Below are 144,179 nucleotides of genomic sequence, written 5' to 3'. Positions count from 1 at the left end.
CCGGGCCTCTAGTATGATATAATTACTTTCATATAAACTTGAAATAAAACAAGTAATACTAATGGTCAGAGAAGAAACATAGATATTGAATACTTTTTTTAAGAAAATATTTATTTATTTTTTTAAATAGATTTTTATTGATTTCAGAAAGGAAGAGAGAGGGAGAGAGATAGAAACACCAATGATGAGAATCATTGATTGGTTGTCTCCTACATGCCCCCAACTGAAGATCAAGCCTGCAACCCGGACATGTGCCCTTGACTGGTATCAAACCCGGGACCCTTCTGTCCGCAGGCTGAAGCTCTATCCACTCTGAAGCAAACCAGGTAGGGCTGAATATTTTTTTTTTTTGAACTTTGTGTAGAACATCAGGCAAGCAAAAAAAAAAATAATAATAATAGAAACAATAAAATTCAAAAAAGGAAACAAGAAATAGATTAATACTTTTTAATTACATCAAAGTATTCTTGGAAAAAATACAAAAGAATAAATTCTGCAAGTTTCAGAGAATGATTTATATACAAATCAAAGTAATTCTAGTTATGTGTTTTCAGCTTTATATCAGTTTGCTATTATACCCCCCAATCAATCCACTGTTTCAATGCAATATTGTGCCCAAAGTAAGATCAAACTAAACCCTAACGATCTTCCTCTAGAAACAAGCACACATAGCTGAGTCTCTGTCTGTCCGGAGCCAACTGTATAATTTCCATGTTAAAGAAGCTGTTTAAGAAAGAATGGGTAAACTTTAAACAATAAAATGAAATTTTACAAAAGAATGAGTAATAAACACATGTTAATTTGATGCCTACACATGTATGATTCTGTTAAAACTCTACAGTGACCATAACAATTGCTTAGAACATTTTCCAGACCAGCAATTTTTTCAGGGAGGAGTATTTCATCCAAACAATGTTTAGAATTGCCAATGTATGGTGATAATAATTTCAGGTGAGTGCAGTTTTTAAATTCTCTACCAGCCATGAGCCTCTTGATGACATATACCTTGGTTTTCAGATTGCTCTAAGTGCTTTGCATTCATGAATGCATTTAATTCTCCCGACTCTTCGTATCCCCATTGGACAGATGAGACTCAGAAAGGGTAGATAACTAGCCCAAGGCCACAGTGAGTGGACAGCCAGCCTGGATTCAAATTAGAACCCAGGCAGTCTCTTCTCTTAGACTGCACTTATGACCAGGTTGACCACACTGTTTCCAAAAAACGCACGTTATGGCTGTGTGGAAATAATTCACATTTTCACCGTTATCTGTGTAACACCACCCCTTCTTTTTTTAAGTTCAGAATGCATTTGAAAAGCACAGCTGACCTGAATTCCTGATCTCCAGGGAATTGCGATAGGAGCTGAGGCTTGCAGCTTTTTCAATTCGCATTTGCAAGGACACATTTCAACAAAGAACTTGCATGTGTACACCGGATTGATACAAGGACTATGAAAGAGACATTTTAAATTCTTCTCCTGAAAAGACTATGAAAAAGCACAGAAAGTAGGAAAAAAGTTTCAGGAAGACTTTGCAGGACAACTTAGCAAAATATCACATAAAGGACTACTTTTGACTCTCCCTGGAAATGTCTTCCACGGAAGGGGAGCCATTGAGTTGTTCATATGTTTTTGTTTTGACTCCTATAACCTAGTCATTAAAATGTCCCAGGGAGTCTTTGCTCAGTGGCACATGGAGCTGGGAGAAGAAAAGCTGTTTGTCGTCCACACACCTCAACGTCTAGGAGCCATGAATCAGGCTGTTCAAAACATTGCTCTTTCCCTCACATAATCCCAGGCATATCTGTCATGCAAATGAAATTAATTTTCTGTAATTTAACAGTTTTTGCTCACACACCTCAAGACAAGCTTCTTCTAGAAAATGATTCCAAAATATAAATAAAAATTAAAAAAAAAAGTTGGGGGCAAACTCAGTTTTGTCTACGTCTCTTTAGAGCCTCGGAGTCTTTGTGTGTTGACCAGGTGTTCAAGCATTTTTTCTAGTTTAAATTTTAGGGCACTACAGGAGATAATGTCAGCTGGTCGGTTCTGTTGCATATATAATGCACCAAATACACACAGGACAGATCGAGTACGTATAAGCACCGAGAAATCAATGGAACATCACTGATGTTTGGGTGGATTGTGACTTCATTCATGCTGCACTACTCTGATATAAAACACATTTTTTTTGTTCCGTGATAAATATTAGGCTTCCCATTTGTATAAAATACTTGACTAACTTAATTTGACTTTTCAGCTGTTTCTGGGGTTCTGTAGGAAGCCACAAAGTCGTGAATTTCTCAGCAAAGGTGACACATGGACCCCACTCACTTAGCAAATAGCACTATCACAGGGCAGAAGAATAACCCTGCAAGTCTGCAACCTCACAGAGCGGCTCCACCTCCCAAACAAAGACAAGACACAAATGCTGCATCAAAGGCATTCGTTTTTGTGAAATGTAACTTTTTACATGTTAATTTTTTGCAGAAAATGCCAAGTTCTGGCTTGAATTGAAAAATAGTCTATAGGGAGTAGGAGCACAAGGGAGATTAGAAAAAAGATAAAATGCACTGAGAAGAACTAGAGTTTATTTTAAATTAATCACACAATCAATTTTTTGAAGCCCCAAGTAGGTGAATTAATGAGTGTGTGTGTGTGTGTGTGTGTGTGTGTGTGTGTGGTTTAAGTCTGTCTGGATCTCCACAGAGGCACAGAATATCAGGTTTTCTTTATTTGAACTAAAGACAAAACAATAACCAACAAATCATTTCTCAAAGGATTAGGCTCAACACCAAGGGGTCATCCTGACAGTGGATATGGTGCAGATACTAAGGATGGTTACCTAGGAGAGTTGGGGAATTTCTCTTCTTGGGGTTGGGTTTAGGATAGGGGTGTAAAGAGAGAGGGACTCACCTCTAGATGATTTCGGTGCAGTCTTGCCTTGAGTGGATGACAAAGTATTCAATCTTTCAAGATCCATTTCATCTTAGCGTTCCAAGATAATAAAGGCTGAGCAAATCTCTAGTACCAAGATAGGCCACATTTTGGCCAAACAGCCTCCACAAGACAGTGTTTGCATTACCAGGAGATCTCTAGTTAGTATTGTAATCAGGGCAGAGACTGAAGCAACACAAAGTTCTATTGGAATGATGCAGAATTTAGTTTTCACCCAGTGTCATTCTTCAGAGAAGCACACTTTGCCCGTCCAAAGGAGTGCATTCATCTGGGTAACATTCTTGGCCAGCAGGTATTATTATGATAATACCTTGAGCTTATTTAGCACCCCCACCTCCTTTTCAGGCGAGGTCAAAGCCAGTTGGACAGTCAGTCAACAACATTTATTAAAGTCTCTTATTGTGTAGAGCCATGTATTAAATCACTGTCAGACACCAGCCAGCCCGGTCTTCACCACACACCAGACGTACCTCTGTGGCTGGCCAGCAGTGCGCCCACACATTCGCCTGCTCAGGGCTGCACCCCGGCCTGTCTGATTCTCACTCATCTGTTTTTATTTGCTTCCATTTACTTAGGGATGTAGCAAACCTCTCTACATATAAACTTGGAGATTTCTCCCTCCAAATTCTGTCTGGGCCAGACAAGCCACAAATATCCTTTCCAGGGCTCAGGACTCTGAAGCTGCCCATGTAGTTAAAAGCAGGAAGCACAAAATTGCCCGGAAATGAAAAGGAGCAAAGTGACAAAATTAACTGAATATTTTAACCTGTGAAAAGGAGGAGGTGGCTTTCTGAGAGCTGAATCGCTCTGCTCCAACCTGTTTGCCGGGGGGGATTTTTGCAGCTGTAATATTTCTCCATATTCACAGCCATGGCCTCTGGATGCAGGGACCAGCCCTCTCTGTGTCTCCACTCTTCTCACCAGTCTGTGTGTAGCTTCTTTTTTCAGTCCTTGGATAAAATACTCCTGTTCACGTGTCCTGTTGTTTATTTCGGTCGATTGCTCTAAATTTTAGCTGTGACTCCAGTTTGGTGTATGTTACTTTCACCTACTCCATAGCCATCTTGGAACTCCCCAACATGCAAATAGTTTTTGATGTTTATTAGCATTAATTTAGCTTTCCCAGTGTGGGCTATTGAATATTTAATATGGAGTATTAATACCTTGGAATTTTATTCATCATATGCAAACTTATAAAGAAATATAAACACTAGAATTTCCTTAGACTAGCTTCTGTTGTTAGAAATAAATAATAGCATCCTTTTGTTGTGCTTTTTACTCATATATTCAGCCTTCTCTTTGGCATATTGGAAATCTAGGCTTGCTTCGTTTATTTATTTATATCCTCTTTCATTGAACAAGTATTTATTGAGCGCTTCCAATGGGTTATAGGTTGGCTTCTTTAGGAAACATATCTGAGACTGAGATTATTACACAATATTTCTTAAGGAGCACTCTTGGGAGTGCTCACTGGAAGAAAGGAGGGGAATAATCAGCACTAGACAGAGGGAATGGTTGAGCTACAAGGCGCGCTCAGCCAACTGTATAGGGACTGCTGAAGCTGGAATAACCATTCAATGGATGTGGGTTAAAATGGGTAGGCCTTTGAACCCCTGTGGCCATCAGTTATTGGGTCTCCCTTGGAATGGCCATGACTTTGGACTGCAGAGTTCTATAAGTGTATTTGTTATAGAAATACAACTTATTGTTGTCTTAACCATAAGAGCTGAGCAGAAGTGCATTTCTCTCTCATATAACAGTCTGTATGGGATTTGTCTACATGGGAGGAGCCCAGATTCTTTCCATCTTCTTCCTGTACCATTCCCAAGCTCATTGTCAACAGATCCATGATCATAACTCCACTGCAGTTATGTTCAGATTTCAGACACTGGAAAAGGAAAGAAGGGTACACCCCCAGACTCAGAGCAGAGAACTCCTCAACTAATATTTTCATATTTCACACTGAGCACTGCATCACATGGTCACACATAGCTGCAAGGGAGGCTGGGAAATGTATTTAGCTGAGCATCCACAGTGCCCAGTCCATTCCTGTGAAGAAGGGCAAATGGATTATGATTGATAATAGCATTAATAGCATTCTTTGCAACAATGGGCTGCAATTCCACTTTCTGACAGCCTCAGTAGGTATTTTGGACATATACTATGAGGATTTCTATTTCACAGACAGTAGCTCCTGGCATGTCACCAGTTTCACTTGAATGTTGATAGAGCATTGCCTGGAGCCTGGTAATCCACATAGCTGCATTTTGGTACAAACTGGTGTGAGCTTTAAACAGGCTCTTGTTTGGCCTACCCCCAAAGTTTCTGATTTCTTGGTGTGAACTCTGACCACTACGGTTTTTGAAGCTCCCAAATAATTTTCTGGCACTGCCAAGCTCAGTAACAGCGGGTTTAGCAGGAAAAATAAAATTCTGAATCAATTAGACCACTGTGTGTGTGCCTGTGTGTGTGTATGTGTGTGTGTGCAACTTTCTCCTCATATTTTGGTTCAAGCAAATGAGAATAGTTAATAACCATGAAGGTAGATCTGGCTCTAGATAAGATTTTATTCAAAAATTAAAATGAAGTCACCAGAACAGCTTGTCTCTCTCTCTTCTGTCTCCCCCTCTCCTCTCCCCTTCCTCCCTCCTTTTCTAACTTCCTTCCTTGTCCCTCATTCTTTTGTCTCTCTTAGCTATCTTCTTCATGTCTTATCACCTCCTAGTCCAGCTATGATGGTAAGACGCTATGCAGCCAATCTCCTCTTTGGATTAAATTCGGCAGCAAAATAAAAGGGTTTCATTTTTCCTCTTTGGTTTATTTGTTTTTAATCAAAGGTGTCATATACACAAAAGAATGTATATAATATAAATATATGACTACACATGTAATAATATAAACCAGTTAAGTCTTATCTATCCACCATGCAGGTTAAGGAACAGAACATCATCAATATTTTAGAGACTTCACTCTTGACCACCCATGGCACCTCTTCCCCCAAAAGCACCACAGGAAATATACCTCTGTTGTGTACTTTTGTGCTGCTTTTCACTTTATCTAAGTGCAATCATACCCTATATATTCTTCTAGAAGTGACTCTTTAACACAAGGTGGTGCTTCTTCAGTCATCCACATTGATGCATCTATCTTTGTTTATTTCCATCGCTGTATAGTATTAAATTGTCTGAATTTACCTTGATTTATTATTCATTCTCCATTTCATCGGCATTTGGGTTTCCATATTTTTGCTATTATTACTAATGCCACAGCAAACATTCTTATATGAGTTTCTCCAGGGTATTTAATTAAGAGTGGACTTACCGGGATATAGGACATACACTTCTTCAAATGGCTTTAGTGTATGAGAACCAGCCAAACCAACTTCTGAGTGTTGCACCAATTTACATTCCTAATAACAGAGTAGGAGAGAGTCACTGCTCCTCCTCATTGCCAGGACTTAGAAATCTCAGAACTTTAAACATGTATTAATCTGTTGGGTATAAATCCTATTTTATTGTGGTTTTCACTTTTACTTCCCTTATTACTAATAGTTTAAGCATCTGTTCTTTAATATGCTCATTAACTTTTTCTATTTTTTAATATATTTTTCTTGTATTTGACCTCTTTTTCTATTGGGATGTATTTGATCTTATTAATTTATATATTCTGGATACTCTTCTCTGTCAGTTGTATATGTTGCAAATATCTTCTTTCAGTTGGCAGGTTTCTTTTAGTACAAAGAAATACTAAACTTTAATGTATTTGATTTAATCAAACTTTCCTTTAGTGATTTCTACTTTTTGCCTCCTGATCCAGAAATCCCCTATTTTGTGGCTATATCTTCTTCTATAGCTTCTTTAAGTTTTATCCTTCCCATCTAGGCATTTAATCTACCTAAAATTTATTTTTGTGGGTGGTATGAGGTAGAAAATGAAATTTTTTTGACTAAATGGATATACAGTTTTCTGAGTTCATTTATTAAATGGTCCAATGGTGAGTGACTGATTTCACTGTCTATAAGATTAGATTAATAGCAGGACCTATCTGTATTACCCCCAACCCTTGTAACTTAAAACAGCACTTATTCTCTCAAAGATTCTGTGGGTTTGGCAGGCTCTGACTCAGTTTTTTTCACACAGATGGGAGCAAGGTATTGATGGGCACTGTAGTCCCATCTGAGGGGCTTGTAGGGGGAGGATTTCTTCCCAAGCTCACTCATGTGGTTGATGGCAGGATATAGTTTCTCATGGTCAGTTGGACTAAGGGCCTCTGCTACTTTAGAGCTGTTGGCAAGAAGTGCCCCTCAGTTCTTTGCCATCCAGGCTTCATGGTCCTTCTATAACCTTATCTTAGAAGTGACATCCCATTAGTTCTGTTGTATTCTATTTCTTAAGGCCATCATATTCTCCTCCTCAGGAAGTCCAGCTCCCATTAAGGGATAGAGGACTCCACAAGGAAGTGAGCTTGGATCATTGGGAGACTTAGAGGATGTCTCCCACACAGATTCATAGGCATTGAAAAAATATTTTTATTTATTTCAGAGAAGAAGGGAAAGGGAAGGAGAGATAGAAACATTAATGATGAGAGAGAATCATTGATCAGCTGCCTCCTGCACACCCCACACTGGGGATTGAGCCTACAACTTGGGCAATCAAACCATGACCTCCTGGTTTATAGGTCAACACTCAACCCCTCAGCCACGCCGGCTGGACGAGAATCATGACTTTTTGTGAAGATTCAGGAGTTAATATGTGAAGAGCATTAGATCAGCATATAGTAAGTGCTTCAGTTAGTGTTTGCTATGTTTTGAGTATCATATAGCTGGAACTTGTTTCGCATGTGAAGTTTCCAAATACGAGTGGGTTAATATCTAGGTCCTATTAGGTCTATTTGCCTTATTTCCTAGTCCTGTGGAAATATTAAAAATTTCAATTATTTTAATCGTAAGTCTCAATAGCTAGAATCTCCTTTCTAGGACGTTCTTAGCTGATCATGGCCCTTGGGTCCTCCATCTATATAGTAGGGTCTGATTGCCTCCAGCCTATGCTGGGGCCACATTTCTCTGCCTTAGAGAGAGGGAAAGCTGAGAGTGAGGAAGATACAACTGTTTTCCTAGAAACCTGGAGTGGTTGGGGTGGGGGAGGGGCAGTGGGAGGAGCTTGGGAAGATGCGGATCTATTGACAGAAGGCACAATAAAAGGTGATAGGTTCTCCATTCCTGTCCCCACCTCCAATAGACTTCTGGGGGGCTACAGTAGGTAGGGGTGGATTCAGATATCTCAGCCTTGTTTCCCTGTAATCCTGTGAGCATGTGTGAGGCCAATGTCGGGGGGTGAGGGGGGGGGGTGGGGGGGGGAGTGCACTCTGGTCTACTTGTTTCCTGTCCCACTGCCCAGTGCTGATGGAGGTGCTAATGACCAGGAGATGGGGAAGGCTGGAAGAACAACCCCTGGATAGTGGGTGACTCTGAAGAACTGACTGTAAAATTTTAAAATTCTTTTAAATCCCCAAATATGGAGTTGTTCTTGAGATCACCTAAATAAACAGAAAGGAAAATTTCTTTTAAAATTCTTTTTTTTTTATTGCTTAAAGTATTACAAAGGGTATTACATATGTGTCCTTTATTTCCCCCTGCCCTTGACAGTCCCCTAGCCTCCCCTATCCCCCAGTGTCTTATGTCCATTGGTTATGCTTATATGCATGCATACAAGCCCTTCGGTTGATCTCTTACCCCCCTCAAATTCTTTTATTACATCTTGAGAAGTGACCTCAGAAGATTTCAGTTTTACCCGACATATGAAGTTAAAAAGTAGTAGAGAACTAAGGATTGCTTAATCTTTTTCTAACGTTCCTGGTAAAACACAATAGGAAAGCAATTAACAACCTTAAGCCTTTTTTAGAAGGACATAAACCTTCAAAGAAATGTATAGGAATTTAGGGGAATCTTCCTTTTTCAACAAGTGTATGCAACATACATGAACATGAACAGTTCAAATGGAGATTTGTGTTGGAGGCAGACATCCCTCCTCACAGCCTACCATCAGAAAATTATATTCAAAGAAATTATGCTCTTTGTTTTGAACAGAATTCCCTCTGCTCTGTGAAGTTATTTCCATGGCACTAACCATGTATGAGAAGGCATAATAGGGAATTATCAAAATTACACTGGATAATATTTACTCAGCTATTTGAAGAACTCTAGAGCTGAATTTGTGCTAATTAGATTTACCACCTAAGGGCTATTCTTAATTCATGAACAATATTTTTTTTAGGGAATTTAATGCTCTGGATAAAGCACAAGTGTAGTGTGTTGCTTTCATATTTAAATGACTTCTTAAAAATCAAGAGGGATGGGTCTGGGAGATTTGTATCATCCAAAATCCATTTGGCCTGTCAAAATCAGAACCAGGCCTTCAACTTCTGTATTTCTCTCCTATCAAGTCGTAGGGACTCCAGTTGCAGAAAAATAATTTGGGGAAAAAAACCTCTATGTACTATTTAATAATTATATAGAGCTAACCAGTCTCCAAATCATTATCCTTTCATTGGGATTGCTGGTGAAAAAGGAAGAGGAGGAAGGAATAGAGAAGAGATGAATTTTTATATGTAACATTTTAATTTTTTTTAAGGCAAGATTGTTTTTAAACTTTCAGAAGAAGACCTCTTTTTGTTCTTATGGGAAAGAATAAAGAAACCAGGGAATTTTAGACAAAAGTAAAGAAGGCCGCCTGCACATAGACAGTGGCCTCTTGAGGTCAGCAATTGTGTCTTGTCTGTTACTGTCTCGGGGCTGGTCCAGTAGGGATGATGAGGAACTGATAAAATTGTTCTATCTCAGCCTTCTAAACACCATCAGTTTCCTACTTCTTATGCATTTATGAACTGTGTGACTCGAGTCATTTTTATGCTAACTCAATTGTTAATTGTGCTAAACAGGAAATATTTCCTTCTTCACAGATAATTTTGAGCTTCCTTCAAGATAAAAAGCTACCAATGATAGATATATATACATACACACATATATATCTACATGTCTATTTTATGTAACACAAATATGTGTGTGCATATTTATGTTTTATATCTATTGATTTCTAAGATTGGTGAGCATACTGTTGCTGGGCAGTAATTTAAGAGTCAATTAGGCTAAATATTTTGATGGGAAATTCAGGGTTTTTTCCTTTGGCCATAAAGAAATGATCTCTCATCCTCTGTTGTATAATTTAATGCATCACATTGAATTAAACTTGTTGTCTAGATGACTCAAGTAGTAAGGTAACCATTTGTTCCAATCTTGTTATCAGGTCAAAGAAAATCAGGAAACAGTATAATTTGATGATCTGATCTGCTGCTCCAACAAGCTGAGATGCTAAGACACAGCAGCTATAGAGTAAAAGTGAAGCTGGGATTTTCTGGTTTATTCATCCAGGAAATGTCCTTACATCCTGTGTGCACATTTATATGTAAATGTATACAGACATAGAATAAAAATATAATGAAATTAACATTTGAAGTTGGTTGTATGTGTGAATCTGGATTCTTCTCAAGGTGAAATCCTTGGGAAGGCAGCCGATTTGTTTCTGTCTCTTCTCCCCACAAATCCTCGTGCTAATTATTTGTTGTCCGTCAGCTCTGCATGCTGGAGCAGTGCTGGCCTGGCTCAATCCAATAAAGCACAGGCGCATTTGGCAAGGGCTGAGGTGTGAGTACACACTGCAGAAAGGCCAGATGGGTCCTGCCACCTGCCACTCCTGGTGCTGCTGTTTGCTTGGGTCACCCCCCAACTTTGGGGTGTGACTGGATGTGGCTGGAGAGAAAAGTTAAGCCTGGCAAAATGTTTTGACATCATGAAAGCCTGGGCATTTTAACCTAGTTATTAAATTTCTTTTGTGAATTTCTGCACACTTGAATATTTTTTTTTGTTTCTCAAACATTCATTTTCAACTCATCATAAACACCACAATTTTATGCATATTATTAATCTTACTGTCAAATATTCAACAGAAGGCTAGAGGTAGGTTTTGCCCAATACTACATAGGAACCAGCAATTCAGCAAATGGGAAGGCGAACACTACTGAGTGTATGATTCCTCAAAATTTGCCCTTTTTTCTGTAAAACGTGTGCAAATTTCAGTCATGGTAAAAGTCATGCTGCCCTGGCTGGTTTGGCTCAGTGGACAGGGTGTCAGCCTGTGGACTGAAGGGTCCCAGGTTTGATTCCGATCAAAGGCACATACACGGGTTTCAGGCTTGATCCCCAGTAGGGGGTATGCAGGAGGCAGCTGACCAATGATTCTCTCTCATCATTGATGTTTCTATCTCTCTCTCCCTCTCCCTACCTCTCTGAAATTAATAAAAATATTTTTTAAAAGTCATGCTATGAAACTCTTCATTGTCTCTAGCTTGACTCGAAGAGCCTTAGTCAGAAATAATTAAAACTGTCCGGCTGGTGTGGCTCAGTGGTTGAGTGTCCACCTATGAACCAGGAGGTTCGGTTCAATTCCCGGTTAGGGCACATGCCCAGGTTGTGGGCTCAATCTTCAGTGTGGGGCGTGCAGGAGGCAGCCGATCAATGATTCTCTCTCATCATTGATGTATCTGTCTCTCTCTCTCTCCCTCTTCCTTCCTCTCTGAAATCAATAAAAATATATTTAAGAAACAAAACAAAACAACAAAAAACTAATAGCTAGGGGTGAGGCTTAAATGCTGCAGCTGTGGGAGGTTAAGGCTTACCTGACACCATTCATGTTAGCAGCTGACTTGATGACTCAGATGTGAGAAAGCCAAAGGGAACTCCGAATAGGAGAACAGGCTGTGAGGGCCCTGCTCCACTGAAGATCCCTCACCTTTGGCTTGGAGAATACATGCAATTGGAAACCCACATATTCTTTTATAATAAGTATACTTTATCAACATAATAATAATACTCTCTTTCAACCTGAGTGTAGAAAAAAATATTAGAGAAAAAGATCACCAATATTCTTGGCACCTAAAGGTGAAAATGGGAAATTTAGATGTATTATCATTGTTCTTTCTCTTTAGTCATTGAGAAATTCTTGAACTAATTTTTTCCCTCTTTTTCCAAGAGTTTTATTTAATGTAAGAAAGGCCAAATAACGTGTTTGAACCATATGCACTGCAAATGTGTTAAATGATTTCAGCTTTGCTTAAAGTTACAGAAACTCAACTCAAAATTGTCCACAAAATGATAGTTGGTTTTTTTTCACATTCTTTGTTTTTATTTAAAATGATTATGTACTCTTGGAAAAGAAGCAAAAGTGGGAAAATATCCTGTTCTGAATATATGTTTGCAATAGCTGTCTGTACGTTGCTGCTGTCCAGCTCATTGATTTCTGTTTAAATGGATGAACGTGAAATCCTTAAGCTCTTTACGACCATGAATCCCAAAATATTATTTTTAGAAGACTCATTTCCGAGATTTTAAAATCTATTACTTAAAAAAGGGTTCCATGGTGCATAAGTTTGGGGATTTAGGTGTCAAGTAAGATGAAAAAGTTTTCCTTCCTGCAATATGGCCACACAGAACCGGAGATAGGCTACTGTGCCTTGAGACTGCCTCAAAAGGAGATCTTGGGAGATCACACATATGGGGCCAGATAATTTTTAATGCCCCCTCCCAACACAGTGTGGTACGCCTATTTCAGAGAATTTGCTTTGGGGAAAATAAGTTTGTATGCATTTCTGAACCACAATGCAATCTTACCTCAAAGGTCATAACTTCCATTTTATTTTTATTTTCCCATTTTTTTATCTGTCATGATCATTCTTCTGTTAAAAACTGAATTTCCACAGAAATATTGGTCGACTGTAGCTGTTGCATTCTACTTCAGTCTGGTGTATGACTGCATATGAATGCAGGTCTGTGGAGTCTCAAATGATGGATCCATGCATGGATCCAAAATCCTGAATGTAGAGAAACTCTCAACTTAATTGAAAATCTGCTCTCTCATTAAAGAAACTTCCTTCTGGAATCTTTATTAAATTACCTTCCTTCAATTCTGAATTTTTGTATATACTGTATTATTTATCAAGCATCATTCTTAAGCTTTTAAACAGAGAGGAGAAAAGCAGAGGCTATCCTACATAATAAAAGCCCAGCAACCATAATGGTGTAACAACCAGAACGACTGCTCTACCAGTTGCTATGAGGTGCATTGACCACCTCTTGGTCCCTCGCCACTGGCCTGCAGGCTCTGATTGCAGGATGGCAAACGGGGAACCATAGGGAACTGTGGTGGGTTGGTGGCAGGGCAGGACTGGGGACTGGCGAGTGGGCGGAAGATGGCCCTGATAGCAGGCTAGGCCTAGGGACCCTACCCACACACGATTTCATGTGCTGGGCCTCTAGTTTTAAATATAACAATGTGTGTGACTTTTAAAGTAATAGTTCCATCTCCAAAGAGATTTCAGGAGAAGTTGGCAATAACATGTTTTGGAGTTTCCTGGAGGACCAAATAAGATGCCCTGAAGATATAGCATGCTGTAGCAAGAACTAGTGAAGGTCCGTATACATTGCTATCAAAGGGCATGATGTAGTTAAGAGTCTTGCCCATAATAAGTGTGCCTTGCCTTGCAGTTGACATAGTTAGCAACTTCAAAAACATGCCTCAGTGAAGATTAATGTGGGGTAAGCTATAAGCAAAATGACTGTGTGGTTTAAAACACGTGAAAAGACAAAAAAAAATTAGCACACATCTGTTGACTGTTTGCTGCCAGCCACAGCACATTTAGTTAGGTCAACATGATGCACAGATGCCCAGGACATCTCCGGAACCAGACATTTGGCACTGCAAACCAAAGATTGCATAATTACTAAGGTGACCACTGCAGATTCTGATTTTACTTTTAAGGATTTGCTTTGTGTTTCTTAAGAGTTTTATTGGTATTTCACAAACATTTAATCTCGATTGGTAGCTATATATGCATAGAACATTTCCAGGCAATGCTGTTAAATACACTATCTCCCTCTTGCCAGCATTTTAAATTGGCTCCCAGAAGCAGCACTGGAGAGAGTCATTCAGATACCTGGGATTTCTTGGGGAAGGGTTCTCAGAAGAAGGGAGTTCATGAAGAAGCCAAGCAAAGGTGCGATCTTACGTAACATCTAAGACAAAGAGTAAAGCAAGCTAAAGTGATGGAGAACGTTGGGCTAGGGAGGGCGATTTTAGGTTAAGTTCTTCCTTATGAGGTGACATATACGCAGAGACCAGATAATGTGAATATTCTGGTGGAGAGCCCTTTAGCAGAGGTAAAAGCATATGCAAAGGCCCTGAGGTAAGAACCTCTTAGGCATATTTAAGGACCAGTAAGAAGAGTAAAAATAGAATGAACCACAGAACAGTGGAGGAAAATGAGACAGGACAAGTGCCCAGAATGCAGTTGGTACAGGGCCTGTTGAGCCATGGTGGAAACTGGGATTCCACCCTGAGTCACTGGAGGCCACACAATTGCTGTATAGCTTTCAACTTCTCCACATGCCAGTCTTGTCATTTGTAAAATAAGATAAATGACCAGATGTTCTCCCAAGACCTAAAATTTTGTGATTCTCAAATGCTTGACCTGCTATTTCACATCCTATTTCCTTACCTGTCTAAAGAGGGCAGGTTTCTATTAAGCCTGCAGAAGAATTAATAGTCCTTGTGAACTCTCCTAAAAGAAGAGCCCATACCATTTTTGTAGGAGGAGAGGGATGATTGTTAAGAGACCAATGACATTTAGGATCTCAGTATCCCAGGGACTGTGTTAGTAGTGCAAGACACAAGCATAGTTTTCTTCCTACGTTTGTTTGTTTGTTTATTTACTAGAGGCCTGGTTCATGAATTCATGCATGGGTGGGGTTTCTCGGCCTGGCCAGCAATCGGGGCCAGCCTGCTGTGGGAGCACACTGACCACCAGGGGAAAGCTCCTGCATTGATCGTCTGCCCCCTGGTGGTCAGTGCGCATCATAGCGATTGGTTGACTGGTCATTCGATCGACGGGTTGTAACGATCACTTAGGCATATGTGTGTGTATATATATATATATATATATATATATATATATATATATTCATTTATCTATCTATCTATCATCTATCTATTTATTTTAAACTAAGTTTATCAGGGTGACATTGGTTAACAAAACCATACAGGATTCAAGTGTACAACTCAACTTTATCTGCATACTGCATTGTGCACTCATCGCCAAAAGTAAAGGCTCTTTCCTTTCCCGTGTACCTCCTCTTTGCCCTCTTCCTACCTTTAAATGTGAGCTTCTAGTGGTTGCATAAGTGGAGGTTCATACTCAATTGTTTGATTTTAAGGTTATGTGGTAGCAGAAGGATATGAGGAGGCAGAGAATTTTAGTTTGCCTTATGTAGAATGTGTGGTCTAGTAAAAAGAGTAGAAACAATTTATTACTGATCTTCAAATAGTGCAAGAGGAAGGAACCTGCTGGAGTAATGAGTTATTAGATCCCATGAGGTGTGCATTGGGATAGAATTTAAGAGGAAAAAACATTACAATAGCTCATAAAGCCTTTGCCTTTTAATGCAGGAGTACAGCTGAAGGTCAAGATTAGATATATATCAAGACTACAAAGATTTTGTAGTATGATTTTTTTATTGGGATATAATTTACATATCATAAAGTTTATAATTTTAAAATATAAAAATTCAATGGTTTTTACTATATTGTGGGAGCATTTTCAAATTTCAAAACATTTTCTATACTCTGAGAAAAAATTCCTTAACCATTAGTAATCCTTCCCCATTCCTCCCACCACTGATTGCTGGTAATCTACTTTGTCTATTTTGAACATTTCATAGAAATATAATAATACAATATATGGCTATTTGTGTCTGACTTTTTTACTTATCATAAATATTCCAAGGTCCATCCATGTTCTAGCATGTATCAGTACTTTATTAGTTTTTATTAATGAATAATATTTCATTGTATAGATATATAACATTTTGTTTGTCCATTTAATAGCTGATGGACATTTGAGTTGTTCCTACCTTTGACTATTATGAATAATGTTGTTTTGAATAATCATGTACCAGTATTTATGTGGACATTGTTTTCAAAAATTTTATATGCTTATTGATGATTTATATGCCTTCTTTGGAAAACTGTCTATTTAAATCCTTTGCCCATTTTTTAAAAATAGGTTATTTGGCTTTTTCTCCCATCAGTAGCTGTCTTTTCACTTTCTTGACAATGTCCTTTATAGTATAAAAGTTTTTTTTTATACAAAATTCATCTATTCACCTATGTTTTATTGTTGATTGGGCTTCAAATGTATATTTAAGAAAGCACTACCTAATCCAAGGTCACAAAGATATATGCCTATGTTTTCTTCTAACAGTTTTATAGATTTAGCTCTTGCATTTAGACCTTTGATCCATTTTGAGCCAATTTTTGTATACGAGGTTAGGCAAGGATCCAACTTTATTCTTCTGCATGTCACTCTCTGGTTGTCACAGCACCACTTGTTGAAAAGACTTCTTTCTTTCCCCATTGAGTAGTCTTGTACTGTTGTTGAAAATGAATGAAATAATTATAATTATTTTCTGGATTCTCAATTCTATGTTGTTAATTTATGGCTATGTTTTTATACTGGGACCAGATGATATTGAATACTGTAGTTTTGTATTAAGTTTTGAAATTGAAAAGTAAAAGTCTTTCAACTTTGTTATTCTATTTCAAGATACTTTTATTTCCTCTGTTCATCTAATTTGCTGTTGATTCTTCCTAGTGTATTCTTCATTTCTGACTGGTTATTTATGGTTTCTGCTTATTTTTTAATGCTTGCTATTTCTTTTTTGAAATTCTCACTGGGGGACTCCCAGCCAGAGAGTCTGAATGCCATTGTCAAGAGCGCACTGGTTGTCAGAGGACTAGAGGAGGCTTCCCTGGCCAAAGGATCCAGGCTTGCCCAACACCAGCCCATCTTCCAGAAGAAAGATGAAGAGGCAAGACTCACGGAGGTTTATTTCCAACCTGAGCCCTCTGATCACCTCCAAACAAGGGGTCCGGAGGTGGGACAGAGGCTGTAGGCTCCCTCTGCTCTCCGATGGGATGGACATTCCTGTCCTGGGAAACCCACTCCTGCTGTTTCTCCATGTGCCATCTGCTAGGGAGTCTTCATCATTCGGTTTAACATTCAGGAACGTTGCTTCATTTTAATGTTTTGCTCAGACAGCAAATTCATTTCCCTGGAGCTGAACCGACTTTCCCTGTTAAGGTATTTTTGTGCTCCAGGTACTGGGTGAAAAGGGACCCCACTTCATGGGGTGTGAGTCATAACCTGTAAACAGATGTTGGACATCTGGATGACTCTCACAGTTTGCTTTCCAGCCTGAAGGCCTCATCTTCCCCTGCACTTTTTAAAAAGATTGAATGAGTTTTAGGAGTTTATAGTTTTCAATTAACTAAGATGGAACATTGAGAATTTAATTCCATGTTTTTAAGAGTATCCTTACCCAGGCTCATAAATTCTGGAACAAGGCAGCCACAGATTCCCTCGGAACTGATCTATGCGAGACTCCCTATGAAACCTTCTCCCTGGTGAGCTCTGGAAAATATTTGCTGCCCACAGCCTGGGGTGACAGCAAACATTCCTGCGCGGGCCCGGCGTCGGGTGCCATGGTGTGGCACAGCTGCTACCATGCTGGTTGGTCTTCGGCTTGTGGCCTGTCCCGGTGTTTGCCTGAGAATGAATCTGAGAGGCCACAGGGCCGGGCTTGTGTCTGGAGGGCAGGGGAGTGTGTGCACAGCTATTTTAAAGCCAGAGGCTGTACATCTTGTCCATGGCCTGTCGCTCACAAGGACAAACAGGGCTCACCTAAGGAAGGACATTCTCCAAACAAACCTCGTTACACTTCAAGAGTTACTTTCAGATGGAAAAGAAAGGGGGGACAAAAGGGTCTCACATGTGCCTTCAGTAAGGGGGGCGCACAATTACTGAGGGAGAATTGGCACCCGAACATTCCTGTCACTGAAGGGGCAGCCTCGAGAGAGAACCAGGTGGGGATGCACAGTGCACACCGCACACATGCACATTCACACACAGATGCACGCACATACCCGTGCACATGCGTTCACCCATGCACACATATTAATCCACGCATACACACACAACTATGCACACAAACTCCTACACTCTCACACACGGGCATGCAATCTAAACACACAGGCAGATATACAGACATGTTCATATATGTGGACATGCACAAGTGTATACATCTCTCACATACACTAATAGAGACAACTCAACACTGGGCACACACATGCTTATGCTCAGTTCACAGACTTATGCACACTCATATAAACTACCCTGCATATGCACATTCTCACCTACACTCACTCTCACGCATCTGTACACCCACATACACATTCATACATGCATTCCCTTACACACAATTAAACACTGTCATCCACACACACATTCACACGTGTACAAATCACTCAAATGAATGAGTGTAGTGTCTCTGGTTCTTCTGAACATTTTTAGAAAGTGTGGAGACATTTGTCATCTTCAGTTCTGTGGACACCTGCCCCCTAAGTGCAGCTGAGCAGGACTGCCCTAGTGCACCCAGTGACACTCATAGAAGTTTGGGTCGAGAGCTTTGCTACTTTCTCTGTCCTGTGTCCTGTGTGGAAGACACTGACTTCCCTGATATTTTGGAGGCCAACTGAGGGCCCGTGGGTGGATTCTCCTTGGTTGGTTGAATCTTCATGACCAGGTTCATTGACTCTCAGAAGTTAATGAGCAGTTTGCATTTTCCTGTTTGATTACCTGTATTTTGTCAGCTGAAGTTTACCTTATGCAAACTGGCCACCTCTCTGCATCCTTTCCTCCTTTCCGGGTGTTTTCATGCCATGCCTATTTCATATGAAATAACTTTTTGAATGAGTCACCTGCTCTTCTTTATCTGAAGTTGTCTTAAAAAATGCAAGTCTAGCAAATACGGTGTGAGTCTGAGCCCAGACAGCTCAGGTTCACCGAGCTTTGACATTGCTTTGGAGACAGAAGGTGAATCAGGGTCTTTGCTCTGTATTATCAAAAATGAATGTATTTTTGGACATTTTAATTATTGTTATTAAAATAAAAATGTATTCATACCTTTTTTCTACCAATCAAAAGGATTGTAATGTTCTCATAATTCCTCTCAGTCCTTATTCATAGGACCATGTAATAAAGGAACTAGAGTGTTACAGACAATTGCCATTAAAGTTCCTCTCTGGGCCGAAACCGGTTTGGCTCAGCGGATAGAGCGTCGGCCTGCGGACTGAAAGGTCCCAGGTTCGATTCCGGTCAAGGGCATGTACCTGGGTTGCGGGCACATCCCCAGTAGGAGATGTGCAGGAGGCAGCTGATCGATGTTTCTCTCTCATCGATGTTTCTAACTCTCTATCTCTCTCCCTTCCTCTCTGTAAAAAATCAATAAAATATATTTAAAAAAAAAAAAAAGTTCCTCTCTGGATCCCTGGGTCCCAACCCTCATTCTCTAGAAAAACCAGACACCCTTCTATGTAAGTGTTGATGTCACTGGAACAGGTAGTAAAACTGAAAAAAATTAGGAAAAAGGACTGCATCAGAATCAGTTTTATTTTGTGAGTGATGAAATACACATAAAATTTACCATCTTAATCGTTTTTAAGGGTCTTATAGTTCAATGGCATTAAGTGTATTTACATCATTGTGCAGCCATCACCACCATCCATTTCCAGAACCTTTTTCAGGTTGAAAAACTGAAACTTTGAAACTTAATAACTCCCCATTTGTCCCTTTACCCAGCTCTTGGCAACTATGACTCTACTTACTGTCTTTATAGATTTGACTATTCTAGACACCTCTATAAGTGGAATCATACAATATGTGTGTGTGTGTGTGTGTGTGTGTGTGACTGGCTTATTTCTTTTTTTTTTCCTTTTTTTTTTTATTGATTAAGATATTACATATGTGTACCCTCTACCCCCCCCCCCCCCCCGCTCATCCCCTCATCCCCCCGTTGTCCGTGTCCATTGGTTAGGCCTATATGCTTGCATATAAGTCCTTTGGTTGATCCTTCCCCCTTGCCCCCACCCTCCCCTACCTTCCCTCCAAGGCCCGACAGTCCAATCAATGCCTCTCCGTCTCTGGATCAGTCCTTGTTCATCAGTTTATGTTGTTCATTATATTCCACAAATAAGTGAGATCTTGTGGTATTTATCCGCTCTCCAGTTCCATCCATGCTGTGGCAAATGGTAAGAGTTCCTTTTTCTTCTTCCTCTTCTTAAAGAATACCTTTCAGCATTTCATATAATGCTGGTTTGGTGGTGATGAACTCCTTTAACTTTTTCTTATCCGTGAAGCTCTTTATCTGACCTTCCATTCTGAATGATAGCTTTGCTGGATAAAGTAATCTTGGTTGCAGGTTCTTGCTATTCATCTCTTTGAATATTTCTTGCCACTCTCTTCTGGCCTGCATGGTTTCTGTTGAGAAATCAGCTGACAGTCGGATGGGTACTCCCTTGTAGGTAACTGACTGTCTTTCTCTTGCTGCTTTTAAGATTCTCTCTTTATCTTTTGCTCTTGGCATTTTAATTATGATGTGTCTTGATGTGGTCCTCTTTGGATTCCTTTTGTTTGGGGTTCTCTGCGCTTCCTGGACTTGTAGGTCCATTTCTTTCACCAGGTGGGGGAAGTTTTCTGTCATTATTTCTTCAAAAAGGTTTTCAATATCTTGCCCTCTCTCTCCTTCTGGTACCCCTATAATTCTGATGTTGGTACGCTTGAAGTTGTCCCAGAGGTTCCTTACACTATCTTCATATTTTTTGAATCTCTTTTCTTTTTTCTTTTTCGGTTGGGTATTTTTTGTTTCTTTGTATTTCAAATCTTTGACTTGATTCTTGGGATCCTCTTGTCTGCTGTTGGATCTCTGTAAATTATTCTTTATTTCAGTCAGTGTATGCTTAATTTCTAGTTGGTCCTTTTTCATGTCCTCCATGGTCTCACTATACTTCTTGAGGGATTCATTAAATTTATCAGCGGTTTCCATAAAATTCTTGACAAACCTTATAAACGTGGCCTTGAACTCTATATCCAGTCGTCTGCCCTCCTCTGTTTCTGCCAATTGTGACCTGTTTCTTTGTCTCCGCATTTTGGCTGCTTCCCTGGGTTGATAGAGTGGCCCTGCGCGCCAGGTGTCCTGTAGGGCCCAGTGGCTCAGCCTCCCCAGTTACCTGGGGTGGACACTCTTGGTGCACTCTTGGTGCCTTGGTTGATGTAGGATCACTGGGAGGAATTGACCTCAGGCCAATTGGCTGTGGGAAGCAGCTGTGTCTGAAGTGGGAGAATGGTCCCCCTCTGACCACTGGGTACAGTGGCTCCTGGATCTAAGGAGGTGCTAATTCAGCCCCTGCCTGAGGCCTCACAGCCGGGACCAGGAAGAGGCTCAGCTGTGAAGCAATGCAAGCCGCTGCGGGGCCTTGGGCCTTCTCTTGGAAGTTCCGGGTCTGCTTGGCTGGGCTGTAGTTAGGTACATTCACATGCAAAAGCCTCTGCTGCAGCCTGGGTGGGGCGGGGTCTCAGGGAGTCAAAGGGCAAAGGGCGGAGAAAGAAGCTATGGCTGATTCTCCGCGCCCAGAGTCGCGCGTCTCAGTGTCCCGGTAACGGCTGCAAGCACCTCTGAGGGAAATCCGCCCGGTAACGGCTGCAAGCACCTCTGAGGGAAATCCGCCCTCAAGTTCACCCACTGCCGCCTGAGAGAGCAGCCTCTCCCCGTATGTGTCCTGGGTCCCCAGAGACTTCCCAGAACCGGAGATCAGAGCAGTCGGGAGCTTGTGATTCAAAAAGACAGCCGCGTCCTCAGGTGCCACCCCCTTTCCGCGCGTGCGTGCGAGCCGCCGCGTACCTCTGCACTCAGCCTCCGCAGCTCCTCTGGCTCTCAGCGTGCTTTTCTTTTCTTCTAGTTGTAGAAATTACACTCAGCCAGCCTTCCTGTTGTTCTGGACGATGTTTGCTCCGTCCTTTGGGATAATTTTCAATTGTTGTGGGAGGCGACTATTTCCCGGTGTTTATCTATGCCGCCATCTTAGTTTCTCTCGTGACTGGCTTATTTCACTTCACATAATGTTCTCAGGGTTCATCCATGCTGTAGAATGTGTAAAAATGTCTTTCACTTTTAAACCTGAATAATATTCCATTGTACATAGACACCATATTTTGCCCATCCATTCACCTGTAGATGGGCACGTGTTGCTTTTATCTACTGGCTGTTGTGAATATGCTGCTGCGGACATTGGTGTTCACATAGTTAGTAAATTGGAGGGGGATTTTGAACTCTATTCTGAGTTCTTTCTGAGGTTCAGAGAGAGCAGCTCACAGCAGGACCAGGTGTGAGCTGATTTCATGAGCACGTCTTAGTGCTCAGCACATGCTCAGCTGGGCATCCTTTGGCATTCAGTGGGTTTCCCAAGTAGGCTCTCAAAAAAAAAAAAGGCAGGCAGATCCCAGGGACCTGGTGTGAGTAGACCATCAGGCACCAATTGGTGTGAGCTGGGTAAAAGTGGAGTTTCTCTATGTGGACATTATCCAAAGAATTTTTCTAACTGGGATCCTGCACACATACACTTCTATAACTGAGAGATAAATTCTCCCATATGGAGTAAACAAGGATGCTAAAAATAGTAGAAAGCAGCAGAGTTAGACAATGTCTCAAATCTGGCAAAACTTAAGAGCTATTGATTGCATTGCCGTGGGTGCTATTGAATGAATGAAATGCCTGGTAAATCAATATCTGTCAAAACTGAGCCCTGGCTGGGTAGCTCAGTTGGTTGGAGCATCGTCTCATACACCAGGAGTTCAACCCCTGGTCAGGGCACATACCTAGGTTGTGGGGTTTGATTCCCAGTTAGGGCATGTATGGGAGGCAACTGATCTCTCTCTCTCTCTCTCTCTCTCTCTCTCTCTCTCTCTCTCTCCAATAAAAACATTCCTTGGGTGATGATTAAAAAATGATCTGTCATAACTAAGAATATTTATTTCCTTTTTTGTAGTGTTGTATGCAAAATGGTTGTATCTTTAAATACAAATGTTTTATTTAGAGGAAAAAATATTGCTTATTTCCCAAAGCATAAAATTAGGGAAGAAATGCATTTAGAAAAAGTAAAAAAATGCATGCAAAAATTAATACTTGCTTTATTCTCTTTCTCTGAAGGACTATATAAAGGGAATAAATTCATCTTTGGGGAAATGCAGAGGGCAATACTCTACAACCTTCTCTTTGTTCTTCTTGCCTGGCCACTACTCCTTTCCCAGAGGAGAGAGAAAGAGAATTTTTCACTCTCCGAGGAACTGAGTAGCAAATGTCAGGTTCCATAGCCAAAGCAATTGCAGATGCTTTGCCAGTCTTGGGTGCCCACCCCTCTTTAACACAGAATCAGCTGGGAGAGCGAACCATTGAAGTAGGTTCATAAACAGTAGATCTTCTGAAAAGGGTGCCTTTAAACTCTGTCCTAGTAAATCCTTCTACCAGAGGACCATGATTGCAATTATGAAGGACTGATCTCCTTCTTAGCAATTCTGATATAATTGATTTGGGGAAAGAAGGCTGGACACATGGGTTATTAAGAAGCTCCTTGTTTGATTGTGATATGCAGCCACTATTAAGTGCATTTACTGAATGAGGTGAAACTGAAACTTCCCACTAGGGAAGGGCCCCCCACAACTCTGAGGTGGGGTGAGGAGAGGTCTTTGCTCGCCTTTTGTAAGCCCAGCTCTCCTCCAACTCACAAAGGAATTGGGATTTATAGCCAAAGAGAGTCTTGGCCCCAGAAGACAAGAGCTCATGAAAGAAAACAAACCTATTTCCTGTGGAAGCAAAACCTAAATATGCTGGTGATCAAGTAACCTTAAATTCTCCCGATACTTTTTTTAAAAAGATGAGTAACGGTTAGTATCATGACACTCTCAGCTAGCATAAATGACACTCTCAGCCCCAACTCCCAGGATAAATCATATCACATCCTCCTTGGTTGTTTGAAGGCCTCATTTTAAGCATCAGCACCCTGAGTCTATCTGCTTTCCATAAGTGTGTGGTTGTTAACCAGTGATCTTGGACCAATTCAATGCCAACAGGAATCTCCAGCTTGGGGTGAGTGAAGAAAGAAACTTTATTCAGTGTAAAACAGCTCAATTGTGATAAGCACAGCTGTGAAAACAGGACAGCTGTGAGGCAGTCCTGGGTCCAGGCGGCCCCTCTCCAGCTAGACAGTTCTGCTCTGCTCCTTGCTGGTCTGCTTTGTGCTGCGCTGGTCTGCTCTGTTTCAGCTCATAGATATACAGCCTACAGTCTTTGATGAAAAGGAAAAGTGGGGTCTCTGAGCCAGAGCTGGCTTATATGGACAGGAGTCCCCATCCCTGGTCCACGATTGGTACATCCTCATGCAGATATGGACTCTAAATCCTCGAAGTTCAAATGGTCCAAAAGACACTGTCCTGATTGGTCAGAATAGAGCCATTCTGATTGGCTGGGACAACATAACTCTGATTGAATGGGAAAAGGCTCAGCCCTATTGGTTGAAATAGGATTCCAGAAACTTCTTTGGAAGGGCTGGCTCAAATGGCAGGAACACAGTTCAGGCAGGCAGTTCAGCACTAACTTCTTGAAGTGCAGTTTGTGTGAGAGGCCCCATGTGCAGAAATGGCTCTAAGCTCTGCTTTGTTTTGTTTTAAGCCCAGTTATCCACCAAGAGCCCTGGTTAGTAGATTTTTTTTTCTCAGTTCACAGGGGAATTTTGTGATTCTGCTCTCTCCTGACAGATGTTTCCTGGCTCAGTCCTTTGCACACAAGTAGTGTGACCTGCCCACAGATTGGGTGGCAGGTCTTGAGTTGATACCCATCTCCTAGGATGAGAAATTAAAGGACTATACCTCATTTAAAGGGTCACATTTTATACCTGGACCAGGACAGATGAAAACAATTACAAAATGAGTCAAAACCAACTCAGACAAGGGAAGATAGTGCTTGAGGGTAGTTAGAGTCATTTTTGGTTTAATTTCCCCAGTACTTACTGACTTGGAACCATGCATGACAATGGTAGCAAAGACTAGAAGGGATTGATCATTGCAATCAGAGGATGTACTGGAAAAGAGAAATGGTAATATCTTTCAGAACTTTCTAACTAGCTTTTGGGAAAGCCACTCAAGGACTAATTAGAACAAGTATAACAAGAGTGGTAATAGATGATTATGTTTTTCCAATGCCTAAGATTGCCAAGTGTGATGCTTTATTCTCAATATCTGATTTAAGATTTCAATATAGCAAGACAAGCAATATTGTCTCCACTTTACAGAGAAAGTTGAGGCTAACTCACTTGCCCAAGGTAACATAGCCAGTGAATGCCCGCTGTGGACTCCCACCCAAGTCTATTTGCAGTCTATATGACTGTAAACAACACTGCCAGTGATTATTTCTTCATTAAAATATTTCCTACGAGGAGTTCTCACTGCCACTCTCTCACCTACTCTTACCAGCTATACAGGTATCACAGTGTATTTTGCACAGTGAGTTAGAGGCATTGCCTCAGAAGACACATTTAGCAGTACAATCTGCTTTTCAATGCTCTTCTCTGTATCTCTGGGGTAAGCGCCCAGGTTTATCACCCACTGCGCTCCACAGGAACTCTCCAATAGAAACTGGCCTAACCAGGTACACATTCCTTTCTCCCTCCTGAAAACACCTCCCTCCTTGTTACTTATCGAGCTCCTGCCTGTCTTTTAGGGGGATTATGTGGGGTAAGGACAATCATGGACTCTGGAGTCAGCCAGACCCGGGTCATTTATTAGCTCTACAATGGGAGAACCGTAACCCCTGCAAAATGAGGCTATGGGGTCATGAATGCAAGATAGAGAACAAAAGGACCCATGAGATAATTGATGTTCAATAAATCGGCTCAAGCCCTCTCTCTCATGCTTGTCTCAGTTCGTGTCCTTCCTGCGTCTCCCCTCCCCCACCTGTGCTCTGAAATTCCCAGTACCTTCTAATTGGGACCTCAGAGTATAGGATTCCTTTCTTTTCCAAATGCTCAACTTTGCAGTAAATGAACTGTTCTTGAAAACGGTTTACTAATAGGCTTTATACTTTTTTGGACATTGTGATAGATACACAATGGGTTGTGTAAAAACAGTCTGGCCACTGACTCATCTAAACAGTATCTTATATGCTTTGTTGGAATCAGGAGAAAAGACAGCTTTGTTGTCTAAGCGCTTAAGGAAAGGCTCAGATGCTTGGTGCTAATGCAACCAACCTGGACCTGCAGAGCCCTCCATATCAGCCAGTGAAGGCCTACTAGGCGCACGTATTATATATACACAGGATAGGGTACATGAAAGTAGTCGTTTCCCAGCCTGCGGGGCAGAGGATCCCTGTAGAGAATGATAATGATTTCCAAGAGCCAGGAAATCGCACTGCACGTGCGGCCAGTGGGCTGAGTCAACATACTTTCTACCCAAGATGCATTCCATTGAATTTAAGATACCACAGATTGTAAAGCCACCAGTATTTATGCACTATTAGAAAATAAGGACATTGTCACTTGTCAAAAACATGCCAATGTTACAGACAGTAAAGTATACATTAAAAAAGTGCATTTTACAATCAATGAGATATTGAATGCACTATTTCCAAATTAAAGTAGACATGTCATTACAGCAGATTAGTAAAATTCAGATTTATTTAACAATTGTTATGGAACTTAGGATAACATGTTCCCCTTGTCAACGGTTGATAAACATATAAACTGAAAAGAGGCCTTCATTCTCCATAATGTTGAAACCACTCATGGGGGTTTCTCTCTTCCTGCCTCCTCTCTGGAGGTTCCTGTGAAAAAAATTTTAGCTCTCAGGGAACAGATCCCGATTCTGAAGAGGGTCCCAGAGGAGCTGCTAATCAGAGACAATCAGCGAATGATGGGGCCCCTGGGGAAGTGTGGCTACATCAGCTCTGATCTTGTTAATGCTCCAAAATGAATATAATGTCCACAAAATTCACAGAACGCAACAAAATATACTGAGAAATGTTACACTTGGGGAAGTGAAGAGTGTACAACCTAAATTGTCAGATATCAAGATATTTCCTTAAAACCTGGGGCTCTATCAGATTTCTTTAAAGCATGTTCTCACATCCATTACTACATTTTTATCAACAATTACTTTGTTTTAAATTTAATTGTTCAAAGTATTACAAATGTCCCCCCTGGCCCCTCATTGACCCCCTCCACCCTACTGAGCAGATAATCCATATGGGAAACTTCTGTTTGTGACTCTTCATGTGGGATGGACATTCTGAAAGTGTTTTGTGAAAAGAGCGTGGAAGTGAAAACCATCCAGAAGTCTTTGGGGCCACATGGGGGCCTGCAAAAAGCCACCCAGAATTATTACAGACCATGACTGGTATTTTTACAACATAGCTTTTGAGGTCTGAATGACTGAGTCTCAAATATTGAAATATCTGATAAGCAATGAAAGATCAAAGCAGTTAGCAGTTGCAAGGTCACAGGCCAGCAGTAACATAAGCATTTGAAAATATCTGTGTCAGATCATTTGATGGGGTTTGTAGAAGACTCGGCACCATAGATGTCATGATGTTTAGGATGGTGGCTTGTAGGTTTGCATTTTGCTTCTTTCAATGGGGGCCTCTCCCTACTTCAGGTCTGCGCTCAGGCCACTGTTCTGCAGAGGCACCCCTTCTTCCTTATCTGGACAGCCTCTCTGGTGTGAACCCAGAAGAAGGCCTTTTCCACTAGATTGGGGGCTTGCAACCCAAAGGATCAGCTCTGTGGTTCATGTTATCAGATTTGTCCCCTTGTGTCTGCTATGGACTACGAAGGACAAAGAGCAAGGCATTGGGGGAAGCAACACTAGTCAGCCTTATCCTTTTGCTAACAATCTGTGAGCACATTTGGACAGGTCCCCTGAACCTGATCTGAAAGGGAGCTGGAAAGGGAGCAGAAACAGAGAGGAGCAGATAATTCTATCTCTGCTTTTTCTTCAGTTCTAACCAGCTCTCTCTCGCTCTCTCTCTCTCTCTCTCTCTCTCTCTCTCTATATATATATATATATATATATATATATATTTGTTGATTTCAGAGAGAGGAAGGGAGAGGGAGAGAGAGCTAGAAATATCAATGATGAGAGAGAATCATTAATCGGCTGCCTCCTGCATGCCCCACACTGGAGATCGAGCCTGCAACTCGGGCATGTGCCCTGACTGGGAATCGAACTGTGACTTCCTGGTTCATGAGTCATCGCTCAACCACTGAGGCACACAGGCTCGGCTAACTATCCACCTCCATGGCCAAGTTCTTTGGAGGCTTTAAGGGGCTCCATAGACTACATACACTCCCTTTCATCTTAACAGCTCAGAATAATTAGAGATAAGACTCAGGTGTCATGACATCTAGTGACAGCAAATTTCTCCTACTTTTGTGAGAAAGATGATTTTGCCTAATTTTTAAAAAACTTGACAGAAAAACATGCGGCAAAATGACTTATGGTTTCCTTGCACTGAAATTATTGAAGGCAACGTGCTGTTAAAGCTAGACTCAAATATGCTCTAGGTTTCCTTTGCCTAGAAGACCAGCGACGCTCAGTCTGCATAGGGAAGCCCCCGAGAACTGTTCTTCAGCCTTCAGGTGGAGTGGACCTGCCTGAAATCAAGAGAAGGCAGAATGCAAATGTTGACTGCCTGCTGCAAACACAGCCTGTGCTACGAACCTGGTCCTGACAACTAGTCCTAACTTCGCTTACAGAAGTCAGCGTCAACCCAGTAGAGTAGCTGTTAGAACATCGCTGTGAAGGGCCCCACAACTGCCCAGGTGAGGAGCCGGAGAGATGAATCCCAGGAGCTATCGCCCAAGAATCAATGAAAGGTTGCTCACAGCCCTAGCCAGTTTGGCTCAGTGGATAGATCGTTGGCCTGTGGACTGAAGGGTCCCAGGTTCGATTCGGGCCAAGGGCACATGCCCGGGTTGCAGGCTCGTTCCCCTATAGGGGGCATGCAGGAGGCAGCCAGTCAATGATTCTCTCTCATCATTGATGTTTCTATCTCTCTCTCCCTCTCCCTTCCTCACTGAAATCAATAAAGAAATATATTTTTTTAAAAAAATTTAAGAAAGGTTGCTCACAGAGTATAGTAGGGTTTGTATGTTTTCTTATTACTTTAGAAGTTGCAGTTTATCTCTGAATAGAATATTATCATGAATTTCTTGATTTAGTAAATGGTTGCTGGGCTCCTGGTATGGATAAGCCAGTGTTACAAGCAAAATTAATGCTGTCCCTGCTTTCCAGAGTGCAGCTGTGGGAGTCTTTGAGATGCTGGCCCAGTACACATCCTGATAAAGATGCTGCACACCTGAGCTGCAGGGTCCAACGGCACCCAGGACTGTGATCTGAAGTCCCGTGAGCCACCTAGGGCCATGGTGTACGCTCTCCCACTGGCCAGTTAGTTCAGAGGGAGGGCCAGGGGAGTGCTGTGCCCTCAGCTTTGCGTGCCCAACCCCTGCCTGCCTCCTCTCTGCAGGATGGCCTGTCCCTCTCTGCGCAACAGCCACGGTTACTGTGAGAAGTGCCCTCACATTGTGTCAGGCTTTAGACATGTCCTCGCTTTAAAGCATAGAGAACAGCACACCTTCAGTGTTTGTGAGCTCGTTTTGTTTTGCGTAACTGGGGCAAGTGTCCTAGTTTCTTCTCTCTTGTTGTAATCATTTCTAGATTGGTTTTGAAAAGGCCAAGGTCTTCTCCCTGTCACCTCTGATTACTGTGGAATTGAGCCCTGCCCTGTGCACGGGACCTGCTGGGATAGACACACCAGGATGTCCAAGTCACACGCATCTCTTGTGCTCCCACACTCAGCACTGGGTCTCCCTGGGAAAGAAACACATTGTCTACTGGGGAAATAGATGCTGGCATAGGAACTTCCTCTGGGCTGGGCGCTCAGGGCAGATCTCTAATTTGTGCTGTTTAAGAGGAACAGGCAGGACACATCAGTGAATGCCCTGGCTAGCGGCAATTGCTTCCATGTGGCCAGACCACACCAGGCCATTGTCAGGCCATTGTCAAGCTGAGCTCTGCTGAAGAATCCAGAGGTACCAGGGGTCCCCACATTATCACTTCATCAGCTCCCCGGGGCCTGGGACAAACACAGCTTTCCCGGTCAAGGAAATAATGAGCCCCTTGTGATGCAAAGCCCCCTTGGAGGACCTCGAGGTGCTTCCTGGCCTCACTTGGAGCACAGCTGCCTGCAGTTCCCCAGTCCCTTCTCCGAAGCAGTGGGGGAGGGACCTGGCTGGGCTCAGGTGGGCAAACAGTCCTGTGGGAGGGAGAGACGCATGGCGGATGTGGATTCACCCCCTCGGGAAGTGCCCAGGTTCCTTGCTGCTCCTCGTGGCTTACAGATGCACATTTCCTCCCAGCTTCCTGGTTTCAAAGCCAGTCCTGGCTGGAGACTTTTAAGAGCGTCACACCTGGGACCCGCTCCTTCCAGAAGGAAGACTACCATTGACTTTTTGTGGGCTGAACTGTGGCTCTCTTCAAGAAAAGCATCCTTTTGGAGGGGGGGTGGGCGGGGACGGGTGTCTGGGGGCTTTTGTGACCACATCCCAACCATGACTGCTCCTCTTGACATTCAAGATCCTTTCCCCAATTACCTTAGCTACCAGTTTGTGTTTGCAGATTCATTCCTGCCTCTGCTCCTTCTCCCCTTCACTATATGCACGTCTTAAAAACAAAACCAAATGAAAACTCTTCTACATCATGTCATTATGATTCACAAGATCCTGCGGTAGCTCCCTCTTATCTGAGCATCAGATTGAAACTGATTTTCTCAGGAACACCTGTGCAGACTTCGGGTGCTTTAAACATCATGTGTTCAAGGAAGTCTCCCCAGCCCCACCATCCGGCCCCACCTTGCCTGAGCATCCCGGGAAAGCAGAACCAGGTCGGATTTGCCGAGGTGGGATTCCAAGGCCCAACTCAGCATTGAGCACGGGTCCTTTGTATTTGAATCCTGCTCTGCCCATTACACTTTTTTTTTTAAGATTATTGACAGGAACTTTTTTGCTGCGAGCATCACACGCATTCTGTGCCAACATCCTCCTCATAAGCGTTGATGCTCCTTGACCTCTGATTTCCACTCCAAAATAATGACATGAGGCATTCTTTGAAGTCCAGCTTGTCCTACTTTCTCCTGGCAGACTTTTCTAATAACTATAGCCTAGGATTTCTTGATTATTCTAACACACCTTTAGCATCTGAGTACTGGTTTTGTTTTCACTGGTTTGTAGCAAACAATTTTATCTCTTATATCCTGGTACTGAATATTAGAAAAATGTATAAAGATGCACACATACTATATATGACATAAGTAGACACTGCATTATTCACGCTCTTTCAGTAAATATGTCATCTACTCAATTTGAATATAAGCTCCCAGTGGGGAGAAATGGGGGTTTGTCTTCTGTAAACTTTAGTTCTTTTTTTGAGATTATAATTATTTCTCTTTCTTTATTTTTAAATTGTATTGGGATGATATTTGTTTGCAAAATCATACTGGTTTTCAATTGTACAACTTAATCAAACCTCATCTGCACACTGCATGAACCCATTGCCTCAAGCAAAGTCTCCTTCTGTTCCCATTTTTCCCTCTTTGCCTAGGTCCACATAGCCTCCAACCCCTTTCCCTCTGGCTATCACCACATTATTGTCTGTGTCTGTGTCTGTGTTATGTAAATATTCTTTCCATAGCATTTTGGGATTCTTAGGATATATTCCCAGAAATGAGATCACTGGGTCAAAAGACAGTCCCATTTTTAACTTTTTGAGGAAACTCCTTACTGCTTTCCACAGTGGCCGCACCAGTCTGCATTCCCACCAGCAGTGCACTAGGATTCCCTTTTCTCCACATCCTTGCCAACACTTGCTGTTTGTTGATTTATTGATGATATCATATCAGGAATACAATACATTATAAATAGTGTTTTGGAATCTGTTTGTGCTTTGGCTTTATATGAGAAGGACTTTGGCATGCAACCAGATTTCCTACCAAAATTCTATACTGACTGCATGTCATGGTATCACCCAATCTGGATGTGAGATGATTCATCCACTTGATGCTCTTAATATGTTATTATAATTGAGGGGAGGGGGTCATACCTTGGTAGCAATCTGTGTGAAACAGCACATTTTCAAGCCTCCCTTACAATTAGATGTGATCATATGACTGAGTCCCACTAATGAAATGCAAAGGGAGGGGACAGTCACCTTTTTTTCTGGCCTGCTGATTAAACTCTCTCACCCATAATCCTTCTCTCTTCCTCTGCCTGTTGGCTGGAGAACAACACCCATGGTGGTGGCCTTGCCAGTTTCATGTTGGACATGACTGATCCACTGTGTGGAGCTGAGCGCTTACTGAATCCAAACCCACCTTTTTCCTAACACTTACCAGGATGTTTGGACTTCATGTGAATAAGAAAGAATTTTCTATTGCATATGCCAATGCCACAACAGCTGGTACTTGTCTTCCCTAACACACTTTGGGGACCTGAAAGTACAGACACTACCGAAATCCTATCTTCATCTTTCTAATTTAGAAAGTTCAAAATGACCTTCTGTTTTACATTCTCTTATAGAAATATTTGCCTTTTGTTATAAACTGGTAACAAAAGGATGTCACACTATAGATAGGATTTGATATTTATCAGATTTTGCTGATCATGTAGTCCAGTTTCATATTTTCAGCCTTTAGGAGGAACTCTTTTGTATACTTTGGTGGTGAAATTTTAAAATGACAGGAAATGTCATTTATCTCTATGCAATTTGCCTTTACCTATCAAATAAATAAATAAATAATAAATAAATAAATAAGAGAGAATTTTTGCTTCCCTATTTCAGCAGCTGAAAAATCCTTACCTGTAATTTGTGTGATGCTGTTTTTAACCATCACTGCATCAATTCATTTGAGCTATCCATTCCTCAAGTTCTCTGTAGGAATTAAGGGAGGAATCAGAGGAAAGAGAATGTGTGTCTGAGAGGAAGGCTCTTCAATGCCTCGGGTCTGTACACCCCAGCAAATTGTTCTTTGTTGGCCTTATAACTGTTGTCAACGCTTATGATCTGTTGGCTTTTTCCCAAGAAGAATTTGGTGTGATAGCATTGTTTTAGGCTAGTGGTTGGGAATATAGATTGGCCTTTAAAGAAATTCAATTACTAACTGATCCTTGAAGCCCGGTGGAAACTTTGGATAAAATTGTCAATCAACAAACATGCCCCCAGCACTTGAATGAGCAAGTAAAAGTGTTAAGTCCTGAGGGAGTTTCTGAGAATGCTGGACAATGTAACTCCTGATCAGGGATGCTATAGTCAGGCTGGAACAAACAAAGGAAGTTCCCAGGTGCTGTATCAGTCAGCTTTTGCTATGTAAGAAACCAAACCAAATGTAGAGGCTTAAAGAAACAAACACTACTTATTTTCCAGGTTTTCTCAGTTTCTGGGCAGTTCTAGATTGGATTAGCTCAGTGGTAGCAGGCTAGTCTCAGGTGGTCTCAATGTCACCTGGCTTAATGTCACCTGTACAATAGCCATGTGTCCCATTTTCTCTAATAGGCCAACCCAGTCTCATTCCCTTGGTGGCAGAACTGTTCAAGCATCCAAAGAGTCCACGCTACATAGAACACAATCAACAGAATAAAAAGGCAACCTACAGAATGGGAGAAAATTTGGCAAATCATATATAATAAGGGGTTATCATCCATGATATATAAAGAAATCCTACATCTAAACAAGCAAAAAATAAACAACCTAATTAAGAATTGGTTAAAAAACTTGAGCAGACATTACTCCAAATTAAATATACAATTTTCCCATAATTATATGAATAGATACTTAACACCACTTATCATTAGGAAAATACAAATTAAAACTCCAATGTGATATCACCTCACATCCATTAGAATGGCTACTATAAAATTAAAAAAAACAAAACAACAACCGGAAAATATCAAGTGTTGGTGAGGATGTAGAGTATTTGGAACCCAGGTATATTGCTTGTAGGAATACTAAATGGTGCAGCTGCTATGGAAAACAATATGATGACTCTTGGAAAAATTAAAAATAGAATTACTATATAATCCAGCAATGTTACTTCTAGGCATATATCTAAAATAATTGAAAGCAATATCTCAAAGAGATATTTGTACACCCATTTTTCGAGCAGCATTATTCATCATAGCCAAAAGGTGGAAGTAACTCAAGTGTTCAACTACAGATGAATGGCTGTGCAAAATGTGTTACATACGAACAATGGAATATTATTCAGCCTTAAAGAGGAATGATACTCTGACACATGCTACAACATGGATGACATTTAAGAACATTATGTTAAGTGAATAAGCCAATCACAAAAATGTAAATACTGTATGATCCCACTTATAATGGTGGTTTCCAGGTCCTGGGTGGGAGGAGGAAATGGGAATTATTGTTTAACTAGAGGCCCAGCATACGAAATCTTGCGAGACCCAGACCCTCTGTGCATGAATAGCTTGCGGCGCTAGCCACGGGCCCTATCCTGCTGCTGAGAGCGGCTCCTGGGCCGGGGGGAGGAACCAAGAGGTGCTCCATGCACCTCCTGGGGACTGGTTGTTTGGTTGTTCCGGCGTTACAGCCACTTGGCCTTTAGTATAGATGGGCACAGAGTTTCAGTTTTGCAAGAGGAAGAAGCTCTGGAGACTGAATGAACAACAATGTGAATGTACTTAGCACTACTGAAAAAACAATTGTTGAGATGGTAAATTTTATGTTGCACCTATTTTACCACAGTTAGAAAAAAAAAAGAAGAGGCTGAGCCAATGCACACACACTTTTCAAGTCTCTGCTGCGTCACATTTTCTAATGTCTCTTTGGCCAAGGCACATTGTCTAGTCCAGATTCAAGAGGCAGTCAATAGATTCACCTCTTGCTGGGATGAGAGCAATGGGGTGTGGATAATGAACTGGAAGGAGTGATGGGCCATTTTTGCAGACCATCTACCACAGGTGCTAGGGGCTCATGGAGGGGCTGTGGGTCAGGGCAAGGCAGTGATAAACCTGATCTCTGCTTCAGAGAATGATGGGATTTCAACAGAGAGGGATAGAATGGTGCAAAAGGCAGCCAGGCAAAGGCAGAGCTAGGGCAGTGGCCTGGAGAAGAGGGAGCCTGGAACCCGGAGAAAGGATAATTTTAGCGCTTCAGTCAAGGAGCTGAGGAGCAGAGCAGAAAGATGGGAAATAGGAAAGCAACCGGCCTTAGTGGGCTTTCAACATCAGCACAGGGACGCACAAGCAATCCAAAAGACCACCGCCTCCCCAACTGCTTGCTCTTTGGCATGATTCAGTGTTTAAAAAATGGTTGTGTCATCGATCAATTTTGGACCTGGATAGTAATTAAGGAGGTTTCTTTCCTGTAGGATTTTGCAGAGCCTGTGTTATAAATAAAGCGCTTTGCATTTTCCTAAGGGGAGGTGATGCTGTAGGAGGCATTTCCCGAGTCCTCCCAGGCGCACTGTCGTGGGTTCCTTAGAACAGCACCTAGAGGGCCCACAGCAGACTCTGGGAGCCTGTGAGCAGCAGAATAAATGAGTGTTAAATATGATAGTGAAAGGACAAAGCAGAAACATACTCTCCTCCCTCTCCTCTATCTTGCCTTGTAGGGCCGGGCCCTCAGCCCAAGCCCCCTCTTTTTCTGAGTGACCACAAGAATGCCAGTATTGTCCTAACTCCCCCAACCACCACCTGAGTGGACCAATGAAGCTCCAGGAATGCAGCTAAGGTCCTGATAAGGCTATAGTGGGGGATGGCCCAAGCCTCAGAATGTGCTGGTCACTTCCTGACCTTTGTGCTGTAAGACCCTGATGAAAAACCCTGACCTAAATGACCAATCTCTGTAACCCACATCACCCCCTAAGCCCACCCAAATAACTAGCCCTATATAACCTTTGTTCTCCTGGGACACGCTCTCTAGCCTTACTGCTGCGTCGGACAGAGGCTGAGAGCCAGTCCTAGGATTGATTAATAAAAACTCCTTGCTTTTGCATCGGAAGAGGCTCCCTGGTGGTGGATTATTGGGGACCCCGAACTCTGGGCATAACAATAGAAAGGCTATCTCTGTGTCATCCACCACTGTAACTGTGGGGCCAGTAATAATAGTGCCTAGCACATAGTAGGTGTTGTTAAAGAATTATCTGTAAGGTTTATGTTCGTCTACTAATGTCTATCAAGCAGCTTAAGAACTATTTCAGTGTAATGATATTATCATCCTACTGTAAAGATGTGTGTGTTTTTTAATTTTTCGTTTTCAAGGTAATATTAAATGATTAGTGGCAGATTATCTAGTAAATTCAGTGCTGAGTTAAACCTGAAGAGGAGCTTCTGCTTGGGTCTCTCTCACTAAATCCCCTTGAAATGTCAGTAAAATAGCCTGCCAGGGAGAGGCGAGCAGGGAATTTCCAGTTCGGAAATTAGGAAACTTGATAGAGAAAGGTCTGAGCTCTGGGCAGCCTGGAATACATTTGAAATTATTACCAAAGGGATACTTTGTACTGGAAGAAGTCTCAAAACAAAAGTTTTGAACTCCTGAATATGAGAAGAGTTGTTTTTTCAAATGCATTTGTGTGTATTCTGCTAAACCTGAGCTTGAGTATTCGATGTAAAAGGATCTTGAGTCCTGGTCTGGTGCCTTTGACCTCACTCTCAGAGCCCCTGGGCGGATGGCTGCCTGGAAATCTCGCTTCTCATTCTGGGGCCCACAGAGGGTAAGGGAAGTGAGTGCCAGCCTCTGTGCGCTCCAGGAACTTTGAGGGAAAATGCCGTTCCCTAAGATCGCTTATACTTCCCGCACAGGCCAGCATCAGCATCGGCTGACAATTTTATTTCAAAGACTGGCTTCTTAAACCCACAAAGCCAGAGACCCTTTTGTGAATCTGATGGGAGCAGTGGATACTCTTTCTAGAAAAATCAACTGATAACTCTGTTGCATCCTATTTTAGGGGGGTTTTGGACCTCCACGATAACCTATCCTGAGTCTGGGACAAGTACCTCTGGTTTAAGCCTCAGATTGCTGTGTACATGGTAGAGAGAAAGAGGATTTCTCCTGAGCACCATTAGCCAGCTGACTTCCTGCACACTTTGATTTAATTTTGCTTATTCAACATGTAAAATATTAACACAATCTCAAAACTACATAAAAAGTTATCCTCAGAGAAATGTCACTTCTTCCAATTGAATGAGGCTTGACAGATGATGTAATTGTCACCTGAAATCAAGATATAGAGCAACTTCATCACCCCAGGATGTCCCCTCAAATTCCTCTCCAGCCCACCTCTTTCCTGATCCCACAGGATCAACCTTTGACCTGATTTCTATCACCATAGGTCAGTTTTGCCTGAATTTCATATAAATGCTCTTTATCACAGTGTGGACTTGACTGTTAACCACACTGATTTTACTGTTAGAAAGCCGCCCTCATGGTGGAAACTCAAAATGCTCCCTGTCATTCAATGTGTTCACACTGTCAAACCAGGACAGAACCAACCGACAGCAGCGGTGGTGCCTTCTTCTACTTCCACTAACACGTCTACACAGCACTATTGGCTGGTGACAAGGTGTGCTGGATCCAGGCCTCCAGGGGGCCTGCACCACAGGCATCCTCACCATTTTACCAAGAACTGAGCTGCCTACTCCTTGTTCCTTTTGGGTGCACAGGATTCACAGTGGAATTAGGATTTGAACACACAAGACAGACCAGTGAAAGGAGACATTGCACATTGTGGGAAGAAGGCTGTCCGCCATGCAGAGCTGCAGGGCTAGCTCCTGAGCGCTTGCAGGAAAGGGCATGGAGGGGCGGTGCAGGTGTGATAGCGTCACACCTCTCTCATGCTGTAACCCAGACAGATGCAGTCCCAGAAACACTAAAGGTGGAGGGTTTCTGATGAGACACACAGGCACAGCCGATCGTAGGGTGGGGCCCAGGGCTTTATAACCTGCAACTGAGTGAAGCTAGCTTGCTGCAGGGCATGATGCTGGACAGTAGGTTCTCTCTAAATCCCGCATTTTCCAGGCAAAGGTGGCCTGGGATGGGTCCTGCCCCTCCCCCACTATTGACAAGAGTTTGGTGAATTCTTCTCTTGAGCTACTGAATGTTTCCTTGAGAGAAGTTCTTCTCATCTTGACATTTGCGGGGTAGGATTCCCCAGTGAAAAATATGGGTCACTGCTTTAGTGAGTTTTCTATATGCTCACTCCTCAGCTCATTCCATCCTGTATATGAGTCACTGTATAAAACTAAAAGATAAGAAGTTCTCTTAAAAAATATGATCATAATACTATTGTCATATGTAAAAATAATGAATGATAATTGCTCAATATTATCAAATATCCAGTTAGTGTTCAAATTTCCAATTGCTTCATAAATGTTATAATCTTTTATTTGCAGTTTCTTTGAGTTAGGAACCAAGGTCTACATGTTGCAATGAGTTAATATGTCTTCAAGTGTCTCTCTTTCTAAAAAATCGTTATTGTTGAGAGTATTACAGATGTTTCCTCCTTTTTCCCCCATTGCCCCCTCCACCCGGTTTCTGCCTCACCCCAGGCCTTCACCACCCTATTGTTGTGTCCATGGGCAAAGCATGTATGCACATAAATTCTTCCTGCCCCACCTGCCCCCTTTGAGATTCCTCTGAGATTCTGTTCCATGCTTATGAAACAGGAATTTTGGGGGGTGAAAAAGATAGGTTTTAGGAAATTTTAGAAATTAAGGGGACCATGGAGGAAGCACAGGGCTGCAGAGCAGCAGGAGGTATATTTCCATAGAATAGGAGAGCTGAAGAGCTGCAACAAGTACATTTCCATAGAATGAGGGAGCTGGGAATAGCAAAAGGCCTATATTTACAAAATAAAGAAAAGGAAGCCCTTCATCCAGAAGGAGAAGAAGAAAGCCCAAAGGGAATAGAAAAGCAATAAGGAAGGAGTTACTATAGTAGCCAGTCTAAGGGAATAGTGACTAATCAGAGGGGATATCAAGGCACCAGCAACTGCAGCCTTTATAAGCCATAGGGAAAAAGAACTCAGTGGGACCCTTTCCTCACTCCCTACGTGGGAGTCCACTCTGGGACTCTTTCCCTCTCCCCATGTGGGAGTCTGTACTTGTTCTTCAATAAATCTCCACCTTTGCTATACCACTTTCTGTCCGTGGATTCATTCTTCGATTCAGGAGGACAAAGAATCCAGGTTCCAGTCCAAAAATTCTGTTTCACTTCCCTGTCTCTGGTTCTATTTTATTCTTCAGTTTATTTTGTTCATTAGATTCCACATATAAGTGAGATCATGTAATATTTGTCTGTCTCTCACTGGCTTATTTCACTTATCATAACACTCTCCAGGTCCCTCCATGCTGTCTCAAACCTTAATAATTCCTCCTTTTTTACAGCTGCATAGTAATTTCATCATGTAAATGTACCAACTGGGAACTGAAATTGTGCTCCTTTGCAGCAGAGAAGAGTGGGTCTATTTCTATGCAAATAAGGACTCTAAATCCTCCCAGTTTTATTGGTCAGATTGGAGCTACTTTGATTGGTCAGTAAAGATACAAATGAGGATCTTGCATAAAGACTTGGCAGTCTAGTCTGTGCCTTTTCCCTGAAATGTATGCATGGGGGACCTCTGCAACAACGGCTGCAAGATTCTGGTTATGAATTTGGGCCATGACAGGTCCTTTTTGGCACGTATATTTTTCTTGAAGTCAACATGCTGTTGGAGTGCATATGCCACAGGAACAGTCCGTGGATCACTTATTTAGTGCTCTCTGTTATGCTAGTTTAAACCACAATCCCAGACCTAGACAATGTTCTGAGCAAAGGATTTACCATGGAAGGAGAGGGGATGCAGGATACCTCTTCTCTCTGTCCCCTGTGGTATTTATAAATGATAAAGTCAGGTATAAGGATGACCACAGCTACCCTGAAAAGGAAAAAAGAGGGGAGACCATCAACAGGGCAGCGTTGCCCTAACCGGTTTGGCTCAGTGGATAGAGCGTCGGCCTGTGGACTGAAGGTTCCCGGGTTTGATTCTGGTCAAGGGCGTGTACCTTGGTTGTGGGCACATCTCTAGTAGAAGGTGTGCAGGCAGCTGATCGATGTTTCTCTCTCATTGATGTTTCTGACTCTCTATCCTTCTCCCTTCCTCTCTGTAAAAAAATCAATAAAATATATTTCTTAAAAAGCAAACAAAAAACAGGGCAGTGTCAACCAGTGGACAACAGGAGAAGGGTGTGGGAAGCAGCGGTGCCTGGTAGCTCAGCCTGTCTCCCTCCTGGCCTGCCTGTGAACGAGCTGCCACCCAATCACCTCCCCTGAGGTCTTGCTTGGGTGTACCAACCTCAAAGCCTCCAATGGTTTCATCTGAAAAATAGTAACTCCTGAAAAATGGCAACACCTGGATTTCTTAGCTTCATCATCAAGATCCTCTGTGATCTCCATGGACTTCAGCATCTTCCTTCTCACAGTTCTCTTTCATGCAACCTTCTGTCCCAATGTTGACAGTTTCCACACCATATATTTCCCCACCACCACCAGCAGCAGCCTTTTGTTCATTCAATGTCTTGTGCTCATAGAATGAAAAAGAGTGACGTGTCAATGAGCTGTTGTTGCATAACTAATTTTCCTAATCTCAGTGTCCAGGCTTCAGCTGGCCCAGGCTGGGTTTTGCAGGCGTCGTGCTCCAGGCGGCCTTGGCCGAAGCGCTGTTGCTCCTCAGTGCAGGCGTGTGGGTTGGCAAGAGGGGCTCAGCCCCACATGTGCGCATTCTGGACTGAGGCTGAGGAAGAAGCAGCAAACCAGGGGATCTTCTCTCATGCCCGTGGCAGAAGCATGAGAGCAAAAGTGGAAGCAGAGAGGGCTCCTTGATCCGAAGCTCCAAACTAGAAAAATATCTCTTCTTCCTTCAGGTCAAACCAGATTGTATGCTCAAGCCCAAAGTCAAGCAGCATCTCACCCAGGCCAGGGTGTGGATACTGGACGGGTAAAGACTTAGGGCAAATGATGCCATCTACCAGAAGTGGTGAGAGGATAACAATAGCAACCAAACAGTAGCATTAGAGGCAGTAACAGATGCTCTAAGTGCTTACCCTGTACCAGCCCCTCGCATTTCTGCTCTATAAACATTGTTAATCCTCACTGCTGTTCCACAAGAGAGGAATTCCTGTTTCCCTAGTACTGTAAACGAGGAATGAGACTCCTAATCACTTCTCAACTTTCCTAAAGTCAAACGATTATTAAATGACAGAACCTGGCTCTGAGCAAAAGATTTGGAACCTGAGGTTTGATTCTGAAGCCCAATCTATGTCAAATTCTATTGATCCTTCAAAATTTTCTCTCAAATGTTGACTTCCCCATAAGCCATTTCTTAATCCAGCCTTGTATTTTGCCTGCGCACTAGATTAAATGACATCATGGATGTGGATGTCCATTCTAAATTGTGCTGTGCTTTGCCACTGTTGGGTGTTTTAATGGAGCTCGGTCTAATAGACAAATGGTAATAAACCCAAATCGACACACAAAAACACATACAGATAGTCCAAGAGGGCTTTAATTGCTCTTCACATCTGATGTTGTTTGTCAAATGAAGCAGTCCTTTTTGAGGAATTGGAATATATCAACTATTTTCATTGCCTCAGTGTTAGAGGGAAACTGCTTATCTAAGTTCACTGAGCAATCATCACAAGTACTAAACAGTGCTGACGTTTATTCAGCAAAGGGTGGCCCTCATGGACTCCTGGCCACCTGAAATGGAAAATATTTTCTCACCCATCAAGAGTATTACGGCCTTGTGTTTCAATGAGATCTAAGTCACACCCTTGAGAGAGAACTAGCACGGCCAAAATTTATTGGGCCCACCTGTGATCCTGAAATACTTTATTTGGACAAGTTGCATGCTTTTTGACTTATGCTCTTGAAAAATTCTTTAAGAAATGTCAAGGTGACTGGTGTATTAAAACAACGAGCCAGAGCAAACAAGGATGACATTCTTTTAATTCTTTTCCTGCTAGGTCATTTTCTCCTTAACACCCAGCTCCGTGTGCCTCCATCTTCTATAACAACCCATCAGGCTATTCAAAGGTCCACACTTTAGGGAAATTGTAAAGTAGGTGAGATTTTTTTAATCAGTTGACTCAGATGCCCCTTCACCTTTTCGCTCCGAGGTGCCAGCTGATGCTCAAAGCTAAAGCTAGAAAATCGTGCTGGCAACTTACCCGAGCTATACCTTCTAAGAACAGGTTTTAACGAGAACATAATTCACTAGTGATGGCATCACACACTGGTCACTAGGGAAGAGGCTATGAGATGGAGACATCTGGCTCCCCCGATTATATCTCACCAACAACTGTCTGGTCTGCCTCTCTCCATGCCCATCAGATGGACAGATTTGTAGTTTGTTTGCTAATTTAGAAATCCCACTATTGGGTTTAGCTATGAAATCTGGTTTTTGTAAAAAAAAATTTCAAAGAAACTGCCTGTGCATCACATCAGAAAGGCTGATATCTGAATGTTTTGTATTAGGTTGAATCATATACATTTGCCACTATTTGTTTTTTGGCCTATGGTTTAATTTAAATAACCACTTGCTTCCATGACCCAAAGATTAAAAACAACAACAACAATAACACACACACAAAGGTACAGGTATAGTTGACTTTTGAGGAAGTGTGTTTTCTGGAATAATCCATAAATTCAATTTTTGTATATTGAATGTTATTTCCCTCTTCTGCATAAAAAAATAAGACAAGCTTCTTCAGAAAATGATTTGCTTTATAGATGTTATAAAATCCCATTTAAGAAAAAAATGAACACAAAAGAAGTTGGATAGGAAATCAGAATATGAACTAGTTAATTTTTACAAGTGGCAACATAAACATCTAAGGGAAAATAATTATTGTTTAATCAAGGAAACTTGTTCCAGGGAAAAACAATCTACCTACATATTTATAGCCTAAATGGAGGTCTGTGGTATATTCTTGGGGGTCTTTGAGTTCAAATGAGAATTTCAAATATTTTCACTTCCGTTTTTCTGATAACATGGAACCCCTAAGACAGCATTGCTCCACACCTACAGAGAGAGCTTTGCTTGCCATTATGTCTCTGTCACTAAGTGTGGCCAAGAGCCAGGGAATGTGAACAGTCTTATAATGAATCTATGAAAGAGAAGTGACTGGAACTCAATTACACTGGCTCATTATTGAGCCAACAGCTTTCTGAGGCTAAGGCCTTGCACCAGATCCCAGTAAGCGATCTACAGAATATGAAGGAAAACTTTTGTCATTAGATAGTTCCTTTTGTGTGTGTTTTTTAAGTTCCATATTCTGTAGTGTGCTATTAGAACTGATTGATCCATCAAAATAATGAAAGTGTAGTTTAAATGAGTTCATAACTAAAAGAAAAAATATTGAAAATAATAATAATGATGATGTAACAAAAGCCGGTCCATCACCCTTAACAGCAAGGGATATGGGAAAGTGCAAATAAAGCTTTCTACTATTGCATTAACATGGACAATTTAGTTTCACCCCTAAACCCCACCTAGCATGGTAAATTCGTGTTGGTAATTTGAATTTATTAGTTTTAAAGTTCTGTTTGTAATAAATGTATACATTTGTTTGGCTGTCATTTGTTGTTCAGAAGTTATATCATTGGATGCTTATTCCTATTTTATTTTTGTGCAGGTCTAGGTGATAAAATAATTCCATGAACAATTTTTTGTTCCAAAGGATTGGTACTTTTTTCGGGTTTGGTGAGCACTGTTGTGGAATTACAACCCACAACTCACCTCTGGCTTCCACTGCTGGGTCCTAACACTGAGGCAACAGCTGGATTTGGGCAATCAGTGCAACATGTCACATAAGAGGACAAGGTCATGGCTCCTCCTCCAGCAGTGATAGACTGTAGCCCGCGCCCGGACGGGAGAAGCAGCAAAGCAGGAGCGTGGCGAGACCTCTGGGCTCTGAACTTGGCCAAAGCAGGCTTGCAGCCAACAGCTGCCTTTGCTGACTTGCACCACACACGCAGGCCAGGTTTGTGAGAACTGAGGTCACACATTCACGTGTTTCAGGCTTCCAGAGTAGGGCAAAGACGTGCTGTCCCCGTGTGGGCCAATTGAAATCTGTCTGGGATGGAGCCAGAGGTCAGAGACCAGCAGCATTCTAATGTGGCTCCCAGCCTGGCTTCCTTGATGGCCCTCTAGCTCCTATTTTTCTTATTGACACTGCTGTTTCCTGTCTCTTCAGGGACACTAACTGGTTCCTTTTGGGGAAAGATTTCTTTCTCTTGGAAAGTGCTCACCTGGCCACACAGGAGTCCCATGGTGGAGCCACAGTCCACGTTCAGTGGGCCATGCCTTTGGCCCATAGTGGGTCAGACCAAAACCTCAAGTACAAGTTCTGGACACATGCATGCATTAGACCAGGGGTCAGCAAAAGGTAGCCTATGGGCCAAATTGAACCCACTGCCTGTTTTTGTGATAAATGTTTACTGGTACACATCTATATCCATTTGTCTTCATTTTGCCTGTGGCTGTTTTCCTGCTACAATCACATAGTTTATTAGATGCTACAGAGACCTACATATAGCTTGCAAAGCCTAACCTATTTAATCTCCAACCTTTACAGGAACGGTTTTCTGGCCCCTGCATTATAGGAATAAAATAAAACCCACTTCCAGGAGACCCTGGGAGGGTCCCCCGACAATAGCAGAACACAGGTGCATTCCATTCCTGCTCTGACTCCCAGGTTACAGAGCAGTCAGAAGCTCGTGGAGCCCCCTTGTTAAATAACTTCAACCTCTGCAAAAGGAATAACAGCATGCGCGTGACCACTTTGCCCTAGAGGTTATGGGATGTCAACTACAGGACTGATGCCCAAGCTCGAATGCCTCCTGCACTGGATACTAGCTGTGTGCAGTGGGCAAGCCACTGACGTTCCACTCTGCACCTTGCTTCCTTCTATGTAAGATGAGGATAAGAAAAATGCACATCTCATGGAGTTTTTATGAAGATAAAATGAGCCCTGGCCAGTGTTCTCAGTGATTAGTGTGACTGATCAGTGGTTAGAGCATCAGCTCACACACCAAAGGGTGGTGGGGTAGGTGCAGAAGGCAACCAATCCATTTGTCTCTCTCACATGATATTTCTCTCTCTTTCTTTCTCCTCCCTCCCTAAAAAAATAATATCAATGGAAAAAATATCTCCAGATGCGGATTAACCCGCTCTGTCTCAGACTAAGTGTCCAACAGATACAGGATGCCTAAGTTGAGGAACCTCCGAAGAGACTGCTAATGCTTTTGTGTGTGTGCTGTGTGCTTGGCCAGGTTTCAAGCTTTACATGTTATATCCCACTTAATGCTCACAGCTGCCCGTGAGATAAGACCTTTGCTCACTCCCACTTTACAGATAGGCTAGTGCAGTGGTTGGCAAACAGCAGCTCGTGAGCCACATGCGACTCTTTGGCCCCTTGAGTATGGCTCTTCCACAAAATACCACGTACGGGCGTGCATGTACAGTACGAATGAAACTTCGTGGCCCATGTGCAGAAGTCGGTTTTCGGAAAGGAGATAGATGAAACAAGTATACAAGACAAGTGTGGATGGGAGAGTTGGAAGGGGTCGACCTCAGCGGACATATCTCAATCAGATTGAAGACGTTTTTAGCAAAGGCCAGCTTAGGAGTACCCTAATGAAGTTAATAACAATGTACCTACCTATATAGTTTAAGTTTAAAAAATGTGGCTCTCAAAAGAAATTTCAATCGTTGTACTGTTAATATTTGGCTCTGTTGACTAATGAGTTTGCCGACCACTGGGCCGCTAGGGCAACAGAGAGATGAAACAACCTGGAGGTTCTAGAACCTAAACCTGTCCAGTGCGAACTCACAGAAGTTCCCAAGCCACACTCTCCAATGCCACTCCACACAGTGCCACTCACGAATGCATCTGGGAGAAATGTAGCATCTGGGGATCCTGGGACAGAGGAGGTCTGGGGGAGTGAAACTGGAAAATGCCTTCAGCATAAATTCTCCAACCTGAGTAGTTGGGATTCACCTGAGCCTGCCTGGCTGCCTGCTTCCCCTGGGTTCAGCACTGCAATGGGTCCATCTAGTGTTCAAAAGCAAGAATTAGGTCTGAAAAGCAGCTAAGCCAGGACCCTCCTAGTCCATGTTATATCCCGTTTTGCTGACCACCACCTCGCCTGGTCAAGGATAGGCAGGCCGGCCAGATGCTGGCCGTGGGGCTACCTGTCAGTGGACGTGTCCAGAATGTAACTATGGAAGGAGGATGTTTTTAGTGGCCAACTCCTCCTCCCTGGATAGTACTCATCCTTGCAGAGCCTCCCTACCTCAGTTCAAACAGAGGCAGCTTTGCCCCCAAGGGAACATTTGACAATGTCTGTAGCTGGTTGTGGTTGTCACAATTGGGAGATTTTACTGACATCCAGTGGGTAGAGGCCAGAGGTGCTGATGAGCACCCTCCATTGCACAGAACGGCCCCCATGACCAAGAAAGACGAAGTCCCAGATGTCAATAGTGTCGCCCACAGCTGAGAAACCCCACTGTGGCTTCATCATAAATGGGACTGGCCCATGGTAGGCAGAAGATGGAGCGAGTCTTGCATGCTCAGAGGCTTTGCATGTGTTATTCCTTCTTCCTGGACTGCTCTTGCTATCTCCATCCTCTTTTACCTCAGCTCATGGGCACCTCTGCAGCGACGCTCATCTGCTCACCTCTGCCTCTCTGCCTCTGTGTCTCCCCATGGAAAGATCGGAGACAAAGATTTCTTTGGGGAAGAAATTTATTTGGGAGGTGATCCCAAGATACACCTGCAAGGGAATGGGGCAATAGGGCAGGGAGACCAGATGTGGGTGGGAGCAATGAAGGGTTAGTGAGCAGTCATTATAGCAAGCAGCTGAGGTTTCATCTCTGGTGGAAGGCACGAGGACTCATGTCACGTGTGCTTTAGAACTGCCCCCGATAGCAGGAGGAAACCCCAGTATTTGTCCTCCAGCTCCCACCCCTCATGGGTGAAGGGCTGCTCCTGGGCACTCCCCCGCCTCCCCACACCACAGCCAGCCTGTGCACTGACACAGGAGAGACAGGGGCAGACCTGACATCGCCTGGTCTCCATGTTAAAGGGCACCTGAGCTTGCACATTCTCACCTGGTCCCCCGAAGCTAATGGCTCACTTTTCTCAGCTGAAAGCCTAGAGACCAGCACCTAGGGGCCTGGCTCAACCCAACCCTGAGCACCTAGGAGCTGAGACACCACCACAGAGGAAATTCTGGCCCCTCGCTCTCTGTGGCCACAGGGTGAGTGCCCTGGAAATCTGGACGTCCCAGATCAGACCACCTTGGATATTGTTACGTCACATCCCCAGCTAGACCGGGCTCTATTGGCTCAGTACAGAAAGCAATATTTTTGTTGAATTTCACATTTTCTATGAAGTAGTTAACCTTTCTGACATCACAAAGGAGATTACAGTAGGAAAATGCAGCCGTATGCTGTCCAAGCTGGCTGCCGCGCAAACAGGCCGCCGGAGGGATGGAAGCAGGCATCTGGACGAAGGAACGGGGGAAAGAATATAAAAGCACTTAGTACTCCCGGGTTCCAAACACGTGATAACCAGCTAGTCATGACATGATCGGCGCATCGTTTCCTCGTGGATGGATTCTGTTGAGCATGAAGTTAGTCTGACTTCACGAGCCAGATTCTCAGGAGGCCTGAGCCAACCCTCACCCTGTTCACGGGGGACTCCTTCAAACTTCCAGCAACACAAACTCACTGTGAACAACATCCATATATGAGTGGCAGAGACAATGTTGTAGAGAGGGAGGTTGCTAGCTCTTCATCTTCAGTGACACATGCTTCTGACACATCAGGTAAACAGTAAACAATGAGGCAGGCTGGCTGAGGACACAGAAAAGTATACTGATTTCAGGTGGGAGAACGCATGTCCTTGATGTCATTTGCTCAGATTTTTCTCATTTTGTGACAAGTTGGCAATCCAATAACAATTTATTAAGCACCTAATGTGGCCCTGGCATCAAGGGCTGATGCAAGGGCCACATGTGGTGCTTAATAAATGGAATCAAATAAGACTAACACATATTTAGCTCATATGCTCCACCTCCCTCCCCGCATCGCCTCTGCACTGCAGGGAACTATGTTTCCCAGGCTCCTTTGCCTTCCTGGTCAGCTCAGCCAATGGGACCTGCTCTTTAACACCTGGTTATCTTCTTTCTTCCCTACCCTGTCTCACTTCCCCGCTCCCTTATTTGTGCTTCCTGAGATGACCTCCCAAATAAACTCGCTCACCAGGAGAAAGAAGCAGGTCAATACCGGGTCCGCTGGAGGAGTGGTTCTTCCAGCGTGTGGGGGCCTGCAGCAGCAGGAGCAGGGAGAGATGTGATGCTCAGGCCCCGCCACAGGGCTGGGAATGAGGGGCTGGGGCTGGCTCAGCGTGGGTGCCCTAGCCAGCCCTCCAGGGGCTTCAGAGGCTCACTGCAGTCTGAGAATTGTTCCTGTGAAGCCAGCCCGTCATGACTGGAGGCACCCTTCACCAGCAGCTTCTACTTCTAACCACTAGGGGGAGGGATCGGGCCTTGCTGATGCAGCAGAATTCCAGGACTTCACCAGTAAAGACAGATGCCCTTGTGCTTACCGATTTCCTCATATCAGTGATCCCCGAGGTCCCAAACCAGGCGTTGGGGAGAGCGGGGGCTTTGGAACCAGAGGCAGAGGTGACACACACTCCCGGACAGTGTGATGGCAGCCCCATCAGTGTCCTGCATGCCACTTGGTCACTTCACCGTCCTGTTCACACTCTTCCCAGTGCTTCCACTCCCAAGGCCAGTGCCATGTCTCTTTTGCTGGCCCCACTGGCACGGGTTGCTGGGTGGGTGCAAGGCATCCTGAGGCCATGGCCAGGATCAATGAGTCACTAGAATAACTCAGGGGATGCAGAAGAGCTATTATATGCAGAGTTACATTTTATCATAGGGCAGCGGGATGGACTGACACCAGCTTTGGGAAAAGGCATGCACAGTGGGTCAGGGGGAGAGCTTCCGGTGTCCTGTCCCAGGGGTGCTGTGTGGACAGCGCTGAGTTCTCCCCATGACGATGGTGGTGACATGGGTGGGGCATTTGCGAAAGAGGCTCACCTGAGCCACGGGGTCCCAGTGTTGGGTAGGGGTCAGTCATATAGACATGGCTGGTTGGCCACATGGCTGACGCTAGTCTCCAGCCCCCCAGAGGCCAAGCTGATACGGGGTGGCTCAGGTGTCCCCCATAGATCACATTCTCCCCTGGCCTCCCCCTTTGTCCCAGCCCCTTTATCAATGGACTGTAGTGTGTCTCAACCTGGGAGGCAGGGGGAAGCTCAGGAAGAACACAGGTGAAGGGAAACGATGCCTGTCCTAGACGGTCCCTAGCTAGCTCTGGGGGCATGGGGTCATTTTCTCTTTGGAGCTACAGTTAAACCACCTCGTTTCCAGGCTGATAGAGGCTCTGGGCTTCTCCAACAAGGTGCCATTGGAGAGCTAGTGAATGTCCGTGAACGCTCCGTGGCTGGGGCTGGGGTTCGTCTCTGCTTGGAATATTCTCTTGTTCCCAGAGCAGGGAGTGAAGCCCTAGCATCGTAGGACCACAATCCATCTTTGAGGACATGGTGAACCTCGGCGTTTGACACAGGCAGCTACATACCTGGCTGATTCGCACACACAGGCACAGAAGCTACAGCTCGGTGCCAGTGGGGTCTGCACGAGCCACCCAGTTGCTAGGTGGGGTTGGGATGGTGCAGCCAGCTCTGAAGAAAGCTCACATAGCCCTCAGGGCTCGTTATTCTGCTGTCAGAGAGGATAAGAAGCTCCAAAACTTTAAAACTTTAGCATCCCCAATGACCAGCACAGTCACCCTACCCGAGGAGCTGGAAGGCCGCGGAGAAGAGCTATGCGCAGACCAGTGCTAACACATTTTCTTACCTTTCCACCTGGCTTCCTATCAGATAGATCTGTGACACTTACTAAGATGTCAGTGAAAACTTCATAGAGCATGGTTCGCCAACCCTGCTGGGGGGCTCCCCAGACTGGACACTGTCTAGGCCAGTGATGGCGAACCCATGACAAGCGTGTCAGAGGTGACACGTGAACTCATTTTTTGGTTGATTTTTCTTAGTTAAATGGAATTTAAATATATAAAATAAATATCAAAAATATAAGTCTGTTTTACTATGTTTGCAAATATCAAAACATTTTTATATGTGACACGGCACCAGAGTTAAGTTAGGGTTTTTCAAAATGCTGACACGCCGAGCTCAAAAGGTGCGCCATCACTGGTCTAGGCAGCCAGTCCTGCCCCAGGTTAAAGGTAAGCCTGCCGTTTGCTTAATGTAAAGAATTGTCATTCGGGTTATCTATGCCAGTAAAGTGACGTGTATAAACGCAAGGGGAAGAGAAATCAGTTTAATGCAGGATGTTCTTACAGCTCCGCTCTGAACTAGCTGCAATGAGGCAGCACGGGCAGCAGAGGGCAGCAGAGGATGGTGTTTCGTGGTTTATTGCGGACTGGCCAAGGCTTCCCCCCACCCCTTTCAGAGAAGCCTGCAGAGCTCAAGGCAGGGGGTGAGCCTGCTCCTCCAACATGAACCTTGAGTTGTAGAGTCTCTGGCGACCCCAGTTCAGGCTGGCGGAGAAGCTTGCTGTGTGCACAGCCTCTGACTCCCGCTCAGCGGCTCGGAGATAAGTGACAGCTGTTCCGCTTTCTCCATTCACGCGTCCAGGGGGTGGGGCAGCCCAACCAGGGTAGAAAGGCTTCCCTGTCCCTCCCACACCTGGGGAGCAGCTCGGGTCCTCAGGTAGCCACTTGTTTTTGAAAATGAAGAATCACATCTTCCAATTCCCCGACCCCTAGATGCTCCCCTGGAGTTCCGAGTCCTGCAACGCATGCATCTCGGGCATGGCTACCTCTCTGGGTGGCTGGGTAGGGTTATACTAACCTTGTCTCTTCCCGGCCCTCATCAGTGTTGAGATGAGCCTGTGGAAGTAGAGAAAAGGGAGGCCAGGAAAGAGGAGGGGTGCTCAGCAGCCTAGCAAGAGAGCGAGTAAGGATTTGACAACCATTTTATTTTTCCCCCTTCAGTTTCACTGAGTTATAATTGACAAGTAAAACTGCATATATTTAAAGTGTAAAGCATGAGGATTTGATAGATATATACACTGTGAAATTATTAATCGAGTTAATGCATGCATCCATTTTCTCACATCTCACAGTTACCATTTTTTTTAGTAGAAATACAGTATTTCTCTTAGCAAAAGTGTAGACAATAGTGTTGTTAACTATAATCCCTGTACTGTACGTTAGATCCCTAGAACTTTTAACTGAAAGTTTGTACCTTTTGACCAATATCACTCCATTTCCGCCACCTGCCAGCTCCTAGGGCAGTGGTTGGCAAACTCATTAGTCAACAGAGTCAAATATCAAAAGTACAACGATTGAAATTTCTTTTGAGAGCCAAATTTTTTAAACTTAAACTATATAGGTAGGTACATTGTTATTAACTTAATTAGGGTACTCCTAAGGCTTAGGAAGAGCCGCACTCAAGGGGCCAAAGAGACGCATGTGGCTCGCGAGCTGCAGTTTGCCAACCATGGTCCTAGGGGACCACCTTTCTACTCTGTTTATATGGGGCCGGCTTCCCCAAGCCCCTTATTAGATTCCACAGGAGTGAGGCCCTACAGTGCTTGTCTTTCTCTGCCCGGCTTGTTTCACTTGGTGTGATTTCTTCAGGTTCGTCCGCACTACCGCAAATGGCAGAGTTTCCTTCTTGTGTGCCTGAATGATATTCCACCATGTCAATGTCCCACATTTTCCTTATCCAGTCATCTGGACACGGAGACTAGTTCCTTATCGTGGGTGTTGTGAATAAAGCCTTTATTGTCTTTTGTTTCTAAAGATGCCTCTGCCTTTAGCTCTGGGTATTAACATTCCTCAATGATCCCCAGAGTGATGGGAGGGCCAGCAGCGCTCTGGTTCCTTACAGCACCTCCAACTAACCCAGCATTTCCTTCTCCGTTCCAGGCTTCCTGTTTTCATCCAGGCTGTTGCCCCTTCCTGCAGTCTGTCAGCCTTCCTCTCTACCTGGAAGGAGGGTCTGCCTCATGACCCTCTTATACTGGTTGAGCCTCCCCTGAGGCTTTCCCATCCCTCCCGGCCCTCCCAGGTACCAAGGCCACCCTGTGCCCAGGCTGCGAGAAGATATGCCCGAAGCTCGTTGGCTCAGAGTAAAGTCATTTTGAGGCTGGTCTTGGTGCCCAGGAAGTGGTGGGCATATCTGGTTTCTTGGGCATATCTGGTTTCTGGTTTCTCTGTCCTGCACCCCAGGTCCCTTCTAACCCCGCTCTTGCACTGGGTACCAGCCATCACTGGCTCCTTCTGCCCAGGCTATGTCTCTGCATGCCTGGACCAGGAGCTGTTCTGCTTCCCCAGGTTGTCATTTACAGAACTGAAGTGGCTGGCAGCCACTTCCTGGGGAGCTCCAAGCATTCCTTGGTTCAACGCCTGCTCAACACAGGTCAGACTTGGAGGTGGGCCACTGATCCAAGGAGAAGGGCGCCAGTGGAGCTGAGGGGGTTCTAACCCAGTCACCCTGCAGCTTCAACCCAGAAGAGTGAGGCTGCACAATGAGTTCCTGTCCTTGACAGTAACAGTGCTCTCTCCTTTTTGTGCAAAATAATTCTGAATTCGTTTCTGGGATGCCTTGTCGTCTGTCACTGAAGCAAATTAATTCTTGAGTTAAATGGTTCAGTTTAACTTTCCATCTTTGATCCCCTTATGCCACATCTTTCCCAAGGCTTTTGCACATAAGCTCTCCTGAGATGTCACTCTGCGGGTTCTAGGTCATCATTGCAGCTCCAGGGCTGTCTCAGATCCTCCAATAAATCCTGAACTGTCTGATGCTCACTCCCTCCTGAACAGCAGGGGCCATCAATGCTGTATCCAGATGGCACCTGAAATACAGAGTCATTGAAATGCTTACAGATATGAAGCTCCTCCTCACATCTCTCCTTACTTAGCTCAAAGCTCTTGGTCAATCACTGTAAGTATGGTCTTACTCCTCTTCTAACTTGACAAACCGCAGCCCTGGTTAAATCTAACTCTCTGCCTATTCCATGCTGGTCTCTTTTGAAGATGAACATGACTGTAGAAAAACACCTGCCATGATGACAGGTCTGTCTTTAAATTCAGGGCCATGAACCCCTGTGGCCTGGCAATCACATTGTATGTCTCTATTTCAATCTCTTCTAAATGGCCATATCACAGCCCCTCTGTCATCAAACCTCCAATATTCCACCCTATCTTCTCTCTTAGCTTCTAAGTTTATTGAAAAAAATTAAGCAACGAGAGAAGTTCCTGCTACCTTTATTGATTCACCTCCCCCTGTACTCTCACCTCTACCTTCTTGCCTTTTCCAGAGATAGACACCACACTCCTGTCTAATGCCCATCTGTTCACCTGTGCCATGTTCTCAGGGTTGTCATTTAGAAGGACTTTGCTGTAGTGATTCAACCTTCTCTCTCCTATATCATCATGCTTTCCATTAGATCTTTCCCGTCACTCAACAAGCATATTACTGTTTCTCTCATTTTAAACTGACTGTGACCCTGTTTCCTCCCCAGCTTCTGCATCATTTTCTTGCTTCCCATTTGAAGCAAAACTCACTCACTGTCACTAATTCATCTCTTCCCACTTACTCCTGATCTCACGCTAATAAGGATGTAGTCACCAACACCCACTTAAAACTTATCAAGGTCACTGTGACCTCCATGTTGGTAAAGCCAAAGCTCAAATCTCAGTTCTCATCCTACTTGCCCCATCAGCAACATTTGCCTTAACTGAGTAATACCTTCTCCTTGAAACACTTTCTCACAGGGCTTCTAGGAGACCGCGTGTACCTGCTTTTCCTTCTCAGCCACCTCCACTGTTCTCCTTTTGTTCATGACCTTGTCATTTGGGATGCCTCAGATCCAGTCCTTCATCATTTTTACTGATACCCTCTCATTTGATGATCCCACCCTGTCTTGTGGTTTTAAATACAATCCATAGACTGTGACATCCCCATTGCCTTATTTATATATATTTTTTAAAATATTATTTTATTGATTTTTTATAGAGAGGAAGGGGGAGGGATAGAGAGTTAGAAACATCAATGAGAGAGGAACATCGATCAGCTGCCTCCTGCACATCTCCCACTGGGGATGTGCCCACAACCAAGGTACATGCCCTTGACCGGAATCAAACCTGGGCCTTTTCAGTCCGCAGGCTGATGCTCTATCCACTGAGCCAAACTGGTTAGGGCTCATTTATATCTTTTAAGCCAAACCTTCTTCCCCACAAACTCCAGGCTCATATATCCAATTGCCTACCCAGTATTTCCATTTAGACTTCTAAAGGACATTGCCAGCTCATTGTGGCTGAAGCAGAACTCTTATTTTTTCCCTGTCTGAATCCACTCCATCTGCCACATTCCCCATCCTGGTTAATAGCTCAGGCCAGACCTTATCCTCGGTTCTGCTTTTTCTCTCACATCCCACAGTTAATGTGTCATAAACCCTAGTGGCTCCATTTCAGAATACATCCAGAAGCTGGCCAGTCCTTATTATCTGTTCTGCTACTATGCTGGTCCAAACACCATCACCTAGTGCCTTCCTCGTTGGTTTCCTGGCCTCTGTCTCTACTTTCTCATAATCTATTATCGACACTATAGCCAGAGTAAATAATTACTTCCTAAAACTTAAGTCACCAGCATTGCTTCTTTGCTAACAACCTTTAATTCCTCCATATGATTTAGAAAAAAAGGTAAGTCCTTGCCACAGTTGCAGGGCTACTATTCTGGGTTCTGTACACCTTGAGTGCAGGACTCTCGCTTGCCCATTGTGTGGTGGCTGCACTGGCCTCTGTGGTCTCTGGAACATGCAGTCATCTCCCTGCTTAAGGCCTTGGCATGAGCTGGTCCCTCTTTCCAGAGCACTCCTTCCCCATTTATTAGCCTGGCTCATGCCTTCACTTTCATCAAATCTTTGTTCAGATGTCACCTTCTCATTGAGGTGACTTCACCACTTCATTTAATTCTGCAACTATGCTGCCCCTTCTACCCTGACCCAAATCTTCTCTGCCCTTTACCATTTTCTAGTAATTCACTTGCTCATTACATCGCTTTTGCTTGTCTCTAAATGCTAAGATATAAGCTGAATGAAGGCCAGGATTTGGTTTTGTTTGTTGATGTCTCCAAGGACCTACAACAGTGTCAGCACATGTAAATACTTGATAAATATCTGTTAAATATTGATTGAATTTCTTAATTCCCTTTCCAATCTTTTGTGGATTTCCCCCCTCGTCTTTCATAGAATTTTCCACTCTTCATTTTAATCTGATTTGACCTGAACAAAAGTATTACAATGAAGAGGAAGATAATGCCATTTTAATGGCTTTGGGTCATGGACAATATTTCATCTTTTAAATCATCATGCCAACGAGACAGAGTTTAAGACCATTGATGACTAGGTCCCACCTTCCCTGAACCAAGATGTCACCAATGCCACCTTCCCAGGGTGGCAAGAGTTTGTACTTCTGTTCCCATAAGGTGACCTGTGTACACTGATTGTCCAGCCCTTTCTCCTCCTTTTGAACAACAGAACAGGTTTGGTCAGTCTCTTCCACACCATGACTCTGTGACAGCCACAGCATTGAACAGCAATCTGATTACCTCTAGGTGTTAGGTTTAGTGGCTCACTCTCCTCCCTCTCTCTATGTTCCACTTGATTATTAATGGGAATGGGTTGTATTTCTAGGTCTGGGTCATACATGACTTTGAATGTTTCCCAACTTCATTTGTTTAGTGTAGGGGGAGCATTAAATGGCTCAGCTTGTGGCTCACAGGTGAGACCACCTCTGCTTCACCAGGACCCACTGATGCACTACGTGCGCCTGTACCTGCCCCATGAGGCTCTGAGCAACCTCGAGACAGGATTCTTGGAGGCATTTTTGTGGCTCCTGCCCTAGAATTTATGTGAAGTGACACTATCACATAATGAACTTTTAGTGGTCAATTTAGCAGCTATGGTGTCACCAATGTTTTAATATAAAATATACACAATTATGAAAATAACTAGAGGCCTGGTGCACAAAAATTTGTGCACTTGTGGGGGAGAGGGGCTCCCTCAGCCCGGCCTGTGCCCTCTGGCAGTCTGGGACCCCTCGGGAGATAACAACCTGCTGGTTTAGGCCTGCTCCGGGTGGCAGAGAGCAGGCCCAATCCCTAGGTGCAGCCCCTGGTTGGGCTCAGAGCAGGGCTGATTGGGGAGTTGGGGCGCCGCCACTGTCACACTCAGGGCAGGGCCAATAGGGAGGTTATGACTCTACCCCGTCACACACAGAGCAGGGCCAATCAGGGGGTTGGGGCTCCGCACCCTGTCACACACAGAGCCGCAGGACGATCAGGGGGTTGGGGAGCTCCCCCCTATCAGGCACAGAGCAGGGCTGATCAGGGGGTTGGGGTGCCTTCCCCTGTCACAAACAGAGCAGGGTGGACAGGGAGGTTGTGGCCCTGCTCCCTGTCACACACAGAGCTGCAGGGCAATCAGGGGGTTTGGGCACTGCCCCCTATCATGCTGATCCTGGTGCTGGGAGGCATATTATCCTTTTATTATATATGATAGAGGCCTGATGCACGGGTGGGGGCCGGCTGGTTTGCCATGAAGGGTGTCCTGGATCAGGGTGGGGGTCCCCACTGTGGTGCCTGGCCAGCCTGGCTGTTTGCAGCTGGTCACACACGCTTCAGGGTGGGGGTCCCCACTGGGGTGCCTGGCCAGTCTGGGTGAGGGGCTGAGGGCTGTTTTCAGGCTGGTGGGTGACTGAAGCTCCCAGCCGCTCCTTTTTTTCTTTTTCTTTTTTTTATTCTGGGCCACCTTTAGCTCTGAGGCTTGGCTCCAGCTCTTAGGCCTCAGCTGCTGAAAGCAGTATCTGGTTTGTTTGGGTTCTATAATCAAAACACTGTTTCAACTCCAGCTCTGAGATCCTGGCTGGCTGAAAGCAGGTTTCTGGGGTTTTGTTTAGCTTCTATATTTGTAACAATGTTTCAAACTGTAAGCTCAGAGGCCGGCAGCAGCAGGCGGGGAACATTGCAGTCCTCGGTCACTGAAGCAAGCAAGCCTCATGTTCACTTCAAGCTGCCTGGCTGCCGGCCACCATCTTGGCTGGTGGTTAATTTGCATATCTCCCTGATTAGCCAATGGGAAGGGTAGCGGAGGTATGGCTAATTACCATGTTTCTCTTTTATTAGATAGGATGTCCTGCCATTGTGCTAACATGACCTCTCTGCTTGTTCTTGCTGCATTTCTCTCTTTTAATCTTATAAGTTAAGGGTGCAGTCTTGTCTCACTTGTAGAAGGAATTCAGAGCCCTCACAAACTTCAATAGCCATGTAATTTACCCATGCGCAGGGCATCTCCCGGAGGCTTGAGGTCAATGGTATTTTAAGTATTTTCTCTCTGTGGTGAAGACTGAACCCCAAAGTGTCCAGACAAAGACAAAGTAAGAGCAGCTGCAGGAAGAGGCTCTCTGTGCTCTGCCTCTGTGCAGGGTGCAGTGGGAAAGTGAGACCCCTGCTCCCTGCAGGCACCTCTGATAGGTACATTAGTTCATGTGTGTGTGTGACTATGTATTTGCATGTGTGTGTACATATGCATGTGTGTATTCAGGTATTTGAAGAGAGCAAAGGGATAATTACACCCGTGGAGCTGGGCATTGTCCCCTGCTTTTTGGGAAAGACCATTGCTTGAGACAATGTGGTAGGGTAGGGGTGAGGAGTGCTGGCATAGCAGCTGCTTTGAATAATGCCACTCACCTCTGATGATTAATATGTTTATCAAAGTAAAAGAGAGATGGGAATGACCCCGCAGTGCAGGGAGTGAGATGGGATTGGCCATGGCATCTAGCCTCAGATTCATCGCTAGCATTCTCATCTTCTGTGTCTGGTTCCAGATACAATGGAGTGATAATGGAAGAGAAAAGTATATAGATCTGTCTGTCTTGTTCTTTCTATTCCCAGCCAGGCTCAGAGCCAGCTGTGCTCAGTTGGCATTCATTCCCAAGGGTGTTGGAGCCTGGTTTCTGTTGCAGAGAACATTCTCCAAAGGCCTCAGCAGTGTGCAGCTGAACAGAGGAGCTTTGCTGGCTCTATGGAGAAAGGCACCAGACCAAAGCAGTTTCCCACCTTGAAACCAGCCGGTGGGGACGTCAGCAGCACCATTTGGCTTTACCTTGGAACACAGCAAGGCAGCGGGTGGGGGGAGAGGCGCTGCCAGTGTGCCCCAGGTGGGCAGGACCCATCCTCCTTCCCAAGCCACACAGTCTCCTCTCTGATGGGCTCTCTGCCTAAAGCCCTTCCAGGGAATAGAGGGCCCCTCAAAGCCTCTGCTGGGTGTACTGAGCAGACTCCTCCCGCCTCCCCCCAGCACTGCCAGATGTCCCTTCCAGCAGTCATAGACTGAAGTTCACTTCCCAGGCTGATTTTGAAACAATAGGATCATTTTTTTTCTCTTGGCTGGTGCAGTCCGAGTCTCCCAGATGGACCAAATCCCCACTGATTCCCACCACCCCATGCTCCTATGTGGACTCCCCTTCCTGTCTCTGCTGCCATAGATTGGGGATCCCTCTGTGGGGCTGAGACCCCACACTCCCAGGGAAGGGGCTCCGCCACGGCAATATCCCTCCAGCTTCCCAGCCGCCACACCTGTGCGAGGGGGCTTACCCTCTCGCGTCTCCTCTGTCTTTCTCCATGCTCCTGTGTAGACTAGTAGAAGTTCAGATCAACTCACTTCAACGGGGTTTTAAAGTCGATCTCTCTGCAATTTAGCAGCAGTGGGGCTGGGGCTGGGGCTGGGAGCAAGCGGATGGAGTTTCCAGCCGTCTTGCAATCATCTGATCTGCCCTTTCTTTTCTTGTAACATCTTTGTTTGGCTTTGACATTAGGGTAACGGTGGCCTCACAGAATGAGGAAGAACTATTCCTTCCGATTTTATCTTCCAAAAAGAAAATAGTAAAATATCTTCCTCAAATGTTTGTTAGAATTCACCAGTGATCCCATCAGGCCTAATGTTCCTGCTAAAGATGCATACCCTGCATTTAATCACGAAAGAACATTAAGCTAAGACAAATTAAGGAATATTCTGTAGCCCGGACTCTTCAAAATGTCAGTCATAAAAGTCAAGGAGAGAGCAAGGGACTCTTCTGGCTTGTAGGCAACGAAATATACATGCTGACTAAACACAACGTGTGATTCTGAACTAAAACCCGTTTCTAGAAAAGGCATTAGTGGGGTAATCGATGATGCCTAAATGGAGTCTGAGGGCTAGATGGGGTAAGGCATCCATGTTACTTTCCCTGATTGTGAGGTTTTCATTGTGGTTGGGTAGGAGAATGTCCTTGTTTGTAGGCAAGACACATTTTCATATTCCGAGTGATGAGTATACATGTCAGCAACTTACTCTTAAATGCTTTTAGGGGTAAAACAAGTTCTTTAGACAGTACTTGGAAGTTTTAAATGTCTTCAAAATGGAATGTTTAATGCCCCAATTACTAGTAAAATGGAAAGTTATATTAATACCCCACTTATGAATAAGGGAATTCCTCTGAAAAACTCACTCTCTATACTTGTTAATGCAGTAAACACTAATTCATCCTCACAGCCATATATTTTCCTCTGGAGGAAAATATTCTCCAAAACATCACAGAGGACACAGTCCTGGGACCGAGCTTAGTAATGCCAAAGCTCTCCTAATCAGAGGAAGAAGCAAAAACGAATCCCAAGTTTGGAACTTGAATGCATGTCACGGAGAAGATGAAAAAGGTTGCATTGCCCAAGGAAGACCTCCTTTTGTTTGTCACTTCAGTCTAAACGCAGAACCCCTGATTCTTTCTGAAACTTTACAAACTAAATTACTCTCATTGTATTTCCATATTTAGCCTATAAAATGGAAACCAAAAAAAGTATTTTTACATAGTACCAAGCTATCTGCCAACTATCACGGCCAAAAACAACATAGGTTCTCAAGATTATGGGGACAAAAGTAGGGGGTCAGACAACCACCAAGGGGTTCATGGGGCCTCAGCTAAAGGAAAAGGGAAGGGATTCTAAAAAAAACATGGACCTTGAAATTAAGCTGCTCTAGAATAAGAGAAATACTAAAACCCAGACACAATTAAACAGGCTAAAGAATGGGAAGAATATAAAGGAATAAATAAAAATGTGCATTTCTGTGAAACAACTAGAAAACTATCCAACGCTTGTATAAATATGACTGATTTGGAAAAATAATTATAGAGAACATAAAAGATGTAAATACCTTTTGTAAGTTTTTCCAGGAGAAAGGAAGTCACCTTAAGACTGCTAGAATCTCTTGGCTTTAAGGCCATAGGGAGTTTCAGTTCTTTGAGAGGGTGTTGGGCCGCCATGCTTGCACCCCTCCTATCTGCCTCCAGGACTGCTGGCCCTCTGCTGTCTTACCTCATCCAACACCCTCCCTTTCCACTGGCTTTCCCATGTCCAATAGACCATTTTTAGGCTTCATGAATGAGAAGCATGAAGGTCAGATGCACATTCCTTAATTTGATATAATCAAAGACACACCCTCCCCAAATCTAAAATATCTGACACAGTCTGCAGGCTATGCTCTGTTGATTCTGGAAACGACACCAAGCACAGCTTTAAGACATTTCTTCTCTATCTAGGGTCACTATTTGGTTTCTTCATATTTTACCCTGAAGCTGTTGGACTGATTTCTGAGCTCTGTAACCTTGGCTGGGATGATTCATATCTCAAGTATTTTTTCTTTTTTATACATTTCTTAAGTTACATTCTTCAAGGAATGTGTCCATATCCTCTGACTTGTGAAATTTATTGGCATAACATTGCCCACAAGATTGCCTGATGATTCTTTTGCTGTTGCAGAATCTACATCGTTGCTCCCTCTTTCGTTCCTGATGTTGGAAATGAGAGTTGCTCCTTTTCTCTTGATCGGTCCAGCTAAGGATTTATCCTGCACATTTGAAATCCATGCTTAGCTCAGATCCTCTCTAACCTTTCTTCTTGTCCTGACACGAAAGCTGGTCAGCAGCTGGTGACTTTACAGGACTGGGTGAGGTCAGAGTTAGATGAGGAGGTGAAGGTGCAGGCGAGGTCAGAGGCAGGGTCTGTGGAAGGTAGGGAGGTTGGTGGGGAGACTGATAAGGAAGGAGTTCCGTGACTCAGAGGCTGGGTGGGTGCAGAACAGAAGTGCAAAGTAGCCAGGGCTACCCACCCTTCCTCTGTTATTACAGTGATACTTCCTGGTAATGTATTGTTAAAGGGCCATTTCCCAGGACATTCTGCTGAGGCCTGAGGAACTGACCACTTGTGCTTTACATTAAACTCACAGGAACCTTAAGACGTTCAACTATATATAGTGTGTGTGTGTCTCCTTATAATATGGAAAGGAAGGAAGAGACACAGGACTGAAAACTCCAGAGAGGGAAAAAGGGCTCCATTTAGAAACCTCTGTTTATGTTAGCCATAGTCACCTCTGGTATGTTTGACTAATGGGTAATTTGTAGTTTTCAATTTCCCACAGCGGCATAAATTATTAATTATTTAATAAGAACAATTTACATGTTATTACTATGTATGCTGCAGTTTGGTGAACTAGAAAGTGCTCCAAACAGCAAATTCTATTAAAATGAGTTGTCAATAATAAAAATAAATGAAATTATAAAAAATGTAAGACTAAGCTGAAGACCAATAAAAGGTAAAATGTGAAAGCCTAACCTTCTTTGTATATGGAATCAAGAACCTCCCTTTGGCCTTAGATCAGACCCTGAATAGAACCTGGTCAATTACTCTCAGGCACAAGCAGCGATTTTTAAGAGTTCACTCTTGTTTGTAATTGTCACCCACTCACTTGTTTTATGGGGTGCAGACTTTCTACAGAGATACACAGTGGGACACAGACAATTTGTTTTGCCTTCAGCAAAATCCTGAGTAGATAAAAGAGCCAAGTGGAAAGTTCACCTAAAGTGATTCTCAAAACTCTCAAGCTCCTCCAGGTCAGCAGTGTGTAAGTGGAGGATGGGCCACCCTCTCCTAGCACCTATGTTCTCCATTCGGCCAGTTGCTTTTTAAGAATCCTTTGCTCCTGGTCTTTGAACGGAAGCCTGGTCTGTCTCATGCTTTGTAAGGCAAGATCTTCAAAGTGGAGACAAGCCTGAAAGAGACTTGTATTCAGATCTGATCTGAGGCGTTCACACTTAACACGCACCCAGAGCACATGACACCATCACTTGGGACATTTCACCGAGTGCGGTGGTTCTTAGTCCTTTTAAGGCTCTGGGCCCCTTTGAGCACTAATGGCATCCTGGGTCCTTGCGTCATAAGCAGACACACCCAGACACACAACACCCAGGCTGCTCACCGATGCATCGAGCCCAAGGGTGGGTCCTGGTTCAGAGCATCTGCTCCCAGGGGCACGCTTCCGGTGGTCTCCCCAAACAGGGTCTGAGGAGGATTTGAGAGGGGCAACCAGGTGCTGCTAACTCACTGCTCTGTGCTCACCTACGTTCAGGGTAAAGTCTCTTTTACGACATTTTACTCCAGGCCCTTTCAGAGCCTCCCATAATATATTCACATTTATGGGGGATCTTATCTCTGTTATTTGCCAAACACCTTTCCTCTGGTCGGGGAGTACAGTCTATGCGCATCTCCCATGAGGGCCTGTCGCTTCCTGGCTCAGAGCAGACACCATGAAAACATCTTCATCTGGAAAAAGCATAGTGCAGAGATGCCCAGGGGAGTGGGAGCTAGCAAGCTAATAATATCCTGCTACCTTCTGTTCAAGGACAAGGGAAACCAGGGTGGAGACTCTGATGAGCCAAGGCTAATGGCTAACAATTCTGGGCAGCCCCTGGGAGGAAGGCAGCCCCAGGGCGCCGGGAGGATGCTCCTGCCAGGCTCCAGGAGCTCACTGAGGCAAGGGGCGTGGTCTCTGTTTGTTCCTGGCCCTGTGGGTGATCAGATGTGCTAGAGAGGGACAGGCAGGTCCAGAATTTGACATACCCACCTCACAACTCCCAGCACCATGAGGCAAAAACAGGCTTCATTATAAAATCCAATTTCATTTAACATTTTTATTTTTTCACTTGGCACTTCCCTAAAGCCAGGTTCTTTTAAAAGTACAATTCTTAATTATGGAATTTTCTTTACAAACACGAAAGTACAGAGAATAGTACAATAAATCCCTCACACCCATTGTCATTGTGGTCCCAGCCTGTGCCCTCTGTACCAATCTCTCTTCCCAGACCCCGTTTGGTTATTTTGAAGCAAAGCCCAAAAATCATATCAGATCAACCTTCAGCATGGATTCCCACAGATAAGGGCATAAGCAATACAGCCTGTGATACCATTAGCATATGTCAAATATAAGAATTACTTAGCATTCAATAGTATCAAGTCACTTCGCCGTTTCCTGATTGCTTCATACATGCCTTTTTGCAGATATTTTATTCAAAACAGGATCTAGGTAAGTTCTGCATATTACATTCAGCTAAATAGGTCCCAAGTTTCTCGTTGTTGTTTTTAACTGAGGCTTAAAATACATGCAGTCAAATACACAGACGCTAATTGCATGATTGAATGAATGTCTATATGCATCACCCCTGCCCAGGTCAAGATGTGGAGCCCTGCCAGCTCCCCTGTCTCCTGCCTCTGCCCATCGGTCAGAAGAAACCTCTGATCTGCCTTCTCTGAATCTTGGACTTCAGATAAACAGAATCATCCACATATTATGTGCTCTTTTGTGTCTGGCTTGTTTTGCTCAATGTCAGGTCTGTGAGATTCACCCTGCTGTTTTTGTTGTTTTGCTTTGTGTGCCTATACTATTCCACTGGTGGATGTTCAGATTTATCTTGACATCTATATTGATTTGGATTATTTCTACACGTTAGCTATTATTAATAGTGCTGCTATGAATATCCTTGTCCATGTTTTTTTTTTTTTTTTTGGCGGGGGGTGGGGGGTGTTGGTGAAATGTCTCCAACTATGAAATGTCTGGATAATAGGGGTGGTGTAATTGAACTTTTGAAAATACTCCCATACAATTTTCCAAATTGTTTGAATTCCAATTGACCCACATCCTTATCAACACTTGGTATTTATTTAATTTTAACCCATTTTTTATGTGTAGCAGTATCTCATTATGGCTTTAATTTATGTTTTCCAGGTGGTTGATGATTTTGATCATCTTTACATTTACCTGGCGACCAATGATATTAAGCAACATTATTAGCTATTTAGATATATTAGTTTGTGAAGTACCTTTTCAGATCCTTTACTTATTTTTAAAAGTTAGGGTGTTTGTTTCTGAAGAATTTCTATATGTATACCATTTTTCCCCCCAAACTGTCATGAGAAAAACAATTCATCCACATAAAGTAGAATGGAATAGGTTAGGATCCTGGCCTCTAGTATCGAATAAACTCTTTGCTGCTCCACCTGACAGTCTAAGAGTGAAAGAACAGAGATTAAACACAGTGAAAATGCTAAAAATTTTAGAGGATTTAGTAAAGGTGGGATTAAGCAATGGGTCCCTTATTGCTTTACAAAGGAAAGGCATTGCTTGGGGAAAAAATGAACACAGAAATAACAAAACAAAATGACTTAGTGACTTACATGAATGGTAAAAAAATTGATGATTATTAGAAAGATACTAAATCAATGGAAAATAATAGACAGGTAATAAAAAGAGTAGAGATTTAAAGAGGAATGTCATGGCTTCTATGTAAAACTATTTCCTAAAAAATACCACATATTCTCTATGCCTTAATGGGGCTCTTCAATACGTGGCACAAAATAGCCTCAGTTTATCCAGGGGTTCCTATATATTTAGAGAAGTCCTCATGATTCCCTGTAATGATGGCTGTTTTGTGTATAGATTGCAAGTGATTGAATCCTTGAGTTTACTGCCTTACCAGCCCACTCCCATGCATTCTGTACTCTGCCCCTGCCTCCCTTGAGTCTGGCAGCCTGGCTGAGGGCTGGCCCTGCTGGGTGTGGAACTTCCTGTCCTGGGAGCCTTGCCTTTCCTGAAGGAAAAGTGAGGCTGTCCCCAGGGGAAGGAAAAGGCTGTCAGAGTGAGTGACTTGCCAACTCCCAGGGACATCCATGTGAGAGACCCAGCTTGGGAGCCTCCTGGAAAGCTTCTGATGGGTGGGGCCACCATGATATTGCAGCCACAGCTGTCACACGTGGGTGCCAGCCACAACTCGGTCCTGTCTCCAGCAACCATTTTTCAGGTCTGGCTGAGTGGTGGGGCTTATGAGCAGCTCAGGGCTGCCTGGGGGCTTGGCTATGCAGCTCAAAAGGCACCTGCCCTCACCTTGCCTAAGGTGGGCTCTTGGGAGCTGTTTGCAGAGTATGCAGGGAAGACACGTGGTTGATGAAGGAGAAAGGGTTTAGGTCATGAAAAGAAAGTTGCTAGAATAGGGAGAGAGTCCAGAGTGGTGTGCCATAAGCACCAATCCTTGCCCCAGGGCAGAACTGGCCTTGCTGGGGGGTGAGAGCTAGGGGGTGGGGGTAGGCCCAGGGCTGCTTCAGTGAGATTTGCTGGAATGGAATACAGGGGTGCTGGGCAGAGCCTGGCCTCTAGGATCAAATAGAATCTTTGCTGCTCCACCTGACCCTCAGCTGTTGAACCTCTCTTCAGTTCAGCCTCCTTTAGTGATATACTCATAAGCCAGTCAATGCAGGGTCACTGTTGGTAGCACATACACATGTGTCTGGCTCAGAGAAGGTGCTCGGTACATAGGAGACGCTGCTGATCACCCAGTCAATCAAGCAGCAGCTGGAGAAGGACCCAAGGTGCCTTTCCTATGGTGGATTTTCTATTATAGGGAAGCCGCACAGGCCTGACATCCCTGAAATACGTCATGTCCAGCTACTGAGAGACACTCATCCACCTTTCTTTTCAGCTGGCCAGCTGCATCAGGGTGCGAGGCCAGGGCCGGTAGGTTCATTCTGGAGCTGGGTGTTGGCCTGGCAAAGGCACTGGAAAGAAATGAACCTGTCTGGGATTTCATGTCAACAAAGGCAAGTAGATAAACAACTGCTGGGGGTCTTGTCCAGGGTCTAGAAGGCTTCAGGAATCTAGAGAAGGGCTGTGTGTAAATTATTAGAGTCCAGAGACAAAACATAATTTTGGAAGGCATTTTAGGGAGCCAGAGAAGACATAGCTAAAGGAACCAAGTTCTCCTGTCTCTCTGGACCCCTTGCTTTTTATTAACACAAATTGTCCTAAAGCAAGGTAGATATACATATCAAAGGCAAGGTTTAGTAAACAGAGGTAGTGTTGGATTGGAGGAACTGCTTTCCACTCTTCAGGTGTTTGGCCAGCAAGAGGCAATAACATGTAGATTGAAATGCCTTCAGCTGTCTGGCAGCAAGCAATCATTTATGCATCCTTTTCAGGTTTGGGGAAATGCCCTTAGGCATTTCCGACAGGCAATAATATGTGTTTTCCAGCCCTTGCCGAAGGCTCAAGGTCCACCAAGCTTTTGATGAACTTCTTGCATTTATGACCTGCTGGAATTAGCTTCCTGCAAACAACTAATGGTTAAAACCAATGAGTCACTTTATCTTTTTAAAAATTCTGTCAATTCAGTAAGCAATGAAACTGCCATTGATTTAGTGATTTTTTTTTTCCTAAATGCTGTTTCTTTAGGGCTAGCCTCATGAATCTAATTTCACCTTATTCTTTACTACTCCAAAAAAATATGTAAGAAAACTGTCCAGAACCTTTCATTGCTTACATGAATTTATACAGCAACCATGTGTGTAGCTCATTGCTCATCATTGTTCTGTTTCACAAGTCTTTGTTGAGGACCCCACGGCCAGGGCTTCCCACAATGGAGTCAGGACGCGCAGGTCTCTGAAGATAAGGAGCCTAAGTTCTTGTGAGGGGGAATATCACTGAGGAAGTCATCACTTTAGGATGCAGTGTGTTCCTGGGGTTCCCGGCAACATTTACAGTGAAAATCTGGAAGTACTCAATGCTCAAAGGTAGGAGAAGTGCTGAGTCAATTGTGGAGTCATTGCAGGCACTGTGAGGAAGCAGTGAAAATGAGCGCGGGGGGGTGGGGGGGTGAGGGGAGAAGGGCGGGGGGGATTTTGATAAAGAGACATGGAAAGACCCTGAGACACATGGGGTGGCAGACTCCTCAGTAAGAGAATATGGATGCATTCTACGTGTATATAGGCACCTTGTTAAAATGCTTTATTTTTTATACTGTATATGTTGCTCTGAAATCTAACCTTTATGTAGCTAGAGATTCAGGTAGAGGTAAAGGTAAACACAGAAAAGTCTGGAAGGGAATGCTCGCTCTGGATTAGGGAGGGTGGTTTCGATTAGGTTGGTTCCAAAGAGGAATGGTCTGTGTCAAATATTTAAAGGTTTACAGAGAGAATGTGGGCATTTATTATTTGTATAAGTAAAAATTAATTAGGTATTTCCATTTTTGGAAAACAAAACCTATGGATGCCTCTGAATGAGTGAAAGTATCATGTATGGGTGGTAACGTCACAATCACAGCTACCAAAGAGGGAAAAGGAAGGGGAAAGAGAACAGATGTTCTTTTTCGCAGAGAGACTCCTGGGTGGACAGGACCTGGTTTAATTACATTTGTGTCACTGCTTTGTCACTCCCTTAAAGCTTACACTTTTCTAGAGACTATTTGGATTTTAGAGTTTCTGTTAACCATGTTGATAACAGGTGCATTCTGTAAGTAAAAACAAAACAACACACTACTCTCACAATCTTGCTTTATCAGTGCAGTGGGTGAGGGCTCTACCTTTCCTCAGCAACAAAATGCCAATCATCATTTTTTTAAATATATTTTTATTGATTTTTTACAGAGAGGAAGGGAGAAGGATAGAGTTAGAAACATTGATGAGAGAGAAACATCAATCAGCTGCCTCCTGCACACCCCCTACTGGGGATGTGCCCGCAACCAAGGTACATGCCCTTGACTGGAATCGAACCTGAGACCCTTCAGTCCGCAGGCTGATGCTCTAGCCACTGAGCCAAACCGGTTAGGGCAATCATCATTTTTTAAATTAAATTTATTAGGGTAACATTAGTTAATAACATTATATATATTTCAGGCATACAATTTTATAATATGACATGTGTATACTCTATTTAACCCCCTTAACCCTTTTTGGTTCTCCTCCTATCCCTGTTCTCCTCAGGTAATCATCTGCTGTCTGCATCTATGAGTTTGCTTGCTTGATTGTTTGGGTTGTTCATTTGTTGCTTCTTTGTTTATAATCCACATATGAGTGAAATTATAGGGTTCTTGTCCTTTTCCATTTGGCATTTCACCTCGCAGAATACTCTCAAGATCCATTCACATTGTCACAAATTTCATCTTTTCTATGACTAAGTATATTCCATTTATCCCATCATCTATTAAAGGACTCTTAGGTTGTTTGCATGTTTTGGCTAGTTAGAATAGTGTTATAATGAACATAGGGGTGCATATACCTTTACAAATAAACGGTTTCAAATATTTCTGGTAGGTACCTAGAAGAAGGGTTGCTGGGTCATATGTTAGCTCTCTTTAAAATGGCTATCCTATATAATAAAGAGCTAATATGCTAATTAGACCAGATGACCCTCTGGAACAACCAGTGGGAGGGGGCGGGGCACGAGGCAGCCAAGGCTGCGAGGGCAGGGATGGCAGGTGGGGCTGCTTCGAGGGCCAAGCCCCTTGCATGAATTTCATGTATTGGGCCTCTAGTTAACAAAAATACAAGAAATAAAAAGAGGATGTGAAAAATGAATCCTCGTACAGTGCCAGTAGAAATGTAAATTAGTACAGTCACTATGAAAAAAAGTATGGAGATTCCACGATCACCTTTCTAAATTTTGATAAACTATACATAATACAAAACTGATCATCATAACCATTTTAAGTGCACAGTTCCATGGCAATAAGTACATTCATATTACTGTGCAACCATCACAACCAACCAGCTCCAGAACTTTTATCATCTTCTGAAACTGAAACTCCATATCCGCTAAACAATAACTCCATTTTCCTCTACTCACAGCCCCTTGAAACCACCATTCTATTGTCTGTCTCTATGAACTTTGTTCCTGTAAGTATCTCATATGAGTGAAATCATACAGCATTTGTTCTTACCAATTACTTTTGACTGATGTAAAATTTCAGGATTTCACACATTTTTATGTTATTTCTAAATAATAAATAATTCCGTATTTGTATATGTACACACAACATATTGGCATTGAAATAAACCTAAAAAATTAGTTTCTAAAAAATAAAGATTGTATATCAATTGGGAGACAAGAAACAAATCTATCTTTATTCACAGGTGGCATGATTGTTTATGTAGTAAATCCAGAAGAAACAACAACAATAAAAGGTCCTAGAAATAATAACTGTTTAAAACCAAGTTACCAGATACAAGGTTAATATACCAAAGTTAATCATTTACCTATATGCCAACAATAAACAAGTGCAACTTAAAATTAAGAACACACTACCATTTACATTAGTACCTATCAAAAATGAAATACTTAGATATAATCTAATAAAATATGTAAAGTATCTATATGGGAAAATTTACAAAACTGATGAAAGAAATCAAAGAACTAAATTAATGTAGAGATGTTGCATATTCGTGGATAAGAAGAATAAATATTGCAAATATTATCTTTTCTTTCCATATGGATCTATAGATTCAAAGCAACCTCAATAAAGATCCCAGTAAGTTATTTTGTATCAACAAACTAATTCTAAAGTTTATTTAGAGAGGAAAAGTCCCAGAATATTGAAGGAGAAGAAAGAAGTCAGAAGACTGAAACTACCCAACTTCAAGGCTTACTACTTGCCTACAGTAATCAAAACTGCATGGCATTTAGTGAAAGAAAAGGCAAGTTGATCAATGAAACAGAGAGCTCAGAAATGGACCGGCATTAAGATAGTCAACCAGTTCTTGACAAAAGAGCAAAGGCAATACAATTAAGCAAAGATAGTCTTTCAACAAATGGATTTTCAAATACAAAAAAAAAAAAATGTAATCTTAACACAGACATTGCATCCTTTACAAAAAAAAAAAAAATTAATTCAAAATAAATTGCAGACTTAAATGTAAAACAGAAAACTATAAATATTCCTAGAAAAGAAAATGGGGGGTTGGTGGCAAGGGAGGATCCAAGATGGCAACAGTGTAGGTGGAAGTTACACTCAACTCTTCCCAGGACTAAACTGGAATTACAACAAAATTATAGGACAATCAACCTGAACAACCAACTGAAGACTAGCTGGATGTAAGTCTCATAACCAAGGATTTACAGAAGAAGCCATACAAGACTGATAGGAAGGGCAGAGAGGCAAAAAGGCTGACTCACACCCATGTGCAGTGGTTGAGGATATGGAGGGATATCTCAACTGCAAAGGTCCCTCCTGAGAAGCAAGGGATCTCAATCCCATACCAGGCTCCCCAGCTCAGAGCACCAGAGCTGGAAAGAAAAGCCCACATAACATCTGGCTGTGAAAATTAGTGGGGATTCTGTTTGCCAGGAAGAGACTAGAGTCTTCTAGAAACCCAGACACCCTCTTAAAGGGTTCCAGCATAAAGAATGAAATCAGACAGAAAGAAATTAGGTTGTGTGACTTCAGGAAAAGGACTAAAGGGACACCCACCAAGGCCCCTATGCTGAATCCCTCTCACACAGCACCCACAGATGTCATCTTTCCTGTGTCAAGCATTTCCCTCCATAAGGCATAAGCCTGGAGAAATGCATGAGTCCCATGCTCCTGATTCACTATGGCCCTGCCTGCCAAGCTCTTGCCCTGTGGAGGAGTCTGCTGGCTGTGGCCAGCGTGGGCCCATGGTGCAGACTTTCTTGGAGGGCTCTCAAGGGGGTCCAGGAAGACTCAGATGATGTCAGAGCTGCATAGGGAGAGACTGAGTTGTGTGGCTCTAGGGCGAGGGCCATTTTTCCCTTGAATATCCAACTGGCACCACCGTTTCTGTGCAATATTCTCCCTCCACACATCCAAATGCTGGTCTGTTTTTGGCTTGACGAATTCTGCTGGCCTCACCCTGATGACTCCCTGAGACCCTGCCCTACCACGAAGGTCCTCAGGACCCAGGCAGATGGTGGCTGGCTTTGGTGTACACCGGGACTTTGGCTAAGTGGCCTCGCCCCAGTACTAGCACCAAGTTTGAATCTGTATCAACCTAGTGAGCACCACTCACCCCTACCTGGTGACTCACTGAGAACCTATCTCATGCAACTTGTGTACAGCCAGAGGTTTTTTTCAGTGACTAATCCTTACAGAAAACAGCAGGCAGAGTCAAATCTTGCTTACCTGCCCCTGGGCTCTCAGTGCTAGTGGAAGCCAGCTTAGTAGGTAGCTTGACCCTTCCCACACACACCCAAGCCCAGCAGAGGCAGCCACAAATTGTGGGTTGCTTTGGAGCCCAGGGGTAGTCACAGTCAGTGTCCACCATTGAACTGAACCCCACCCAAGGGGCTCCAAAACCAGGACACTAAGTAGCAGACTTCAGAACGCACAAAGCAAAACCCAATTAGCACGACAAGAACCACATCCGAAGGGAGACCTTTTCAGGCACCAAACACAACTGGGGCAAATTTTGCTTCATGGGTCAGCCCCTGCACAGAGGCTTGTAACTGTAGTTGGGTCAATGCTCACAGTCAGCAAGACTGAGGGTCTAGCCCACTCTCAGACAGGCCAACAGCAACCAAGACTCAACGACAACAGAAGGGGTCACATAACCCACAGAAGGAACATTACTACATTACTGGAGCACCCAGATCAGGTGACAGGGAGAACACACCACTGATCCCCGCAGGACACCTAATACAAAAGGCCATCATACCAAGACTGGGAGACATAGCAGATGTAATACACAGAAACAAATACAGAGATGCAGCCAAAATGAAGAGACAAAGAAACATGCCCCAAATAAAAGACCAGAGAAAATCCCCAGAAAGAGAACTTAATGAAATGGAGGCAAGCAATCAACCAGACACAGGGTTCAAAACAATGGTTATAAGGGTGCTCGAGGAACTTAGAGGGAAACTGAATGAACTCAGTGAGAACCTCAACAAAGACATAGTAAGCATAAAAAAGGGAAACCATACAAATCATTGTCAGAATCAACGAACACAATATCTGAAATAAAGAATACACTAGAAGAAATAAACAGCATGATCAAACGGGATTGATTCCTGGGATGCAAGGTTGATACAATATCCACAAATCAATTAAGGTGACACACCATGTAAACAAAATAAAAGCTAAAAGTCATATGATCATATCAATAACTGCAGAAAAAGCATTTGACAAATCCAGTACAAATTTATGATAAAAACTCTCAGAAAAGTAGAAATAGAGGAAACATATTTCAACATAATAAAAGCCTTATATGACAAACCTACAGCTTACATCATACTCAGTGGGGAAAAACTAAAATGTTTCTTTTAAGATCTGGAAGATCACTGCTGTTTCTTTGGTACTGAGAAGGCTGTCTGGAACACAGTGGGTGCTCAGTAGATATTTCTGAATGACACATGGAATGGCACATGGAGTGGCAGAGCAAGGTGAGAGTATAGAACCCTTGACACTCTTGACATTGCACTATCCCTAGAAGAGGAAGAATGTTAATGCCATACCCCTAAAACCTGGTGACAAGTCCAGGTTCAAGGAGAGAATTGGGTTTTGGTAGTAAAAGAAGATGCAGGTCCATTTTACACACACATCAGCACCTGATTCCTACACTTTAGAAAACAGTTGTACCTTGATTATAAGTCAGTTTATCCACAGAGAAAAATTAATTTTTACACTCTAACAGTGCCTTTTGTGCACATTTAAACAGAACGAATAGCAATTTGTTATTTTCTTCAGGAACAGATTTTCCCGTGTTGCCAAATAAGCAGATTAGAGAGCTGCTCACGATTCTCAGATTGCATGGCCAGGGAGATCTGCCACCACTTAGCATTCTAAGCACTCCTCGGTGCAGACTTATCAGGTTCTCCTCCCCAGAAAGGCATTTGAGATCCTGGGCAGACGCCCCATGCGATAAGCATAGCTTGCTCTTTGCTTTTCCTTTATTTGAGGCAGAAATTGATTTCCTGGCTGGATGCCACTGGTTACTTACATTAAACTTCATGAAGCACAAATTAAACTTTTATGAAAGTCTTTATAGGACATGAATGCTAAAAGCCCCACTTATATCTCATAGGTGCCAAAGAGTCTGCAGGCATGCCAGTAGCGAATGCTGATTGAAACTGTGTGATCAGTTCTCACAACATCTTCAATCTGTAATGGAAACTGTGTAAAAGGAAACCTGCAGATAACTGTCCTCAGCCTCAGTCACCTTGTATTTGTACGCTATTGGTTGTTTTTTTGTTTGTTTGTTTGTTTGTCCTTTCACAATTTGTGCAATGTCTCTTATCAAATGCTGATTAGCTGATGGACTTGCCATTATATTATCTCTTGCCATTATATATCTCTTGCCATTAATATATCTTGCCATTATATTAATCCCCAGAATAATAATGGGAGATAAAAAATGAAAATATCCCTAAATCTTCCCCCACCTCTTACATCCACAATGAATGCATCAGCCTTTCTGAATACTAACAAGCACAAGCTTACAATCCTAAGAGGTATTGGATTTTCCCCCCAGATGGGAAAACTTTGGTGGCTTCTGGGTGATGAAATTAAGAATGATTTTCATTGTTGTTGTTTTCCTGTCAGAAATTTCCTGAACTTAGAGAACTTTAGGGAGACGAATAATGAAAATGATAATATATTGCATCAGCATCATGCCCTTTGATTTTCCAGCTGAATGCATATCGTATTTGTACTTTACCACTGAGGAAAACAATGATGAGAGCATGATTTGCACCTGGTCAATGGCATAGGAAGGGACCGGGTGGGTCTCATATTCAGATTCATTGATTTCCAGTTGGATGTCCTTTCTATCATTGATTTAAAAGTTCACCCTGTATCTAATGGGCCAGGATGGACTTCTATATTCACTTTATCTGCTCATTAATAGATCTGACTAGTTTGTGTGGGAGAACCATTCAAGGTCAAGGTCCCTGTTGACCCTCCTGCCAATCTTACCCTATCTTTCTGACTTGATATTTTAATTAGAACTTTTCTCCTTTGATTTTAGTACATTTTTTTATAATGAAAGTGCTCTTGGGAGATGTTATACATATAGCCTTATCAGTCATCTGTATAGTACACAGTGTAAGTAATTCATTGGATTCCTTCCTCAAAGAAGGCTGGAAGAGGGCAAGAATGGAAGAACCCTGATGCCTTTGTGTGTGTGTGGGGAGAGAGAGAGAGAGAGAGAGAGAGAGAGAGAGAGAGAGAGAGAGAGAGAGAGATATTGTATCAAAACAAGAAAATAAAAATTTTGTCAAAAAACAATGTTTAGCCCATCACCTCCTCTGTCCTAGGAATACCATCTGGAGCTGCTCAAATAAATTTATTTTTTTTTCATTTATTGTTTAACCATCCCAGATGGATATATCTTGATATATCGGTGTAGTCCCATTAGCTGTCAGACAAATCATATTAAGTGAAGAATGAAATATTAAATGTAGATTTAATATTAAGGTTGTAAGCCTGTGTTTCTTTCTAAATGTAGATTCCTCTGGGAAGAGGTGACCTATAAGACAACCAGCTCCTTAGCAGGGACAAAATCAGAGAGTAGTTGACAGTAACTAAGTATAGCAATGAGATAAAAAATTAATTTCTGATGAGAAAATTATTCTGCCTAGAGGGAGGGAAAGTGGACACTTATAGGAGAGGTGAGACACAGAAAAAGGCAATTCTTTTACCATGTTATCCAGATTAATAAAAAATGCAAACATTATCTGCTGAGAAATTTAGGGAAATGATCATTACTATTTCCTAGGTCAATGGCTGGCATATCACCCAGGAACTGCCCCTCATCACTGCGTCTCACCCAATCTGTATACTTGGGGCAGGCTTTCCAGATAGGATCATAAGATAAGCATTTTTCTTTCTTTTTCTCCATTATAAAGCTTTTCAGCTCCTTTTTTAAATTATTGTTTAAAGTATTACTCAAAGCATTGTGCAGTGGTTTCCTAGTAATTTGTACGGTTGAGGGTCCTGAGTGTTAGGACGTCAGCTCTCACAGAGCAGAGTGATTTTAACTATTGAATTTAACCAAAAGTCTCCAGTGACTCTTGCAACTCTGAATGTAAACTAATGGAGGAACCTGACCACCAAGGAGATTGTTTGCCCAGTTTCAAAGCACATTGTCTACAAATGGAGATTGAAATAATTTATAAGAATATTGACATTACTATCTTTTTTAAAAAGTTCTTAAGTTTTCACTAAAAGGAGGAAGCTATTAGTTTTATTATTAAATATGATAGATACTAAAATTCCTCTTAGAAAACCAGTGATCTAATGGTCCCAGTTTGAGCTAAGTACCCTGTGAGTGAAATGAATTAGTGACAATGAGAACAAGTCTTAGTAACAGATATTCAAGAGGAAGTTACTGTTGTTGCATTGATTTTAATATTTGTACATAAAGACTGATTTTTTGAGCACTATTTTGTATTTGTTGTACTTTAATACCTGTACAGTTCCAGAAATAAACATCTGGAAATATTTTTTTTCAAAAAAATAAAAAAAATAAAGTATTACATATATTTCCTTTTTCCCTAATGACCCCCTGGCCACTCCCACCCCTGACAGCAAGCCCCCACTGCCCCAGTGTCTGTGACCATTGGTTATGCTAATACTAGAGGCCCAGTGCATGAATTTGTGCACCAGTGGGGTCCCTTGGCCTGGCCTGTGAGATAGGGCCAAAACTGGCTCTCCGACATCCCCCAAGGGGTCCTGGATTGTGAGAGGGCTCATGCCAGGCTGAGGGACCCCACCGGTGCACAATCGGAGCTGGGAGGGACACTGGAGGTTGGCCAGCTGGGGAGGGACTGTGGGAGGGCTCTAGGGTATGTCCAGCTGGTCTCGCTCAGACCCAATCTGTCGGACCCCAGCAGCAAGCTAACCTACCAGTTGGAGCATCTGCCCCTGCTGGTCAGTGAATGTCATAGTGAGCAGTTGAGCAGCCTTAGCATATCATTAGCATATTACACTTTGATTGATTGAACGGCCAACTGGACGACCGTACACTTAGCATATTAGGCTTTTATTATATAGGATGCATGCATACAAGTCCTTTAGTTGATCTCTAAGCCCCCCCTCCCCTGCCCTTTGTCTCTGGATCTATTTTTGTTCATCAGTTTATGTTGATCATTATATCCCACATATGAGTGAGATCATGTTATATTTATCTTTCTCTGACTGGCTTATTTCGTTTAGCATAATTTTCTTCAGTTCCATCCATGCTGTTGCAAATGGTAAAAGTTCCTTCTTTTTTATAGCAGCATAGTATTCCATTGTGTAGTTGTGCCATAGGCAGCAAAATATCAGACATATGTCATAGCAATATTTTTACAGATATAGCTCCTAGAGCAATGGAAACTAAGGAGAAAATAAACAAATGGGACTACATCAAAATAAAAAACTTCTGCACAGCAAAAGAAACCATCAACAAAACAACAAGAAAGACCACTGCATGGGAGAACATATTTGCCAATACTATTTCAGATAAGCGTTTAATCTCCAAAATTTACAGAGAACTCATACAACTTAACAAAAGGGAGATAAACAATCTAATAACAAAAAATGGGCAAAGAGCCTAAATAGACACTTTTCAAAAGAGGACATAAAGATAAACATTTGCATAAGGAAACCAACATAGATGCTCAGAACCTCAACAAAATATTAGCAAATCAGATCCAGCAGTACATTAAAAAGGTCACACACCATGACCAAGTGAAATTTATTCTGTGGGTGGAAGGTTGGTACAATATTTATAAATCTCTAATTATGGTAGATCACCTAAATAACATAAAAGATAAAAATCACATGATCATATCAATAGATGCAGAAAATCATTCAATAAAATCCAGCACCCATGTATGATAAAAAAAAAACCTCTCAGCAATGTCAAAATAGAGGGACTGTATCTCAACATAATAAAGGTCATATATGAAAGACCTTCAGCCAACATTATACTCAATGGGCAAACACTAAAAATGTTTTCCATAAGTACAAGAACAAAACATAGATGTCTGGTTCACCACTCTTATTCAACATAGTATTGGAAGGTCTAATCACAGTGATCAGACAAGAAGAAGAAATATATGGCATCCAAATTGGAAAGGAGGCAGTAAAATTGTCGTTATTTGCAGATGACATGATACTGTACATAGAAAACCCTAATGACTTCACCAAAAAAACTACTACATTTAATAAATGAATTTGGCAAAGTAGCAGGCTACAAAATTAATATCCAGAAATTGGTGACATTTTTATACACCAATAATTAACTATCAGAAACTAAGAAAACAATCCTATTTACTAATGCAACAAAAAAATAAGGTTCTTAGGAATAAACTTAACCAAGGAGGTAAAAGACCTTCACTTGGAAAACTATAGCATATTGAAGAAAGAAATAGAGGAAGATACAAACAAGAGGCAGCATATACTGTGTTCATGGATTAGAAGCATTAACATCATTAAAATGTCCATACTAATCAAAGCAATCTGTAGATTCAACACAATTCATATTAAAATACCAATAGAATATTTCACAGATCTATAGCAAATATTCCAAAAATTTATATGTAACTCAAAAAGACACCAAAGTGCTTCCGCAATCTTGAGAAAAGAGAACAAAGTTGGAGGGATCACAATACCAATATCAAACTATATTACAAAGCTATTGTAATAAAAACAGACTGGTACTCCCACAAAAGCAGACATATAGATCAATGTAATAGAACAGAGAGCCCAGAAACCAACCCATGCCTTTATGGTCAATTAATATTTAACAAAGGAGGCAAGAGCATACAATGAAGGAAAACAGCAACAGTCTCTTCAATAAATGGTGTTGGGAAAATTGAACAGGTACATGCATAAAAATGAAACTAGACCACTAATTATACCATACACAAGGATAAACTCAGAATGGATAAAAAACTTAAATGTAAGTCACAAAACCATAAAAGTCCTGATTGACCACATGAAGAGAAGTGAGTTCTGGTTTCCCTAATTGTCCACACTCAAAGGATTTGAGGAAATCAGAGAATCTCTTGTTTTTCTGCTATGTATCTTAGCTTAGTCATGTGGAGGCAGGCCCAGGGTCTCCTACAAATCGTGAATCTGGTTATATCAGTTAAAGCTGGCCAGCAACAATGAAACCCAACTCAAAAACAGTTTCACTCAGGTGTGCTGCTTGCTTTTCGGGAGAGCTCAGGAGTTAGAGAGGAGAAGGTCTGCCAATGACAGTGCTGTCCTTCTTGGGTGAGTCTTTGTATGTCAAACTATATTAACCAAAGGAAATGAATGTTTTCTGCAGGCAAAGTGAAGTGCTCCCAACATCTTAAGTAAAATCCCCAGAATTTACATGATAAATGATGGAAGCAGCACCAAACAGGTACACCTGTGTATAGATACCAGCTGGGCCCCAGGCCTACAGAACGTACTGTGGGCTGGTTGTAGAGGCTGGCCTTGTGAAGGAGTCTTTGCCATCAGAAGGGCCTCAGCAGATGCATTTTTTTTAAATATATATTTTATTGATTTTTTAGAGAGAGGAAGGGAGAGGGATAGAGAGTCAGAAACATCGATCAGCTCCCTCCTGCACACCACCCACTGGGGATGTGCCCGCAACCAAGGTACATGACCTTGACCGGAACCGAACCCGGGACCCTTCAGTCCGCAGGCTGATGCTCTATCCACTGAGCCAAACCAGCCAGGGCAGCAGATGCATATTTTATGCTGCTGCCTTGGGTGTTTAGCCCAGGCCTGGGCACAGGTAGAATTCTCAGAGAATACCTGTTGATTGAATATGAAAGGGACATGGTGCCATGGGGCAAGAATTAAATTTCCTGGCTTTGGGAGCAGAATGTTCCCAGGTTGGGCCTGGAATCATCTAATATAAAGGAGCACCAAGGCCCACAAGACCACTGGCGATTCCTGGCCTTCCCTGAGCCTGTTAAAGGCAGGACATGAGCAGATGTCATGCCCTTTAAGCACTCGTGCCCTTAGGGATACTGCATTTCTTCCTATAAACTGAGGATTCATTGGCACACAGACTGGTACTTTTGTCTACTCTGGACCTGCCTGTCTGTCTGTCTGTCTGACTTTCCTGTGGTTGTTGTTTTGTTTAAGCTGGACCAGCATCCACAAGTGTGAAAATGATGGAACCCTGAGAGAATGAGTTTCCTAGGCTGGCAAGATGAAGCCCCAAGGAGAGGCCATTTGGATCAACTGAATGCTCTGGGAAGTGCCTGGAGCTATCTCCATGCCTTTATTCCAAAGCCAGTGATATCACTAGAAAAGCATAACTTTGAGAGAATTTCTAAATCGTATTCTCTAAGTAGGAAAGTGCAACGTAAGAAAAAAATTCCACAAATGGAGAAGATTGCTGAGCCTTTGACCTCAGATACCAGCTCCTACAACAGATGCTCAGGCCCTGCGCTGGCCCCCAGCTCCCAAGGGCACCCCTGAAGGACATTTCATTCTGTTACACCCTGGAGGCCATGGAAGGGAGTGGTGCTGACTTTCCTGAATACACTCACCACCAACCTCCCACCTGATGCCAAAGATGGGGGCGAGTGGGAAGCAGGAAGGGCCAGGCGTGCTGGGTAGATAGCTGGAGAGGCCTGAGCAATGAGTGCCCTGTGCTGGGCGGCTCCAGGAAATTCCAGGCCGGCCAACCTCACTGGCCTTTCATAGCAGCTATGCTGCTATTTTAAGGCCTCTGTTGAGGGGAAACAGATCAACAAAAGCAAGATAATTGTTTCAAAGAAGGAAGGTCAGGGCAGGCTGGAGCAGCCCTTTTGCACCTTCTGGGATGCAGCCAGGAGTGCAGGGCTGGGCTGTGACTAAGACGCCCTGTTGATAACTGTCCAACAGCTTATGATTCCCCAGAGCCCGGGCCCAGCCTTCGGCTCCCTGAAATAACAACCCAACAGAGAGGGGAGGCTCTGTGCTCCTGGGGGGTACTTGAAGACACTGGTCGCCCCTTTGGCTGGTTGGTTGTGGCCCACCCCCCATCATGTCTATACCTCGGCCCTGAGGAGCAGAAGTTCCCAAATGAAGCTCACTTTCCTGCCACGTCCTGTAGTACTGCTCTGATCTCAGGGTCATGGTTACCTGATGCTGTTTGCAGACGTGGATGTGTGAGGCCTATGTCCTCCTCTGGTGTCACCCGTATCCATTCTCCCCATCACTCTTTCCTCAACTGCAAAATGCGGTCAGGGGTGAGTAATGTTCTGTCACTCCCCAGTGTCATGACTGGGATCCAGTGCGAGCTCACAGCTCCCTCCCATCCCCGTGTCAGGAGGACCAGGAGTCCCAGGAGTGTGTTTCTAGGGCTCGTTTCCCCTTTGATCCTTGGGAGGTTCCATACTTCCCATGAGACCCAGGGGCACCAGGCTACTTTAAGACATTAAAGCCCAGAGTCTGTTAGGATGAAGGGAGCTGTGAAAGTTAGACCAACTGGGTCTAATCCAGCTGTGGGCAAACTACGGCCCGCGGGCCAGATCCGGCCCATTTGAAATGAATAAAACAAACAAACAAAAAAAGACCGTACCCTTTTATGTAATGATGTTTACTTTGAATTTATATTAGTTCACACAAACACTCCATCCATGCTTTTGTTCCGGCCCTCCGGTCCAGTTTAAGAACCCATTGTGGCCCTCGAGTCAAAAAGTTTGCCCACCCCTGGTCTAATCACTATTTTGTGCATCTAAAACTAATAGAATATTGTTTGTCAACTGTAATTGAAACAATAAATTTAAAAATTCTTTAAAAAGTTAGGCCCAGAGAACACTTGACAGGCAAATCTAGAAAAGCACAGCTGCTTCCTGCTTTCCTCCTACCATGGAGAAGGTGAGGAAGAGACGGTGGGAGCTCAGGATTCCCCGAGCCAGGGCTGGTGCCACACGGCCTCCTCAAGGACTCCTCAGCAGTGAGACAGTGAGATGCAGACAAAGGCGCGGACCTACCTGTGGCCACTGTAGTCATGTGTACTTGTGTTAGATTGGACCAGGGTCTCAAGGCCTGGGCAGTTCTTACTAAATGCTATTTTTGCTAAATGTTAAAATGTGACACAGTATTCTGCAAATGCAGCTGTTAACAGGATGAACTTAACAAGAACGCAACAGGGAGAATGTAGCCAATTGCAAAGAAGAAATTAATGTAAAATGAACCAAATAGTGTACATAAGCAATCGCTAAGCCTCCCTACAGGCAGACAGGGTTTTGGATATGAATTACTTACTTGTCTCCTTTACCTGCTGCAAGTAAAGAAAACTACCTTGCAACCACCAGGCTTCATTCTTTTTTGAAAAAAAAATTTTTTTTATTGATTTCAGAGAGGAAGGGAGAGGGAGAGAGAGACAGAAACATCAGTGAGGAGAGAGAATCATTGATCGGCTGCCTCCCACATGCCCCTACTGGGGAGCAAGCCTGAAACCTGTGAACTTCCCAGGGGAAGCAGGTGGACTCCCAAACTAGACACCTTGAAATTGGAGGAGTGGGCACAGTCAAGAGAATTAAAAATAAAAGAAAATTAGAGGGAGCGTGGGAGATAGAGACAGAGAGAGAGGTGGGGGAGAGTTCTTGGAGAGGCTCCCCTGCTAATGCAGAAGTCCTGACACCCCGTGTTCCGAAGGAGTGGCATGAAACAGTAGGTGAGCAAAGGCAGCACTGTGATCTACCCCGTGGTTCTGCTGAGTGACGGCTCCTGACTGGTCAGTACGATATTTAGGGACCTAGCACTAGGTGCCAGTTCTGCTATGCTGGAAGCTTCATTCCAAACATCTCCTCATTCAATTCCAGTTCATCTTCACAACAGATTGCAAACATGGCACTATCCCTGTTTTAAAAACGAAGAGTGTGAAGGTCGGAGAAGTTAAATAAGTTGTTCTAGGTCACACAGACCTCGAGCTTCCATCTATGTGATCCAAACCTCCCCGTTCCACCACACCAGGCTCATTCCTCCCTGAGGACAGGACCCTCCCTCTACAGTCTCTACGCGCCTCCTCCAGTAACTTGCCTGGCCAGCTGGGATTGGCTTTGGCAATCTTAGGAGGTTGAAATCAGGCCACATGGTTTTAAGATGGCACACATTCTGAGACATCCCTCCATTGAGAGGGGGGTGTGTCCCTTTCCCGGAATCTGGTGGAGTAAGTGATGCTGTGTGACCTCCAAGGTCAGGTGGAGACAGCCCACCATGCTGTGACATGATGGACCCTGTGGAGAGGCGCATATGGATCATCTGGTCAGCAGCCCTGGCTGAGGTCCCAGCCAACAGTCAGCATCACCCACCAGCCAAGTGAATCACTTGGAGCATCCAGTCTGGGTGCGGACAGAAGCCCAGCAGATATCTGATAATAGCCACTGTTGAGATTCCAAATAAGGACTTCCCAGTGGAGCCCATCCCTAATCCCTGAGCCTCAATTGTTGGCCAAATAAAATGGCTATTCAATTGCTGAGTTCGAGGGCGATTGACCGCTAGCAATCAGCAACCACAATGGTGCCTTTATGAATATCTGGGTCCAGATGAGGTGCATGTAGGTTGTGGGGTGTTATGTGGTGAGGAAGCATCAGAGGGAGTCAGACTTGCCTGCTCTGCTCAGATAGACTAAGGAGTTTCTCTTGACCATGCAACCCAGGGTGCCATCTCAAACTCAGAACGAGAAAACTTTCAAGAAGAAAGTCTGATAGCAAACTTTTAATTGGTAAGTGGTAAACTTATCTCGGCGAGAACAAAGAAAGGCAGCAGGATCCAGGAGCAGAGATGAGTTCAGAAACTGTCCAGATGGATTTCTGAAACATACAAAACAAACCACCCAGGCATGGCAGGAGGAGAAAATAGAGGGCAGAAAAGCAAATACCACTCGGGACAGCATGAATGGCAGGGTGACATTTTGCTGTTATTGTCGAATCTGAATCTCATTTTGCCAGCCAGCTTGTTTCATGGTCTGAGCTCCCCTGGGACAAAGTCTGTGTCAGTCATTGTCCCTGAGGTGAAGAAATGGGTACCTCTTTTCTGAAAATAATCTCACCATTTATTGAGCTGCATGAAGCTGGAGTTTCTGGGCCCAGCCACTATAAATATCTATGGACTGGGACATGCACTTGAATATGTCATGTCTTGTCCCCCAACATGGTTTAACACAAATCTGATTTAAGACCCAGTACAAGCTGTTTTGAAAATCACACATGTAAATTCCCCAAACCGTGTAATTCCTCCAACTTTATCTTAATGTCTTGAAATGGAACTTTCCTGTCCTCCAGCAGCTGAAAGCTGTCTGTGGCATCCTATCTGTGCAACTGCAACCTGAGTAGATTTTTGTTCTTTGGCTCCAAGTTTTGTAAGAATCCAAACTTTGAAAACCAAGTCAGACCCCCAGGTTTGTTTGTTTTTGTGTTTGGAGAAGATGATCGCTTGACAAGATCAAACATAAAGAATTGTGACATTTGTAGATAAACAGCTAAATTAAGGAATGGGAAAGATGACGATTCTATATGTTGAGGAAAAGCCAGACATTGATTATATCTGAAATAATATTTTAAGATTATAAAATCCATCTGTATGTAAAGAAGCATAAAAAAATGTAAGCATGAGCTTGCATATGTCCAGACCATAGGCCCCCTTAGGATGCTGGGGGGACCAGAATGGAGCCTTCTTTTCAGAAATTAGAGGTAAGGGGTTCAGACCTGGAAGGACAGGGTCTGTACTGGGGGGCAGTGCGGGGATTAAGGACAAACTGAACATATGGTTCATAATCTAAATCACGATCAGCAAATCCATGTGACAAATCAGGGCACACTCATTGGTTGGCACATTGTCTGGCTGCTTTCCTGCTACGAAGGCAGAGGTGAGAGGTTACAGCAGGGGTCCTGCGGCCTGTGAAGCCTACACATATTTACTATCTGGCTCTTTAGAGAAAACACTTGCCAAGCCTTGGTATAGACCAGTGATGGCGAACCTTTTGAGCTTGGCGTGTCAGCATTTTGAAAAACCCTAACTTAACTCTGGTGCTGTGTCACATATAGAATTTTTTTGATGTTTGCAACCATAGTAAAACAAAGATTTATATTTTTGATATTTATTTTATATATTTAAATGCCATTTAACAAAGAAAAATCAACCAAAAAAATGAGTTCACGTGTCACCTCTGACACGCGTGTCATAGGTTCGCCATCACTGGTATAGACAGTCACAGGACACTCACTCACCTGGCCATTGTCCAAAAATTTTGTTAGGTTAATAACTGCATAATGGCTAGTATGGTGAAAGGTATATAAATACTACATATCTATAGAAATACCTATACTGGTAGACAGCCATGCATACATACATACACATCTACATACATGCATACACACATACATGTATATATGCATAGACAAATACAATGAAAGAAAGGAGAAAACCTGCATCATGGGAATACAGAGAGCAAGAGTGGATTAGGGTTCCCAGAACCCAAACTGACAGCAATATTTTTGCTGTTGGAGGGTTTTGCATTCATTTGTGAGACATACAAACTACAAACATCTGTGAAGCACAATAAAAGTGAAGCACCATAAAATGAGATGTGTCGATCAGCAGGTAGAAATATCAGTTTCCAATGACAGTGTGGTAGTTGTGGACATAGGCAGCCAGCTGCAAGCAATCAGCATGGTATCGGAGAGCCCTTATCCCTACAGCAAACACATTCCACATACAATTCTGCGTATGGGGCAGTGTGTGTGTGTGTAAATGTGTGTGTGTGTGTGTGTGTGTGTGTTCAGTTTGACACAGGAGTAATGAAGAAATGAAAAAGAAATGAGAAAGAAGTTTCTAAAATGAAAGCTACAGAGATAACCCCAGATTTGGATGGGTGGTGAGCATGTTTAAAATGCTTTGCCCTCTGATCAAAGAAAAAGGCCATGTTTCAGAGAGGGAGGGTGTGTGGGCTGTGCTCTGGCCAGCGTTGGAGATGGACACTCCTTTGCATACAAGAAGGACCTGAGCCATTGGAAGGAGAGCAGAGGGAAAAGAAGCTAACCTGGTGGAGTTGGCAAGTCCTTCTTGCAGACAGCCAGACCCCACTGGTGCCTGGCACAGTGGGTAGGGCTCCAACAGCATCAGGAACTGTCATCCCACTTCTCCTTGTGTTCTCGCATGCAGTTCTGGAGGCATTCACAGTGCGCATGGCTCTTCCACCACCACCCCTGCAATGAAAGGCAGTTACTCTTACCTTCAGTGTGTGCACGCTGGGTCTGTGGGACATGAGAAAAGAGATAGCCAATAGGTGAGAGACACACACATAATTTTACTTATAAAATATTTATTTACTAGAGACCCGGTCACAAAAATTTGTGCACTTGGGGTGGGGGGGGGTGGGGTCCCTCAGCCCAGCCTGTGCCTTCTTGCAGTCTGAGACCCCTCGGGGGATGACCACCTGCTGGCTTAGGCCCGCTCCCCAGGGGATTGAGCCTAAGCTGGCAATCAGACATCCCTCTGGCAGCCCGGCAGCCCTCGGGGGATGTCCACTTGCCAGCGGGGAGCAGACCTAGGCTGCAGTCGGGCATCCTTAGCGCTGCTGAGGAGGCAGGAGAGGCTCCCACCACCACCGCTGTACTGGCAGCCATCAGTCTGGCTTGTGGCTGAGCAGAGCTCCCCCATGTGGGAGCGCACTGACCACCAGAGGGCAGCTCCTGCATTAAGCGTCTGTCCCCTGGTGGTCAGTGTGTGTCATAGTGACAAGTCATTCCCAGTCTTTCTGCTGTTAGGGTCAGTTTGCATATTACCCTTTTACTATATAGGATAGAGGCCTGGTGCATGGGTGGGGGCCAGCTGGTTTGCCCTGAAGGGTGTCCCGGATCAGGGTGGGGGTCCCGCTGGGGTGCTTGGCCAGCCTGGGTGAGGGGCTGATGGCTGTTTGCAGCTGGTCACACCCCCTTCAGGGTGGGGGTCCCCACTGGGGTGCCTGGCCAGTCAGGGTGAGCGGCTGAGGGCTGTTTTCAGGCTGGCCAGTGACTGAAGCTCCCAGCCTCTCTTTTTTTTCTTTTTTCTTTTTTTTATTCTGGGATTTATTTACCTTCTATAATTGAAACTTTGTTGATGTCACTGGAGCTGAGAGCTGGCTCCTGCTCGCTGCAGCTCTGAGGCCACGGCCTGGTGAAAGCAGGTATCTGGGGTTTGTTTAGCTTCTATAATTGAAACTTTGTTGCTTTCAGAGCTCAGAGCCGGGCCGCGGCAGGCTGGGAACCTTGGCTTCCTCCATCACTGGAGCAAGCAAGCCTCCTGCTAGCTTCAGCTGCATGGCTGCCGGCCGCCATCTTGGTTGGGGGTTAATTTGCATATCTTGCTGATTAGCCAATGGGAAGCGTAGCAAAGGTATGGTCAATTACCCTTTTTGTCTTTTATTAGATAGGATAAGTAAATAAAATAGATTTCATTTATTCAGAATTTTATTGACAACTTTATGTTCACTGATTATTTGTGTTTTTAATTTTTAATTTTAAAAGTTTAACATTACTTCACATTTTGGTCATTAAAATTGTAATTCAATTTAATTTTATTTGTGATTCTTTAAACATTTAATACTGTAAACCACTGACAGAGCACTCAGATGCTTCTTCTAGATTTTCCTATAAAAGTCGACAGCATCCTGATACCATTGATTTTGTCTTTATGGAGGTATATTAGTTGATGTAGATGATAGAACATATTTAACGATGCAATGCCTAGTTATTGGTTTATAGCTTTGAGAAGGTAGGCATATACTAGTAGTCCGTGGTCTGCATGTGGCTTGGGCCCTTTGCGGGTTAGAGCTGGGCTTGCCCCAGGGCACACAGCTTTGGTTGGGACCCCGGTCTCTGCTCTCTCTCTTTACTTTTTATTAGAAGCCCTGAAATGGGGTTCTCTCAACTTATAGAAATGATATTCTCTTTTCATGGGAAGTTCCCTCGTGCTCAGATGGCTTCCCAGTCTAGGGTGGAGCCCTGCACACCCAGCTGGGAGCCCTGTACCTGCCGTTTACTTGTTTACTTCTTACTTACCTACCTTGCCAACCTCTTGGAGAACATCCGAATGGCTAGTGCGCAGGGGAGGGGCTGGTTGTGTCACTCCCTGGATTTCCCTGCTCCTTCCGAGTGTTGTCTGATGTAGTTTCTCTGCGCATTTTGTTTTGCTATTTGTGACTGATTCTTTGTGCTTTCCTTCTCTCCCTTCCTCCCAATTGGGAAGAAGCAAGAATGTGTATTTCAGAGGATTTTCAACAAACTTGTTGGGTGGTAATTCTGTTTTAGGGATGGTTTCCATGCACTTTTCCTTGTCAAGAGTATTTTGTCAATAATTTTCCCCCACCAATAGGCTTCTCTGAAGGGTAATATCAGAGGCAGCGTGAACCGTGGGCGGACACACCTGTTGAGCGTGCAGACTCCCGCAATCTTTTGTTCTTTCACTGGCTCCTATTTTGTAAATATAATGGCTCCAAGCAAAGGGCCTTTTGTTTTGTAATTTGAGAGCTGCTGGTGCTTTGGGATGGTTTTCATCCATTTAATGAGGACATTAAGTTTTAGAGGGAGGACGATTTTAAAATCTGGTCTCACCCCCATCTTAACTCAGAAGTTTCTGAAAAAAAAAAAAAAAAATCAGTAAAATGTTAGAGGTATCAAAGTGGATTTTTAATCAGTGATTTTTTAAAAAAGTTTTCATTTCAAAATATCTAATTTTTCCAATCAAGTTATCCCAAATCGAAGGTTTAATTGTAGATGATTAATTAGATAATTTGTGATACATTGTTATGGAATACTGTGCTGCCAATAAAGACATCATCTTATAGGAGAATACTTATTGACATGATAAATTTGTAGAGAAAGAAATCAGCTACAAAATAGCAACAATAATATGGCGATGTGTTTGTAGTGTTACACATCTACAGGTATAGGAAAGGCCTACATTGAAATGTTAACCCAAGTCGTTTCTGGGCAATGAAGTTTTGAAGGAGTTTTGTTATTTTTAAAAAATTTGAACCGTTCTGTTTCTCAAGTTTAATGTATTGAGCATGAACCAGTCTTAAAATTAGAAAAACGTTATTTGTAAAACAAACACAAGCCACAGAACCTAGCTCATGAGTGAATTTCAAAGCACCACACTAACAGCCTCCACTGGTGGAGGTCTGGAACCAGCTCCTTGTTCCTGGTCCCACGGCCACCGTGGAGAGGACAAGCTCGCGCTCAGCGCTTTTCCAGCCCTGTCCTTTGATATTTCTGCATATCGTCAGTGATACGGGATCCTCTGCTCTCTGTATGGGCTAGTGATGCTGATGCACTTCCCATCCTCATTGACTGGGAGCCAATGGAAACACACAGCACTGTTTCCAGGTGGCCCTCTCACTTCCCAGGCAGGAGAATTCAGACAAAGCAAGGGCTTCCAGTGCTACTTGAATTACCCAGAGTGGTATTTATTTGTTCAGCATGTATACCTCCGGTCTCCACATCTCCTTCCCTGTAGAGAATTACCCACTGATGCAGATGTGCAGGCTTCTGCCCAAAGGTTAGAAGCTTTGGTCCCACTGTTGGGAAACTTGTGTTTCTCATCCTTGGAAAGGATTGTTCTTGGCTTTAAACTCCAGTACTTCGCACTTGCAAAACTGAGATAAAACACATTGGCAGCTCCGTGACTTCTGCGAGCCAACAGCTAAGACTGAACTTTGGTGAGGCTAAACTGCTACATCCATTTCCTTCCCTTCACCCACAGTGAACAAGATTGAAGGTGTGGTATGGTGGCTTTATTAAGTGCATGTAGGGCTGTATTATACCTGAATTCTCACTGTATCATGTCATAGTAGTAGATGCTGATGGAGATAAGGTGACTGACCATACACTGTCTTGAAGGCATATCCTGGAATTAAATTTTCCCCAAATACACAGTATTGATTGGCTTTGCCAGTTATAAAAAAAATAAATGCTGATAACTTTTGACCTAGTAATAATAAGTCTACTTCTATAAGCTGCCAAGGACATAAAATAAAAAAGTGTAGAAAAGTCCTGGCCGGTGTCACTCAATTGATTGGAGTATTGTCCTGTGCACAGGAAGGTCTCAGATTTGATTCCCAGTCAGGGCACATGTCTAGGTTGCAAGCTTGATTCCGGTGGAGGCAAGTGCAGGAGGCAACCAATCAACGTGCCTCTCTCACATGTATGTTTCTCTCTCTCTCTCTCTCTCTCTCTCTCTCCCCTCTCTCTCTCTCTCTCTCTCCCTCCCTCTCTAAGTTGAATTTTTAAAAATTGTGGAAGATTTATGTAGAAGGATGTCAACATTTTTTATAATAGCAAAATAAATATCAAATTCAATTATTATAAATTCACATGATGGATTATTATGCAATTACAAAAATGTTTACAAAAAGTTAAATTTTAAAGTATGGTAAAAAATACTTTTATCTCAAAAAGAGAAACTAAGAAAACAATCCAATTTACAATTTCAATAACAACAACCAATATAAGGTATCTAGGAATAAATTTAACCAAGGAGGTACAAGATCTGTCCTTGAAAAATTTTAAGACACTGAAGAAAGAAATTGAGGAAGATACAAATAAGTAAAAGCATCTACCATGTTTATGAATAGGAAAAATTATCATCATCAAAATGTACAAGCTCTCCAAAACAATCTACAGATTCAATGCAATTCCTACCAAAATATGAATGGCATATTTCACAGAACTAGAACAAGTATTCCAAAAATTTATGTAAAACCAGGAAAGACTCCAAATGGTCTCAACAATCTTGAGAAAGAAGAGCAAAGTGGAGCTATCATGCTACCTGATATTAAACTACACTACAAAGCCATAGTTATCAAAACAGCATGGTACTGGTATAAAAACAGACATATAGCCCTGACCACATGACTCAGCTGGCTGGAGTATTGTCCTGTACACGGAAAGGTCTTGAATTCAATTCCCAGTCAGGGCATATGCCTAGGTTGTGGGTTCAGTCCCTAGTCAGGGCACTTGTGGGACGCAACTGATCGATATTTCTCTCTTAATATTTCTTTCTCTCCCTTTCTCCCTTCCTCTTTCTCCAAAATCAATAGAAACATATCCTCAGGTAAAGCAAAAAGCAAAGAAACAACATGGAACAAAATAGAAAACACAGAAATAAACCCACGCCTTCATGGTGAATTAATATTTGACAAAGAATGCAAGAACATACAATAGGTAAAGACAGTCTGCTCAATAAATGATGCTGGGAAAATTGGACAGATACATGAAAAAAAAATGCAACTAGATTACTTTATTACACCATGCACAAGAATAAACTAAAAATAGATTAAAGACTCAAAACCATAAAAATCATAGAAGAAAACAGGCAGTAAAACCTGGGACATCTCTCATAGCAGTACTTTTTTCTGCTATACTCTTTGGGCAAAGAAAACAAAAGGAAAAATAAATAAATGGGACTACATCAAATTAAAAAGTCTTTGCACAGCAAAGGAAACCATCAACAAAACAAAAAGACAACCTGTTGAATGGGGGAACACATTCACCAATGACACATCTGATAAGGGGTTAATATCCAAAATTTATGAAGAACTTATGCAACTCAACACCAAAACCACCAGCAATCCAATTTTAAAAAATGGGCAAAGGACCTAAATAGACAATTCTCCAAAGAGGACATACAGATGGCCAATAGACATATGAAAAGATGCTCAAGGTCATTAATCATCAAAGAAATGCAAATCAAAACCACAATGAGCTATCTCCTCACACTTTAGCCTTGGGGAGTTGACTTCCTAGAGAGAGTGTCATTGAGTCATAGGAAGTAGCAAGGCAATAGGATTGGGGATTGGGAAGGAGTGGAGTGGGGATGGGGGAGAGTGGGGGGGGGGGCGAGGGAGGAAACTCCATGAGCAAAAGTGCCAGGAGAACCAGGCACATGCCTACAACTGTACAGAGTGTCAGTGTGGCTCCTTTGGGGTTTAATTGAGGATATAAGAATGGGAGGCTGGGGAGTGGGCAGGGATATATCCTGGGAGCCTGCATTCCAGGTGAAAGAGGCTGAACTTTACCCTGAGAAAACAGTTCTCTAAGTCAGGATGTGGTCACCATAGTTCAGGTAAGAGCTGGAGAACTTAACCTAGTTTTGCTGTTGGCATAAAAGAGGATGGAGAAAAGTGGCTGATTTGAGAGATAGAGAATAGAATTACCAGGATTTGAGGGTAGATTGGTCCAGTTCATGCCTTGAGTACCAGGGACCAGGAAGGGGGCAGTTTTAAGGTCCAAAATGTTGAATTCTGCCATGATCATTTTGAGTTTGATATACTTGTGGTGGTAACACCGACTTAGTAGGAGAGAAAAGGGATGGTGCTTATTTTCTACCAATTCCCCACCCTGCCCTAGCAAGCAGACATCCCCAGATTATTAGATGAATGAGCAAGTGAGTAAATGAATGGATACAAATCCAGGTGAATACGGTCAGCTGACAGTTTATAAAACTTAAACACAGAGAGAGACCTAGACTGCCACACCTATACGGGGAAGCCTCTGAGGTGAACATCACTTCGAGAAGAAAAGGCCGCTGTGGCAGGATCCTAGGGAGGCTGACATTGTAGAGGCCAGCAGAGGAAGGGGACCTGGCAAGACAGGAGCAGGCATGGAGGAGAGCCCCAAATGCTGCAGAAAGGCAGTGAAGGTGTTGTAATGTACCCCGCGAATCACAGAAGGACGCCTCAAGAAGTCGAATTAAAGAGTCACATTTATTGCAATCCAGGACTATGAGGGGCCATTCCCAAATCTCATAGCCCTAAGATGGTGGCAAAACCAGACTTATATAGGCAAAAATCACAAAGGTATTGATTATATCCCAGGGTTTGGAATGTGGCACCTGGCTCCCAAAAAAGCAGGTTACAGAAGCAGAATTAAGCATGTTAATTACAGTTTTGGGTCTCGGGTCACTGAATTGACAGAAATACATTATCTAGAGCCCTTGGGTAACCTGGGTTAAACTTAGGCATGTTATCTAAATTACAGTTTTGGGTCTCTGGATCACTGAGTTGATAGAAACACATTATCTGGAGCCCTCGGGTCTCCCGACAACTGAGTTGTCAGGACAATTTAGAGTAATTGTGCTGTTCTGGTCTTGGGACCACTGAGACAGCTGGAACGCACCACCTGTGGCCACTAAAACAATTTAGGGTAATTGTGCTGTCCTGTTTCCCAGGTACAGTAGAATGTGCTTTCTAAGACCAGTATGATAACAATCAATGGAATAGTCATTCAATCTATAAGGCATTCAATCGAATGGGATGATTTATACAATTCAGAAAATCAAAATAACCTTTCTATTGTTAAGCCAAACAACAGGGTTAGAGTTAAACTACAGTTTCAATCTGAAATGGTTGCTACCATACTTCAAAGGTAAGAACTGAAAGGGGCCATTAGTAATCCGGAGGTTCTAATGATCTTTATGAAAATGGTTAGGGCAGGGCAATGGAGTCTTGTCCTTCAACTCTGCCCTTCCATCCATGATAGGAAGTAGTAATCTGTTATAGAACCAAAGTGAAAGGGGTAGCTCAACTCATCCCTTGGCACACCACCTTTGAGGGGGAAGAGCAAGAGAGAGAGCATGTATTTGTCTCTTGGGTCTCTTTGTCTGGTTCAGGGTAATGCCATCGCCCCTGTCTTCCCAGAGGAAAGCAGCAGCTCCCACGTCCCTAAGCAAAGGCAAAGCCATATACAAGGGCAAAGGCCACTGCTGGGAATGTTTTTGTTGTTAATTTTTTGGTAGTTGAATCATATTGGCAAAATTGTTTCCAAGTTGGTCAAAGATAAATTGAGAAGCTGAGTGCTTTGCTGGAGCTTAGCATTCTTCTGTGAAGACATCATGTGGCTTGTGTGACCAGTTAAAGAATCATCGATAGAGAAAACAGTTAACTCTATGCATATTGGAAAGTAGGCTTCTCAGAAGATAAGAATGAAGTATGGAGACACAACATCGGTTCCAATCTGGAGACTTTGGCAAATTAGACAAACTAGTTAGTTGCTGTCGGGGCATGTCCCAAATAAAGTAAAAATCTATGTTCTGAACTAGCATTTATTTTGTAGCCTAAGTGGGTCTTGGTATGCTGAAAGGGATTAGCTCTGGAAAACTGAAATGCAAATGTAGGAGGAAAACAATGCCAAGGTTTTGGAATGATACCATATGTCTGAACCAGAATTAGTTCCAAAACATACTCTCCTGGGACTTCCTATATTTCTTTTGTTTCTGGGCTGCATAAAATATTTTTAAGAGCAAACATGTAAAATGAGACAGGAATGACTGACTATTGAATACCCAAGAATGTTTCTCTCAACAAGTGCACGTGCTGGGACTTGAGACTTCTTTAATAAAACCTGCATGCTACATGACATCATGGAGCAGTGTGATAATTATGCCAAATCTCATTTCTCCAGAGATACAGGGTGAAATATAATGGAGGAAATAAGCAAATATTGACGTAGAATCAGTGGCTCTGTGGTGCAAAGCAGAAAACCAGAACAGTACTGGTGGGTACAGAACCACGGGATCTGTGACATTGACAAGATGGCCCCAGGGGGATTTGCCACAGTGACTTCTCCTGTTCAGTCTGCTTGATGCTGTACCACCACATCTCCTCATCAAAGTAGCAGTGGTCACTAGCAAACACATTTTTCCTGGATTTTACTTTCCCAAATAAATCACTCTTGAAATACTTTATTTTTGGCTTCCTTGATTTATGATCCAATTTTTCTTCAACCTCATTGGCCCCTCCTTCTTGTCTCCTTTGCTGTCTGCCATATGCAGAATGCCCCCTTCCTTTTTCTTATAAACACTCTCCTTGGCTTGTCTATTGGTTTAAATATCATGTAAAGGTTGATGAATCTTCAAACTAGCTCCCTGACTTTACATGTTCCATGGCCTCCCATAGTTTATATGCCAAGGTGTGAATGTTATTCTTGATGCCAGCATATCCTATTTACCTAACCTCAAATAGATGTGATGCTGGGCACCAGGGAGCCACAGCATCATCATCTCTCACTTGAGTGGCTAAGTGGATTCAAACCTCTGCTTCTTCACCCTCCACAATGTCATCTCCCCTGTAGCATTCAGAGTAAACTTTTGAAAACAGAAATCATCTCAAAATTCACCAAGGACTTCTCCTAGAATATACAATAAGCACTATTCCCCTCCCCTCTTCAGGATATGGTCCTTCTATGAGCTCCCTCCTTATCTCACACCACTCTCCCCACCTCCGATTCTATGCACTGGCAACAACTTAACCTGCTCTCAGGTTTGCAATGTGCCATGCTGGTTACAGCCTCAAGGCCATTTCATGAATAGTTCCTTCTACTTGTCATGCATTCCCTCAGTCTGTGCCATTCCAGCTCATTCTATGTCATCCAGAATCAGCTTACAGATGATATTCTCAGAGACACCATCTAAAGTGGTATCTTCCATTATCTCCCTCTGTTTCCTTCTCTGCCTGACACTGATTTTCCCCTTGTTGAGTTATGTATTGCTTTGCTCTTATCTACCTGTGGATGCATGAGATGCCTTGTCTGTCTGTGACAGGGTGTAGGGCAGACCTTTGTGCACAGAGGAAACCCTATAAATATTTATTGGGTAATTATTTATTGACTCAGAGAACAATTCATGCATATCCTTTATGGAACTTCCTTCCTTGGGCTTGCCCAGATAAGATATTGAAGATTTGGCCTTAATTTGATATGGCTCAATATTCCAAGAAGTGGAGTGAAGATCAGTTATGACTGAAGGAGTTTTCTCTAATTTAATGGATGTGTTGCAGATTTGTGTTTCTGAAAATTTCACAGCAGAGGTCATTCCGAATTTTAAATCCATTCCACTTTTATTTGCCCTCCCATCCCACCTCTCACCTCACTGTATCTAAGAGTCAGGAGAAAACCCATCAATTCTGAAACTGACTTTCTCTTTCAGTTTATCAGTCACAGAAGTGACAAATACAACTTATTTTGATTTAAAAAAATGACAGAACATAAAGCAATTCTTTTTGAAACACTGTTATTTAGCTATTTGACTAAATTCAACCTTTTAATCATGTCTTTAAATCAAAGTTCACTGAACTAGAGTGATAGAGAGCTGGTCAATGCTCCCCTGAAGTGAAAGGGGTGAGGTGAAAGTAGACTGTCAATGGTAAAAGGACTTTCTAGGGTTATGGACACGTTAGCTTTATTGGGGAGGTGTTTGCATGACTGCATGCATTTGTCCAAACTTATTAAACTGTATACTTAAAATGCATGCATTTATTGTATGGAAATTATACTTTAATAAATATTATTTTTAAAATTCACAAGAATTACTTTATGTCAAAGACTTTGTTCAATATGTTATATTGATTATTCTAATATTCCAGAACTAGTATATTATAGAGCATAAATTTGAATAGATTTGCTCTGTTAAAGATAATGATCTTAATCCTATATAAAACCATTACCTACAAAGTTGAGTGTTTTTTTTAATTTGAGGAGAAAAAAATACTTCTTTGTCTTAATCCAGATGTATAGTGGTCACCTGATTATTTTCACTGAATAAATTATCTGCCTTAGTTTGCTCCCCCCCACCCCCCAAAAAAGCAGAACCTGAGACAAGAACTTGAGTATAAGTTGTTAATTTTGGAGGTGGTGCCAGCGTACCCCACTCCAGTGGTGGATGGGGAATGTGAGACAGGGCAGGGAAGAAAGCCAGGAGCAAGTGTGTTAGTGAGCAGGTAACCATATTTTGACTTAACTGTCAAAATAACCCTTGGCTAAGGATGAGAATGTGTACCCCACTTTACAATTGGAGAAGCCATGGCTTTGAAAAGTTAAGTAATTGTCCACGTTCTGAAACTGGCAAATGTGGCCAGAGTCCAAAGCCAGGCTGCCCCACTTCACCACTAGTTTCATGCTTACTCTGAATGTTCAACCAGCACAATGCTCATTCCCCAGTGGACATCTCCATCTCAAAATCAGAGAGTCTGAGAGATACATAAATGGTCTAAAAGGATATAGGTGGGCATGGAATCAGAACAAAGATACAGACAGAGTGCTTAAGACAGGAAGTGTGTGAAACTAACTGACATAAAGCCCGCTCCCCAAATGTTTACAAAGAAAAATCCATTTTCTTCCCTGATTTATGATAAAGAAGGAATTAGCCCAATTAACGACTCATTCCAACAAGGATTGCTTTTAGCACACATAAGCACAAAGAATTTATTTAAATATTGTCTTGTCCAGGGATCGGGATAATAGGGTCTAAGGAATAGGACCCTGACACTGAGCTCATGTGGTACAGACAGCTGAGTATCCCAGCTGGTGAATACTCACAGAACTTAGTCTCTTTGACCATATTCCCATACCCAAAACTCATGACCAACTCATTTGTCTTCACCTTTTCAGCTCAATGGTCCTCTGGCACCATAGCGTGTTTGCTTTCTCTCCTATCTCTGTACTCATGAATATTATTACTAACTAGAGACCTGGTGCACAAAAACTCATGCACTGGCTCGGGGGGGGGGGGGTGTCCCAAAGCCCACCTGCGCTGCCCAGCCTGCGCCCTCTCGCAGTCCCCTCTTGCAGTCTGGGAGCCCTCAGGGGATGTCCAATTGGGGCTTAGGCCCGCTCACCAGCAGGCCTAAGCCATCAGTTGGACATCCTTAGTGCTGCTCTGGAGGCAGGAGAGGCTCCTGCCACCTCCGCTGCACTCACCAGCCTTCAGCCTGGCTTGTGGCTGAGTGGAGCTCCTCCTGTGGGAGTGCACTGACCACCAGGGGACAGCTCCGGCCCCACCCCCCATTGCTCCACCACTGCCGCAGAGGGAGGCCATGGCAGGCTGATCAGGGGATGGCGCTGGCCAGCAAATGACCTGCCCCTCCCCCCATCGCCTCTCTACCACCACCGATCACCACCGCCCCCAGATCGCCTGCTGGCACCCTCCTTGGCTGGCCTGCCGCCGCCCGCTCACCAGCTCTGCCCCCCTGCTGACTGATCATTCCACCATTCGGTCTATTTGCATATTAGGCTTTTATTATATAGGATAGAAGAACTGGGTGACTGTATAATAAAGAAGTCTTGGGGGATAGTAATCCTTTCTTGTTATGACCTTCTTACTTTCTTTTCTGCCTATGACACTTTTTAGTGACTCCCCTTTCCATCCTGGAATGCAGGATTAATTGGCCCTGACTCACTTCCCCCTCCTCTACTTGTATTCTCTGGGGTCATCCAAATAACCATTTACACTTCTCATAGAGCCCAACTAGAAAAACATTAAGGCTATAATATTGAGTAAGTATACCTTGTTCTGGATCCACACACAAATTTCTAAGTTCCTGAGGGCAGGCACCAGGTTTGATATGCTTGTACCAATTGTGCTTCACCTAGAGCACCATACAGTAGTCCCACCAGTACCCTGTAATTTTATTAAAAGTTTCATAGCATCAATATTACTTTTTTTCATAGCACATTAGATTAAAACAGCAGAACTCACCAGTCATAGGAACCTAGACTGCCACGGCCATGGCAGTGACCTCTCCCGTCTGCCCCTACCCTGCATCCAGGTGGATAGGGTAGAAATTACCCAGGGCCAGGAAGGCAGCCTTAGAGTGGAACTTGTAGCAGAACACAGGATAGCTACAGGATACTATTCACCTTTTATTGCTTTTCTCTTTGCATGGGCTGCTGGGAAACTCAAATCCAAATTTTGGCTCACTTCTAGCCTATATTCCATGTGGTCTTCTACATAAGCCTCATGTCCAGCTGTTACTTATTCCCCTTCCATACCTTCTTTCCTGTCCATTCTTTTGTTTATTTTTATCCTGTACACAATAAGATAAATGGGATCCTACTCCTACCTGTTAATGAATATACTCAATCCCCATATGGGAAGAATGAGGGTCAGGTCCCAGAGCTGGTGAGTGGCAGTGATGGGATTTGGTTCTAGATCATTGTCCTGCAAAATGGGATTGGTGACTGCCATGTCCAAGGGCCTATTTTCTGCCTGCTTGGAAATTCCATCTCATACGGACAGGGAGCTTAGCCTGAGAACATGTGCAAAGAATGATTTTTTTTTAGATGCAACTGACTAAGTCAATGTTAGAAAAATCTTAGAACAATAGGATGGCCTGTGATTTCACAATCAGCTCTATTTTGAGAATGTAATGACTTCCAGCTCTGGTCCCTGAATGCCTGGCATCTGGGAAACCACAAAATGATGGGACCTGGGCCTTGAGAGCTGCAGCATGAGGCACTGAATTCTCAAAGGAGGGATGCTTGGGATCACTGTCCTTGCAAACAGGGACTAGTGTTAGGGGACAGTTGAAACAATGAGTGTAGCCTGTAACTCATAATCAGGATCAAAACCAACCCTCAGCCTAGCCAGGATGAATTCTCCTCTCGGTCTTTTCATTTTTATTTCCTCAAAGCCAATTGTACTAACACCAGCTGTGCCATTTAATGAGTCTGTTCTAAAATTCTTTTTTCTATCCTAGAAAAGTACTTTATTTTCATCTTTTGTAACCGGCTCTCCAAGAGTTCTGACAATTCATCTGGTTTTAAATAATCCCTAGTATTCATCATTTTTAAAATATGTTCTTCTTCATTGGTTTGACCAAATGCCATCATCAAATGGTATATTGGTTTTCATACTGATAGATTAAACTTGAAAGGAATGCTTACCTCATTGGTCTTGACTGTCTTCAGCTGTGAGATTGGAAGGAGGCAGGAGTCAGGTTGCAAGCAGAGGGAGGAGTTTGGGTTTATTCAGGGGAGAGAGTCAGCCTTCAGTTTGGGCAAGGGAAAGAAGGGATCTAATCAACCTACAACTCAGCAAGTCAACTTGACTCCAGTGGGTAAACATGACTGATGCAGACCAGAGTGGAAGCCAGCAACTAAGGCGGGAAGTCAGTGCATAGAAAAAAGGATGGTGGCTAGGAGGGATGGCAGCCAAGAGATAGAGAGAAGCATGCAGTTTGGGGCATGCCTTCATGGCACACCTGGCAGACCCTACTAGCACTGAGACACTTCCTAATGGAAGTCATAGAATATTCGGACTTGATGGGAGTCTGGACAGCAACCTGCATGATGTCATTTCACAGTGCTGGGCACCAGTGAAGGGGCAGGAGAGAAAAGGAGGAAGCAGAGAGGGAGGGAATGGGGGGACGAGGAGGGAGAGAGGAAGAAAAAAAGAGATGGAGGGGGAGTTAAGGGAGAGAGGGAAAGATGAAAGGAAGAAGAAGAACATACAACAGGAGAAAGGAAAGAGGGAGGAGAGAGGAGAGACCATTCCAGAATCCTGGCTTAGAAGGACTTTGCAGACTGCCAACCCTCTCATGGAAGGCTGAGGGATTTTGTGGTTTGCTGAAGCTCATGCAGCTGCCCAGAAGCACACTTGCAAACCAGTATTTTCTTATTTGAACTTCACTACAGGCAACAATTCACATTCCCAGTGGTGTATTTTGTCCCAGTACTAGAATCATTTGTGTTTCCCAGGACATACACTAGCTGACGAAGAAGGGGAGCCTGCAAGGGTGTCAGGTGGCAGAGGGAAGGGGGCTTGAGGTGAGAGCAGACCTGATGAGTGGACAATGCCAAGAAAAAAACCAAGCCAGTCATAAGAACACACTCCTTATCCTCCTTATTCTACAAGAAGAGAGAACACTGTAAATGGAGGGCCCACTTTCTGCAAACCATCAGAGATTCACACACACACTATCTTCTTCCCATTGAATATAAAGGAAAAAAAGAAAAGTGAGGACCTATAACTTTTTCCCTGTTACATGGTTAGTGAGTAAATTTGAAACCCAAGTCTTTAAGAGAGGTGAGAGGTGGGGGGGGGGGGGGGCGGCGGGGGGGGGAGGATTGAAAGGAAGGACCTGACTCAGAGACTAGAGAAAAGTTGCCCACAGAATGAGAAGGAACAGCTCACAGCTGAATGACCTGCCTGTATGGTAGGGCAATTGCCTGCCCTTCTTTAATGTCGAGTGAGGCAGGTGGGCATTTCTAAGCCAGTTCAAATGAGAGTAGTTGAATGAGAGGATTCCAATGGCCTGTGACGTGCAAAGGCACCATGTTTTGAATCCTATTGCATCTCTGATGACCTTCAGGAGAGAGTAAATATTAAAAAAAAATAAAACTAGGACATTCTTGTGATGAAAAGATCAGTGTGATGCATACCACAGACCTCCCTTCTGTGATATCATAAACAGCCCCCGCCCCCCAACTTCCGGACCAAGATGCAGGATTTTTGCAAATGTTCAAATCTGTTAGGAGGGAAGGATGAAGTTGCCTCTAACTTCTCAGAACCCCTGTAGTGGACAGTGCTGTGCGTCCTGCTCTAACTTGATATGTGGAGGGATTTTAACTGGACAAGTCACTCTTGCCTCTAATCTCAATCAAGTCAAGAATAATCCCCATCCCACCCTCAGACAGAAACAATTATGTGGGACCCTCCTGTCCGGTGTGGCAAATCTACCTCAGAATTTCCCAACATTTCTGCCCATGTGCTGTGGTGAAGGGGTCTCTCTAGGGCTGACCTGCCTCTGCCAATCCCTCTTCTGTGTGACCTGCACGGGGCCTGCCCCTCCCACCCCAACTCGTCCTCCTCACACACAGATGGGCACACGAATTGCCCCTGTCTCGTATTGGTGGTGTGAAGTTCAGGCGATTTGAGTATGTGAACCTCTCAGAACAGTGTCTGCCTTTGTGTATCAGAATGGGGCTTGTACAAATGGAATCAGAAGCCAGGGCTGCTAAAGTCACATTTACTTTCTTCTTAGAATAAGTTTGTTTTCTTTCCGTTCTATGTGTGTTTGGTGTCTGCTAGCTTTATTTCATGGAGGCCCACCAGAAAGCAGTCAGACCCTAGAGCAGCGGTTCTCAACCTGTGGGCCGCGACCCCTTTGGCGGTCGAACGATCCTTTCACAGGGGTCGCCTAAGACCATCCTGCATATCAGATATTTACATTACGATTCATAACAGAAGCAACATTACAGTAATGAAGTAGCAACGAAAATAATTTTATGGTTGGGTCACAACATAAGGAACTGTATTTAAAGGGCCAGGAGGTTGAGAACCACTGCCCTAGAGCCTGAGTCCACATCCTTTCAAAGCTTCCAGGTTCCCTAGAATGTAAGTTTCTTTGGCTTCAGAAACAAAAACAGCTATACATTATGTACAGCTGCGACTGCTCCTGCAGGAGGGATCAAGGACTGAATGAATACTTTTTAAGTGAAACAAACTCATGCCAGTTCTCTGCCAGCCTCAGCGGCACATGGAGACTCGCAGGGAAGAGTGATGTTCACACGGGTCTGCAGGAGTTAACAGACAATGCATTTCCCACGTTGCTGCCTAGCTCCATATTAGAATGCCATCCACACAAAACCTCACCCAATCCTGCTTAGAGGGGGGCAGGGGGACAGGGGGCACAGGACAGGGCCGGATGACATCAGGCTTGACTGTTTTTGTGTGACTTGGGACAAAACAGTGAGACAGTCAGACAGAACTCTGACTTGAGTGCCTGGCTAATTGTATGTTCTGCCTGGATGGAGCTGTGGGCACCCATTCACACTGGAATTTTGTAAACAAGGGGCCTCATCTTTTGTGGGTGACAAGCAGGTGTCACTCACATGAGGCTGACATACCAGGCAGCCAACATAACTGGGGCAAATGCAGAATTTTAATGAGAGGCATGACAGGCTGAGATGGGGTTGCGCAACTCAGATGAAGGGCTCAGAACCAGGTGGTGTTAAGAAAGGACCTGTTGAAGGCACCCAGAAGGGACTGGGCCAAGGCAGATTCCAGCCTCAAGAACGGCTGCAGCTTGGCAAGCAACTCCAGTGTGTGAGCAGAATGGGGAGGCTATGAGATCAGGGGCTGGCATGGCATCATGGATAGCGCCTCTTCAGCTGCTTGAAGCACCGTGTTAAGAAGGATTCTGAGGCTGTAAGTGGGCCAGATTGGAAAGATTGTTATGATTGATTAATGATGCCCATGGTGAACATCTGGGGGGTGTAGTGAATATTTGCCACGGGTTTGCCTTTCCTAATGCACATCTGGTGTGGCTCTATCAGAAGGCCTTCTGCATCTCAGCCAGTTTGCACGTGGGAGATTGAGTCTGTGAACTAGACAGGGGCATCCTTCTGTGTGCAGGTGATTCTTTCCATCAGCCTCTTCCCTCCAAGGCCTGCTCACTCGATGATGCCTCCCTGGAGTCAAGAAAGATTCCTGAGAGCTGGGCTTTCAGCTTGAGTCTTGATCCCCCATTTACCTAGTGAATGATCTGCTGCCTGTGCCTAAGTAACCAAAACACCTTCTCTAGCTCCAGAGTTCAACTGCAGAGACCTGGGCTATAAGTCTGGAAAGCCCTGCGCCTTCTATTTACCCTAGGCTAGAGAGTACAGTCACACATGGATCACCATGTAGAAATGTCATCACTCCAAGACCCTCCCTCTGTGTAAGGTTTTCTAGGACCCTGTATGGGTGCCACAGCAATGAACATTCAGGCTGGGGATGTGTGTTGCATGTGAAAGCATGTGGCTCTGGCGCACATTGCATGAAGACTTCCAGGTGGCTGAAATGTCATGCAAGCACGCTGAGAACAGTCTGTGGCTGGGGAATATTATCTCCTTGGCTGAGAGGCTCCTGAGGTTTCTCAGCCTCTAAAAGCATTTACAAGCAGAAAGCAGAATGCTTCCCCCACTTAGCCTGCCCGCCACCCATGTCCGTCCAGTTGGGAAGGCTTCCAGCTTGGGCCAGGGCCCTCACTTCCCTTTTCTGCTATCACCTTGACTCTTAGCCCATGACATTCAAACACATTTAACTTTCTTGGCCACCACAGGCAAACAAAGTGATAAGAAAACTGGATTTCTCCTTGAGGAACTGTCTACTCGACACCCTTATCTATAGCATTATATTCCAGAGACCCTAACCCAGCCGTAACCACCAGCAACCAGTGACACTGCACAGGCAGTGTTTGCCTTCAATCTGTCTCTGCCCTTCCACCCTGTCTTCATCATTCATTGTGTGGCTCATCCAAAGTGCCTGGTGGATTTGGGTTGCTGGTTGGGAGAGCAGCTCCTACATTTTCACTCTTAGCAGCTAATGGCAGAAAGCGTAACATCTCCCAGGACTTTGGATCTCAAAAAGGAACTTGAAGAAGAAATAAATTACAAATGGTTGAGTGTTCCAGTTCAATGGCACTTGAGTGTGGGAAGGTTTCCTGGTCCTTCTCCAATTACACATGTGGAGACTTCAATCATCCCCTGTGGGTTTGGTAGTCACACCCCAATGTGCTCTGAGCACCGTCCCCATGTCAGGACCTAATTATTATTATTTCACTCAAGAATCTTAATCTCTGTGACTTCGTTGTTACCATACTTATTTGACAGGTGAAATAAGTGCACTTTTATGGAAGTAAATGACTTAACCCAAGTCACACAGTATTGGGCAGCAGAATGAGGTTTCACGCCCAGATTTCTAATGCAGACACCAGTGATGATTCTGTCTCAGTGCAGTGGTGTCAATGGAAACTCAGCTTGGGCCCCTTCTCTGCAGGTCTGTTCTCTATCTCCCACCCAGATCTCTGCCTCACTCCAGGCAGCTTGACTCATTTCTGATCCCTTGTTCCTGGAACATACCAAACCCTTGGGAAGTGTTTGCTGAATAAAAGGGTATTAGAGTTCAGTTAGCACATGTGTATTAGTTTTCTGTGCCTGCTGTAACAAATTGCCACAAATCTTGTGGCTTAAAACAGCAGAAATGCACTCAATCATAGTTCTGGGGGCCAGCAATTCAAAATCAGTTTTACTGGGCCAAAATCAAGGTTTTGGCAGCACTGTGTTTCCTCCAGAGGCTCTCAGGGAGAACCTGTTCCTTGCTTCTTCCAGCTTCTGGTCACTACTGGTGTTCCTTGGCTTGTGGCCACATCACTCCAATGTCTGCTTCTGTAGACATCTGGTCTCCTCTGTGTGTGTGTGTTTCAAATCTTCCTCAGCTTCCCTCCTATAAGAATACTTGTGATAACATTGGGGACCCCTCCAGATAATCCTGAATCGTCTCCTTATGGCAAGACCCCTAATTACATCTGCAAAGACTGCTATGTAAGGTGTCACTCACCAGTGAACATCTTGGAGAGTCTTTCTTTAGCATGCCATGCACATTGCTCCAGCCTTTAGAAACCTCTGGAAGATGCTGGACTGAGGATCTCACCCCTTTCAGAGGATGTACATGCACACAGGTCAGCTGCCCTAACCTTGAAGTAGAAGCAGCTTTTCTGCTTCCATTAGAAAAAGCTTTATTTAGAGGCTTTTTGCCACTTCCCAGCTGGATGACATGGGGCAATGATCCTAGGCCTCAACTCCCTCATAAGATGGGAATAATAAAAGTACCTACAACTTAGCCTTTTCATGAGGTCTACATGGCAGGGACCATATGCCTAGAACATGTTTCCTAACTCATTCCTAATGACTCAGGAGGATCCTTGACAGGTCAAAGGCCCAGGAGTGAATAAAAATGCAAAGTCAAGAAAACTGTCTTCTATGGTCACATTTATCTTTTGATAACTTTGGATTTACTCTGACAAAGCCACTTGGTTATACAAGCTGCTTTTCTCCTCTCTGGGAGCCAGGCAGGTGGCAAAATCGGGAAGGAGGTCTGCTTTCAATTCTCTAAAGTCACCTGTGAAGTACTGAACACTGGCACACTCAAGAAAAGTGGCCAGAATACACTTGAATTCTCTCGTGCACCCTAATTGTGCAGTACCAGTTGTTTGCCCTCGTTGGGCCACAGCTGGAATTCCCTTCTTTAGGAAAAGAGAATCTGATGGATCAGACTTAGTTAAAACTTAATAAGTAGAATGTGATGAAGGCCTTCACTGTTGGCATTTAAAATTCTTCCTTAGCTACAACCAGCCCTTCCCTTGCTCTGTGCCATCAGAATGGCGAGGGAGGGTACCTTCAGATGTCAGTGATGAAACACAGCGGAGAAGGTCTCCTGTGCAGACCTGCCCTGGCCTTTGTCATGGACTCATATCAGGCCTCACTTTCAACCACATCATGTTGGCCACATGGAACAGTATCTGATCCCCCCACACTGAGGTCTAAGGGACTTGTGTCTTCATTGACCACCACTTGATGCTGCAGTTATCTGTGTGTTTGTGGTAGGTGGGCATGCTATTCCCGATGCTTTGCCATGGAGCCATGCAGCACCTCCCACCAGAGCAGGTGGAGTAACTTTCTAGTTCTTGGGAAGTTGGGTTTGGTCAACAGGGACCCAAGCCCAGCTTGTGGCCTGCAGGTGAGCTGAGCTAAACCCAACCAAACCCAAACCACAAGGATCAAACCCCAGCCAACTTCCAGGTCTGTAAATAAGAAAAATAAATGTGTGCTGTTCTAGTCACTGAAATTTGGGGTTCTTGGTTATGCAGCCAACTATGACTAACACCAAATCTTTCTCTCATTAGCCTATGGTTACCTGGAAGACAGGCACTGTACAAATTCACCATGTGCCAGGACGGGAGCAGATGCTTAAATAGTCTGTAACTGCAGCAAGGAATGCTATGAGCCTGTGATCGGTGGTCCCCACAGAGCTAGTAAAATGAGAGCTTCATCCGAATTGATGATGGCACGGTGTCAGGTGTAGCTCCTTATATAACCTCATATTGCTTCAGACACAGGGCCAGAACTCCCATCTAATCCCAAACCAGACCTGTGATGCCCTTGTCCTTTTCTAGGTTTATGTGTGAAGTGCACTCACAGGTTGGTCATCACCTGGTGGCTGGAGCTGTAAGGTATGCTGAGATTCATGTGAGCTTCAGGATGAGGGGACCAAGGACAGGAAGAGCCACATTAGAGCAAAGGAGCCACATCAGAGCAGACATTCCAAATTGGGTTAAATAGGGGTGACCATAATGGCAGGCATGAGAGTCAGCAGGAGCTTTTTGCAGGGACAGTGTTTCCAGACAGGTGGATGGGATCACCAGTCAGGAAGGTGCAGGAAGGTGCTGGTAGGTGGGTTGCAGTTGTCTACATTGGAGCAGGTCCCCAGGTGCACACCGGGGATGATTGGATGAGTAAAGAGAGATACTTCTGTTTTTGGAAATGGGAATTTGAAAGCTGATGGGGAGTAATGAAACAGGCAAAGTCCCAGCTCAAAGGCCAGCAGCCCAGCTGGAAGTAAGAGTTGCCAATAGAAGCAGAGGAAGTGGCCTGGGTAAATCCTGAGGAGCTACTATCTCTCTTTCCCTCTCCCTTCTGCTCTGAAATCAATTAAAAATATATATTTTTAAAAAAATCCTGAGGGGCTAAGAGGAGGACATAGTTCAGGGAACACTGCCCAGCCATAAATTCCACAAGCTCAAGCCTGTTGTTTCTCACTGGCCACAGAGGGCATAGGACAGCACATCTGAAAATCAGGGCTGGGCATGTTAGGCCTAGGGTAGGAGGGCCCATCTAGGCCCACACTGCTTCGGGGAATCCAGTGTCTATAGAGCTTCCAGAGCTGATGCCTGTAAATGGGCTGCCGCCTGTGCTGGCCATTCCATCCCAACTAGGTCTTTTCCCAGCCTCTGCTCTCATCTCCTTCAGAGCTTCATACTTAGTAACTCTACACTTACCCATCATCTCACCCCCAGGCACTAAGCTCTGTGAGGCCAACTATAAAATAGATCCCTATTGTAGGGTCTGACACATGGCCTGAATCAGGGTGAACTCTTAAATATATTGATACAGTGAATAAAATGAATTAAGAAGAAAAACTCAAGGAAAATCTATAAAAAAACAGGATCCCATCTCGGTTTCTTGAGTTAGTGATATTTGGTAAACAACTTCTTTGTTCATGCCCTCCCCCAGCTGCACCCAGAAGGCACAATGATGGACTGACAATGCGTCATTCTGACCCAGGACCCAGGCTACACTCCACTGCTACTTCTCCTGGCAGAACTTATGATTGTTCTAATCCAGCAGAGCTTTGGTTCTCACAATTTAAATATTCTATTTTATTGATTTTAGAGAGTGAGGAAGGGAGAGGGATATAGAGATGAGAGAGAAACATTGATTGGCTGCCTCCTGCATGCCCCCTATTGGGGGTAGTGCCTCCAACCTGGGCAAATGCCCAGACTGGGAATTGAACTGGTGACCTCTTGTTTCATGGGTCAATGCTCAACCACTGATCTCACACCAGTTGGGCAGTTTTCACAATTTAAAAGTGGGAATAATAACAATGACTTCCTGGAGCAGTAGATGAAATGATGGATGGAAACTGCTGTACCTGTCACACAGCAGTAGATAAATAAATGCTATAAGTCAACTTTAAGCAGAGTTCAATGGCAGGGGAAATTTGTAGGCAGGGTCATGGAGCATCTCACGGAGTCCAGGGAGCTAGTGTGAAGCCCTGTTCGAGACGGGCAGTACTGGGGCCAGAGCCAAGGGGCCCTGAGTCTTTTTCAGAATGTTGCTTTTAGCCCCTGCTTAGTCCATCGTGACCAAGGAAGCAGGGTTTTGCAGAATGAACATGGAGACCAAGAGCCCACAGCCCAGGGGAGGAGATGGTCATGGTCAAGGGACAAGAGCAGGACCTGGACAGATGGATGGCCCAAAGTTTCAGTTATACTTTCCCATGTCACTTCTTCCCCGAGGTGGGTCCCTGGCTCTCCAGTTGGTGCTTCGTTTCCTTCCCTGGCACTACCTTATCCTTCACTTTGGGCGCTGATCATTTTGGTATCATGTCTGTAGCTGGTGTGACCCCCATTCCTTCAGTCCAGAGGCCTTGTCAGATTATCCCCTCACATCTGTATAACAAGCCAGTGACCAGCACACTATCAGCATACATCTGTGTGTACTGGGTTTAGTTAGTTGTATGCAAACAGGAAGAGGAGAATGAATGCTCAGTATGTACAGAAGGAAGCCCTGCCCCTTGGTGAGTTCCTGCCCTGGCTGCTGCAACCCTCAGAATTGAAGACCAATGTGTTCATTCATCCAGGGTGGTCTCGCATATGGCAGACACCATGGTAGGCCAGAATCCGGTTTCCTTGATTCACAAACTAGGGTGTAGGCACAAAAGGGCCATTTTTCAGGAGACAGATCCACTTCCAACCCATGTGACCCGGCGACCTGGCTGTTGAATATAACTTTTATTTTCATTTCCCCCAGTAATTTAATAAGGATTTCTTACTTCAGTACAGTGCCAGTAATAGAAGAACTAGCGTTGGTCCAGCTCGTAAAAGACAGATCATTCCCTGTGTTTTACTCTGGCCTTTAGATCAATCATACTGTCTCATTTCAAATTGTATAATTTTTCCAAGAGTTTAGCCAGATATTCAAAAAATAGCTGGTTTGATAATTGAATGCCAGAAACTGAGAAGTCCTAGAAATCTTGGATGGCAGATTTTCCTGAGGGGCTATCATTTGACAATAAATGAATGTTTCATTGGACCTGTTGCAAATGTTTTTCTTTGAAAGTTAATGCATGGGTCTAGGCTCCTTCTGGCTTCCCTCCATTTCAGAGTCCAGGGGTCATGCTGAATTCAGCTTTTCCACCCCAGGAAGAACTCTCTAAATTTTAAAACCACGGCACAATTTCTTTTTCTTAATAATAAACAAAAAATACAGCATAGTTATACACATCTTTGCTACAAGTGAGAATTAATAGAAATGAACCAAATGCTGACAAACTGATAGTATAGGGGTTGACAAAAGTAGTTTTACAGTTGTGAATATATGAAACACAGTTTATTCTTTAAAAATTGATTTTTAGAGAGAGAGGAAGGGAGAAGAATAGAGATATAGAAACATTGATGAGAGAGAAACATTGATCGGCTGCCTCCTGTGCAAACCCCTACTGGAGATCAAGCCAGCAACCTGGACATGAGTTTTGACTGGGAATCCAACCAATGACCTCTTGGCTCATGGATGGATGCTCAACCACTGACCCATACTGGCTCGGCCACAGTTTATTCTTGTATTATTATTTATTGTATTAGAGGCCCAGTGCATGAAATTCGTGCAGGGGGTGAGGGGGCCCTCGAGGGATGTCTGACTGCCAGTTTAGGCCCAATCCCTGCTCTCACAATCCAGGAACACTGGCTCCTAACTGCTTGCCTGCCTGCCTGCCTGATTGCCCCTAACTGCCCCCACTGCTGGCCAGGTCGCCCCCAACTGCTCCCCACCCCCCGCACCAGCCTGGTCACCCCTAACTGCCCCCCTGCCAGCCTGGTTGCCCCACACAGCCTGCTGCTCAGTCATTTGGTTGGCCCTCACTAACCCCCTGCTGGCCTGGTCACCCCACACAACCTGCTGCTCAGTCATTTGGTTGGCCCTCACTAACCCCCGTGCCAGCCTGGTCGCCCCATGCAGACTGTTTGGTCATCCGTTTGGTTGTTTTGGTTGCGATGGTCACTTAGGCTTTTATATATATATAGATTATTTTCCATATGAACAACTGTAAACCTATTTTTGCCCACCCCTGTGTGTTCTGTGTTAAAGTTATTCTGTCCCTATTAAAGCAATTGAGCTCTCACAGAACATGAAGTGTGCAAGGCCTGCTTATTTCCATCATGTAAGTTGTGGACAGTGATTTTTTTGTATGTGTTTTGTAAGCCCATGGCCTTTGGACTAGGCACTTGAGTAGAGAATGTGTCTAAGAATCATACAACCTTCTCTCACCATGTCCCAGTGAAGAAGTGCATAGTACAATCACATGTGCAGTGTAAGTTTCTGCTTTGCATGTGGGATAGATAGAAGGCTTGGGGTTGAGCACCAAGCGCCCAAAATATTATACCATCAGCAATGGGGTAAATCAAAATTGCCCACCACCTGACACAATACAATAAGAACCAGCATCACAATCCTACCAGTGATGCATAGTCTGAATCCATCCCCAAGGAAACATCAAACAAACCCAAACTGGGGTACAACCTATAATATAACTGGCCTGTTTTCTTCAAAAGTGTTGAGGTCATGCAAATCAAGGAGGACCAAGGAGATGTCGCAGATTGCAGATGGCTAACAGTCCATGGCAACTAAATGCCACCTATGATTCAGAGCTGAATCCTTTTGTTAACAAAACACATGACTAGGGCAACTGGAGGCATTTGCATGGAGTCTAAGGACAAAGGGGTGTAACCTATCAATGTGGATTTCCTGATTTTGATGGTGGTATGGCGGTTGTGAGGGTGGTGGGGATGGTAAGGCATGAGGCCTGCAAATTACTCTCAAATGGTTCGGGGGGGGGGGGGGGGAGGTGTTAATTGTATGCTTGCAACTTCTCTGGATAGTTAAGATCATTTTCCAATTTATAAAAAAGGGTTGAGGCCTTATCAAACCACCATCCCTCCCTGTATCCCCTCCAGCCCCATTCTTCTGTCTCGTTAGTTAGACTAAATAATTAGCCTTTATCTGTTGCTACTAATTAATAGTAAAATGCCCTTCCCTAACAACCCAGAGATATTTTTCAATTGTAGAGTTGACACTTTGGAGTACAGAAGCAACTTCAGCCAGGCAACGATGCACAGACGATATCACCCATCCCGGGGTCACGGTGTCCCAACCTCTGCTTTACAGGTGAGGAAACAGGAGCAACACAGAGCAGCAGTCAGCAGCCTGAACCCAGCCCCTGGGCCAGCACATTTGCCAACATGCTTTCCCTGTATTTTCCCTGCAAAACAAATACTTGGCACTAACCTCTGGCCTGGCTTTCTTCTCCAAAGCTTTGGGGGCTACATTCTTGAGCTAGGCACTAAGGGGGTGGCCAGACAACATTCTCCAGGCTTTACATAAACCAGAAAGTCACTAATGGAAATGAGGGGCAGGAGAGAGAGAGCAGAAGAGCAACGAGGAATGGCATATATTTTATTTACTTGTACTGGGAGTTTGTGCTGTGAGAGGCCCAGGAAGAGTGCTCTCTGGAAAGGGTGATTACATGGTTCCTTTGGATTTAGGTTTCACATCAGTGCAGATCCAGTAAATAACAAGCACCCTGCACCCGCCAGGTGGACCTCATCAGTGAACCACGGAGACTTTGTACCCAGTCCTGTACCCATAGATGCTAGGAAGTGTGCACAGGGGAGGAAAGCCTTGGAAATACTGTTGTAATGAATTCTCCAAAATATGATGAGACAATGTCAATGTGCATGTAAAACAAAAGGCATGTGTTTACCTGTTCTGCCCTAACATAAAGAATACATTTTAAAATGAATGTAGAAGTAAAAACAGGGCAGACAAAAAATCCCTTCTCAAACACAATGTTTTCCCAAGTGGGTGCACCGCCTCAAGGCAAACCTCAGGCCAGCCCTTTGCTTGAAAACAAGCAACTCCTGGTGGTCTGAGACCTAGGACAGTGGGGCAGAGGGAGAAAGCTTGCAGCCATGTCATCTTGGTGAGAAGCAAGCACTTTCAGGGCCAAGCCAGGAAAGACTGTGGTTGGAGAGGACCCTTCATGCTGCTGGTGTTGGTCGGTGGAAAAGAAGAGGAGAAAGCACCACACAAAAACCCATCAGCTACCTACGGGCCTTCAGAGTGAGCCTGGGAATCTCTGCCTGCCTAAAGCAGAGCTGGCGAAGGAGCAAGCTCAGAGCAAGAAACTAAAACCAAGTCTCCCCCTCCACGCTAGTGGCTGGAGGTTGCCAGGCCGTGGTACTGCCAGCAGGTGGGAGCACAAGTCCTCAGTCCCAAAGGAGGGTCTGGGAGGCACAGCCCAGCCTCCACCATGATGGGCAACATGACAGAAGCAAGTCCACTTGACAACAAGGAAGCGAAGGCTTTTAATTTTGTATGCAGAGACAATCTTCATAGATTTATCTGAAGGAGGAAGTTGCTGTTCCAAACAGTGTCCGCACACAAAGAAACCAACAAGCTGGAGGGCTGACACAAACTGCTGGGGTGCAGATGGGTCACCTGGAAACTCCTTATTTGTGTCTGGATGAGAAGCTCACTGGGCGCAGGGGGACATTTTCACCAGGTAACTCTTACAGGTGATGGTCCGGTAGGGTGCACTGTGACCGTCTGAACCACTAAAGAGAGCAAGGGAAGAAATAGTTCTGGGGGTTGAAATTAGAGTCTTTGGTCTTCTGCTTATAAAGAAGGTCTCCACTGAGTTGGAAATTATTCCCTTGTCTCTAGACACCATTGAATCTCACCGAGAATTGTGGATATACAATCCTGACCCCAAAATGCTTCCAGCTACAAAATGGTATGCAATGCCTCGCAAACTGTACTCTTTAAAGAAGAGTAACAGAACTGCTTCTTATTTGAAAGACACCAGAAGCCAGGCAATCAATTAGGATGAAAACTGGCTTTTGGTAAATAGGGTATGTAAAGAAAGAATAAAATAAAAAGGCAAGGCAATTTATGAGGTCTCTGTCCAGCAGCTGTAGTCACGAAAGTAACTCAAGGAATATGAACCAGTCATTAGAGGAAAACACTGCATCAGGTTTAGTTAGCAAGAATGAAAAGTTGGCCAAAACACAGAGGAAGAAAAATTCAAATGGACCCTCATTAGTACTTGGCTCAGGTTTGTAACCTTTAAAGCTCTTTTGAGACTTGAAGAAAAAACTCAAAACACAAAGAGGAAGGGAAAAGTGCATGATGCAACTGAGGTCATGATTACAGAGATAATTTACAATGATTTAAGTGCACACTCCATACAAAGGAGGCCATACAAAGGGGGCCTGAGTAATATTTTTAAAAATGTATGTTTGGTGCATCTGAAGGGTGGTGGGTTTGATTCCCAGTCAAGGGTGCATGTTCCTGTACCTGGGTTGTGAGTTCGCTCCCTGCCCTTGGTTGAGGCATGTGCAGGAGTCAACCAGTCAATATGTCTCTCTCACATTGATGTTTCTCTCACTGTCTTTCTCCCTCCCTCCCTTCCACTCTCTGAAAAGCAAAGGAAAAAAAATATCCTCAGGTGAGGATATTACTATATCCATAAACTCAAATGATACAGATAAGACAACATAAAAATAATGCTAAAATGTGTGAAGGGATAAGGGGAGGTGTATTAGTTAAGATATAGGTCTGGTAGCTTTCAAAGAGAGCAAATTAAATCAGTTTAAATAAAAGTTTATTTCTGTCTCACATGTAAGCCCACATGGGTAAGTGGTCTAGCAAATAAAATGACATAGGTCCTCAAATGGTCCGGGAACCAGACACGGTGTGGTCTTGTTCCACCATGTCCTGAGCCACCACTGCCACATCTGACTTCCAGGCCATGGGAAAGAGAGGGAGGAAGTGGGCCACAACCAGAAAGAGGCACTTATTACTTCTGCTCACAGCCCATTGAAGGCAATTTAGTTGCAGGGCCACATATCTATACCAAAGTCTAGAAAATGAAGTCTTGAGCTGAGAAACCATATCCAAGGACTGGGATAGAAGGGCAAATGGATAGTGGAAGATAAATTAATAGCCTGGGAGCCCAGGTTCCTTCCCATGTTTTGCTCCTTTAGCCCCTAAGATAGTGCCTTGATCATATGCTCAAAGCCAGGCTGGCACTGGGATGGAGGAGGAGAACATGCCAGCAGCTCCTTTGAAGCATGAGACTTGGAAGTAGCCCATGCTATTTCTAGTCAATTCCATTTTCCAGAACATAATCTCATGGTCACATGTAGCTGCAAATGAGGCTAGTAAATGCCTTGGAGGTGTGGGTGTGCAGGGGAAGAGGTGGTGGTGGGGAGAGAATGAATGTTCGGAGACAAGTTGCAGTCTTAAACATAAGTAGTATAAATGTAGTTGCTGAGGGCAAGTTCAATCTATGTAAATTACTCTTAGGTCCAAACAGATCAACAAGGTTTCTAATTACAAAGGACCTTTATTGATCAAAGGAGCCCATCTGGCTTTCCAGCTGGAAAACACTTTGCTCTTAAAAAATAACGATGATTTCTTTTAGAAACAATTGGTAATTCAAATGGCATTTTGAGCAGTTTTGTTTGACTAGAGAGGCTTCACTGTAAAGGGGCGATGCAGTTCCAGAACAGTTCCCCAAAGTGTGTTCCTGCATGCCCTGTGAGGTGGTTTTGGGAAACAGATGCATGATCCCCTCGCCTTCAGTGTGTCGCACAGGAATGTCTGACAAGTCCTGCAGGACGCATCTGCTCCACTCCTCAGCCCAGCGTCGGCCAAACCTGCGTGGTCCCTGAGCTCCTCCTTACACTCACCATTTTACCCTCCTGTGCAACCAGCACTCCATATGGTACATTTTGAGAAACATTTTCTAACACGGCAGACATAAGCGATAATAAGCAATAAGCAATAGCATAATAAATAAGCACTTTGCACAGTGTGTAAGTCATAGCCTGTCACGAAGAGAAATGAATAGTCAGGGATGAGAACGGGCTATCTAACCATGAAACCCTGAGCATGTCGCCCAGACTTCTGAGGTCTCAGCTTTCTCACTGTGGTAAGAGAATTTGCCAGAACACATTGATTGCTCAGGATAAGAGATCATATACCCCTTCTTTGCCTATCACTGTGCACTGAGTAGACCAGAAGGATCATGCTGTTAGCAAAAAGGGTTTCTTGGAGGCAAGGCCTAAATCCTCCCCTGTAACCAGGGTCTTCCCTGCGACAGGCCGCCAGCTTCATGAATGTATTCTGAGTGTGTGAGCGAGGGAACAAATGAATGGAGCGGATCCTAGAAGAACAGGTGACCTAGCCACTTGTAGGAGATGATTTGACCCCATACAGAGGACTGAGATAAGAAAGGCCAGGTGGCTGGGTCACTGAGCTCAGAAGGGACAGGAAAGGGGAAAACTCTGGAACCTGCCCTGTGCCCTGGCCTCCTCTTCACACCACAGCTGCTCACAGAGCCTCAGAGTCTGGCCATAGCCTGGGTGTGGAGCAGGTCCAGGAAACAGAGTCTATATGTCAGGATATCTTCCAAAAGCCCAACTTTTTCTCCACGGCTATTTAAATCAGAATTCAGCTCTGATAGGCAATCTTTATTTTGTCATGGGAAAACACTCATTAGAATGTTAAGAGGAAAAAGCAAGATTCGAGTCTGTGGATGGTGCCTATCATTTCAAGCCTGTAGAAACAAAACGGAACAAAACATCTGTGTAGATATAGTCATGAGAAAAGCTGGAAGGAAGTGTACTGATAAATTAATAATTCTTATCACTGGGAGTAGGGTTATGAGTGACATCATTATTATTGCTGTGGTTATCATTATTACTATTGCTGCGTTCTTTCAACAAGTAACCTGGCCTTAGCAATCCATGCTTACTGACAATGTCAGATGTCACATTCACACTTACATCGCACCTCAAATTCACTGGGTCAGGAGCCCCAGTAGGAGGGTCTGCCTGGCTGTCACTGGCTATACAGGCTGCCTCAGGCCAGGCGGCTCTTTGCTGACAAGCCAGAAGGAAGGAGCTGACAGCTAAGAGGCCCTGCTGTTCACACTCCCGTCATCTGTCCTGGAGGGAGGTCTGGAGGCACATCTCTGTATCAGTCACCGTGTCTGAGCTGAGGACCGTCACCCCCACCCACATGCGGCCCGCCAGCCACTAGTTTGACATGCTTGCTAAAGTCTCCGGCCCCCCTCCCAGGGTAACAGAAAAGATGCAAGTCTGGAGGCTGCCATGCAGGCACATTCTGTTGAAAGTCGCGCCTTGCCTGAGAGCTTGCCTTGCCCCTCAGAGAAACATTGCTGTGCTTGGGTTCCAGGCTGCAGCGAGCCCCTGCTCTGATGCACAGTGATTTTAATGGTGTCTTTTCTCATGCTGGAAGGAGAGAATATTTGCCTGGGGCCATCTGCACGTTCCTGCACTTAAAAATGCCTTGGTCTTTTGGCTTCACATCAGGCAGGGAATCGCAGGAACATCCATTCTCCCCCGAGAGTTTCTTACCTAAAGCAACAAGGCAGCCAGAGGAACAGTTGCTATCACGTTGTGCTTCAGGGAGGACTTAGGACACCCTGGAGATAACAAGGGCGGATGCGCGCATGGGCGTGTGGGCATGTGCTGCTCGTGCTCACGCACGTGTGGGCGTCTCAGAGCCTCTCAGAGGATCGTCAGGGTTTGGCTGCATCTACTCCATGAGGCTCCAAATGCAGTGAAGAATGAACAAAAGCCAAAGTAAGGCTATAAAATGTGGACCATATGTTAAATGTTTCTTCTGAACAACACTTTAAGTACATGTCAGCTTTTTACAGTCACTTTGAATAACCTCATCTGGAGATCATGTGAGAAGTGCCACCAGGGCCCTGAGCCTGCAGAGCCTCCCTCAGGCCCTCTGGACCCCAGGAGAGGCCTGAGAGCCTGTGAAGGAAGAGGCTGGGTGAGCTTCCAGTTGCTGGGACCAGGGGGCAGGGGGAGGTGGCCGTTGGTGAGGGACAGGTCTCAGACAGTCTCAGTTCAGGCATGTTTGTGGGTGTTTCCCCTTAGACCGACCCACCTCTGGTAGAGGGAAGGGAGAAGATGAGATCTCATGATGTGGACAATGTGGTTTGACCTCACTTATCCCTCGAGGCTGGATTTTACCTTGGCCTGGGTAGATCCAAATGCTAAGGCTCTCACTGTGCTGGGGTCGTGCTGGGGTCGGTGCCTGCTGCTTGCAGACAGTCCTGAGTCCTGGCCTGGAAGAAGGTTCCTCGAAACCCCAAGCCTGAGGCTCAAGGAGCCTCAAAGCCAAGTTAAGGGTTGAGGTCCTGATATAGAAAGACATTCCATGGTTTTAAGCAGGGGCTTCTCTAAATCAGATCTGTGTTTTTGAAAAATTGAGTTCCCAAAGAGCAGACTAGGATATGATGATGATGTATAGAAAGTTTAGTAGGATTCTAGGTCTAAGATACCTGGATTTTGGGGTCAACACCCGTGAAAAGAAGGGGGAGGGGGGACAGTAGAATTAGGCCGAGGGCCTGGGGTGCAGTCTTGTGGAAGCCTTGGCCCACCCATAGGGAGTTCTGGATCCGGAATGGCCCTTCTAAGTTGTCCAGGTTGGGACAAGGGAGCTTAACTCTCACATGCCAACCAGTCAGTGCTGGGAGGTGGGCGAGGTGCTCTCAGCAGGTGCATTGCAGGGGCTGACATGCGGGCTGGGTGCAGCACACTTCCAGCAGTAGTGGTAAGAAGTCCTTTACTTTCAACAGGGAATCTGCACAATGCATCCCAGCATCCCTGCAGATGTGATATCATTACTTTACCACCCTTGTCTTTCTCTGACCCTTTGCTTATCTGTGGTCACTAAAGTCTCACATCACATTTAATTATTGGTTGCCCTTCCTTCTCCCCTTGCCCCTACCATTTACACTTATTTCTTCTTAAGGCTATGGACCAGCTCTTTGGATCAGCTGTAGAATCCAGTCTGTGGACCCTCCATATCTTCTTGGTGATCGTTCTGATTTTAAAAAAATCCAGGTTATAGTCTGTAACCAGGGATAACAGACTACAGAAGTAGCTACTTGCAATTACTTATTAAATGATGGATACGCAAAAAATTTTAGTAATTTTAAAATAAGCAGCAGTTTTTACAGTGCGCTCTCCCCGTAAGCTGTAGAAAAAGCACTTGCTGAGTTACCAGGTGCTACCGTTCCATTTTCTCAGGTCTTTCTCCTCTAGCTCCCTGGCCCAGGCCCCCTGCCCACCTCTTCTCCATGATGTCATGCTGAGCAACAGGAGAGCCATAAATGCAATGTCAGAAAAATAGAAAGCTTAGAATTTCTGTGTACAGTCAGTGGATACAAAGCTATATCCTGACCCAAGAGCACAGAACATTCTGCAGATAACACCTTCCATGAAACACCTTCCTTTTAGGAGCTGATGGAGACCTCTCCCACATTTGCTTCAAGGTTCACGAATTGGAGATTTATAGTTCTTCGTACATGCCTTGACAACAACACATTTCCATGTTGGCATCCTATAGTTCAGCGGTTCTCAACCTGTGGGTCGCGACCTCTTTGGGGTCGAATGACCCTTTCACAGGGGTCGCCTAAGACCATCGGAAAACACATATATAATTACATATTGTTTTTTTGATTAATCACTATGCTTTAATCATGTTCAATTTGTAACAATGAAAATACATCCTACATATCAGATATTTACATTATGATTCATAACAGTAGCAAAGTTACAGTTATGAAGAAGCAACGAAAATAATTTTATGGTTGGGGGTCACCACAACATAAGGAACTGTATTAAAGGGTCGCGGCATTAGGAAGGTTGAGAACCACTGTTATAGTCACTTATTTTTGTCTCTCTTAGGCCGAGAACTTCCTGTTCTGTGGGCCTATTCTGGGGCCCAGGACATGACCAGCAATATCCTCAACACAGCAAGGCCCAGAAGGCTCCCAAAGAGGATAATGTTTGCCTGCAAGGGAGTGGTGTTTCATGGCCAATTTGAGGCCCCCTGACTCTGAGGAGTGGAGGTATGAGGGCATTTGGGATGGGAAACTGCACTAGAGGCATGCAGGTTCTGCCCACATTTTCACGGCTGTCATTCTTTCCATACATGTAGACAGCTTCTTATTGGAGGAACCACACTCAACCTGATAGCTTCCTCGGGCTGCAGGTGGCCTGAGCCACTTGCATGAGGGGCAGAGAAGGTCCAGGAGTTAATGCGCCTCCCCCAGGACAGTCCTCAGTCAATTGTGGGTAAGAATCATGGTGAAATACCCAGGTTCTCTGCCCCTTGCGTGGAACAGCCTTGTAGCATATTTGAACCACCCCCATAACACCCCCAGGGGGGTTAAACTCCAGTTGTTCACAGTGGAAACTCACTTGCGCCCCCTCTCCCCCCGCCGTTGCCTTCCTCTGCTCCTCTATTGCCTTCCTCTGCTGGCCTTTCTTGGATCCACTCCTCCCAAAAAGCAGGACCTGCCTCTGTGCGGGGCAGCACAAGACAGAGGTGCCTGCACACCTCTAGCACTTCTGCAAGGCCTGCAAATGATGCCCTGACCCCGTCTATGCAGGAAACCTGCATCTCACTCACCTTTCAGCTTCACACTGTTATTCTCACTTCCTTTGAGAAAACATACTAAAGCATAGTAACCTCTATTTTGTAAAAACTGCTGTTTGAATTTTCTACTAAGCATACATAGTCCTTTGTTCTGTGAATTAACCCTGCTATTCTTGGCTTCTGTAAACACACTTGCTTGAATAAGAGGGAAAATAAGCTCAGCTCTCTGACCTTGCAAGCTGCTCTGCTGCTGCCCCTGGCTACTCCCATGCCAGGCCCCCTCCAGTTATCTGAAGTGTGCTATGCTCAAGGCCACTGAGTTGCGCTGTGCCCAGGTTACAAGCTTCCTGCAAAATATCTACATAGGGCTCTTTGTAAAGCCTACAAAAGGTCCAGAAACCCCATATTTGGAGGACAAAGAGACCAATGGGGTATAAAGGGAAAGCTTCCTCCATATTGTTTTGCTCAGACTTTGAGAGACAACTCCTCTGAGACCGCTAATGTAATAAAGGCTCCAAAATTCGGCTTACTGATTAATTGATTAAGGCATCCTCTGTTTAGCTCACTGATTTCCAATATAACAATACAAAATATACCCTTTGCCTTGACATCTATTGGGACTACATTATTTCCTAAGGTATAAATTGCAGTAGGTGGGTGGACATCATCCCTGCCTTAACTCTTTACAAAATGCGCTTGTGGGCTACTGAGTACATGTGAATATATTCTGGTGCATATTAAAATGTGCTAGGATATGCTATTTCATCACCAAGAAACAGCTTAGTTATTTACTGAATGCCAGAGTTCCAAACTTTTGCAATGTGTCTAAAAAAAAATGAATAAGGAACAGACTTTGAAGAACTGGGATTTTTGGCAAGAGCACCTGTAAGCCGCTCAAGATGGGGGATTAATCGGAGGAAATGTGTTCGGGAAGAATTTATGAGAAAGCCAGCACTTTCATTCCAGGTTCTAAATCTGAGGCACTTGATGAATGCTGGGTGGCTGCCTGAATGATCGCTCTGCCTGGGGCCACTGAAGAGACATGTAGTCTCAAGGCACTGGACATTTTTGTGGTCCCACTGCTAGCCCAGTTCACAGACAGGACTGAGGGAGGGTTGGAGGTCAGCTCCTATATTCTGCGGACATCGGGATTTACTTGCTCTGTAAATTGAATGTAGAGCTTTACATGGTTTGAAAATTGGACCCTAGTGGGAGGTCAAAGGCGCCAGGGTCATTAAGCCTTGAGAAAAGAAGGCTGACAGGTGATCCAATGACATTTTCCAGTAGGAAAAAGTCTTATTGTACAGATGGTGACCAGCTGTTCCTTTCATGGATGCAGGATAGACATGGGGATTAGGTTTAAACAAAGACTGTTCAGATCACAGGCTCTGTTGGCTCTGGAAAGAGAACCCGAGGGGAATTGCAATCTCCTCTCTGAGTGATGTGGGCTGATGAATAAGACTATTACTTGTGTATCTTTTAGCCTTTCTTAATAGACTGGTCTTGGAGATAAACCCTCACATTTTATGAAATCTCATTGCAGTATGTTGGGAAATATTTATTAAACAGAGGGCTTTAGGGTATGTATGTGTGTGTTCAGGAAATGTGCATATTGTCATTTTTTGTGAAGATATAATTGAAGAATTTCCTTTTTCCTCTTCTTTCCCTGAACCAGACCACTTTTTCTTCCTTACGGGCCCCTTCACGCTAATGACGCCTGCCTATGTGTTTTAGTATCTTCAAATCCCTCTTTTCTCCTTATGACTTTTTAAACAACCAAAGGAAAAGCCTTAAACAAAACCAGGCCCTGCCTGGGGAATCCTTTGACCCGCGGTGCCAGATAAGTGCTCACAGCTGCTAGATACTTATTAACAAATTTTCATTTTATAATAGCCTCTGGGGAGAACTTCACCACAACTTTAACAAAAGCACATTTATAATGCTTTAGTTGCATCTATACTTAAACCTAAAGCTGCAACACAACAAGTAACTGACATTAGGTTGCATAATGTTAGGCATGTTTTGTGATCTCTGAGCTCAGTTTTATAATCTCTGAGCTCAATAACTAATTTGTACAACAGAGATAATGACACCTTATCACATTATGAAATTTAAATGAGATAATGAGCATGAAACCACTCTATCTAGCAAACAGGGACATTTTCAACTTTACCCTAGTAAAATAAGTTAAAATGGGATATGATATTTATCAAATGAAGTTTATTCTACAGAACACATCTGACAACATGGACAGGTGTGTTTGAATACAATGTCCCGGGTCATCTCTCCTAGTTCATCTGCTAGAATTGTCACAGCCAGGCGTGGCTAATAACAGACAGGTACTTTCTGTTGCATTTTGTTAGTATGGTTTTTCAGCATCTGTTGAAGATACTGACCTGCTGTTATGTTGGTTTCTCGTAGTTATCTTTCTACTACTGGATTGTTTCAAGCTGGTAAGAGAACACAGTACAATGACCCTTTCAATGCTCACTTGTAATCAAAATTGTGAGCAGTTTGTCAGTTTTATTTGCTGTAAATGTCAAGAGAAATTTTAAACTCATATATTTTCTTTGGAGCTTTTTTTCTAAAGCCAAGTTATACTTTTGTTTTAAGCAATAAAAAATAATTTTCTTTAGCGCTCCTTTAGTTTATTTCTGTTTTGTTGAAAAACTAACATCTTCAGGTCAATATCTTCAATAGCTGCTGAAAAACCATACTAACACGATTGCAACAAAGTACCTGTTTTCTTAGCTCTCTGAACTACCATTTACCTTTCCTAGGCCTTAGATTTTCAAGTATCTGGCTTATAGAATCAACACAAGTAAGATAGTGTCTTTTACTGGAAAGCAGAAACAGCAAAAATGCCAATGAATACTTTGTCAGTTATGTTTACATTTTGTAGCCTTGGGTTCGTTGTTTGCCAGAGTTTGTTAGCATAGCGAAATGAGAGACGTTTTTCACCCGGAAGGCCGCACAGAGTGGGGCCTTGCATTGGTGAAATGGCCACAGCAGTCTGCGTGAGGTTTGCAGAGAAGGGCTACACCCTCTTTTCCCATGTGCTGAGCCCTGGCACCTCATCATCAGCTAACACTCTAGCTTCATGGGTTTATAAACCTAAAGCTTTATTCTGTGAGGACTGAGTGCTGAAAACATACTGCCAATTTGCAAAGAAATGCCAGACATGGACCTATAACTTGGACTCCCTAAGAAATAAAAACACATTCCTTGACCACCACAAACTCTACAGGGTTGGAAGCACTGGCGAAGGATACATTTTCTATTATGAATATGAAGATTGAGATAGAGGTAGCTCCAAATTTTACTCTATGTGATCTGTGTCTTTATTGATAAGAAGGATTCTTAAGGCCCCACACAAGGCTTTGATGTTGGTGAGAAGCCTCGGGATTTTGTTTAAACACAACACCTCACCCACCCTCCGAATGTACACAAGGGGCTGTTTTCTCTCCTCTTTGTCCAGAGACTGAAGTTGGTTCTGGGGTTCTGTTCGGCTTGCGTTTGAGAAGCCGCACACTTACTTGGTCTCATTCTCCTGTAGGACTGAACTGTGATCACAAAGCACGCGGATAAACTGGGAGATCACTTTCTTTTGAGAATCCTCAACTAAAGCTCCAAGTCTCCTGGCAGGAACAACCTTTAAAACCAGGCAACTTATAAACGTCAGACATCACACGCAGAAGGGCCAGAGCTTTATTTTTCAAAGAAAATGCTGGGCGCCAGCAGCCTTAGCCTTCAAAAGAGCTCCCATTCTCCAGAAGGATAATACGCATTGTTCTTATGGCAACATGATCACTCGCTTTTCTAAACCTTCATGGAATAATGGAAAGTGGACTTTCTAAAATAAACCCCCGCATGTTCTTTATTTACCAAATCACCAATAGACCCATACAGGGGATTTTGAACAAAGAGACTTTTCCTGTTACGAATTCCCCCGAAATAGAAAATACTGCCTTTTAAATACAAGATTCGGTCTGGTTTGTGAGGCTACCTTTTACAAAAATTTTTCCAGTCCAGGTCAGAGTTCACACATGGAGCAGAGAAGACTGTCCACCTGCATGACAGTGCATGATGGAGCTATGGACCCTGCACCTGACGCTTTATATGTAGCACCCCTTGAATAACGACACCCTTGCATTTAAAAAATAACTCCCCTATAAGTTCAACGACAGGCAGTCTTGCTGTTGGAAATTGTGCTCTGTCGTGGAGTTGCAAGAAAAGCATTCCAGGGACCCACATATGGGAGGTTGTGGCTGGTAAGATTTATTTGGATGGAAATAGAAGGATGCCCCCAGGTTCCCAATGTTCCATCATGAAAAAGTTCAGCCTTGTCTTCATCAAGCTCTGAAATAGGGCCGGTGTCCAGACATTTTGAGCCATTGGTTTGGCCCATCTCTCTGTCCTGATCCGGCTTTAGTCTGTTTTCCCAGCTGTGCTCTGGCTGGCACTGTGCCCAGGCTGCACTGGAGTCCACAGCTGCTGGACTCCAGATGGTTCTTAGGGCCACGTGGTTGCTATGGAGAGAGAAGGCGAACCGGCAAACATGAGCCACAGGCTTCACCAAGACACAGAGAGAGAGAGAAAGCTCACTGTTAGGCTGATTATATTATTGCAGGTTTGGGACAGACCAGGTGCTTCTTCAAACTAGCCAATCAACTTCCCAATCTTTTGCAGGCTTCTGATGGGTCCTTTTCATAATCAATCCATTTCCTATCCAATCCGATTCTTTCCCCAGGGTAGGCTCCTCCCCATTATTGTTGCCATCTCAGTTCCCACTGGGCATACCTCAAAGAGGAAGCACCTCCCCCTGTGCGATCCTGGCTTCCACTGAGCATGTGCCAGCAGAGGGATTTCTCCCGCTGTTTTTATTCCTCCCCCCGTAATGACCCTTCCTGCTTTTGACTCTTCCTGATGCTTTGTGGGGGAATTTGGTCCTGAAGGCAGAGGATGCTCTGGGGAATGTGTGACACTGTAACTCTTAGGAAAGCAAGCCCAATCTTGGATTCAGCTTCCCCATTTGTTAGGCTTCATAATATCTGATTCCCGTTGCTCCCTTACTTTATTAATATCAGGCTACCTATGCCAACAGCAGCACTGACTGGACTTCTGACAGCTAAGATACACAGGCAATATAAAGATACTTTCCTTGCTCCAGCACACCCAGGCTTCTCCCAGTCTTCTCTTCCCATACGGGAACCTTTTTATTTTCCAGTTCTTTCTTTCTTTAGTTTCCTCCTGCCCTTCCTGCGGTCCTTCTCCTCCTGGTTCTCTCTTTCTTCCATTCTACCCTCACCTGGAAGGTGGAGCCGCATTGACCTAATTCTGGGAGGACACAGGTGATGCATGGGGCCCAGTGATCTCTCCTAACACACACCTCCAGGTCTGGAAGATGACATCAATCCCAGGACCACCAGGAGCTTCTGGTAGATTTCATTTTGAATCTGAGCTGGAGCTCTGAGACCTGAACAGAAGTAGATGCCAGAGGGGCCCTAACTGAAGATGTTAGAAGGCTGGTGTGATCATATAATTTCAAATGGTACTCTTAATAATTCAACTAGAAAAACAGTTTCATAAACCCGGGCAAGCCTGGGCAAAGCAGCACAGAGAGAGGTTCTTGGGTGGGAAGGGGCACAGGGTATAAGAACCCAGGTAAGGGAGTTAGACAGCAGATCTGCCTCTAACTCCCTCTCTGAGGACATTGTTGACAAGAAGGGTATGATATAGGAATCATTTAGAGAGAATTGTAGAGAAATAAAAATGTAATACAAACACAAGTCTGCCTCCAGAATTGTTGCTGCAGCCAAGGCCCTGGACACTGGGCTGAGGACCAGGGGAGAAAGTTTTGGCCTTACAGGCATTACAGGCATCAGTCACAATGTGACCAAGGGTGTGGTCACATAGGCCTGACCTGGGCTGAGCCTCTCAGCACAGGGCACGGTGGTGAGTAGGTGCTTACTGTGACAATGGATCACACAAGGGTCCATACATCCATGGTGGCAGCCTGCATCTCATGTGCACCATACCCATACACAGGCTTCATCAAAGGAGGAAAGCATAAATTTGCACTGAGCTTGTTGATTAAAAGAAATCTGAGGAAGGGAAATCAGTCTTCTCTTCCCATATGGGAACCCTTTCATTTCCCAGTTCTTTCTTTCTTTAGTTTCCTCCTGCCCCTTCTTGCTGTCCCAGGAACATCTGGAAATCAGGCCCATTACATCTTCATCACCATTGAACAAGAGCTGACTTTTATCAAACACTTACTATGTGCCACATGTGTGCCATCTCATGTAACTTGGCAGAGCGGAGTCATAAAATCCAGGGATATGGTTGATCATAACTAGGGGTTATGATCAGATGTGAGGCTTGTCTCCACCTTCAGTTAGGCAGTGGGATCCATGGTAGGACACCTGTGAGGAAATGGCAAGAACAGCTGCTCAGGAGGAAGCCAGGAGGGCAGAGTCTGTGAGGCATCAAGGAAACCAAAGAATCTCAGATGCAAGCAGGAAGGAACTGCATATGCATGCACACCCATGTGTGTGCACATAAGCACATATACGCACATGCACATGCAACTCATGTAACTAATAGATACTTCCATTGACTTTCTTGGATGATACATACCTTTTGTGACCAAATAGCAGTGAAGTGTAGGGAAAGGAGGATTGCAGGTTACTAATTCTGTCTCTGCCTCAACTACCTTTTGGGACCTTGGGAAATAGTTTCATAGTGATTCATCTGGAATCAACCACTCGCTTCCTGAATTTTACAGATGAGGAGGTCATGAATGAGACAGAATGGGTCTCCCTTAGAACTTCCTGTGAAGGGTTTCCACGTGGTGTGGACAGAGGGACAACGAGCACCTGGCTAATGACACTGTGGGTTGGGAGCTGCCTCGCTTGGTGATCACTGCCAATTTCACTCGCCTTTTGTGTTTTGTGAATCAAGGACTCCCTTCCTCACTTGGCATTTCAGGTGCCCAGGTGAAGCTGAAGAGACTGACCAAACAGTGAGTGGGAATGAGCCTGATGCTCCTCATGGTGTCCCCTGCAGTGGCCAAAATGAAGCAGCCCTGGAGTTCTGTCCAAGAATATTCCTGAGCATGTGATCCTAGAGAGGACAGTGATGTGGGTTGAATTTTGTCCCCCATAAGGTATGTTAGAATCCTCATCTCCAGTATCTCACTTTAGTTGGAAATAAGAACTTTACAGGGAAAATGAGATCCTTAGAGAGGGTCCAATTTGATGTGACTAGTTCCTGTATAAAGGAGGAAATTTGGACACAGACAGATATATACACAGAAGACAAGATGAAGACAAGGGGAGAAGGTGGCCAAGTGATTGGTGTGATGCATCTATCAGCCAGGTGTAGTTCATGATCAGTGCAAATGGTGTGGCTTCCCAACTCCACTCTAGCTTCACAACAATGCTGTGACACCCCATCTTTAAGTTACTGATAACCTAGAGTTCATTTGGACTCGTGGTATATTCTCATTTCTCTGGACAGGTACTATCCTCTATCGGAAGATTATGTAAATGGCTATGATCCCTGCTAGATGCATAAAATTTAATTAATAGGCAAATAATACAGAAAGATAGATGAAAAGGCTAGTTGTTCTATACTTGTAATAAAAGAAGAAAGAACAAAAAAGAAAACAAACAAACAAGGAAACCTTACATAAGGCACTCTTATTATCCTTCACTTCCCCACATTACAGATTCCCCAGAAGCAAAACAAATGTTTTTTAACTACATTGTGCCTTGTTTTTATTACATGGGGATTACTTAAGACACAAAGAATAGCTTCCATGTGAGTATCAGTAATGAAAAAAGCATGGTGATGGTGTCATTGTTACTTATTTTTGAGCCTCAGTAGAATATTTAGCATTTGTCAGAATACCAGACAATGCAACTTCTTACCACAGGGACTTCCAGAGAAATGAGAATATACCAGGAGTCCAAATGAACTCTAGGTTATCAGTAACTTAAAGACGGGTATCATGATGTTGTTGTGAAGCTAGAGTGGAGCTGGAAAGCTGCACTGACCATGAACTACACCTGTCCACTCAGGACTCATTTATTCCAACAACTACCCATCCAGGTTGGTGTTAAACTAAGTTCTGGTACAGCAGGTAACCGCTAAGCCATGTGATGCAAGATATCACAACATGTGCATTTTGTTTGGCCCTGGCATAAGAATAGACACACAGACCAATGGAAAAGAATTGAAATCCCAGAAATAAACCCTCACCTCTATGGTCAACTAATATTTGACAAAGGAGCCAAGAAAACTCAATGGGGGGAAATATAGTCTCTTTAATAAATGGTGCAGGGACAACTGAGTAAGCACAAGTAGAGAATAAAAGGGGATCCCTATCACAGACCACTCATAAAACTTAAAATGGATCAAACACTTAAACATAAGATCTAAAACCATAAAACTCCTAGAAGAAAACGTAAGGGAAAAGCTCCAAAGCAATGGTTTTTGGAAATGACACCAAAAGCACAAACAAATAAGCAACTAAATCAACCTAAAGAGCCTCTGCACAATGAAAGAAACAATCAACAGGACAAAGAGGCAGCCTATGGCATGGGAGAAAATACTTGCAGGTCATAGACCTAATAACGGATTGAAATCCAAAAAATATAAAAAACTAACATAATTCAATAATAAAAACCCAATCTGATTTAAAAATATGGGCAGAGGAATGGAGTAGACATTTTTCCAAGGAAGACACAACCAACAGGTACTTGGGACAATTTTTCTAGCAATAGTGCGGGGTGTGGATTCAACGGCATACACATTGGAGGCAGAATGTTTATCTTCTATGGAATAACAATAATAAAAATGGACTTAACCCTTTCAACAAACAAAAGAACAGGCACATTTTGTTTATTCGCAGGATCCGAGGGCTTCTGGCGAGATCCCCCGAAAACCTGGGAGCAGCCCTGAAGCCTGGGATGGGCAGGAAGGGGCCAGGCGTGTGTTCATGGCTGTGGAATTGTATCCTGAGCTTCATTAAGGAGGAGCCCCGTTTCCTAAAACAGCCCTTCCCATTATGACCTGAAGGAAGAGGATATGATCAATATCCTCTTTGAAAAGGATGGGAAAATGGCACCCTCCCCTGCACTCACCCACTTTTTCTAGCTCAGCAAGGGGGAGTGGGCTCCTCCCAGCCTCTGCTCGCTGTCTGTGTCCACAAAGGTATACATCAGCCAGTTTATCTTTTTTGTGTTCAGTCTAGATACTAGTGTCCTTGTTATAATATCCAGGACAGGAAAAAAATTTGAAATAATAAAACTTTCAATAGGCGCCTCACTGTGCCTGCACTATGAAAACTGCTATATTTTCTCAAGACAAGTATCACATGATCTCACTCATATGTGGAATCTACTGAGTAAAATAAACTGATGAACAAAATAGATCCAGAGACATAGAAGCATGGAACAGACTTTGGAATCTCAGAGGGCAGGTGGGGTGGGAAGGGATTAACCGAAGAACCATATAACCAAAAGCCATGGGCATAGGACTGATAGAAGAGGGGTGCATGAGGACATAGAGTGGACACCCCACTAGGTAAGACGCTGTGGTCAGGACTCAGAGGCAATGGGAGACTTCATCAAGACCAGATCACAACCTTGAAGTCATGTTTAGTTTGGAGCTGGATGGATTTTGTATGAAGTAACCTATGCTAGAGACCCTAAAGTAAGGCCCTTGAAGGAAGGCAGAGTATACCACCAGAAAATATGCCACTTTGGCATAAAGATTATTTTGAATTTAAGGCATTTAAAACCCAGCAGAAGCTAGAAGGACATTCTAGTCTTCCCTCTTCTTGAAAACAGGAGATTAAAAAACTCCCATGTAAAGGATGCCCTTCCTGTAACAGAAAGAAAGTAACATTTTTATCAAGAACAAGGAATCAAGACCAAGAGAATTCTATACAAACAGACCTTGTTAAGATAATTATTTTCTTCTTTTATCCTCCCCATATGATTTAGTTACTTTACTGCATTCCCTTTCTTTTCTCAATTTACTTATAAAAGCATGCAGGTTTGCCATTTTGGTGGTGGTGGTGGTGGTGGGGTGTCTTTATTCTTTGTAAAGGTTCCTGTGTCATGTAACACTTGTATATATTTGTATGCTTTTCTCCTATCAACCTACTTATCAGTTTAATTCTCAGGTGTAACCAAAGCACTCTAAAGGGGAAAGGTAAAATTTTGCCTCCTCTTACCCTGAAATGAAAAGTGTGTGTGGGTGGAAAGGGTTTGGAATGTTAACTTTAAATGTTATCCCTGATCCCTCATCACATCCATTTCCTGATAGAGCCCTTTGACAAAAAAATGGCTCCATTCCCAGAGGAGCAACTCAATCATAGCTGACCTAACACATTCCGAAAAGAACCCCATTCAGAATTAGGGCTCTTTCCAATGAGCCCAGAGACTGGACTTCATCACTAGGTTGTGCTGTTATTACAGAACCAGGGGAAAGACATGTATTGAGGATAGGACTTATGTGACCGGGTTGGTGGGATATCTGATAGTTCCACAGACTTGGATATCAGGACACTTCAAGCAAGTGGTTTTGGGGAATTAGGGAATCTTTTCTCACCCGAAGCTGGGAAAAAGGGGTATTTAGCCAATGTAGGTACACTGAGGCTGAAGACCTTTGCAAAAAAAGCATCAGCCAAAGGATAGTTTAATTCAGGAAATGCATCCAGTGCTGCTTGGACCAGGTAGAATCTAGAGCTGTTCTAAATTGTAACCCTTAGTTCCACATGGAGGGGCTGTAGCTATCAGCATCTGACCAAACTATTTCCACTTTTTCCTGTTTTTGAAAGTGTTTAAATAAGTGGGCAGAGAAAGAAACCAAGTATACACAGAAAGAGCAAAGAAGAGCAGATCTTAGAAGGACGTGGAGTGGCGATGCTAGCCACGTCCTAGCGGCCAGCGCCAATGTGAAGCCAGCAAGTCAGAAAGGAGCTGCAATGGGCACTTCCGAGCTTTAAGATAGCCGCCAGGGAAAACCCCTTAACACGCTTGTATTCCTTGGCTATGGCTACTGCAACAAATTACCACAGACTGTATGTCTAACACAACACAGATTGCAGGTTTGTAGTTCGGAAGTGAGAAGTGGGTTTCTCGGGGCTAAAGTCAAGGTGTCAGGAGGACTGCATTCCTTTCTGAAAACTCTCAGGGAAAATCCTTTTCCACAGCCTTTACAGCCTCAGGCTTCCCACATGTCAGAGCTCCTGGTGGCTCTCCTTCTCCCTCTTCAAAGCCAGCAACAAAGGGTTGAATTTTCACATTGCATCACTCTGACCTCCTTTTTTCCACATTTAAGGACTCTTGTGATGACACTAGGATCACCTGGATGATCCTAGATAATCTCTATATATTTAGTAACCTCAATTCCATCTGTTACCTTCATTCCCTTTTGCCATGTACCATAACATGTTTACAAGATCTGGGTATTAGTATGCGTATAAATTTTGGGGGTCAAAGGGAATAGGGGATCATTATTCAATTAGCACAAAGCCCTTTAAGAATCTACAGTTGAACTAATAGAATCTAAGTAACCCCCAAACAGGGATTCACCTAGTCTAGTCTCATGAAGAAAAGAGTGTATCTTTTTTAAATTTTTTTTTTCAATTTTAGTTTATATTCCATAATATTTTTGTAATAAATAGTTTTAGATGTACACTATAGTGGTAAGACAATAGTATACTATACAAAATGATCCCCAATATGGCAGGTACCCACCTGGCACCATACTTGGTTATCACAATATTATTGACTATATTCCCTATTCTGTACTTTCCATCCCTGTGAATATTTTGTAACCTACTAATTTGTATTTCTTAATCCCCTCACCTTGTTCACCAAAAGAAACAACGCAAATATCTTAAAAGCCTGCCGTACTAAAAGAAAATGGGGAACTAGAAGGAAACTGAGTTTTCTCTGAGCCCCACCACCATAGGTTTCTGCCAAGCAGCCCGCCAGCATTTTATTCTTACCATAGGATCAGATGGATAGGGTAGCTGTGAAAATAGAGAGAGCTGGAACTCAAGGTACGAGACAGTGTGTCACAGTGACCAGCGTGTTCCTGGGAATTGATGACAGAGCTGAGCCACTGTCCAAGGTGGAGGTAAGACAGGATGGGCCAATTTGGCTTAACGACCAAAACCCACCCAAACTGTGTCTGTGTGGTTGTTTCTAAGGGAGCGTGCCGATGATAAGGAGGGAGATAGCATATGGAGTAGACACAGACACAGGAGCCAGGGGATGTCAGATCTGAGTGAGACCGCTTTCATTTTCTCAGTTGCTGTCTCAGGTTGGGACCTCTGAAAAAAGACCCTGAGACAGACATTTTGAGTATGAGGAGGGTTTTTGTTTGTTTTTTTGCTTTTGAGGTAATGCCAGTAAACACTGCTAGGGAAGGGGTGAGTGTGATATCAAAGGGAAGGCAGCCAATATAGTGTGTACAGTGGAGCCTTGACTTACGAGTTTAATTCGTTCTGAGACCAAGCTTGTTAAGGAGCTCGTTAAATCAAATTACTCTATCAACTCAATGCAAAAAATCAGCCGAGAGACAGCTGGTATCTCAAAAAACTCGTTAGTCCGGACACTCGTAAGTCAAGGCCCCAATGTATCAGTAAGCAGGTCAACCTATGGAGAAATGGGACTTTATTCAGTGGAGACAACTGGAAGCTGGGTAGATCATGGCTCAGAGTTATCTCATCTGAGGGTAGGGAAGCTTGGACATTTACCCAACTTCCACTTATGAGTGATTGAAGTTTTCGGCCAGGCGCATTAACTTTCATCGCTTTTGACCTTCCCTGCATATGGGCTGAGCGTGCTTCCCTGGCTGGGAGGAGCAGGAGCTTAGAGCATAGAGCAATGTGCATGACTGACAAGTGTTAAAGCAACAATAGCCTCTAGTCCAAGGCTAGAAAGAAGGAAGGCACAATGAGAAGTTCCTAGGCTAGAGAGGGTTATAAGTGAGAAGACTCAGAGGTTTCTAGATGGGTTTGTCTCTAGGGACCTTTCTAAAGTGCTCGTTAGTGTAGGATGGTGAGCAGAAACAGACATGAATACCTAAGGGGTCTTTTTATTTGCCTTCCATGTACACATACTATATAAACACAAAGATTGCACAAAGGCACACTGTCACTTTTCTCTTAGGATATATGTATAAAACCCTCCCTTGCAAACAGAATCTGAAAGATTTATTTTAAGAACATCTCAGTGAACACTGGAAAGAAAAATGGAGGACATTCAGAGATAACATGTAAGTTGTCTTCAGACAGTGCGATGCAAGACAAAAAAGAATGATACTAACCTTTTTCAGAGAAGTCCAAGAGGAGCCCATTGTCTGAAATCAAGAATTTGCAAGAGCACACTGAAGGGCTGACTAAGAGCATACTATCTAAATCCTATGGAACTTAATAATATCTGACCTTTCATTTTCATGGTCCAGAAGGAATCTTAAAAAGTAAAGACGTCCTACTCTGAAATGTGCTAACGTCAATTACCATGTTTTAGATTTAATTCAGGAGACCCTGAACTATTACTAAGGGTTCAGTTAAGTGGAATGGTGGCTAAGGAGTTAAAAGACAGTAGTAAGTAGAGGATTTGAGGAGTGCCCTTGTCTGATGAGAACAAAGACATAAATTACTTTCATTTCCCTGCTGGGTTTTAACAATTTACAAGGAGGCCTTAAGGCAAAGAAGGTTAATGAGGATGTAAAATATAGAGCAGCATTTATTTATTTAGATAAGGCAATTATTTTCAGTGGTACCAGAAGAATAGAAGGAAGGTTCTCTTCATGTCTGGCCCCCCAGTGATAAGAGTTTAAATTTGTCCTTGGCCATCTGTCATTTTTCCTATATTTGTTAATACAGTGGACACAGAGGGTCTACAGCCTGGAGAGCGGGTTGACCCTGACATTATACCCACTATTAACAATGACCTCAAGCCACCAATTGCAGGAAACTCAAAATGCCTTAGAGGTTTCTACAGAGTTCAGAAGAGTATTCTTAGATTGCTAATCTCACAACACCTTCATGCAGGGTTTCATCTGGAACCTGAGTACTTCCAATAAGAGAAGGACCACAGGACAAGGGATACCCATTTGCATGAACTGACCTCAACCCATCAGTAATAAAGGATTTTAAAATATCTTAGAGAATTTTATAAGATTGTTGCAGACAAATATTTTCAGGTGGATAAACAACACATTTATAGCAGGATTTCTTATAAAGGCTTTTAATAAGGTGGAGAAATCCCAAAGACAGCAAGTTTCCAGGGCCTCAGGGAATGTGGGATGAGGCTTATGAGCAGATGTTCCTGGCCTTGGAAGACTGTCCAGTGTAGGCCTGTCTGGGTATTTGATAAACTTGCTGAATCTTTATTACCCATGTGGAAACAGCTCCATGGGTCTAGAAAGAGATAATGGGGATTGAAGCAAATATCAACAAGGATTGATCTGAGTATGAGGCTGAGTGTCGTATTCAGAAGTTAGAAGTTCCAATTCTGGCCTGAGTGGCTAAGTTGGTTGGAGCATCACCCATCCACCAAAAAGTGGCAGGTTAGATTCCTAGTCAGGGCAAATACCCAGGTTGCGGGTTCGATCCCCAGTCAAGACACACATGTGAGAGACAACTGATAGATGTTTCTCTCTCTCTCCCTTCTTCTCTCTAAAATCAGTTAAAAAAAAAAACTTAGAGGTTCTGAGCATCAATGACCAGTTTCAAGAGAAAGTGTTTGAAGTGACTCTTGGGTTACATACTAACCACAATATGTGTGCTCCAGGGCTGAGCATGCTGCTATGAGTCACTGCTAATGACTGCATTGGCTGATCTGCATTCAGTGGTCACTAGACATCAATTGTCAACAACAACAATTTGAGTCACCCTTTGAAGGTTGCTGAAACTACACTCCAAGATGGGGTCTAGGCAATTTGGGAGTGGACAAGCTTCTAAATAATATATGACTAAGCATAAGAAGGATCTCCACATTTTCCTCCCCCTAAGGCAGTGCCTCAAAGGGCTCCCACATACTACTGAGAGAATCTTATATGTTTCCTCAAACTTGGACTGACTCTGAGTTAGGGGAGGGGATGAAAATGAAGATGGTAGCAGAGTAGATGGATGTTACACTCACCTCCTCCTAGAACCAAACTGGAATTACAATTAAAATACAGAGCAATCAATCTGAATGACCAAATAAAAACTAGCTGAAGAGGAGTTTTATAACCAAGGATCTATGGAAGGCACATAGAGACAAGTAGGAAGGATGGAGACCTGGAAAAGGTTGGCACTGCTCTCCTTAGGAGCATGGAGTTTCAAGCCCACGCTGGGATCCACAGCCTAAAGTACCAGAGCCTGAAAGAGGTGCCCACATAACATGTGGCTATAAAAATCAGGGGGGGATTCTGTCTGCCAGACAGAGACAGGGGTCTGTTAGAGAGATAGGCATTCTCTTAAAGGGCCAACATACAAAATCTCATTTGCAGCCACTCACACTGGGTTCCTGTGGAATGAAGGCAGAGCAGACTAGAATCAAGGACTATGGTTTGTGAACTCTGGTGAGAGAGCTGAGGGACACTGAGACCCCTGTGCTTAGTCACTCTCCCACACTATAATACCATCTTTCTTGAGTGGAGCACCCCCCTCCATATGGCATCAGCTTGGGGGAATGCAGTAGCCCCACCCTCTGGTTTCCCTGTTGTCCCAACCTGCGGAGCTTGTACTCTGCTCAGTTGGCTGCCTGTGCTAGGGTGTAGAGGTCTGGGCAGGCTTAGGGGGTGTCATTGCCTGAGTTGTGTGGCTTTGGAGCAGGGACCATTCCCCCACACTTCTGTGAATCGGACTGGAGCCTCTGCCTCACAAGAGAACCATTAGCCTTACTCTCTGGGCTCCTGGAGACCCCACTGTCCAGACTCCTGGTGGCTCTGCTGAGGTCTGGGCAGAATTTGGGACAGACTGAATTGTGCGGCTGTGGGATGGCAGCAGTACCCCAAGCATAACTAGTACCTCAACCTCACGGGAGATCCACTAGCCCCATCCTCATGACACCTGGAAGCTCTGCTTTGCTCTGTCTCCTCCTGGCAGAAGCTAGGACAGACTGAGTTGTGTATCTCTACAAATCCACAGCCAGCATCACAGTCAATGGGAAAAATCTACAAGTGTTTTCTTTAAGATCTGGAAACAATTCCATTTACAATATAGTCAAAACAAATAAAATACTTAGGAATAAATTTAATCAAAGATGTTAAAGACCTGTACTCAGAAAATTATAAGACACTGAAGAAAGAAATTGAAGAAGATACGAATAAGTGGAAGCATATACCCTGTTCATGGATAAGAAGAATTAACATCATTAAAATGCCTATACTACCCAGGACAATCTATAGATTCAATGAAATTTCTATCAAGAAACCAATGGTGTATTTTACAGAACTAGAAAACATATTCCAAAAGTTTATATGGAACCACAAAAGACCTATAGTAGCAACAGCAATCTTGAGGAAGAAGAACAAAGGCCACAGTAGGCAAAACAGCATGGTGCTGGCATAAAAAACAGACATATAGATCAATGGAACAGACTAGAGAGCCCAGAAATAAAACCATGCCTTCCTGTTCAAATAATATTTGATTAAGAAGGTAAGAACAGACAATGGGGTAAAGATAGTCTGCCAGGTATTCAATAAATGGTGTTGGGAAAGGTGGACAGGCACATGCCAACAAAATGAAGCTAGACTACCTTCTTGCACCATACACAAGGATAATCTCAAAATGGATTAAAGACTTAAATGTAATACTCAAAACAATAAAAATCCTAGAAGAAATCATAAGCAATAAAATATTGGACATTTCACAAAGTAATATTTTTCTGATAGATCTCCTTGGGCAAGAAAAACAAAATAAAAATAAACAAATAAATACATCAAAATAAAAATCTCTGCACAACAAAGAAAACCATCAACAAAATGAAAAGACAACACACTGAATGGGGGAACATATTTGCCAATGACTCACCATATAAAGGGTTAATATCCAAAACGTATATAGACCTTATAAAAAACAATCCAGTTAAAAAATGTACAATAGACTTGAATAGACATTTCTCCAAAGAGGATATACAGATGGCTCAGTGTCACTAATCATTAGAGAAATGTTAATTAAAAGCACAATAAGCTGCCCAGCCGGTGTTGCTCAGTGGTTGAGCATAGACCTATGAACCAGGAGGTCACCGTTCAATTCCCGGTCAGGGCACATGCCCGGGTTGCAGGCTCGGTCCCCAGTAGGGGGTGTGCAGGAGGCAGCCGATCAATGATTCTCTCATCATTGATGTTTCTATCTCTCTCCCTCTCCTTCATCTCTAAAATCAATAAAAATATATTTTTTTAAAAGCACAATAAGCTATCAACTCTCACCTGTCAGAATGGCTATCAACAACATGTGCTGGTGAGGATGTGAAGAAAAGAAAGCTTGTGCACTGTAGGTGGGAATGCAGGTTGGTGCAGCCTCTGTGGAAAGCAGTATGGAGTTACCTCAAAAAATTAAAAATGGAACTGCCTTATGTCCAGCAATTCCACTTCTGGGAATATATACGAAGAAACCCAAATCACTAATTCTAAACAATATATGCACCCCTGTGTTCATAGCAGCATTATTGCATTATTTACAATAGACAAGATTTGGAAGTATCCCAAGTGTCTATAAGTAGAGGAGTTAATAAAAAATCTGTGGTACATTTACACAATGAATTATTATGTACCCATAAAAAAGAAGGGAATCTTAACATTTGTGAGTGCATACATGGATGTGGAGAATATTATGTTAAGTGAAATAAGCCAATGATGTCTTGTCAGAGAAAGACAAGTCCCATATAATCTCACTGGTATGTATAATCTGATGAACAAAATAAACTAACAAAATTTAAAAAATGATTTCATATAAATGGATTGAATCTTACAATGGGTATGCTTGATTCTCTGGCTTGAAAGAAGATTTTTTAGATTTATCCTTTTTTTTTTTTTTTTTTTTTTTTTTTTTTTTTGCATGGGTCAGTAGTCTGTTCCATTTTTCACACCAGGAAGGACTCTGTTAAAGGATATAGCACAGTTTATCTGCTCACCAGTTAATAGATATTGGGATTATTGCCAGTTTTTAGCAATTATAAATAAGATTTCTATAACTATTTACATAAACACACACAAAAAAAGAAAAAAATCTCTCTAATGTTGAAGGGTACAGAGTAATATGCTTAACAGTATTCAAAATTATCAGTGGTACCAGAGACTTTGCTGAGTTCAAGTTGACTTAAGTAAGAGTAGGAAGAGAAATCTCTGCAGACTGAAAATGAAGAATCCGGGATTCTGGGAGAAGCCTGTAGGGAAGAAGTGCACATACACCAGATGAGAGGGGAGTGATCCAGAGTGTCATGTGACCCAAGAAGGTTCATTATTGTAGACCTTCTGAGTGCAATCCCAAATCGCTCACTGCCTTTCTGCCCTCTTGACTTCACCTCTGCTTTGCTCTCTGTTTCAGTTTTTGTCCTCTGATGCTACACCTCTGAACTCTACCAAAGAGAGACACCACTAATTTGAATTATGAGATCTGCATAGGTATCCAAGTTATACTAACCAGCATGCTTGTATTTGGCCTTTCCCTTACTGTGCCTTCCTCTTAGCAACCTCATTATCCCACAAACTCAGAGAACAATTCTCTAAATATGTTTGACCCTCTTTCCTGGTTGATCTGTAAGGATTAAACTCAATTGTTAATTTTTTGTACTTATCAACACCATAAACAATTGCTATTGTATCTTGTTAGAATGGTTAGAACTGCTGTTTTAATTAAAATCATAATGAAAACAATTGGGCCCATGCAAGTAATGCCAGGGGAGCAGATAAAGATGAGTGGAGTCAAAGAGGAAAGTGTCTTAAGAATGACCATTGTCCAACTGTTTCTTTCCCATTCATTAAGTCAATAGGAACTATTTCCAAAGTCAACTCATGTCACAGAGAAATGTAATTTAGTTGACTTTTACCCTGTTTCTCAGTCTCCTACTTGTGTCCTCCTATTTCCTGACAGAGTCACACAGGTTACCTTGATTGTGTTTGTACAGTACACTGCTTGAAAAATAACTGTCGAAAATATGTCTTTCAGCAATTTGTGGAGCTATTATACATTTATATATCTGAGATCAGGATATGCTCAGCACTGTATGATGCAAATATATTTCTATGAAACTGCCTTTGTAGGTGGCAAAAAAAAAGGAATAATATGCACCCAGCCAGTGTGGCTCAGTGGCTGATCTTTAACCCATGAACCAGGAGGTCACTGGTTCAATTCCCTGTTAGAGCACATGCCTGGTAGGGGGCAGTAGATCAGAGTTTCTATCTCTCTATTCCTCTCCCTTCCTCTTTCTCTAAATTCAATAAAAACATATTTAAAAATGAATATGCTTAGCAGGATTTACTTATTCAAAATTACTTTTCGTGTCAGACATTGTGTTCAGTATGGGGAGAGGAAAAAACAGATAAATGTGAAAACATCTCTCAGTGTCCTTAAAGAACTCATTCACTGGCAGGGGGGAGGAATTTATTTAAAAATTCACAATACAGTACAATTTGTGCTACACTGGAGCTTCACGTAAACATTTTTGGGGGAAGATGATAAAGTGTTATCTATTATTACCAATGAAGAGTATAATTTTAAATAAGAAATCATCAGAAATTATAAGCAACAAATTTTATTATATAACCAATTGTTCTTTCAAATGATCTTTTATTTTTTATTACTGTTGAGTACCTCCATTTTAGTGTAAAACAAATTATGGGATTCTGTGGAATAAAAACATTAAGGAGCGAATAGTAAATAACAGGTTGAAATAAAAATAAAGTCAATTTTAAGTTTATTCTACAACTAGAGGCTCAATGCATGATATCTGTGCACGGGTAGGGTCCCCAGTGGCTGCCGGCTGCTGGCCGGGGCCTTGCTTCATTCCACGCCACCCCCTGGTGGTCAGCACATGTCATAGCGAGTGATCAAACTCCCGGTTGGTGGAACTCCCGAGGGGACACTTTGCATATTAGGCTTTTATATATATAGATAATTACTTTCAGAATCAAAGGAATATGAAAACTCTTATATGTTGTCTGATTCTGGGGTCACATTACATTTGGCAATTAATGAACTTTTTAATTTTGGAATAATTTTAGATTTACAGACAACATTGTAAAGGTGGTACAGTGAGTTCTGGTACACCCTTTACCCAGCTTTCCCTAATAATTACATCTTACATTACTATGGTACATTTTTTCAGAACTAAAATGTTAACTTTGGTATATTACTACTAACAAAATTCTTTATTTGAATTTCACCAGTTTTTCCACTAATGTTTTTCCTCCTACTTTTGGATTCAAACTAAGATCTCCCATTGGATTTAGTGTTCCATCTCCTTAGTCTGTGACTGTTTTTCAGCCTTTTCTTGTTTTTTTTTTTTATGGCCTTGACAATTTTGAAGAATTCTGTGTAGGTATTTTATAGACTATAACATCGTATGGATTTTATAATGTTTTGCTCATCATTAGACTTGAAGTATTGATTTTGATGAAGAATGTTACAGATCATTTGGTTATAGTGGTGTCTGCCTGTTTCTTTCACACTGAAGTTACTATTTTCCCCTTTTGACACCCTACTCTTTGGAGGGGAGTCTCTACATTCAGTCCACATTTGAATGAGAGAGAGAGGATTCAGTTCCACCTCCTGGAAGAAAATAGATCTTCATATATTATTTGGAATTCTTCTGTAAGGAATGTTTGTTTCCTTTCCATTTATTCTATAATTTATTTATATCAGTATGGACTCATCAGTAAAGTAAATACATAAAGTGCATTTACTTTATGCATAGGATGATAATCCAACACTATATTATTTATAAAGTTTTATGAGAACATAGATGGAGAGCTATTTATCTGGCCTGCAGGCAGTTGGGAAGGTCTACATCTTATGGACAGTGGCATAAGATCTATCAGAGAGGAAGAACAGCAGCACCAACGAAGAGGAAACCGGCCTAATTACTTCAGGCCACTTTTCAGTTTGTTTTTGTTTTTTTGAGAAACTTGGGCTTCCTTCTCCATGTTGTTAAAGAGCTTACAATGTACGACTATGTCTGAATCTACACTTAGTGGTGATTTTCACAAGATAGAATTAAGAAAAGTGAGAAAAGTTGTCCTCCAGGAAGTTTAGATGCTTTGCCTGTGGTCTAAAACTAATTAGGGACAGAACTGCAGGAACAATCAGATGATGTGTTTCTTTTTCTAGTGATATAAGCAACAGCCATCCCACCAGCAGTGTAATGCACTCCACTCTGTGCTTTAGGCGGGCATCCTGAATTCATCTTTGAATCTGCTGTTTTTAGTCCTCATACTCACACTCTCCATTGTTTTGTCTTTTAAAGAGGCCATCCGAATCACCTTGTGTGTCTCATGCCCTCAGTCCCACATGGTCATGCATGTGTGTGTACATGTCTAGGTGTTACTCAGGATCCAATAACTGAGTCCACTGTCTTCCCGTAAGCTTGCCATTGGTCACCTAGTATACTCTATCTTGGTCAATGATGCACTTATCCACTCAAGCTCCCAAGCAATAAATATATTTTTGTTTATTCCTTTCTATACTTTTTTCCTGAATCTTGTATCAAGAAGTCCTATTGATTCTATTTCTTAAACATTATGTAAATCTGTCCCTAATTCTCCATCACCACAGTGGTACCCCAAGAACCTCACACCCACTCATGTCTGGGAAACCTGGCCCACTAATTCCTCCAGTAACAATAGGGGCAGAGTCAGTGTGTTCCCACAGTCAGAACAAGTGCACTGTAGGGAGCCTTTACATGTAGCACTGAGTGCCTGAGACGGTATGAACAGGACACTGATAGTATCTGCCATAGGGAGAGGTGGATACAAGGACGTGCTTGTCAATAAAGATCTCAGCTACTGCAAAGCAGAAGCAGTTGATTTTGCAATATTTCTTTTAAGGAAAGACAGCAAATATTTTATAATCTGTAAAATATTGTAAATAGCATGATTTTAAATTAGATGTTGCCATGACAACTCTAGCTGTTTCTAATATTTCGCTCTTTGGAATGACCTCACTTGTAGCCAAGGCCACCCAAGTAGTGGTAGTCAGAAAATCTAGAGTGAGCAGAACCCCCTCCGTCTTCTTTCTTCCTCTGGGGGTGCTTCATGCTATCACTGGAGGCTGCCCACCTCCCAGCCACCTCAGGTATCCAAGGAATGCTGCTCCCAGAAGTCTGAGGCATCTTGGAATAATGGAATCCCTACTTTAAGATCCATCTGCACCATTTCATAGTCCTAGACCTGAGAGAGTTTCCTACACTCTCAGAGTGTCCCAGCTTTCTCTGAAGATAAGGATGCTATTATGAGCACAAAGCTCAAGAGAGAAGCAAAATCTTCTACTCATTTCCATTCAGAAATACAGAAACCTTCGGGAATGCAAAGTCACTTATGAAGGTGGTAGCAGGAGGGTCCCTAAACTTAGGGTAATGGCTGACCAGGGAAGATGTCTCTGTTACCTATAGGTTTAGTCTGTTAGGTGTAAGCCCATTTGGATGTCTCCATTAGGCAGGTAGCTTACTGGTTGCTCCAAAAATTCAAGTAGGGACCCCCATTGTTAAACATGGGGGCCTGGGAGAATGGAGTACAGCAGCAAAAAGAGAGGAAAGTTCTAGCTGGTTAATTATGAATGGGAGAGTAATGGTATGGTGAGAGAATTAGGGAAATTGTGATTTTAACTGTGAGAAGTTAAACTGAATTAAATTTAAATTTTTAAGAAGAAAAAAATCTATAAATGTTAGATGGCTATATAAGGAATTATTTAATTCTGGGTTGTTTTAAGACACATTTTTAACCCAGGACCTTGTAACAAACCTTGAAAAATATGCTGACATTCCTTAGTTGAAACCAGTGAAATTTTTCCAGTGAGCACAATCATGAATCACTCTTTTCTCTAAGGGCTTAATTAAAGTTAGTATAAGAACCTCTAATCCCTTCCACCTCCCATATTTATCCCTTGGAAATAAAAACTGTTTACTTGCCATGCATGCCAAAAAATAAAGATTAAATTGTTATAGAAAATTATAAGATTAATAAGTAGAATTTGCTTGTCATTGGAGGTGTTTCATCATTTTACTGAGTCCTTCTTTCTACAGGGAAGCTGTGTGTTGGTACTTCGCAACCGAGACCAGGCTAAGCTGGTAGAAAGTCAATGTTTGGGGCTGGTTATGTTTTTAAAAATTACCTAAAGTTTTGATGAAATTTCATTCTTTAAAAATCCATTTAAATAAAAACTCTTCAATGAAACTATCAGGGTTTTTGTTTACTTGCATTGTAAAATAATTTCATATTTACAGAAAATGTGCAAAAATAGTACAGAGTCTTTGTACTATTCTGCTAGCTTCTTCTAATGCTAACAATCTTACATAACTATAGTACAAGTACCAAAGTCAAAACATTCACATTGGTTCAATAACCTTAAATAAACTAAGACCTAATTTGAATGTCACTAGTTTCTCCCCAAATGTCCATTTTTTCCTATTCTGGGATTCAATCCAGGATCCTACTTTACATGTCATTGCTGTGTTTCTTTAACCTCTGAAAACTGTGATGGTTCCTCCATCTTTCCCTCATGCCCTTCCTATCTGTGATGAGTACTTATCAGTTATTTTGTTACTTTGTTTGGGTTTGTCTAAGGTTTTGTGAGGCTATTTGTGATCCCCCAACATTTGACATAATTATTTCTTCTCTGTGCTCCTATTCTTCACAAATAGACTGACCACTTGTCTACTACAGTACCCATGAAAAGAAGGAATGTGTTTACTCATTAGGCCTCTGTAATATCTATCACCTTGATAGTCAATATATTACAGTCAAACCATTGTATGAATAAATTATGAACAAAAATCATCATCATCATCATCAAAACTTTAGGTAATTTTTAAAAACATAACCATTTTGACAGGAAACTGAAGGAGATCATTCAAAAAGGGGAGTGGTCCCCCAGAAGACCAAAATAGGGGTTGTCTTTATCAACCTCTCTCACAAAAGTTAAATATGAGGTGTGGTGGGCTTTAATGAATAAACATAAATGGATTCCCAATGGCTTGAACTGCTCTTCTCCAAGTGCCAGCCTACATTACTGAGTCAGATGTTTTAGTGCCCTTAATTCTATCACTTGAGCATCTCCAAACATGCTTCCTCAGGGTAAAGCTGAGACAGTATCCTATTAAACTAATGTTTCTCAAGAGCAGCAGGCCTTTGAGCAGGAATCTCAATTGACTCCGGACTGTGCATGTGACATTCAAAGGACTGGCAATATACAGACATTAAGAGCAGAAAGCTGGACTTCTTCACCTCAACTCCAAATAGAAAAATGCCATGCAGAAAGAACCTCTCTCACTCAATGGTGTTGCCCTTAATTTTTTTTTTTATTTTGCAGACAAGAGTTTTTGTAGGAAATTGATGAGGGAAAACAGGTCATTCTTAGAATGACCTATCGATAGAATGTAAGATATCTATTCAATAAATATCGAGTGCCTACATGTGCAAGATGTTTGTGAAAAGGACAAAGAGTCACTAGGGAATTGAGGACATGATGTATTTCTGGAATCTGTGTTTATTTAGGGAAATGTGATTTGCAGTTCCCAGAATGTGTTCATCCTCAGTGATTACTGCTCAGCCCCAAGCTGCTCATGTTTTACACAAACTGCCCCCTCCTTTACTTCAGATCCTCTATCCCATGTCCTATCAGCTCAAGAGACAATTCCACCCAGAGCTCCATTGTTTTACTAGCAGGCCTTTCCAGGAGCATGCCCATGGAAATGGAACATGGAAGTACTCTTC

This window comes from Myotis nattereri (assembly GCF_964212035.1).
Source record: "Myotis nattereri genome assembly, chromosome: 8".
NCBI lineage: Eukaryota > Metazoa > Chordata > Mammalia > Chiroptera > Vespertilionidae > Myotis > Myotis nattereri.
This window is presented reverse-complemented; position numbering follows the sequence as displayed.